This window comes from Coregonus lavaretus (assembly GCF_964263955.1).
Source record: "Coregonus lavaretus genome assembly, chromosome: 6".
Taxonomy (NCBI): domain Eukaryota; kingdom Metazoa; phylum Chordata; class Actinopteri; order Salmoniformes; family Salmonidae; genus Coregonus; species Coregonus lavaretus.
Genome location: NC_139993.1, coordinates 8,703,703 through 8,847,318, shown reverse-complemented (window position 1 = coordinate 8,847,318; position 143,616 = coordinate 8,703,703). Strand labels below are relative to the sequence as shown.

Genomic DNA, 143,616 nt, shown 5'->3' with positions numbered 1-143,616 from the left:
CCCCCTTGGCATTTTTCCTAATTGTTGCCTTACAACCTGGATTCATACACCCACGTCAATACTTTGTAGAGCCACCTTTTGCAGCAATTACATTTCCGTCATCTAGCAGACGCTCTTATCCAGAGCAACTTACATACCTTTTTTTTTTTCACTGCCCCCCCACAGGAAACGAACCCACAACCCTGGCATTGCAAGCGTCATGCTCTACCAACTGAGCTACACGTTGCTACTTACAGCTGCAAGTCTCTTAGGGTATGTCTCTATAAGCTTGGCACATCTAGCCACTGGGATTTTTGCCCATTCTTCAAGGCAAAACTGCTCCAGCTCCTTCATGTTGGATGGGTTCCGCTGGTGTACAGAAATCTTTAAGTTATACCACAGATTCTCAATTGGATTGAGGTCTGGGCTTTGACTAGGCCATTCCAAGACATTTAAATGTTTCCCCTTAAATCACTTGAGTGTTGCTTTAGCAGTATGCTTAGGGTCATTGTCCTGCTGGAAGGTGAACCTCCATCCCATTCTCAAATCTCTGGAAGACTGAAACAGGTTTCCCTCAATAATTTCCCTGTATTTAGCGCCATCCATCCATCCTTCAATTTTGACCAGTTTCCCAGTCCATGCCGATGAAAAAAATCCCCACAGCATGATGCTACCACCACCATGCTTCACTGTGGGGATGGTGTTCTCGGGTGATGAAAGGTGTTGGGTTTGCGCCAGACATAGCGTTTTCCTTGATGGCCAAAAAGCTTTATTTTAGTCTCAACACCAAACGTGTTTGCTTATTTTTTTCTTCAAGCAATGGCTTTTTTTTGGCCACTCTTCCGTAAAGCCCAGCTCTGTGGAGTGTACGGCTTAAAGTGGTCCTATGGAGAGATACTTCAATCTCCGCTGTGGAGCTTTGCAGCTCCTTCAGGGTTATCTTTGGTCTCTTTGTTGCCTCTCTGATAAATGCCCTCCTTGCCTGGTCCGTGAGTTTTTGTGTGCGGCTCTCTCTTGGCAGGTTTGTTGTGGTGCTATATTCTTTCAATTTTTTAAATAATGGATTTAATGGTGCTCCATGGAATGTTCTAAGTTTTTGATATTTTTTTATAACCCAACCCTGAACTGTACTTCTCCACAACTTTGTCCCTGACCTGTTGGAGAGCTCCTTGGTCTTCATGGTGCCGCTTGCTTGGTGGTGCCCCTTGCTTAGTGGTGTTGCAGACAGGTGGACTTTATTTAACTAATTATGTGACTTCTGAAGGTAATTGGTTGCACCAGATCTTATTTAGGGGCTTCATAGCAAAGGGGGTGAATACATATGCACGCACCACTTTTCCATTATTTATTTTATAGAATTTCTTGAAACAAATTATTTTTTTCATTTCACTTCACCAATTTGGAATATTTTGTGTATGTCCATTACATGAAATGCAACAATATAGGAAAAACGACAAGGGGGATGAATACTTTTGCAAGGTACTGTATACACGTTTTGGAATATTTTTTATTCTGTATATTTGTATTCTTCTTTTCACTCTGTCATTTAGGTCATTATTGTGGAGTCACTACAAATCAAACCACATTTTATTGGTCACATACACATATTTAGCAGAAGTTATTGCTGGTGTAGCGAAATACAATGTTGTTGATCTGTCCTCAGTGTTCTCCCATCACAGCCTTTTTACTCTGTAGCTGTTTTGAAATCACCAATAGCCTCAATATTGGCAGGCCAGGCATATAGCCAATATGCTGTGATAATGTAGGCCTATTCGGCCTGCCTACTGCACAAACCTCATTCCTATATAACTTTTTATTAGGTTAGTGTACATTTTTATCTGAGTGGTAGATCTTGGCTTGCTTTTTGACTGCAAAAGTGATCTTTACTCAGAAAAGTTTGGTGACCACTTGTGTAGATGAAGGGAGGAGACAGGTTAAAGGAGGTTAATAATTGAATATGTATTGTGAGATAATTGAAACATGTATTGTGTATGTGTGCCATTCAGAGGGTGAATGGGCAAGACAAAATATTTAAGTGCCTTTGAACAGGGTATGGTAGTAGGTGCCAGGCACACTGGTTTGTGTAAAGAACTGCAACAGTGCTTGGTTTTTCACGCTCAACAGTTTCCCGTGTGTATCAAGAATGCTCCATCATCCAAAGGACATCCAGCCAACTTGACATAACTGTGGGAAGAATTGGAGTCAACATGGGCCAGAATCCCTGTGGAACGCTTTCAACACCTTGTAGAATCCACGCCCCGATGAATTGAGGCTGTTCTGAGGACAAAGGGGGGGGGGGGGGGGGAATTTAATATTAGAAAGGTGTTCTTACTCAGCCCATGTATCTAAAAATACATGCCATACTCTTTTAGGCCAGACAGCATCAGATACATGGGGTACACATACTGAGACAGAGGGGCGCTGTTTTGTTCGCTCGGATGCTTTATCTCAGTGTCAAAAAATCATAAATATTTCAATATTTATTTGGACGGCCAAGCAAGTATGGTAAGAAGAATGCATATTGAAGATTGTTTCATCATATAATATAAAATATATATTTATTTAATTAGCAGTCATGTTTTTTTATTCACATTCATATTTGAGTTACTGTAATGAAAATGTTTGTCATGAGAGACTAGAAGACCCGTACATCAACTGGCCAGGCCCTGTTGGGAAAATGATGGTACGTTACTTCTGAATGTAGTGACTGTGTAAAATCCAATTCGCTTTCATTAAAGACAAACAATATAGGCTACATAAGAGCGAACATCATGTTCCTTGTCAATTCAAAGTCATTAAGACGAGCTTGAAGAAATTTTTAAATAATAATGGGCAAATGTTCCGCAATCCAGGTGTGGAAAGCTCTTAGAGACTTATCTAGAAAGACTCACAGCTGTGATTGCTGCCAAAGGTGCTTCTACAAAAGCTTGAATCAGGGGTGTGAATACTTATGTAAATGCGATATTTCTGTATTTCTTCATTATCAATACATTTGCTAAAATGTCTAAAAACATGTTTTCACTTTGTCATTATGGGGTATTGTGTGTAGATGGGTGAATAAAAAATATATTGAACAATGTTGAATTCAGGCTGTAACACAACAAAATGTGGAATAAGTCAAGGGGTATGAACACTTTCTGAAGGCACTGTAAATGCTTACACATAACAAAATACAAATGTATCATCAGCCTATGTACATTATTTAGCCTGTAAACAGTTTAATATTTCTTCTCTTCAGCTCTACAGTGTTTTGCCAATTTTGATCTATAACCCAGATTAAAGCCATGTTCTTGATGTGATGGTTCCTGTGGTGGAGATAAGGGAAGAGAGGAAGAAGTGAGGAAGAAGAGGGCAGATGGGAGGGGAGGGAGAGGAGGCGAGGGAGGGGGTGTTGATAGGACAGTTGAAAGGTGAAAACGACTCCAATTGCTCACTATGCTGATCTCCATTAATTAATTCATTCAATCAATCCCACTAAAGGCCACTATAGAATAATTGGAGACAATTTAAGCTCTAACTACGTGGCTTGAATGAATTTAATGTGAATGCTTATCAATGAAGTCTAGTCATGCACCCATGTCTCTTCTAGATATGCTGGATAAATGATAAATGAAATCGTTTCTTAAAGTTCTTTGCCTTCACTCATATAGGAACACCAAACGGAATCTAGCTCTCTTATCAGTTGATAAGCATTCACATTGAATTCATTCAAGCCACGTAGTTACAGATGAATTAAAAAAAAAAAATATATATATATTTCACCTTTATTTAACCAGGTAAACCAGTTGAGAACAAGTTCTCATTTACAACTGCGACCTGGCCAAGATAAAGCAAAGCAGTGCGATAAAAACAACAACACAGAGTTACATATGGGGTAAAACAAAACAAAGTCAAAAATACAACAGAAATAAATATATATACAGTGTGTGCAAATGTAGCAAGTTATGGAGGTAAGGCAATAAATAGGCTATAGTGCAAAATAATTACAATTAGTATTAACACTGGAATGATAGATGTGCAAGAGATGATGTGCAAATAGAGATACTGGGGTACAAATGAGCAAAATAAATAACAATATAGGGATGAGGTAGTTGGGCGGGCTAATTTCAGATGGGCTGTGTACAGGTGCAGTGATCGGTAAGGTGCTCTGACAACTGATGCTTTGTCACACCCTGGCTCTGGGGACTCTATATGTTGAGCCAGGGTGTGTAGATTCTATGTGTTCTTGTTCTATGTCGGTATTCTAGTATTGTGTTTTCTATGTTGGCCAGTATGGTTCTCAATCAGAGGCAACGAGTATCAGCTGTTGCTTGTTGTCTCTGATTGGGAGCCATACTTAAGCAGCCAGTTTACCCACAGTAGTTGTGGGATCTTGTTCCGTTTGGTTTGTTCTGTGTTGGTTGTTTAACCTAGGACGTCATGTTGTTCGTTTATTGTTTTGTTCTTGTTATCACTAAAGATAATAAAGTATGTTCGCTCATCACGCTGCGCCTTGGTCTACTCCGTTCAACGATCGTGACAGAAGATCCCACCAAACCAGGACCAAGCAGCGTGTCCAGGAGCAGGCAGCCTGGACATGGGAGGAAGCGCCGGGTAAGGAGCTGGAGAGGTTGGCGATGGCCCAGGTGGGCCAATTGTGGTCCTGGGAGGACATGCTCGGGGGAAAAGGGCCATGGGCTAAGGTTAAGGCCCTGGCGAGAGAGGAGCAACGGCGTCAACAGTGTCGTAGTCGGACGGACGAGAGGCAACCCCAAAAAAAATTTAGGGGGGGGCACACGGCATGGGCGACGGGGCAGCAGGAGGCTGCCACAGGGCGTATTGGGAGATTAGGAGAGGAGACCACCGGGTTTGGGGGGCCAGAAGGCAGGTTGGCGGAGCCTGGATGGAGAGCAGAGCCAACTCCCCGTACTCAGGCATGGCAGCATGAGACTGGGCAGGTTCCGGGGTATGCGGAGCTGCGTACTGTGCCACGAGTGGTCCGGCATAGTCCGGTACGTCCTGTGCGAGCACCCCGCACGTGTCGTGCGAAGGTGGGCATGCAGCCAGGACGGAGTGTGCCGGCTCAGCGCTCGTGGCCTCCAGTGCCTCTCCTCGGTCCCGGATATCCTGCGCCAGTGTCACGTGCTGTTATGCCAGTACGGGTACACAGCCCTGTACGTCCTGTGCTGATGCCTCACACAGAGTGTGTGAAGGTAGGCATTCAGCCAGGACGGGTTGTGGCAGCTCTTCACTCCAGGCCTCCTATCCGTCTCCATAGCCCGGCCCGGCCTGTTCCTGCTCCTCGCACCAAGCCTCCGGTGCACGTCGCCAGCCCAGCCCGGCCTGTTCCTGCCACTCGCACCAAGCCTACGGTGCGCATCGCCAGCCCAGCCCGGCCTGTTCCTGCCACTCGCACCAAGCCTACGGTGCGCGTCGCCAGCCCGGCCCGGCCTGTTCCTGCCACTCGCACCAAGCCTACGGTGTGCGTCGCCAGCCCGGCCCGGCCTGTTCCTGCTCCCCGCACCAAGCTAACGGTGCGCGTCGCCAGCCCGGCCCGGTCTGTTCCTGCCACTCGCACCAAGCCTACGGTGCGCGTCGCCAGCCCGGCCCGGCCTGTTCCTGCCACTCGCACCAAGCCTACGGTGTGCGTCGCCAGCCCGGCCCGGCCTGTTCCTGCCCCTCGCACCAAGCCTACGGTGCGCGTCGCCAGCCCGGCCCGTTCCTGCCCTTCGCACCAAGCCTACGGTGCGCATCGCCAGCCCGGCCCGGTCTGTTCCTGCCACTCGCACCAAGCCTACGGTGCGCGTCGCCAGCCCGGCCTGTTCCTGCCACTCGCACCAAGCCAGGGGTGCGAGTCGTCAGCCCGGTACGGCCCGTTCCGGCTCCACGCACCAAGCCAGGGGTGCGCGTCGTCAGCCCGGTCCGGCCCGTTGCTGCTCCACGCACCAAGCCAGGGGTGCGCATCGTCAGCCCGGTCCGGCCCGTTCCTGCTCCACGCACCAAGCCAGGGGTGCGCGTCGTCAGCCCGGTACGGCCCGTTCCGGCTCCACGCACCAAGCCAGGGGTGCGCGTCGTCAGCCCGGTCCGGCCCGTAGCTGCTCCACGCACCAAGCCAGGGGTGCGCATCGTCAGCCCGTTCCTGCTCCACGCACCAAGCCAGGGGTGCGCATCGTCAGCCCGGTCCGGCCCGTTACTGCTCCACGCACCAAGCCAGGGGTGCACATCGTCAGCCCGGTCCGGCCCGTTCCTGCTCCACGCACCAAGCCAGGGGTGTGCGTCGTCAGTCAGGCACAACCCGTGCCTGGGTCACCGGTGCCTGGTCAGGTACCGGTCAGCTGCTCCACACCGGAGCTTAAGCAATCCGCTCCTACGATGTCCAGTCCAGCTCCAGCCAGCGGGGCCAGACCGGACCAGGGGCGTTACGGGGGGATTATTGGAGGGTGGTGGGCAAGCCCGGAGCCGGAACCGCCTCCGAGGAGGAATGCCCACCCAGCCCTCCCCTGTTTGGTTTATGTTGAGGCGCGGTCGCAGTCCGCGCCTTTGGGGGGGGGTACTGTCACACCCTGGCTCTGGGGACTCTATATGTTGAGCCAGGGTGTGTAGATTATATGTGTTCTTGTTCTATGTCGGTATTCTAGTATTGTGTTTTCTATGTTGGCCAGTATGGTTCTCAATCAGAGGCAACGAGTATCAGCTGTTGCTTGTTGTCTCTGATTGGGAGCCATACTTAAGCAGCCAGTTTACCCACAGTAGTTGTGGGATCTTGTTCCGTTTGGTTTGTTCCGTGTTGGTTGTTTAACCTAGGACGTCACGTTGTTCGTTTATTGTTTTGTTCTTGTTATCACTAAAGATAATAAAGTATGTTCGCTCATCACGCTGCGCCTTGGTCTACTCCGTTCAACGATCGTGACATGCTTAAAGTTAGTGAGGGAGATAAGTGTCTCCAGCTTCAGAGATTTTTGCAATTTGTTCCAGTCATTGGCAGCAGAGAACTGGAAGGAATGGCGGCCAAAGGAGGTGTTGGCTTTGGGGATGACCAGTGAGATATACCTGCTGGAGCGCAGACTACGGGTGGGTGTTGCTATGGTGACCAATGAGCTAAGATAAGGCGGGGATTTGCCTAGCAGTGATTTATAGATGGCCTGGAGCCAGTGGGTTTGGCGACGAATATGTAGTGAGGACCAACCAACAAGAGCATACAGGTCACAGTGGTGGGTAGTATATGGGGCTTTGGAGACAAAACGGATGGCACTGTGATAGACTACATCCAATTTGCTGAGTAGAGTGTTGGAGGCTATTTTGTAAATGACATAGCCGAAGTCAAGGATCGGTAGGATAGTCAGTTTTACGAGGGCATGTTTGGCAGCATGAGTGAAGGAGGCTTTGTTGCGAAATAGGTAACCGATTCTAGATTTAACTTTGGATTGGAGATTCTTAATGTGAGTCTGGAAGGAGAGTTTACAGTCTAACCAGACACCTAGATATTTGTAGTTGTCCACATACTCTAGGTCAGACCCGTCGAGAGTAGTGATTCTAGTCGAATGGGCGGGTGCAAGCAGCGTTCGGTTGAAGAGCATGCATTTAGTTTTACTAGTGTTTAAGAGCAGTTGGAGGCTACTGAAGGAGTGTTGTATGGCATTGAAGCTCGTTTGGAGGTTTGTTAACACAGTGTCCAATGAAGGGCCAGATGTATACAAAATGGTGTCGTCTGCGTAGAGGTGGATCTGAGAGTCACCAGCAGCAAGAGCGACGTCATTGATATACACAGAGAAAAGAGTCGGCCCAATAATTGAACCCTGTGGCACCCCCATAGAGACTGCCATAGGTCCAGACAACAGGCCCTCCGATTTGACACATTGAACTCTATCTGAGAAGTAGTTGGTGAACCAGGCGAGGCAGTCATTTGAGAAACCAAGGCTATTTAGTCTGCCAATAAGAATGCGGTGGTTGACAGAGTCGAAAGCCTTGGCCAGGTCAATGAAAACGGCTGCACAGTACTGTCTATTATCGATTGCGGTTATAATATCGTTTAGGACCTTGAGCGTGGCTGAAGTGCACCCATGATCAGCTCGGAAACCGGATTGCATAGCGGAGAAGGTACGGTGGGATTCGAAATGGTCGTTGATCTGTTTGTTGACTTGGCTTTCAAAAACTTTTGAAAGGCAGGGCAGGATGGATATGGGTCTGTAACAGTTTGGATCTAGAGTGTCACCCCCTTTGAAGAGGGGGATGACCGCGGCAGCTTTCCAATCTCTGGGGATCTCAGACGTTACGAAAGAGAGGTTGAACAGGCTAGTAATAGGGGTTGCGACAATTTCGGCGGCTAGTTTTAGAAAGAAAGGGTCCAGATTGTCTAGCCCAGATGATTTGTAGGGGTCCAGATTTTGCAGCTCTTTCAGAACATCAGCTGTCTGGATTTGTGTGAAGGAGAAGCGGGGGGGGGCATGGGCAAGTTGCAGCGGAGGGTGCAGAGCTGGTGGCCGGGGTAGTGGTAGCCAGGTGGAAAGCATGGCCAGCCGTAGCAAAATGCTTGTTGAAATTCTCGATTATTGTAGATTTATCGGTGGTGATAGTGTTTCCTAGCCTCAGTGCAGTGGGCAGCTGGGAGGAAGTGCTCTTATTTTCCATGGACTTTACAGTGTCCCAAAACTTTTTGGAGTTAGTGCTACAGGATGCAAATTTCTGTTTGAAAAAGTTAGCCTTTGCTTTCCTAACTGCTTGTGTATATTGGTTCCTAACTTCCCTGAAAAGTTGCATATCACGGGGGCTATTTGATGCTAATGCAGTACGCCACAGGATGTTTTTGTGCTGGTCAAGGGCAGTCAAGTCTGAGGAGAACCAGGGGCTATATCTGTTCTTAGTTCTGTATTTTTTGAATGGGGCATGTTTATTTAAGATTGAGAGGAAGTTACTTTTAAAGAACAACCAGGCATCCTCTACTGACGGAATGAGATCTATATCCATCCAGGATACCTGGGCCAGGTCAATTAGGAAGGCCTGCTCGCTGAAGTGTTTTTGGGAGCGTTTGACAGTGATGAGGGGTGGTCGTTTGACCGCGGACCCGTTACGGACACAGGCAATAAGGCAGTGATCGCTGAGATCCTGGTTGAAGACAGCGGCGGTGTATTTAGAGGGTAAGTTAGTCAGGATGATATCTATGAGGGTACCCATGTTTACGGATTTAGGGTTGTACCTGGTAGGTTCGTTGATAATTTGTGTGAGATTGAGGGCATCTAGTTTAGATTGTAGGATGACCGGGGTGTTAAGCATATCCCAATTTAGGTCACCAAGCAGTACGAACTCTGAGGATAGATGGGGGGCAATCAATTCACATATGGTGTCCAGGGCACAGCTGGGGGCTGAGGGGGGTCTGTAGCAAGCGGCAACAGTGAGAGATTTATTTCTGGAAAGGTGGATTTTTAGAAGTAGAAGCTCAAACTGTTTGGGCACAGACCTGGATAGTGTGATAGAGCTCTGCAGGCTATCTCTACAGTAGATTGCAACTCCACCCCCTTTGGCAGTTCTATCTAGACGGAAAATGTTATAGTTGGGGATGGAAATTTCAGAATTTTTGGTGGCCTTCCTAAGCCAGGATTCAGACACTGCTAGAACATCAGGGTTGGCGGAGTGTGCTAACGCAGTGAATAACTCAAACTTAGGAAGGAGGCTTCTGATATTTACGTGCAGAAAACCAAGACTTTTACGGTTACAGAAGTCAACAAATGATAGCTCCTGGGGAGTAGGAGTGATACTGGGGGCTGCAGGGCCTGGGTTAGCCTCTACATCACCAGAGGAACAGAGGAGGACTAGAATAAGGATACGACTAAAGGCTTTAAGAACTGGTCTTCTAGTGCGTTGGGTACATAGAATAAAGGGGGCAGTTCTCCGGGCGTTGTAGAAAAGATTCAGGGCATTATGTACAGAAAAGGATATGGAAGGATATGAGTACAGTTCAGGTAACCCTAAGCGTTGGGTAACAATGAAAGAGATAGCATCACTGGAGGCACCGATTGAGCCGGTCTCGGCGTGTATGGGGGGTGGAACAAAGGAACTATTTGAGGCAGTTTGAGAGGGACTAGGGGTTCTACAGTGAAATTGTATAATAAGAACTAACCCAAACAGCAATAGGCAAGGCATAATTGACATGGGAGAGAGGCATAAAGCAGTCACAGGTGTTATTAGAGAGAGCTAAGACAGCAACTGGTAATAGCGATAACGTTTGGGCTGAGGCTAAACAGAATAAACAGGACAGGGTACCGTGTAAAGGAACAGTCCAGCAGGCATCAGCTGTGCAGCTGAGTGATCATAAGGTCCAGTGAACAGCAATATGTGAGTCCGAGAGCAGTTCAAATTGGTGCTTCAGCACAGCTAGCAGTTCGTCCCCAATGATTCTATAGTAGTCTTTAGTGGGATTGAATGGATGGATGAATGAATGGGAATCAGCATAGCGAGCAATTGGAGTCGTTTTCACCTTTCAACTGTCCTATCAACACCCCCTCCTCCCCTCCCCTTCCATCTGCCCTCTTCTTCCTCTCTTCCCTAACCCCCAGCCTTATCTCCACCACAGGAACCATCACATCAACACTGATTGTTCTGGTATGGACATGCTAGTTACAAGAACATGCCTTTAATCTGGGTTATAGATCAAAATGGGCAAAAGAGCTGAAGACAGAAAACTCACCTTTTTATTTTGTGAATATGGTTGATTTAGATAATATTTCTTTCTTCCATTAGGGTTTACTTAGCCATTTACCAATACATGCCTGCATGTCAGCCATACTCCACATAGGCTAAGGTTACAGTATCCTACCACTAGAAGAGCTGTTTTGTTGGGTGGTGTTTTGTGTTTTATAAATTATTTAACACTTTAGAATAGGCTACCTTTATGCATAATTAATATTAAACTGTATATAGGCTAAACAATGTACATAGGCTGATAAAACATGAGTATTTTGTTATTTCTAAGCATTTACAGTGCTTTCAGAAAGTATTCATACCCCTTGACTTATTCCACATTTTGTTGTGTTACAGCCTGAATTCAAAATGGATTAAATATTTGTTTCTCACCCATCTACACACAATACCCCATAAAGTGAAAACATGTTTTTTTTAGAAAATGTTTCTAATTTATTGAAAATTAAATACATAAATATCTCATTTACATAAGTATTCACACCCCTGAGTCAATACATGTTAGAATCACCTTCGGCAATTATTACAGCTGTGTGTCTTTCTGGATTAGTCTCTAAGAGCTTTGCACACCTGGATTGTACAATATTTGCACATTATTCTTATTAAAAATGCTTCAAGCTCTGTCAAGTTGGTTGTTGATCATTGCTAGACAGCCATTTTCAATTATTGCCCTAGATTTTCAAGCCAATTTAAGTCAAAACTGTAATTAGGCCACTCAGGAACATTCAGTGTCTTCTTGGTAAGCAACTCCAATGTAAATTTGTCCTTGGGTTTTAGGTTATTGTCCTGTGAGTTGGAAATACGGCTGAACCAGGTTCTCCTCTAGGATTTTGCCTGTGCTTAGCTCTATTAGGTTTATTTTTATCATAAAAAACTCCATAGTCCTTATTGATGACAAGCATGCCCATAACATGATGCAGCCATCACCATGCTTGAAAATATTAACAGTGATACTAAGTGATGTGCTGAACTGGATTTTCCCCAAACATAATGTTTTATATCCGGGACATAAAGGAAATTTACTTTCCAATGTTTTTGCAGTTTTACTTTAGTGCCTTATTGCAAACAGGATGCATGTTTTTGAATATTATTATTCTGTACAGGCTTCCTTATTTTCACTGTGTCATTTAGGTTAGTATTGTGGATTATCTTTGTTTTCTCCTATTATAGCCATTGAACTCTGTAACCATTGGCCTCATGGTGAAATCCCTGAGCGGTTTCCTTCCTCTCCGGCAACTGAGTTAGGAAGGATGCCTGTGTCTCTGTCGTGACTGGGTGTATTGAGACACCATCCAATGTTCAATGTCTGCTTTTTTTTTACCCATCTACTTCTTGCCCTTTGTGCTGTTGTCTGTGCCCAATAATGTTTTTTACCATGTTTTGTGCTGCTACCATGTTGTGCTGCTGCCATGTTGTGTTGCTACCATGCTGTGTTGTCATGTGTTGGTGCCATGTTATGTGGTTGTCTTAGGTCTCTCTTTATGTAGTGTTGTTGTGTCTCTCTTGTCGTGTTGTGTGTTTTGTCCTATATTTTTATTTATTTATGTATTTTTATTCGCAGCCCCCGTCCCTGCAGGAGGTATTTTACCTTTTGGTAGGCCATCATTGTAAATAAAAATGTGTTCTTAACTGACTTGCCTAGTTATATAAAGGTTAAATAAAAAATAAAAATACTAATAGGTGCCCTTCTTTGCGAGGCATTGGAAAACCTCCCTGGTCTTTGCGGTTGAATCTGTGTTTGAAATTCACTGCTCAAATGAGGGACCTTACAGATAATTGTATGTGTGGGGTACATAGATGAGTTATTCATTCAAAAATCATGTTAAACAATTATTGCACAATAGGTAAGTCTATGCAACTTATTATGTGACTTATTGAGCAAATGTTTAATCCTGAACTTATTTAGACTTGCCATAACAATAAGTTGAATACTTACTGACTCAAGACATTTCAGGTTTTCATTTGTATTAATTTGTAAACATTTATAAAAACATAATTCCACTTTGACATTATGGGGTATTGTGCGTAGTCGAGTTACACAAAATCAAAATTTTATCCAGTTTAGATTTAGGCTGTAACACAACAAAATGTGGAAAAGTCAAGGGGTGTGAATACTTGGGTCAGGGATAGGTTGAAAATGTCAGTGAAGACACTTGCCAGCTGGTCACCGCATGCTTTGAGTACGCACCTGGTAATCCAGCTGGCCCCACATCCTTGTGAATGTTAACCTGTTTAAAGGTCTTACTCACATCTGCTACGGAGAACAAGATCATACAGTCGTCCGGAACAGCTGGTGATCTCATGCAATATTCAGTGTTGCTTGCCTCGAAGCAGGCATAGAAGGCATTTAACTCGTCTGGTAAGCCTGCGTCACTGTGGAGCTCACAACTGGGTTTCCCTTTGTAATCCGTAATAATTTGCAAGCCCTGCCACATCTGACGAGCGTCAGAGCCGGCGTAGTAGGATTCTATCTTAGTCCTATATTGACATTTTGACTGTCGGAGGTTGTAGCGGGATATCTTATAAGAGTCCGGATTAGTGTCCTTCTCCTTGAAAGCGGCAGCTCTAGCATTTAGCTCAGTGCGGATGTTGCCTGTAATTCATGGCTTCTGGTTGGAATATGTATGTAGGTCACTATGGGGACGACATTGTCGAATAACTTAATGAAGCCAGTGACTGATGTGGTAAACTCCTCAATGTTATCGGATGTTGTTAGACAAGGTGTTAGACAAGCTAGCTACTCTAACTTAATTGATAGTCTGAAATGGAATCTTGGTAGCTAGTTATTATTGGGAACCTATCTGGGCAAGCTAAAGCTAACTTCATAAAATGTATAGGTGGCTAGTAGTATTACAGAGAAACAACAACAATAAAAAATATATATATTTAAAACAGGACATATCTGAGTGAGCACGTGCCTCTTTTCCCCTCGTGGGCATGGGTTGGGGTCCATTTCTTTTCATTTGGAGGCATTGAGGAGAATTGGAATTAGAATTAGAATTTCTGTTTGCTTCCTGAATTGACCCCCACTCAGGCGCCCACACACACAAACACTCATACCTCTTGAAGTTTGCAGCATCATATATATTTTTGGGAAATAAATACTTCAATTAGCATACAACCAGTAAATAATGTGTTTTTATTCACCTATTCACCTTTATATATATATATATAAAGGGGGGGGTACAGTATTAACTCTGAATATATTAAAAGTCAGCAGGTGGTAGTCTATGCTTTAATCAGAAAAGAGAATAGTGAACCATCTGGATGACACCTGTACTTAGCTTGATTAACTAAATCCCCAATCTTCTACTCCTCTTCATCTTTAATGACATTCAGCTCCATTGTTTGACTGCAGTCTGAGTTCAACCTCTTGGTCCGACCATTTGCATGCCACACCCTCTCCCAATGTGCTGTACACGTGAGCACATTTCAAACAACAATGGCTGCATTAAGTGCTGTGCTGCTTAAACACAAAAGGAACAGTTGTGGTAGACATGAGCCATCAGAGCTGTAAAATATCTATTTGCACTATCAACTGGGTCAGTGATTTCAATGGTCTCACACTCAATTCGCACAATAACATGCAAAAAGTATAGCAGCAGATTTCAAATGAACAAAAAGGCAAAAAATATGCTGCAAACTTCTTGCATGTTATTGCATGAATTGAGTGTGAGACTGCATTGATGGCAGTGGCGTCATTAGGCCTGGGCTTCTGGGGCTATCCAGCCCAAAACCTTTTGATGGTCAAATATATACAGTGCATTCTGAAAATATTCAGACCCCTTGACTTTTTCGACATTTTGTTACGTTACAGCCTTATTCTAAAATGGATTAAATAATTGTTTCCCCTCATCAATCTACACACAATACCCTGTAAAGACAAAGTGAAAACAGGTTTTAAGAAACGTTTGCTAATTTATTACAAATAAAAAACGGAAATACCTTATTTACATAAGTATACAGACCCTTTGCTATGAGACTCGAAATTGAGCTCAGGTGCATCCTGTTTCCATTCATTATCCTTGAGATGTTTCTACAACTTGATTGGAGTCTACCTGTGGTAAATTCAATTGATTGGACATGATTTGGAAAGGCTAGCTTCTACGCCATACAGCTCATCAGACCCTTGGTCAGCAGGATCCCTGTACAGATAGCAGCGGTCCCAGCAACTGATGCCAATCACGTTGCGGGATCCAAACTCAAAAGGTAGGTAGCTAGCTAGTAACCACATTTTTTCAATAAAACACTTTTTCAGAGACTTTCAAAACAACAAACCGAGCTCTCCCTCATTCTGTGTTCAACAGGAAGTGACATCGCACTCAATAGGAATCTCGCTGAAAGACGTCCAATGGCTCTATCAAACAAGGATAACCATATCTACACACATAAAAACGTATAGTGCAATCAGTATAACATAGAGCCTTCGCAAAATGCCACAAAGCAGGACTACATTTATTGCGTCTTCCATCAATACACCGGAAGCCGTCATAGGGTGTATCATTCAGTGCGTTAAGCACAGACCCGCCTTCCTCCTGGGCAATTATGTGTCATCCATTGGACATGATGAAAACAGGCCCAGATTCCCCAAGAGTGAAATTCCCCTTTAAGAGGACAACGGAAAGCTTATTTTGAGGCTAAATGAAGAAAATCTGTGCAAAATTGTAGGATTGGACCCTCTCGCAGCTGAGTGTTAAGGTTTTATAATATATAGATAATTGTATCCTTTTGGGTTGCTGCAATTCAGTGATGTGGCACTCTAACTTTGCCCACCCAAAGGGCTGTACGAAAACTCAAAACCAGTCACCAAAGGTATTTTTTTATTTAACCTTTATTTAACTAGGCAAGTCAATTAAGAACAAATTCTTGTACGGAATAAAAGGCAGGAAACAGCTCTTCTAGTGGTAGGATACTGTAACCTTAGCCTATGTGGAATAAGGCTGACATTCAGGCATAAATGGAAAGGTAAACCCTAATGCAACAAACGCTTATCTAAGTGAACCATCTTCATAAAATAAAAGGTGAGTTTTTTTACTTTCAGCTCTACAGTGTTTTACCAATTTGGATCTATAACCCACCCATGTTCTGGGCACATGTCCATACAATAACAATTAGTGTTTATGTTCTGGTTCATGTGGTGGAGGTAAGGCTTAGGGTTAGGGAAGAGAGGAAGAAGAGGGCAGATAGAAGGGGGGAGTGTTGTTGATAGGGCAGTTGAAAGGTGAAAACGACTCCAATGGCTCACTATGCTGATTCTCATTCATCCATTCAATCCCACTATAGTCCACTGACTAAATAACCATTGGAGACTGCTCCTACGTGGCTTGAATGAATTTAATGTGAATGGTTATCAATTGAAAGAGCTGGATTACGTTTGGTGTTGGTGTGAGTAAAGGCAAAAGCACTTTAAGAAACAAATTAATATTTAATTTATCTAGCAAGAGGCATATGGGTGCATGATTGAGGGTTGAATGGCCTATTGCACCATTCCTGTTGGTAGAGACCTTATGAAGAGTAGAAATATGTAAATGCATATTTTTTGTTAAAATTTGCTCAACCAGGCAGCTCATATGTCAATAAAAAGTAGCCTGGTATTAACTAAGAATAGTGTACAATTATGTTTTATTAAAATACATATTTTGGTGGAAATATGATTGAAAACACACTAAATTATGCAACATAGTGTAACTTGGTTTATTAATGAATATTAATGACTAAAGGTCACATATAAAAGAATGACTATAAGTCTTCTTTTTTTATCACTTTGTCCTTTATTATCACAAAAGGTAGTTTCGTGACTTTTTGTTACTCCATCATCGCATACTTTTTTTAAAATATTTTATTACGTGGGAAACAATGTTGATTCAACCAGTTTTTGCCCTGTGAGTATGCTTGTCTACCTAAATTATAATAGCCATGGAAGCATATCTAAAGTAGTGTATGCAGTATTATTGAGATGAGTAAAAATGCTATGCAAATTGACATTCTAATATAGCATTGCTGGTATGACCCTCTTTTCTTGCGCCCAGACGTAGACTCATAGTCAGAATCAGAATCTGAAGAATTCCCCAATTTTTCATAGATCACAGCATCGTAGATCTCTTGATACATCTCATTAAGCTTCTCCCTTGTGTCTGAATCCATGTCATCCATCTCAAGCACAGCCAATGCTTTTAGAACGTCCATTCGCTTTTGCCGTTTTGCCATTGTAAATTATGCACGCATCCGTTTACAGGTCACGTCTCTTCTCCAGTAATGCAGGCTCGTCTATATTCGTTCCCACCAGAGTGGACTTTATATAGGCTACCATTCCCAGACCCACTTAGTTAAGAGATTATAATTATACTGCCCTCACAATAGATTGCCAAGCCCACGTCTTCATTCACATTAACTATTGATATTTATGAATGGATAATTCATAGAAGCCCCGTTTATACCTGGTGCTAACATGCGTCCTGAGTCATGATCTTGTCTGCATTCTGATTGTGCCCACATTTTTAAGTGTAGACAATCAAAAGTCACATTATGAACTGATTTTAATCAGATCTTTATGATCACCTCCTGGAGGTAGTCCGGCACACATTGTATCTGGATAAGTGTAATGTAAAATGATTGACAATGGCACCATTGACTTAGTATGCAATGAAGAGTTTCATTCCAAAATGCTATTTATCCATTTTCAGAAATGTTGTTAAATTAGCTTTTATTGTTTTAAAGAAATTATGAAAGAGATTGGTATGTTTTGTCTAATCATGGCATGGGGTTGTTCAATGACAGTATTTGTTTAAAATATATCACTTGATGGTTTCATTTCAGAGAGACAGATAATCATGTTGTTGTTGCAAAATGCTGTAGGCAATACAGTGATATGAGATCTGTACGTAAAACATTTACATTTGACATTTTAGTCATTTAGCAGAAACTCTTATCCAGAGCAACATACAGTAAGTAAGTGCATTCATCTTAAGATGGCTAGGTGAGACAAACACATATCACAGTCAAATATACAGGATACGAATATTCCATTCCAGCTAAACAATGGATATATAGCGTTTTGCTAAAAAATATTTTTCATACACATCTAAAATCTACAAATGAAACATCTGAGAACACATACATGAAGGTACCAGTAAGCAGTCATTTCTGATGAAAAAACACAAATGTGAAAAATTGGTGGATATAGCGATTTGGAAATAAACTCTTCATATATAAATCATGATTTTGAAGCCATATCTCTCAAATAATTGTAATACTTGGAGGGACCAGGGAATCTGGTCACAATGTGGACACAGTGGACAGATAAGACACATTTTAATAGCATGCGTAAACATGACAGACCTTGATCAGATAGTCATTGGTTCATCTTGATTGGATAATGAAAAACACATGTTAGCGCAAGGTGTAAACGAAGCTATTGTTAATCCCTTTCTCACCCATCCATAGCCATCAGACAGTGGCCACTCAATGTCCATTATTATTACTAATAACATACTTTTTTATTTTGTGATATTGAAATTCAATAAAATGTCAGTGTCACATTAAAAAAGACAGAGCGGGGAAGATGCGACTTTCATAATAGCAGTTATTATAATTGTATATTAGGCCTTCACTTCCCACTGGTTGAATCAACATTGTTTCAAGTATTGTGTACTTGGAATCTAAGTCTAAAATCCAACATTTTAATTTTTTATTTAACTAGGCAAGTCAGTTAAGAACACATTTTTATTTACAATGACGGCATACCCTGGCCAAACCCGGACGACACTGGGCCAATTGTGCGCTGTCCTATTAACAATTAACAAATTGTGTTTGGTTGTTAACGCAACCAAATATCAACATTTAAAGAAGATGCATCTTCTGCTTGGATAGTTCCATCGGTGCCACTGACTTAGTCCGGCTTTAATTCCAGTTTGTATACAAATTAATAATTTATATGTTGGATTCATATCTCCATCTCAACCCAAAATCTAAATTAAAGAATAGGACTAAATCAAATCAAACTTTAAATGCACTTTAAATAAAGATTGATTTGGTCCTATTTTTGAACTCTGATTTTTGTCCGCAGACTCAGGTCCTTACCTCTTAAAACCAAAAAGTACAGTTTTGTACCGGCATCAGTAGGCTTTTAAATGAAAATCTATTTGTGAGACATATGTTAATCTTGTATAGCAAGGCACTTTAATAAGGATCTGACTCTTTTTTTTCAATTTTCGCCTAAAATGACAGATCCAAATCTAACTGCCTGTAGCTCAGGACCTGAAGCAAGGATATGCATATTCTTGATATCATTTGAAAGGAAACACTTGGAAGTTTGTGGAAATGTAAGATAATATAACACATTAGATCTGGTAAAAGATAATACAAACAAAAAAACATGCGTTTTCAATTTTTTGTTGTTGTTGCATCATCTTTGAAGTGCAAGAGAAAGGCCAGACAGTGATGTAGGATTCTAGATGTAATTTAGATGTTGTCCACCAGATGGCAGCAGGGTGTATGCAAAGTTTTAGACAATCCAGTGAAGAATTACATCACTACAAAATATGTTTGTTTCAAGTCTGCCAGGAGTTTTCCCAAATGTGCCGAATTGGTTTTCAAGTACATAACTATAGAGAACATACAAAAATGCTATAGTAATACAACATTTAAGTTTGCACACTCCCAGGAATGTCATAAATTATGGATAATTAGCTTCCCTACAGAAAAGACACTAACCTTCCCACATTTAGATGACCGGGCGGGGTGGGTTTGGAGTCAGTGGTCAAACTGTAGAACATTTGAATATAAAAATAGATTTTTCAAACAAAACTACACTACATTTTATCACTGGGACCCTCAGGATGACAAATCAGAGCAAGATTACTCAATGTAAGTACATTACTTACCTTCAGAGGTGAATGTACCAAACCAGTTGCTGTGATAAAAGTGTTTTGTTGTTGTGCACTATCCTCAAACAATAGCATGATATTTTTTTAGCTGTAACAGCTACTGTAAATTGGACACTGCAGATAGATTAACAAGAATTTAAGCTTTTTGCCAATATAAGACATGACTATGTCCCGGAAAGTTGGCTGTTGTTTACAACACCATTCTAGTCATATATTGCATATTGAGCAACAACCGTCCCGTATAAGGAACACCAATCCCGTAGAGGTGAATTAAATGTTTTTTTGTGACTTACATTTATCTTGTACAGTGGCTTGCGAAAGTATTCACCCCCCTTGGCATTTTTCCTATTTTGTTGCCTTACAATCTGGAATTAAAATTGATTTTTTTGGGGGGGTTGTATCATTTGATTTACACAACATGCCTACCACTTTGAAGATGCAAAATGTTTTTTTTTGTGTGAAACAAACAAGAAATAAGACAAAATAACAGAAAACTTGAGCATGCATAACTATTCACCCCCCCAAAGTCAATACTTTGTACAGCCACCTTTTGTAGCAATTACAGCTGCAAGTCTCTTGGGGTATGTCTCTATAAGCTTGGCACATCTAGCCACTGGGATTTTTGCCCATTCTTCAAGGCAAAACTGCTCCAGCTCCTTCAAGTTGGATGGGTTCCGCTGGTGTACAGCAATCTTTAAGTCATATCACAGATTCTAAATTGGATTGAGAATCACCATGCTTCACTGTGGGGATGGTATTCTCGGGGTGATGAGAGGTGTTGGGTTTGCGGCAGACATAGCGTTTTCCTTGATGGCCAAAAAGCTACCTTTTGCAAGGCACTGTAAATGGTGGTTTCTTCCCTCTCTTCTCTCTCTCTGGCGGAGGCGCAAATGGTGAATACTGTAGGCTTGTGTGCAGAGGCCCGTCGGTCAGTCGGACCAAATCCGACATAACAAGACAGACAGAAAACTCTACCAGGGGTTGCTAAAACGGCTGTCCTCAAAACAGTTTGTTATGAACTTGGGGCCCATGTACGACGCACTTGAACTCGTCCTACTGTCCGAGTGTTTAGTTTACAGAAACGTACCGCTTGAATTGCGTATGCAGACAAACGGATTCACCGCATTAACCTTTTCATCACACCAACGAGATCTAGGATCCAAATTCAACGCATCTGCCTTGATGTTCATAAAACTCCACGGACCCCCTCTTGCACAGTGGAACTCAGAACAATATGTGACCACTTGGTTACGGCGCTGTCCTTTCAGCACCATGATTCTGAGGGCGCTTAAATCGCCTAATAGTCCTATTCATCACTTATTATTATTATTACAAATAGAAGATTGTCTGTTCTCACAATGGTGCTGGTTTAGTAAAGTAAGAATAAAGCTGAATCAATGTTTGGCAAAATCATATAATGATTCATTCGTATTTTACATAACAGAATATAATAGCATACAGTAAACTGTAGCATAGAGTGCAGATGGACCTTTGCGCTTCACTAAACAAAGAAAAGGAGGGGTGCTCAACAACAATGACAAAAATCACGAGAATGGCTTACCAAGAAAAACATCCAAAAGGACTAATTCGAGGTAAAAAGGAGTTGGAGCACTCAAAATAAAAGGAGTTGGAGCACTCAAAATAAAAGGCAGAGATTGATTTCTTATTTCTCACTTTAATCCATTGTACAGGATGTGGACAGGTGACTGACGTTTCGACGTCAAGCTGACGTCTTCCTCAGTGACCTGACTATTGCGCGTAAATCCTATTTATAGCCTAGTGGCTCATTGAGACACAACAATATAAACAAAGGATAATGATAATATGTTTAAAGGTAATTGGCAAATTATAGCACAAAATAAAAAGATAAATAATCAATCAATCAAATGTATTTATAAAGCCCTTTTTACATCAGCAGATGTCACAAAGTGCTTATACAGAAACCCAGCCTAAAAACCCAAACAGCAAGCAATGCAGATGTAGAAGCACAGTGGCTAGGAAAAACTCCCTAGAAAGGCAGGAACCTAGGAAGAAACCTAAAGAGAGACCAGGCTCTGAGGGGTGGCCAGTCCTCTTCTGGCTGTGTTGGGTGGAAATTATAAGAGTACATGGCCATTAAGGCCAAATCGTTCTTCAAGATGTTCAAACGTTCATAGATGACCAGCGGGGTCAAATAATAATCACAGTGGTTGTAGAGGGCGTCTCGTTAATCAATGGGCCATGTCAAAATATACATAGGTGATATTTGAGTGTCTGTGAATCCGGAGACACAGAGACCCCAAAAATACTGTAGCATAGTAGGCTTATAATATGTTATACCAAAAACACATCCTCAGTAATTTATTATCTGAAGCTGAATAGTCAAAAAAATAATCATAATGCGGCGTGAACTCAATTGCGAACGACACTAGGCAGGATTTACAAAATATTCAGTTGCACCCCCTTTTAACCTCAGAACAGCCTCAATTCGTAGGGGCATGGACTCTACAAGGTGTCAAAAGCATTCCACAGGGATGCTGGCCCATGTTGACCCCAATGCTTCCTACAATTGTGTAAAGTTGGCTGGATGTCCTTTGGGTGGTGGACAATTCTTGATACACAAGGGAAACTGTTGAGTGTGAAAACCCAGCAGCATTGCAGTTCTTGACTCACTCGAACCAGTGCACCTGGCACCTACTACCATACCCCGTTCAAAGGCACTTAAATCTTTTGTCTTGCCCATTCACCCTCTGAATGGCACACACACAATCCATGTCTCAATTGTCTCAAGGCTTAACAATCCTTCTTTAACCTGTCTCCGCCCCTTCATCTACACTGATTGAAGTGGATTTAACAGGTGATATTAATAAGGGATCACAGCTTTCACCTGGATTCACCTGGTCAGTCTATGTCATGTTTTGTACACTCAGTGTAAAATAGAAATGTGGGTACATTTGTGCACAAAATTCTTACTCAACCAAGTGGTTAACTGACATGTTTTAAAGCACTCACCATCACTGTGATACATCCATTACTCAACCTTCAGTATTGATGGAGGAAAGAAGAAATTAGGAGAAAAAAACGGGGGAGGGGCTACAGAAAGACAATTGGCACAGACTGCATGATGATGCTGTCTATGACGGAAGAGGGGGATGGGAGCAGATGACAGGTCCCTCCAGCACGTGGTCTAAGTCAGTGCACCTCTCCCTTCCTCCCTCCCTCTCTCTCATTCTCTCTTTTTCTCGATCCATCTGTACCCTCCCTCCATCCTCTTCAAATGCATCACAACCTCCTGCCGAGCCCTCAGCCCATGAAACGCTCCGAGCCACGGTCATGTGACATCAGCCTCCAACCACTCTTCAAGAGGGGAGTGTCTTTTCCCCCCTCTCCTCTCTCTCTCTCTCTCTCTCTCTCTCTCTGAGTCAGACAGCAGGGTTGTGTGTCTGAAGCAAAGGCTCCATGGAGGGGAGATATCGTCTCGACCAGCCGCAATATAGCATTGCCTGAGAGAGATAGAAGGAAAAAAACAGATTCCCTTCTTTCTCTCCCTCGTTGAGGAACAGAGGATGAATGGAGAAGCGATGGACATGTCCCTGGAGTCATCATCCCCGGTGGTGGAGCAAGGCACCGTCAGGGGGGCGTCCGCGGCACCAGAGCCGGCATCCACGGCGGCAGCAGCCGGTAACGGCTCCCTGCCTCCCCCGCCCACCATGGCCCCGGCCATCCCGCCCTACGTCAAGCTTGGCCTCACCGTGGCCTACACCGTCTTCTACTCTCTCCTCTTTGCCTTCATCTATGCCCAGCTGTGGCTGGTGCTGCGCTACCGCCACAAGCGCTTCAGCTACCAGACGGCCTTCCTCTTCCTGTGTCTGCTGTGGGCCGCGCTGCGCGCACTCCTCTTCTCCTTCTACTTCCGCGACTGCGTCACGGCCAACGCGCTGGGGCCCTTCGCCTTCTGGCTGCTCTACTGCTTCCCCGTCTGCCTGCAGTTCTTCACGCTGAGCCTCATGAACCTCTACTGCGCCCAGGTAAGGATGGGCTCCTAGGGGCCACATTGAGGGAATGGGGGGTCTCAGGGGGCAACAAGGGCCATTTTGAGGGTCCATTGGGGTCCAAAATGTGGATTACGGTTTGATGCTATATGTTTTTTTTTTTTATACCCAATCTGTCCTTTTTTTCAGCCTCAGTGTCTAGGTAGTAGTTCAGAGTATTAATATGATGATACATTGATGTGTGAGTGTGTACAAGAATAGCTGTGGACTGGTATTTCCGATATTGGTGGCATCCCCAATAGGGGGGATATACAATCATATGGGGGAAGCTCCCCTAGAAGAGGTAAGTGGTGGAAGGGGCGTGAAGGCAGTGGGGAGGAGCGGGCGGTTTAAGAAAAATACAGAAGGGTAAAGGTATGAAGCCCCGGCAAAGGAAGATTAGCAACGTTTTCCTAATTTAGTACAGTGGGGAAAAAAGTATTTAGTCAGCCACCAATTGTGCAAGTTCTCCCACTTAAATAGATGAGAGAGGCCTGTAATTTTCATCATAGGTAAACGTCAACTATGACAGACAAATTGAGGAAAAAAATCCAGAAAATCACATTGTAGGATTTTTTATGAATTTATTTGCAAATTATGGTGGAAAATAAGTATTTGGTCACCTACAAACAAGCAAGATTTCTGGCTCTCACTGACCTGTAACTTCTTCTTTAAGAGGCTCCTCTGTCCTCCACTCGTTACCTGTATTAATGGCACCTGTTTGAACTTGTTATCAGTATAAAAGACACCTGTCCACAACCTCAAACAGTCACACTCCAAACTCCACTATGGCCAAGACCAAAGAGCTGTCAAAGGACACCAGAAACAAAATTGTAGACCTGCACCAGGCTGGGAAGACTGAATCTGCAATAGGTATGCAGCTTGGTTTGAAGAAATCAACTGTGGGAGCAATTATTAGGAAATGGAAGACATACAAGACCACTGATAATCTCCCTCGATCTGGGGCTCCACGCAAGATCTCACCCCGTGGGGTCAAAATGATCACAAGAACGGTGAGCAAAAATCCCAGAACCACACGGGGGGACCTAGTGAATGACCTGCAGAGAGCTGGGACCAAAGTAACAAAGCCTACCATCAGTAACACACTACGCCGCCAGGGACTCAAATCCTGCAGTGCAAAACGTGTCCCCCTGCTTAAGCCAGTACATGTCCAGGCCCGTCTGAAGTTTGCTAGAGTGCATTTGGATGATCCAGAAGAGGATTGGGAGAATGTCATATGGTCAGATGAAACCAAAATATAACTTTTTGGTAAAAACTCAACTCGTCGTGTTTGGAGGACAAAGAATGCTGAGTTGCATCCAAAGAACACCATACCTACTGTGAAGCATGGGGGTGGAAACATCATGCTTTGGGGCTGTTTTTCTGCAAAGGGACCAGGACGACTGATCCGTGTAAAGGAAAGAATTAATGGGGCCATGTATCGTGAGATTTTGAGTGAAAACCTCCTTCCATCAGCAAGGGCATTGAAGATGAAACGTGGCTGGGTCTTTCAGCATGACAATGATCCCAAACACACCGCCCGGGCAACGAAGGAGTGGCTTCGTAAGAAGCATTTCAAGGTCCTGGAGTGGCCTAGCCAGTCTCCAGATCTCAACCCCATAGAAAATCTTTGGAGGGAGTTGAAAGTCCGTGTTGCCCAGCGACAGCCCCAAAACATCACTGCTCTAGAGGAGATCTGCATGGAGGAATGGGCCAAAATACCAGCAACAGTGTGTGAAAACCTTGTGAAGACTTACAGAAAACGTTTGACCTGTGTCATTGCCAACAAAGGGTATATAACAAAGTATTGAGAAACTTTTGTTATTGACCAAATACTTATTTTCCACCATAATTTGCAAATAAATTCATAAAAAATCCTACAATGTGATTTTCTGGATTTCTTTTTCTCATTTTGTCTGTCATAGTTGACGTGTACCTATGATGAAAATTACAGGCCTCTCTAATCTTTTTAAGTGGGAGAACTTGCACAATTGGTGGTTGACTAAATACTTTTTTTCCCCACTGTAATTTAGCACAGCCACCTCATTGTGCACACAGCATTTGGCAATTATATATTCATATAGCTAGTTATTTACAATATATCATAGCGGGCGTCGTGGTGAGGTGTGGGCAATACGGGTCAGACAAGAAGACATGCTGCTTTTAGATACACTGAACAAAAATATAAACACAACATAAAACAATTTCAAAGACTTTACTGAGTTACAGTTCATATAAGGAAATCAGTCAATTGAAATAAATTAATTAGGCCCTAATCTATGGATTTCACATGACTGGGAGTATAGATATGCATCTGTTGGTCACAAATACCTTTTTAAAAAGGTAGGGGCGTGGATCAGAAAACCAGTCAGTATCTGGTGTGACCACCATTTGCCTCATGCAGCGCGACACATCTCCTTTGCATAGAGTTGACCAGGCTGTTGATTGTGGAATGTTGTCCCACTCCTCTCCAATGGCTGTGTGAAGTTGCTGGATATTGGCGGGAACGGGAAACGCTGTCGTACACGTTGATCCAGAGCATCCCAAACATGCTCAATGGGTGACATGTCTGGTGAGTATGCAGGCCATGGAAGAACTGGGACATTTTCAGCTTCCAGGAATTGTGTACAGATCCTTGCGACATGGGTCCGTCCGTACATTGTCATGCTGAAACAGGAGGTGATGGCGGCGGATGAATGGCACGACAATTGGCCACATATCTCTGTGCATTCAAATTGCCATTGATAAAATGCAATTGTGTTCGTTGTCCGTAGCTTATGCCTGCCCATACCATAACCCCACTGCCACCATGGGGCACTCTTTCCACAACGTTGACATCAACAAACCGCTCGCCCACAAGACGCCATACATGATGCCTGCCATCTGCCCGGTACAGTTGAAACGGGGTGAAGAGCACACTTCTCCAACGTGCCAGTGTCGAAGGTGAGCATTTGCCCACTGGAGTCGGTTACAACGCCAAACTGCAGTCAGGTCAAGACCCCGGTGAGGACGACGAGCACGCAGATGAGCTTCCCTGAGACGGTTTCTGACAGTTTGTGCAGAAATTCTTCGGTTATGCAAACCCACAGTTTCATCAGCTGTCCGGGTGGCTCTTTTGAGACCATCCCGCAGCTGAAGAAGCTGGATTTCCTGGGCTGGCGTGGTTACAAGTGGTCTGTGGTTGTGAGGCCGGTTGGACGTACAGCCAAATTCTCTAAAACGACATTGGAGGCGGCTTATGGTAGAGAAATTATCATTAAATTATCTGGCAACAGCTCTGTTGGACATTCCTGCAGTCAGCATGCCAATTGCGCGCTTCCTCAAAACTTGAGACATCTTTGGCATTGTGTTGTGTGATAAAACTGCACATTTTAGAGTGACCTTTTATTGTCCCCAGCACAAGGTGCATCTGTGTAATGATCATGCTGTTTAATTAGCTTCTTGATATACCACACCTGTCAGGTGGATTATCTTGGCAAAGGAGAAATGCTCACTAACATGGAAGTAAACAAATTTGTGCACAACATTTGAGAGAAATATGCTTTTTGTGCTAAACATTTCTGGGATATTTTATTTCAGCTCATGAAACATGGGACTAAGACTTTACATGTTGCGTTTATATTTTTGTTCAGTATAGATGATGAATCATTATCAGAGGCGCGCAATTAAATTGTAATAGACTTAAATAGAGGATCTAGCGCTTTGTAATTTTATATAGATTTTTCACATCAGCAGTTGTCACAAAGTGCTTTAAGGTTACCCGGCTTAAACCCCAATTAGCAGGCAAATCAGAAGCGAAAGAACAGGGCAGGAAAAACTCCCTAGGAGGAAGCAAACCTAAAAAGAGGAACCCAGCTCAAAGGGGTGGCCCACAATACAGACTTGAACAGACCTCGTCTGCAGACGCCAGCAATCACACACTTGCTTAACATTCTCATGCCCACTGCTCTGTATAGCCAGTTAGAGACGCAATGCTACATCTATTTGTCTCCCTTCACACATTACTATTAAAGATAATACAGTAGGGCCTCGCTTGTCTGCTGTTGACATCACGTCACTGGTTTCTTTTGGTGCAATTACAGTAACTGATAAGAGGTCAGTCTACATAGTGAAAAAGGGGTCCAATTTGTTTGGATTTCTTCGGGATCCCTTCAAATGTATCTGATCTGGAGACAGAATCAATTAATTAACTGGTTTTTCAGCTAAGCATCCACATTGTTGATCGTTTGTTGTTCATTTCTTGCTTTCTGATGTCACCCAAAACAGGTTTACTTCAAGGCAAAGTCCAAGTATACCCCAGAGCTCCTTAAATACAAGTAAGTAGACTGTTTCCCCCTCTCTTCCTCTCCATATACAGGAACCTCACATATCTCAAAGGCTGTAACTAGGACCCAGAGATTTTATTCATTTCATGCGTCTCTAGACCGTATGTATTGCAGTGTTTTAGACCCCCCCCTTTCCCTATCTTTCCTTCTGCAGGCTCCCTCTGTATCTGGTCTTCTTGGCAGTCAGTCTTCTCTTCCTGGTGGTCAACCTGGCCTGTGCCCTGCTGGTTAAGATGACCGCCACCGAAGTCAAGACCATTGTCCTGGTCAGAGTCACCATCAACGATACGCTCTTCGTGCTCTGCGCCATCTCGCTGTCCGTCTGCCTTTACAAGGTGGCTAAGATGTCCCTGGCCAGCATATACCTCGAGTCCAAGGTAGGACCTTCAGAACTTGTAGATCAGGGGCTGTATGTATCAAGCATCTCAGAGTAGGATTGCTGATCCAGGATCAGGTCTCATCTGTCCATGCGATCCTAAATCAGCACTCCTTCTCTGAGACACTTGATACATACAGCCCCAGACTTCCATTAAGATTGACTAGGTCTGCTCCATGCTTTTCTGAACGTAGGACACAAAGTATAAAAACAGTTAAGGTCAACTTAAAAAACAGTTAAAGTTTTCTATTTTATTTAATGTCTTTGTATTTATTTTGGAGGTGGGAAAATGTGTGAACTCGGTAGCACTAAACTGTGACCCCTCGTAAATACTCATGCTGATTGGTAGTGCATGACCATGACCTCCCTCACCATTGGTTGCAGGGAACGTCAGTGTGTCAGGTGACTTTGATTGGTGTCCTGGTGGTTCTACTGTACGCATCACGGGCCTGCTACAACCTGGTGGTGCTGGCTCTGACCGACATCGAGACCGTCAACTCTTTTGACTACGACTGGTACAACGTGTCCGACCAGGTAAGGATGACACGCTATCCCAGGCACAGAATGAGAGGGAGAGAGAGAGAGAGGAGACACACAGACAGGCAGACACACTGAGACAGGCAGACACAGTGGACAGACACAAACACAGTATATGTGGGACAAGTCAAATACATTTCGCCAGACAAACACACTCGAAAACACAGTCTAACACCAACAATCCACAAATGAGGACCTTCTGGAGGGATAAACACACTAATGCACACTCTCTCTCTGTGCAGGCTGACTTGAGGTCCACTCTGGGGGATGCTGGCTACATCGTATTCGGGGTGATCCTCTTTGTCTGGGAACTGCTGCCAACCTCCCTGGTGGTCTTCTTCTTCAGGGTCCGCAGGCTGCCACAGGACAGGGTGAGTGTGTGTTCAGATGACAAGGGAAGAGAAGCTTGGAAATGTTTGATTGATTTGTAAAATGCTTTAATTTAACTAGTCTGCTGTTTACCAGCTAGTTAGTGGTTTAAACGGTAAATACCTAATAATTGCATTGCACTTACACTTCGGTTTCATTGAGATTCATTGACGCTAGCGTCACTATGTAAGCCAATACCATTTGGTGCCAGGTAGTTACCAATTGTGTTGAATTCTGAGGTAAGTACTAGAAAGTGTCCGTTGTTACCACATAGTTTCTTAGTGAAAACACCAGGTAAGTACCAGCTTAAACTGGGCTCTTAAAGAAAGCGTTACCTATTTATTTAGCTTATTCGGAATGCTCTGTCTTTGCAGAGTGGAACAGGGATCCCGAACCACGTGCTCTCTTCCAGAGGTTACTTCTTTGACAACCCCCGTCGGTACGATAGTGACGATGACCTGGCGTGGAGCATCCCTCCTCAGAACAACTCCGCAAGGTACAGTACAGTGTCAAGACGGGGATAGGTTACTTCTGAGTATGTTTTAGATTTAAAATATATACTGAAAGATAACTACACTGAACAAAAATATAAATGCAACATGTAAAGTGTTGGTCCCATGTTTCATGTGCTGAAATAAAAGATCCCAGAAATTTTCCATATGGACAAAAAGCTTATTTCTCTCAAATTTTGTGCAAACATTTGTTTACATTCCTGTTAGTGAACATTTCTCCTTTTGCCAAGATAATCCATCCACCTGACAGGTGTGGCATATCAAGAAGTTGATTAAACACCATGATCATTACACAGGCTGGGGACAATAAAAGGCCACTCTAAAATGTGCAGTTTTGTCAAACAACACAATGCCACAGATGTCTAAAGTTTTGAGGGAGCGTGCAATTGGCATGCTGACTGCAGGAATGTCCACCAGAGCTGTTGCCAGAGAATTGAATGTTAATTTCTCTACCATAAGCCGCCTCCAACGTCGTTTTAGATAATTTGGCAGTACGTCCAACAGGCCTCACAACTGCAGACCACGTGTATGGCGTTGTGTGGGTGAGTGGTTTGCTGATGTCACCGTTGTGAACAGAGTGCCCCACGATGGCGGTGGGATTATGGTATGGGCTGGCATAAAATACGGATAACGAACACAATTTTATCAATGGCAATTTGAATCCACAAAAATACAGTGATGACATCCTGAGGCCCATTGTGAGGCCCATTATTTTTAAAGGTATCAGTGACCAACAGATGCATATCTGTATTCCCAGTCATGTGAAATCCTTAGATTAGGGCCTAATACATTTATTTCAATTGACTGATTTCCTTATATGAACTGTAACTCAGTAAAATCAATGAAATTGTTGCATGTTGCCTTTATATTTTTGTTCAGTATAATAATAGTAACTAAAGGATTTGTTTATCTTTTGTTTCTATAGCCTAGTTACAGACTGCTATGACTGGGGCAGCCGCAACAGCAGTTTCACTGTACAAACGGGGACGGACGAACAACGGTTGGCACCAGTGACGGGAGAGCTCCATCCTTACTGAGACATAACAAGTCCAGGGTCGGGGTCAATTCCATTTCAATTAATTCAAATCAAGATGCAAAAATTCAAATTCCAATTTTACAAATTGAAAAGCAATTAAATGGAATTGACCCCAACTCTAAACCAGTCCACACTGCACTGTACAGCACCGCAATGCACTTTTGTCAACTTTGACACTTCCCGACAGCATCCGTACTTTGTCCATCATCAGCCACCGTATTGCATTAGCAACTTAGTGATAATGTAGACCAGTGGTTCCAAAACTATTTCACTCAGGCCCCCCTTCCATCATTGGGGAACATCCCGTTAGCTGACATGGGCTAGTTGATCTGGACATTTCTGACAAGTTATAAATAGCCCTAACGTCTGCAATGACAAGAGGAAAACTGCTGATATACTACCCAATTTCGAAATTGTGCCTTGTGCATTCTACTATTACAACTTTCAATAGTAAGTTGAAAGCCTGACTGAGTTCCTTAAAAAAAACTCTGCGTCCCCCCTACAGACCGCCCCACAGTTTGGGAACCACTGATATAGACATTTTAGAAAGACGACTAGAAAACCTGTTAAATAAAACCATACTATAAGCTAGCACTAAGTCATGCACAAACATATACATCAAGGTAGTTGACCTTAGACAATATCAATATCGTAAAGCCTGTATATAACAATGATACAAATACAGAAACAAAATCATGTCATATCTATATCTGCAGTAAATATGACTATGAACATACATTAATTTATTGGTGATGTAATGGTGAAAAATATGGATTCTATATTTCTAACAGGAAGGTTTTTTAAAACGTAATTTGTAATGGAGAAAATGTCACTAATCAGATGCTCTACTTTGTGTCCGCTTTTCTGTCTGTGGATGCATCGTGGTCGGTATTGATACATAACCATGAATAAAAGGACATTTGGGGTGTGACATACTCAACGTGAAGATAGCCTACTGTTCTTGATTTAGTCACTAGTTAAAACGGAATTGACCCCAACATTGTCTACAATTTATTTTATGATAGGAAAGTTCAGAACAAGTCCCAATAACAACGCAACCCTTTTCAGGGTTTATTGCTAAAAATTACATTAAAATATTAAATTAAGCGTATAGAGCAGGGGTATTTAACTTATACCCTACTGTTTTTTCTGTTCTACCTGATAATTAACTGCACCCCTGATTAAAGGGGAACAATGAAAAAAAAACGCAGTGGAACTGGCTTTGAGGTCCAGAGTTGAGTTTGAGGGATATAAAGTATACCTTTCGGTTACAGTGAGGTCAAATAGTATTGTTCCCAAAGTGCTTGTACATAATAGATTGGGGTACAAATCTGAAAAAGAGGCACAAAAAGTTTTGAATGACAACCAGAAATGTTTATTCCTATGTTCAAATAAATATAATCAAACAAGAATACACATCAATACAGGTGCAACTATACATATTCATATAGATTTGAAAAAAGTTCTGTAATTTTCCTTTTACAAATAGTACAACTTTCTGGGTAATCTGAATATGTTACAAAGGCAGAGATAGCAGAAAGCAGAAGAGCGTGGAGATCATTGGAGACAAAATTTCATCCAAGAATGCAGACTCAAGCTTTTTTAATTATTCTTTTCAAAACAATTTTTTGGAACTTTTAAGGCAGACAAGTGGATTGCACAGGACGTTCTGGTGTTTTTGAAAGCATGCGAGGCTCAGACACACACACACGCTTTTCCTCAAATATAATATTTTCTCTTGTCTATTTCCTTCAGTTTAAGCAAAGAAGGAACAGCTCGTTAAAATCTCCATAGCGTTCACATTCACGGCGACATTAGCATTGCTCTTTATGTTAGCATAAGTATCAGCTAGCTACCACTATTGACTCAAGTCCTACTTACTGGACCCCATGTCTACCTTTGATTGGATCGATATCTTTCTTTTACAAAATTTGTTACTAAGTATTACCCAGGTATTTTCTGGCTACCGATAGTTTGTGATCTTTGCACATAAGGCGATCCTCACTTGCAACATTTTCTAACCAATGTTACCCAAGGGGGTGATGATGCACAAACTAAAAACGTATATGCTGGAAAAACTAAAATGTGCTTTGACATGATAGAAAAGAAAAAAGGCAACGTAAAATCTTTGGTCCACATCGTAAAATACCTACTTCAGACAGAAATAAAAAATGTATAGTGGGTGGAACGTTAGGGCTGTTTTCCTAAATAAGTTAAATCCGCTTCGTGTTTTGTTTCTATGCCATGATACTAGAGTAGAGTATCGCGATACTGGTATCGTCCCAGCCCTGAAGGGTATGACGGTATAAAAAGGTTGTGTGACGTTAAATGCCATTACATGTATCCATTTTGAATTGATTTACATGGCAAGCTCACCAAGACACCCCAGCGAACTTGACCATCATGGGGGAACAAACCCCTCTGCTTGTTTCGAGTTGCTTCTTTTCACACCATTGGCTCCATTCTCCATTCTACTTTAACAGTACTCTTCTCCCTCTTCTCCAACATGGCAGTTTCACAGCACGACAGCTTATTTAAGTGAACTATGAAACAAATACTGGTGTGGCTTTTCATTGCCATGAAAACACCTCTTACACATTTGGGATTGCCATCACCCTGGTTAGTCTCGTCTTTCATAAAACCAATAAAATAACAGGATACGAATAAAACACCATGAACCGTTCTGCCACCAAATAGAATAGGTATGAGAGAAGTAATGCAAGCTTATCGTTGTCAACAGATACACACTCCGCAAATTGTTCCTTTTTCACATTTAAATTAGGCTTTATATAATACATTTGTGATGAGAAATAAGACTGGATTGCCAAATAGAGATGATGTTAAAACACCCCTAAACAGGGCAGTTAAATGCACAGACACACAAAAGCAAAAGCAGACAGTCGCACACAGACGTTATTTCAATACATGCACTCACTCACATTGACACAGAAAAAAGGTTACACCTCTAGGATAGCAAAAAGCAGCTATGCTTATCAAGTTTATGGTCGTAAAAGTACGGAATGAATCCTAGTTCTCGTTATCATTTAGCTGCAACTGGTGATCAAAGACAAACAAGTACTCTCTCACAAACACACACCTTCAATAACACACTTCCACACACACACTCAAGGATGGGTCTAGCTCATAACTAGTATGCCTGAAATGCTGAACACTTTCATCCACAACAGTCAAAACAAACTTTGAGAGGAAGAAGGAAGGAGGAGGGGATGGGGGTTCAGTGTCGATCCTGAAGTCCCTGAACTTGGTCTTAATCTGGGGAGGAATAAGACTATTGCAGTTCCCTCTGGGCGGCTCCACCTGGTGGCCGGGAGGTGGTAGTGCTGGTGGGGGGGGGGGGGTTTGTTACCTCTTCTCCTTCAGTAAGGCGCGGAAACGATGGAGATGGTGGATGCTTGTGGAGAGCCTAGGGGGAAAAACAGAGAAGGGGGAGGAGATGGGGAGAGAAAAAGATTGAGAAACTATTTACGACAATGTATGCAATATTTACTAAATGTATGTCATGCTAATAGTAATTTGAAATTGCAAGACAGAGAAAGTGCGAGAAAGAGCGAGAGAGTGAGAGAGAGAGAGAGATTTTAACACTACTTGAATCCCCCGTCATGAGGCCAACTGTGTTTATTACGCACCAAAGAGAACAAAACGGACTGAAACGGAAGGACTACCTGGATTTGTCCAGCATTAAATGGTCATTTTTGTTTTCCGTTTTAAAACATTTTCCATTGTGTGCCCTAATGAACACCACCCAGTTTCCAAGGCAGTAGTACCAACCATAAAGACAAAATATCTATAAAAGTGGTACCAACCTCCCAAAGCCGTTGAGCAAGGCCACTATATCCTGGCGTGTCAGCTGGAAGCCCTTCGAGGGGCTGTGTTCCGGAAGGTTCTTGATCTCCTTCTCAGAGAAGAGGATCTTCAACGCCGTGCCCAGCCCTTGGGTCTGCAATGGGGGGTTGGGGAGCAATGGGTTTATCATGTGAGAAAGCCTGAGATCTCACACACACCAATCCATGATCCCATGTGGTTTATTGGTGACAAGGTTTCATGAGCTTATAGTTACAGTGGGGGAAAAAAGTATTTAGTCAGCCACCAATTGTGCAAGTTCTCCCACTTAAAAAGATGAGAGAGGCCTGTAATTTTCATCATAGGTACACGTCAACTATGACAGACAAAATGAGAAAAATTTGCAAATTATGGTGGAAAATAAGTATTTGGTCAATAACAAAAGTTTCTCAATACTTTGTTATATACCCTTTGTTGGCAATGACACAGGTCAAACGTTTTCTGTAAGTCTTCACAAGGTTTTCACACACTGTTGCTGGTATTTTGGCCCATTCCTCCATGCAGATCTCCTCTAGAGCAGTGATGTTTTGGGGCTGTCGCTGGGCAACACAGACTTTCAACTCCCTCCAAAGATTTTCTATGGGGTTGAGATCTGGAGACTGGCTAGGCCACTCCAGGACCTTGAAATGCTTCTTACGAAGCCACTCCTTCGTTGCCCGGGCGGTGTGTTTGGGATCATTGTCATGCTGAAAGACCCAGCCATGTTTCATCTTCAATGCCCTTGCTGATGGAAGGAGGTTTTCACTCAAAATCTCACGATACATGGCCCCATTCATTCTTTCCTTTACACGGATCAGTCGTCCTGGTCCCTTTGCAGAAAAACAGCCCCAAAGCATGATGTTTCCACCCCCATGCTTCACAGTAGGTATGGTGTTCTTTGGATGCAACTCAGCATTCTTTGTCCTCCAAACACGACGAGTTTAGTTTTTACCAAAAAGTTATATTTTGGTTTCATCTGACCATATGACATTCTCCCAATCCTCTTCTGGATCATCCAAATGCACTCTAGCAAACTTCAGACGGGCCTGGACATGTACTGGCTTAAGCAGGGAGACACGTTTTGCACTGCAGGATTTGAGTCCCTGGCGGCGTAGTGTGTTACTGATGGTAGGCTTTGTTACTTTGGTCCCAGCTCTCTGCAGGTCATTCACTAGGTCCCCCAGTGTGGTTCTGGGATTTTTGCTCACCGTTCTTGTGATCATTTTGACCCCACGGGGTGAGATCTTGCGTGGAGCCCCAGATCGAGGGAGATTATCAGTGGTCTTGTATGTCTTCCATTTCCTAATAATTGCTCCCACAGTTGATTTCTTCAAACCAAGCTGCTTACCTATTGCAGATTCAGTCTTCCCAGCCTGGTGCAGGTCTACAATTTTGTTTCTGGTGTCCTTTGACAGCTCTTTGGTCTTGGCCATAGTGGAGTTTGGAGTGTGACTGTTTGAGGTTGTGGACAGGTGTCTTTTAAACTGATAACAAGTTCAAACAGGTGCCATTAATACAGGTAACGAGTGGAGGACAGAGGAGCCTCTTAAAGAAGAAGTTACAGGTCTGTGAGAGCCAGAAATCTTGCTTGTTTGTAGGTGACCAAATACTTATTTCCCACCATAATTTGCAAATAAATTCATTAAAAATCCTACAATGTGATTTCCTGGATTTTTTTTCCTCAATTTGTCTGTCATAGTTGACGTGTACCTATGATGAAAATTACAGGCCTCTCATCTTTTTATGTGGGAGAACTTGCACAATTGGTGGCTGACTAAATACTTTTTTCCCCCACTGTATTTAAATGTTTCTCAATCCTGGTCCTGGACACTTTTGATTAAACTAATCATCAAGCCTTTGATTATTAGAATCAGGTGTCTTATTATTAAGGCAAAAACAAAAATGTGCCCTGGCTCCCCAGGACAAGGATTGAGAAATACTGTCGCCCATAAACCACATGGGAGCGTAGATTTCAATGTTCGGAGTCTCTTTTTACCTTATGAACATATTTGATATCCAGCAAATGCTCAGAAACATTGGATGTGGATACTGGTATGTAATATTTTCCTATACATCATCAGATCTAACACTGTCCCACGATACAGGGTACAATTCCATATTGCTTCTTCCTCTTGACTGTACTCAAAATTCAATAGTATTGTTTATTGTCCTAAGGGTATTGTTACTGCTTATAATGGTGCCCCTGTTATGTGCCGGGATCAGTTTGAAATCAGAGAAGTATCCTTTTAGTTAAGTCTTCATACATCAAAAATGTAATATCTATTTTCTACAGTATGTATTAAAACTGTAGCAAGTTGCACTGTAATTTGCAAAGTAACGCCAGGACAGCGTCACTCACCACCTTCCGGAGACACTTGAAACCCCACCTCTTTAAGGAATACCTGGGATAGGATAAAGTAATCCTTCTACCCCCCCTTACCCCACCCCAAAGAAAAAAAAATATATATTGTAAAGTGGTTGTCCCACTGGCTATCATAAGGTGAATGCACCAATTTGTAAGTCGCTCTGGATAAGAGCGTCTGCTAAATGACGAAAATGTAAATGAAAAGTAAATAAATTAAAAATTGTCTGATCACATCTACAAATAGCACTGCCTTTCCACTCATTGCGTAACAGCTAACTACTGCAAAGCATAACGGATAACTACCGCTAAAAGTAACCACGGGTCCACAGAAGACACAGGACAAGAGGCACAAAATGGCGTACCTGTAGCTTCCCCCACAGTCGACATTTACTGCAGCCCACACAGTCCATGATCCGGGAGATGTTTTTAAAATGTAGCCGGAATTCCTCCTGGGAAAACAGAGGGGGAGAGAGAGACAGGAATGTTTCAGGCTTTTGCTTCATGTGTGGGTATGAGCTAGGCTCAATGTGAATAAATAGCCTGCAAACACCTGCATTCATTCAGTATAATTTGAAGAGATTTAGTCAGAATCAGTGAGGCTGAGGAATCATACACACACACACACACACACACACACACACACACACACACACTCGCACCAAGTCAGTTGTCATTAGCTTAGCTATTATGACTTCCTGTCAGCCTAAATGTACAGCATGTAGGCCATATCATGGAAGTGTTAAGTAAAGTTCAACGCACGCATCAAATTCGGTCTGTTGACCGAATACTGGCTCATTTGGTTAGCCGCTTGTGCAGTGAGCTAGCACAAAAATCAGCATACACACATCTGCTCTCCACAGTCCAAATTAAGTCCCACTGTACAAAGCTATGATAGGGACCAAACCATTGACATATGGGTCAAACCTATTCTAGGACTGGGCTTATGGCAAATATAAGCATGTTAGTTAGCATTGCTATGAGGTACCAATATAGTGAAATGAAAGTGAGATGCGTGGACTCACCTTCAACGTTTTTGCTTCAATCTTCTGACCAGCAAACATGGACTTCTCGTCAAAGTGCATTGGGAAAGCTCTGGGTGACGAGAAAATACAGTTATTTCGAAGCCAAGACAATATCCGCTCTAATTCACAGTCAAAACCAACCACTTGACCTGAAATTCACATGGTCTCATTGAAGCCCTACAGTTCAGTAGCGCAAAAGATCCCTAAGGCTCACTTGGTCTTGTGGCCTGGTTGGCCTATCTGTAATGTCTACAGTGTCGGCATAGGTTTGAATCCAGCCTACTTCCCTTTGACACACCCTCTCTCTAGCTTTCCTCACTGTCACCCTCATCTCTCAGTATCTCTTTTATAATTTTTTTTGTAAATAAAACACACTTGGTCTCGTTGAAGAACTGCAGCAGTAACTCTTTGGTGGCTCGGTCCTCTTGAAGGTCTCCCGTGTACAGGTTGACGAAGGCTCGATCGAAGTAGGGCGCCACCTTGGAGAGGGCGCGCAGCTCGATCAGGTAGAGAAAGTAGAGGTTCTTGAGGCGCCGTGTGCCCTCGCCTTTGGTCTCGGCCGGATCGAAGCGCTGGCGGAACTCCTGCACATTGGGGCCCCACAGGGACTTGCCCCAGCCCTCTGACGAGAGCAGAGGGAGTGAAGAGTCAGGGTTACATCGACGTTGGCACAATGTTATGACGACGTTGGGGTGAAAAATTGGGACCACTGATTTAGAAACCTTGATGCATTGATGTAATGAAGGTGTAAACGCATAGTGTATCAGTTATACAATGATAAAACAGACACATATGAAAGTATTCCAATACAAGAATACTTACAAAAGTAGAGTAAATATACAGAAAATGCTAAATTGGTTTTACACAAACACCAATACACCACACACATTACTATAACCAGAGATAGAATCCGTCACCCAAATTGCCATGGTTCGTCATCCAAATTGCCATGGACTCGAGGGGCTTCTTCTATTCTAAGAATTATAATTCTATGACCATATAACGCTGGTGAATGTTTTGACATCTATGGAGAGAAAGTGAACAGGAAGTGGTCTGTGTTTCCTACCGCCCAATAGGTACTCTGCACACAGGTGGATGTTGATGCTGCTGTGGAGACCAGAGATGAGCCGGTAGAACACCCTCTTCTCCAAACACAGACCTAGAGTGGAGGAAGGGGTGAAAGAAAGTGAGAGAGAGGGGTGATGGGAGGAGAGAGAGAGGTGGAGGGGTGGGAGAGGGGGAGAGAAAGGGAGGAGAAAAAAAAGAAAGCTTGAGATAGGCACACACACACCCCTAGTTCAGAAATAGTCTGCCATCACTGTGTACATGTGTGTCGTCGACTCATCGCATTTGAGTGACTAGAGTCCCCTCTCTTGGTCCAGTAAGTGTGTCTGCACGTCACGGGACATTCACAACAAAGGCTTATTTCATAGTCTTCTTTATACTAGAGCCAAGGAATGGAACTGTGTATGGTTTCTTTGTAGCCCACCCCAAGAGGTTTCCACCACTACTGTCTGCCTGAACAAAAACCTTAATGAAGGCATACAGAGATAAGAGGGCGCTTTTTTGGGGCACCCTTTTCCCTATATAGTGCAGTAGGTTTGGCCAGAGCCCCCCCAAAGTAGTTTAGCACAACATAGGGAATAGGGTGCCATTTGGGACGCAATCTGAGAGATGTTGAAAACCTATTGTCAAGAGAAAAAGTTGGAGGGAGAGAGAGTGTCTCGGCTGAATTGGTTTGAATGTGAGTGGCTGTTCTGAGTGGTGTGGTTCTGAAACTGACTAAATAACAAAAGTGGTTAGAGCGTCAAAATAGTCTGTCATCATAATCCCATTCTAGTGGAATTCATTTTGAAGTTTCTACTTGTCCTGTGGCGTCCCATACAGGGAAATGACTATAGGGTGTAACAGCGCAGATACAAGATGTGCCATTTTGTCATGAAACTGCTTCATTCCAAAATATATAGTGTGTTTCAAGTGAAAATAATGCAGATTTGATGAGAAAAAAAGAAATAATTTGAGGAGATAAAAATAAATTTTTAAAGTTACCTTCCAGCCAGTTGTAGAAGCCTTCGCCTGCACGGATACAAGACAATAGGCCTTGTGTAAGTTTGCATTCATTAAAGCATATTATAAATAGAACAATTCAATATACATAGATTAACATGCATAGATTCCAACTTACCGTCATCATCTCCTCCTATGGGAATGAAAAAATACAGAAGAGAGAGGAGAACAAAGCCGGTTACACACTGTAGGCTATTAATATTACACACACACACACACTCTTCTGGAGGGGAAAACTGTACAGTATTTACTTATAAATAACTCAAGTAATTCATTATTACCATCAACGATCTATTACCAGCAGGTAAACTGATCGAGAGGACATTATTTATTACACAAAAGCTGAATATGCACACCAACATTTCTGGAAATGATTCTGGAAAACAAGCAATAAATAACCATTTATATCATTTATAATTAATATATTGGTTATTAACAATATAACAACTATTACTATAACCTAATAGCGAAGTGAAAGCATGCGAATACACAGGGAAATCGTAAAACAAAACTAGCTGTTGGCTTAAGTGTGTATAATCCAGGCCACTCTGAGAAGGACAATGAAGACAAGACAATCCATGATGGTGAATACAGGCTGTAAACTAGAAGAGCATCCCTTACCTCTGGGCGGAACCAGTGGGTTAAGGGGCCGGTACACTGATCTGGGCCTGCAAACCACAAACAATACGCAATCAGACACTATACTGTTTGGATTTATTAATATGACATACAGTCAGGTCCATAATTATTGGCAGCCTTGATAAAGACAAGCAAAAAATACTAAAATAAATAAGACAAATACTGAGCTATATTGTATGTTCCAAAAAATTGGGAAATTATATTATTTTATACTAATACAATTGCTCAGAGAAATATATTTTTTTTAACAAGTAATACAAAAAATAAAAATAAATGTAGGAGTCAAAATGATTGGCACCCCTTTTCAACACTCCAGCAACCTCCCCTTGCAAGGATAACGACACTGAACCTTTTTCTAAAATGTTTTCTGAGATTGGAGAACACGTTAGGAGGGATCTTAGACAATTCCTCCATACAGAATCTTGCCATATCATTCTCCTGCTCTTATGGACTGCCCTCTTCAATTCAAACCACAGGTTTTCAAGTTTTGGATTTTGTTAGTGCTTGGGTTTATTGTCTTGCTGGAAAATCCACTTGAGGCCAGGCAGAGGCAACCAGATTTTTTGCAAAAATGTCCTGGAACTTGGTAAAGTTCATGATGCCGTTGACCTTAACAAGGGCCTCAGGACCAGTGGAAGCAAAACAGCCCCATAACATCAACAATTCACCACCATATTTTACCATAGGTATGATGTACTTTATTGCATATACGTCCCTTTTTTTATGCCAAACCCACCACTGTTGTGTGTGGCCAAAGAGCTCTATTTTCATGTCATCTGACCATAGCACTGCCTTGTCTTCATATATTAGAAATCACTGGCCACTTTAATAAACGGAACACTAGTCACTTTAATAATGTTTACATATCTTGCATTACTCATCTCATATGTATATACTGTATTCTATACTATTCTACTGTATCTTAGTCTATGCCGCTCTGACCATATAATTTATTTATATATTCTTAATTCCATTGCTTTACTCAGATTTGTGTGTATTGGGTAAATGTTCTGAAATTGTTAGATACTACTTGTTAGATATATATATATATTTTTTTTTTTTTGTTGTTGACATTTTAGTCATTTAGCAGACACTCTTATTTTTTCTCATACTGGCCCCCCGTGGGAATCGAACCCACAACCCTGGCGTTGCAAGCGCCATGCTCTACCAAATGAGCTACACGGGGCACTGTCAGAGCTAGAAACACAAGCATTTCGCTACACCCGCAATAACATCTGCTAAACACGTGTATGTGACCAATACAATTTGATTTGATAAACGGTATTGGCATTTGGATTGGAACCGGTGCTATGGTCAGATGACATGAAAATAGAGCTCTTTAGACGCGCACACCAGTTGTGGTTTTGGTGTTGAAAAACAGAAGCATATGCAGAAAAGTACCACGTTCCTACAGTAAAATATGGTAGTGGATCTTTGATGCACACATGCCAATAATTATGGACCTGACTGTCCATCAGACCATCGAAGAGAGGAAAGAAGCTGAACTATTTCAGCTAGCTACAGATTAGGGAACATGTCACTTATGTGATGTGGACTGTGCGCGAGTAGGCACGTGAGAAATTGAGTTCATCTGTGTGTAAGACTGCATTCAGGGGCATGTGCACAAGTTTATTTTGTGTGTGTGTGTGTCTCACTTGAAGCAGTTCTCCTCGTAGATGCTGTTCCACACTCTCCAGGCTGAGGGGCCCTTGTAGCCAGTGTAGCGCTCCGGGTTGAGGAGCAGGTCCACATAGTCTGCATCTGGTGACGTCTCATCTGACAGAAGAAAGGTGTGAGAAAGAATGAGAGAACATTGGGATGGATGGATAGATTAATCAATTTCACTATTGAGATACACCTTATAAAATCTCTCTTATCAATGTTAAAGGGGTATTTCACCGCAATACCAAAATGTGTCCGATATTTTCACACCTCAAAAGATTAAAATGCATTACTGGCCTGCTACACTAAATGCACATTATTTGCAGAGCATGAGACGCTCCTATTCATTTCAATGAAACCTGGATGTAAGAAGCGTCGCTTCACGAGAGGCTCGCGTGGCTGAGCGTATAATCTCAAGACACCCAAAACTAAAATATTTCGCAATTGCGTCAGATGCTCGATTATCTTCTGGGGGGAGACGTGTTAGAAAATATTCTAATGACACTAGTGAAGTCTCCATCTTTCTAAACAGATACTCTCAGACAGTTATATGTGTTTGTCCATCAGAGATTACTGAGCGTCTAATTAAGCTCTGGTTCTATTTTCAAGATTTGTTGTGTAGCTCACGCCCGAGAACAATTGATAAAAGTGGTTCTCGCACACTGGCCAAAAGTTCTGCTTCCAGTGTAGCAGGTAAAAAACCTACTGCTTTTGCAACACCACAGTGTAGCTCCTATGTTAGAAGAAATACACCAGCCTCGATCCCATATGAATGGAAAAGGTAGGCACCGTCTAAAAAGTCTTTAAGTCTCTTAGGTGGAGCATTGCAGTGGAAGAAGAATGGGCCTTACCATCCAGCTCACAGAAGTGGTCCTGTGCATCATCGTGCCGGGCCCAGTCCTCAAAGGCCTCTTTACTATAGTTACTATATGGGAGAGGAGGAGGAAAAGTAATACTGCAACCACTCTCGGACAACGCTTTCATTCATCTGAAATAACCACCATGTTTTGCAGTGTTGGTTTGCCCATGTATGTATGAGGCCTTTTAGGGAAGTAGCGTGCGTGTGCTCTTACCTCAGGGTGCTGTTAATGGCCCCCAGGTCTTGGGCTTGTTCACAATCTATGTCTGTGTTGGCGTTGGCCACCTGGGAATACTGGCACACAAGGATAGAAAGAGATGGTTTTTCAACACCACTGAAACTATTTATTTGAAAAAAAAATGTTTTATACATTTGAATATTTGTAGCTACTTTTTAAGTAAATACCTGCAGTCAACTTGTGCAATACGTTAGGAGATAAAGAACATTGCATTCTTCATTTCACCTGTCACATTATTATGTAGCTTACAGTAGTCCCCAGACACATCTCATGTGGTGTTTGTTTACAAGCACACGGCGAGAGACCCTTGTGAGTCATTCACTGTCATGCAGCATGCGCCAGGTGATCTAATTACAGTATGGAATTCACAACTAAATGTTTGCCAGCTAGATACCTTATAACTATTAAGTTAACTGTCTAAAATGTGCTAAATGCTCTGCAGTTCTGCATTTGGTTTGCTAATTTAGTAGCTAGTTAGCTATCTAACTAAGTGGTTAGCTTCTTCCAAAATCCAGCATCCGAGCAGTCAGGTAGGCTATTTGGAGTGTTCAGCCGGCTGGATTTAGGACCCCGCGAACACCACAGAGCGGGCTGACAGGCTGTGTGAAGGCAAAGCTTCTGGAAGGCACGGGAGAGTTGAGCATAGTTTAGTGTGTATGTGTTGCACTCTTTCACCAAGTTTCAAAAGCAAGCAGAGCAGAAACTGGCTACTCTTTAGTTGACTGATGTAGCTGGCAAGGTAACTGCTGTTTAACTTAACAGAAGAAAACTAAACTACTGTTTATTCGCAGTGCTGACATATACAGTAACGTTAGCTAATGTTTCATCCCCTCTCAACTGAGGTGAATGAATAAGCTATGCTAGCTAGTAGTACCTACCACAGCCAGGTCAGCTCTATCCTCTAGTTTTCTGTCAGATAGTAATAATAGCCACCACATATCGCTATCTAACAGCTGTTGTTTGTATGGAAAGGTTTTGTAGCATTTGTTAACGCATACAAAGAAGAAAGTGGACCGTTTCCAAATAATCTGTGGGACAACAAAAATATTTTCATCACAAAGACCCGCAAAAATGCAGACCGAGCCGCAATGATCTCTGTCGGACCCGCAGCCCTCTAGTGCAGTCAGTACACAACACTGTGCTCATTATGTCTTAGCAGGATCAGGAGTCCCAGCAGGGTTCAGACAGCCAGGGAAGAACAGTCTACGGAGCTCAGGTGAATTTTTAAGTATATTAACAATATCAGTGAATTATACAAAGTTCCATCTTGAATTGATGGGTAGACCTACAGTAGCTAAACTTAAGCTACAGGACAGCAGCTTAAGCTTAAAGCTACAGTCTGGGATCTGGAAATAATGGTCATTTCAATTATTGAACCATTGTGTCATTCCTCTGCTGGAGGTGTAAAACACAAATGGTTGTACATTTGCATATGTTATGGTCTTCTGAAGGCTGGCTGAATTCTGGCAAAGAGTATGTTCTTATCTCAGCATGTCTACAGATTCTCCCTTCTCGCTATTTTTATTTGCTTGGACATGTTGATTCTAGAGACTGTTATCTAAACAAAATGTGTAACCAAGCATTTATAGCGGCTAAAAAATGTATTGCAAATTAATTGGAAGGTTGGTTATCCTCCCACAATGGCAAGTTACAGTGCATTCGGAAAGTATTCAGACCCCTTGACTTTTTCCATATTTTTTGTTATGTTACAGCCTTATTCTAAAACGGATCAAACTATTTTTCCCCCTCATCAATCTACACACAATACCCCATAATGACAAAGCGAAAACAATTTTTACTAATTTATCAAAAATAAATAACAGAAATACCTTATTTACATACACTACCGTTCAAAAGTTTGGGGTCACTTAGAAATGTCCTTGTTTTCCATGAAAACATACATTAAATGAGTTTGAATAGGAAATATAGCAAAATGAATAAGAAATGTAGTCATTGACAAGGTTAGAAATAATAATTTTGTCCTTCAAACTTTGCTTTCGTCAAAGAATCCTCAATTTGCAGCAAGTACAGCCTTGCAGACCTTTGGCATTCTAGTTGTCATTTTGTTGAGGTAATCTGAAGAGATTTCACCCTATGCTTCCTGTAGCACCTCCCACAAATTGGATTGGCTTGATGGGCACTTCTTTCGTACCGTAAGTCAAGCTGCTCCCACAACAGCTCAATAGGGTTGAGATCCGGTGACTGTGCTGGCCACTCCATTATAGACAGAATACCAGCTGACTGCTTCTTCCCTAAATAGTTCTTGCATAGTTTGGAGCTATGCTTTGGGTCATTGTCCTGTTGTAGGACAAGGCCTCCTGTAGCTCAGTTGGTAGAGCATGGCGCTTGCAACGCCAGGGTTGTGGGTTCGATTCCCACGGGGGGGCAGTATGAAAAATGTACGCACTCACTAACTGTAAGTCGCTCTGGATAAGAGCGTCTGCTAAATGAATAAATGTAAAAATGTAAATGTAGGAGGAAATTGTCTCCAATCAAGCGCCCTCCACAGGGTATGGCATGGCGTTGCAAAATGGAGTGATAGCCTTCCTTCTTCAAGATCCCTTTTACCCTGTACAAATCTCCCACTTTACCACCACCAAAGCACCCCCCGACCATCACATTGCCTCCACCATGCTTGACAGATGGCATCAAGCACTCCTCCAGCATCTTTTCATTTGGTCTGCTTCTCACAAATGTTCTTCTTTGTGATCCGAACACCTCGAACTTAAATTCGTCTGTCCATAACACTTTTTTCCAATCTTCCTCTGTCCAGTGTCTGTGTTCTTTTGCCCATCTTAATCTTTTCTTTTTATTGGCCAGTCTGAGATATGGCCTTTTCTTTGCAACTCTGCCTAGGAGGTCAGCATTCCGGAGTCGCCTCTTCACTGTTGAAGTTGAGACTGGTGTTTTGCGGGTACTATTTAATGTAGCTGCCAGGTGAGGACCTGTGAGGCCTCTGTTTCTCAAACTAGACACTAATGTATTTGTCCTCTTGCTCAGTTGTGCACCGGGGCCTCCCACTCCTCTTTCTATTCTGGTTAGAGCCAGTTTGCACTGTTCTGTGAAGGGAGTAGTACACAGCGTTGTACGAGATCTTCAGTTTCTTGGCAATTTCTCGCATGGAATAGCCTTCATTTCTCAGAACAAGAATAGACAGATGAGTTTCAGAAGAAAGCCTGTAATCGAACCCACAATTGCTGACGCTCCAGATACTCAACTAGTCTCAAGAAGGACAGTTTTATTGCTTCTTTAAATCAGCACAACAGTTTTCAGCTGTGCTAACATAATTGCGAAAGGTTTTTCTAATGATCAATTAGCCTTTTAAAATAATAAACTTGGATTAGCAAACACAACGTGCCATTGGAACACAGGACTGATGGTTGCTGATAATGGGCCTCTGTATGCCTATGTAGATATTCCATTAAAAAAATCAGCCATTTCCAGCTACAATAGCCATTTACAACATGAACAATGTCTACACTGTATTTCTGATCAATTTGATGTTATTTTAATGGACAAAAAAATAGCTTTTCTTTCGAAAACAAGGAAAATTCTACGTGACCCAAAACTTTTGAACGGTAGTGTAAGTATTCAGACCCTTTGCTATGAGACTTTAATTGAGGTCAGTTGCATCCTGTTTCCATTGATCATCCCTGAGATGTTTCTACAACTTGAATGGAGTCCACCTGTGGTAAATTCAATTGATTGGAAATGATTTGAAAAAGGCACACACCTGTCTATATAAAGGTCCCACAGAGCAAAAACCAAGCCATGAGGTCGAAGGAATTGTCCGTAGAGCTCAGAGACAGGATTGTGTCGACGCACAGATCTGGGGAAGGGTACCAAAATATTTCTGCAGCGATGAATGTCCCCAAGAACACAGTGGCCTCCATCATTCTTAAATGGAAGAAGTTTGGAACCATCAAGACTCTTCCAAACTGAGCAATCGGGGGAGAAGGGCCTTGGTCAGGGAATTAACCAAGAACCCGATGGTCACTCTGACAGAGCTCCAGAGTTCCTCTGTGGAAATGGGAGAACCTTCCAGAAGGACAACCATCTCTGCAGCACTCCACCAATCAGGCCTTTATCGTAGAGTGGCCAGATGGAAGCCACTCCTCAGTAAAAGGAACATGACAGCCCGCTTGGAGTTTGCCAAAATTCACCTAAAGGACTCTCAGACCATGGGAAACAAGATTCTCTGGTCTGATGAAACCATGATTGAACTCTTTGGCTTGAATGCCAAGCGTCACGTCTTGAGGAAACCAGGCACCATGCCTATGGTGATGTATGTTGGTGGCAGCATCATGATGTGGGGATGTTTTTCAGCAGCAGGGACTGGGAGACTAGTCAGGATCGAGGGAAAGATGAACGGAGCAAAGTACAGAGAGATTCTTGATGAAAACCTGCTCCAGAGCGCTAAAGACCTCAGACTGGGGCGAAGGTTCACCTTCCAACAGGACAACGACCCTAAGCACACAGCCAAGACAATGCACGAGTGGCTTCGGGAAAAGTATCCGAATGTCCATGAGTGGCCCAGCCAGAGCCCGGACTTGAACCCGATCGAACATCTCTGGAGAGACCTGAAAATAGCTGTGCAGCGACGCTCCCCATCCAACCTGACAGAGCTTGAGAAGATCTGCAGAGAAGAATGGGAGAAACTCCCCAAATAAAGGTGTGCTAAGCTTGCAGTGTCATACCCAAGAAGACTTGAGGCTGTAATCGCTGCCAAAGGTGCTTCAACAAAGTACTGAGTAAAGGGTCAGAATACTTATGTAAATGTGTTATTTTCAGTTTTTTATTTTTAGTACATTTGCAAACATTTCTAAAAACCTGTTTTTGGTTCATCATTATGGGGTATTGTGTGTAGATTGATGAAGAAAAACAAGAATTTCATTAATTTTAGAATAAGGCTGTAACGTAACAAAATGTGAAAAAAGTCTAGGGGTCTGAATACTTTACAAATGCACTGTATTATCACTAGATTATCTCCCGAGTGGCGCAGTGGTCCTGGTTCGAATCCAGGCTCTGTCGTAGCCGGCCCCGACCGGGAGACCCATGGGGCGCCGCACAATTGGCCCAGCATCGTCCAGGGGAGGGGATGGATGTAGCTCAGTTGGTAGAGCATTTGCGTTTGCAACGCCAGGGTTGTGGGTTCGATTCCCACGGGGGACCAGTATGAAAAATAAAAATAAAAATGTATGCACTCCCTAACTGTAAGTTGCTCTGGATAAGAGCGTCTGCTAAATGACAAAAAAGGAAATGTAAAAATGTAGATTCGATTTTTCACAAGATTAAGGGTATATTGGGCAACTTTCATAAGGTCTGGATGCCTTATATGGAATACAGTACGACTAAAGGAGTCTGTATTGAAAACATGCCCACATCAATGGAGATATCCATTTAGGCAATCCCTAGCTGCTGGGCTGCTCAGTCCTGGCCCTGGGGGTCTGCCTTCCTGTGGGTTGTCACTCTGTCCATGGCCTAACACACCCAAAACCAATAATGAATGTTTCACTAAGATCCTAAAGCTGATTGGGGTGTGTTGGGTTGGGGGGCGGCAGGGTGTTGGACCCCTAGGGACAAGACGGGGCGACCCAGCTATATTGTGTGCAAGTAAAAAGGTATCTTACAGTACTATTAGTCCTATGAGATTAATTATATGGAAGATTTGCTGTTTCTGTGTGTTAATGTATACAGTGGGGGAAAAAAGTATTTAGTCAGCCACCAATTGTGCAAGTTCTCCCACTTAAAAAGATGAGGCCTGTAATTTTCATCATAGGTACACGTCAACTATGACAGACAAAATGAGAAAAAAAAATCCAGAAAATCACATTGTAGGATTTTTAATGAATTTATTTGCAAATTATGGTGGAAAATAAGTATTTGGTCAATAACAAAAGTTTCTCAATACTTGGTTATATACCCTTTGTTGGCAATGACACAGGTCAAACGTTTTCTGTAAGTCTTCACAAGGTTTTCACACACTGTTGCTGGTATTTTGGCCCATTCCTCCATGCAGATCTCCTCTAGAGCAGTGATGTTTTGGGGCTGTCGCTGGGCAACAGGGACTTTCAACTCCCTCCAAAGATTTTCTATGGGGTTGAGATCTGGAGACTGGCTAGGCCACTCCAGGACCTTGAAATGCTTCTTACGAAGCCACTCCTTCGTTGCCCGGGCGGTGTGTTTGGGATCATTGTCATGCTGAAAGACCCAGCCACGTTTCATCTTCAATGCCCTTGCTGATGGAAGGAGGTTTTCACTCAAAATCTCACGATACATGGCCCCATTCATTCTTTCCTTTACACTGATCAGTCGTCCTGGTCCCTTTGCAGAAAAACAGCCCTAAAGCATGATGTTTCCACCCCCATGCTTCACAGTAGGTATGGTGTTCTTTGGATGCAACTCAGCATTCTTTGTCCTCCAAACACGACGAGTTGAGTTTTTACCAAAAAGTTATATTTTGGTTTCATCTGACCATATGACATTCTCCCAATCCTCTTCTGGATCATCCAAATGCACTCTAGCAAACTTCAGACGGGCCTGGACATGTACTGGCTTAAGCAGGGGGACACGTCTGGCACTGCAGGATTTGAGTCCCTGGCGGCATAGTGTGTTACTGATGGTAGGCTTTGTTACTTTGGTCCCAGCTCTCTGCAGGTCATTCACTAGGTCCCCCCGTGTGGTTCTGGGATTTTTGCTCACCGTTCTTGTGATCATTTTGACCCCACGGGGTGAGATCTTGCGTGGAGCCCCAGATCGAGGGAGATTATCAGTGGTCTTGTATGTCTTCCATTTCCTAATAATTGCTCCCACAGTTGATTTCTTCAAACCAAGCTGCATACCTATTGCAGATTCAGTCTTCCCAGCCTGGTGCAGGTCTACAATTTTGTTTCTGGTGTCCTTTGACAGCTCTTTGGTCTTGGCCATAGTGGAGTTTGGAGTGTGACTGTTTGAGGTTGTGGACAGGTGTCTTTTATACTGATAACAAGTTCAAACAGGTGCCATTAATACAGGTAACGAGTGGAGGACAGAGGAGCCTCTTAAATAAGAAGTTACAGGTCTGTGAGAGCCAGAAATCTTGCTTGTTTGTAGGTGACCAAATACTTATTTTCCACCATAATTTGCAAATTAATTAATTAAAAATCCTACAATGTGATTTTCTGGAGAAAAAAATTCTAAATTTGTCTGTCATAGTTGACGTGTCCCTATGATGAAAATTACAGGCCTCTCATCTTTTTAAGTGGGAGAACTTGCACAATTGGTGGCTGACTAAATACTTTTTTTCCCCACTGTATGTATATGTATATTTTTTTGGTCTGTTTTTTTGTTTCCAAAACTTTCCCTTGGAAGGTGTGAACTGGGAAGGAAATTGTGTTGGGAGAGAGTTGAGTTATTGACTAGACTGGTGGGGGTTGGGCGTGCAGCCGGCTCGGCTGGCTGGTTGGTCTGGCTGAAATTTGATAGAGAGTCTTAATAAAGACAAATCAAAAGTCTGTTTTTTTCATTTGTTAGTTGCAACACAATATTTATTATTGAATTACCTTTGTAATTAGTTCAGTCTTATTCATCATTTAAACATATTGTTAATAATGTTCTCTTACCTAGCTTGATGACTGTGGGCATTTTTGCTTACTTTCTAAATAGAGACGGCATATTAAATTGTGTAAAAATGCAGGAAATGAGCTTTAGATGCCCCAAACAAATTCGCCAGGTTATGTCCCCCACCATTTCTAAAACTAAAGTGGCGCCTCTGCATGCAACAAACTGTGAGTAGAGTTTTTGAGTTACTTGTATAGTTTAGGTCAGAAACTGTACAAAACGTTCGCAATGCGCTCGTTAGCATTTAGTTAGCATTCTCTATGAGGATCCCTTAGTACTTGTTAGCATTTTGTTAGCATTCTGGTAAGTGACGTTTTTTGCGCTTTGAATATTAGTACTTTTTAAATAAATACCTGCAGTCAACTAGTCAATTAGGTAATAGATAAAGCAGATCGTGTTCATCATTTCGCCCGTTAGATAATTTTTCATTATGAAGCTTACCGGTACTAGTTTCCCAAAACAGCGGTTTGAGCCAGTCACGTGTGTTTGTTTACAAAGAAGCACAACGAGCAAAATGGGAGCTTCGTAAGGTGAGTCACTCCTGCAGCGCAACTTAAGTGAGGTGATCAAGTTACACTTGTTTGAAATTCACTACTAATGTTTGCCAGCTATATATCCTATAACTATTAAGTTAACTATCTAAGATGTGCCAAATACATTTTCTCCAGCTGGGTTTTGCTAACTTGCTAATGTTGCTAACGTTAGCTTGCAAGATCAAGCTTCTTGGTAACAGCAGCAGAGACAATCCCCTCCTGCTGCTAATATTTGTTTTGTGCGTGCTGCAAACTGCGTTTTGAGATACTTGCATAACTTTATGAGCTGGGTTGTCGGTCCTAGTAGTAAATGTTTGAATGTACTCGTTACCATTTACCTAGCATCTGCTATGAGAATTCCTTAGTACTGGTAAGTTACGTTTTTTGGGCTTTTTTTCCTGTTTGAAAACAATAATAATAGTGCCCCTTGTGTGCACTACCGGTAATGCCGTATATCCCGGGATGGCACAAGCACAGTGTTAAGGTATGGAAATCTGGATACCGCTCAACCCTAGGACATATCCCTGCAATTTAGCTGGTACAAATTGTTAATATTAAATGTTAATTGAATGTAAATGTTTACTTCCAATTAATACCACAAAGATGGCCACCAGTCCACCCACCATCAAATGTCAATTTAAATGGGAATGTCTACTCTCTTATCTATAATTTTTTGATTTCAATAGGTTTCCTATGGAAGATTGACAGTATAATTTAAAACAACTGATATTCTTATCTAAGTCTCTGATGTGTGCACCTCCAAACATCCTTGTGCTACCATTTATTTGAAAGTTGACATTTCAATTGTTTTCCCATTTTAGATCATTTATCACCCAAAACATGACACCCAACCTGTATTCAAGAGCATGCTGTGGCGCGCACAACACAAACCCCTCAGATTATGTAAAATCGGGTCTAAGACAACATATAGGTAAAAAAAAAGTAAGTAATTGTCAAGAAATTATACAATAGTTTGACAACCCTGTTTATAAGCTTTTAAATTATATAAAACTCAACCTTCTATATTTTCCAGTGATGAAGACATGGATGTCTCATGGTAGGGTGGGGTATGCAAAATGGGTCATCTTTGAGCACCTCTACCAAAAAGCTACTTTCTGACCACTTCTACCATGGACAAATATGTATTCAAAGTTTTGTTAAAATCAAAAGGGGTGGCGTCCAAAGATGATTGAAATCAAATGAAACGACCCATCTTTGTTATCAATTAGGCTAGGCTAAATCCATCATTAAGGCTCCCTACTCTGCATACTTCAACTCGAGCTCTTCACACACTGTCTGCAATAGGACTACACTTTTAAAATAGAAAGTCAGTCAAGAAAAAATACCTGAGGGGCTAAACAAATTGGTTAAGCTAACGCCACAAGCCACGATGCATAAAAAGCTAAATAAACAACTCTAATGTGCAGTCAGCTAATGTTTCGTCATGACTTCACACACAAGCACCTGCTGTGCTTTATCCTGCGGCATGGCCACGTCGCTAGCCACATAGCGTCTCTAGCCAGCACTGCCTGCATGCCCCCTCTGTCCCTTCAGCTGTGGGAGAGCACCACCACAGCGCTAACTGCACATTTAATCAGCTTTTTGCCTCACACGTCTCCAGTAGCACGCTTAGCGCTAACCCCTAACACTAGGGGTGATGTGGCAAAAATCCTCACACAACAGACCACACAATAAGGAACCAGAGACCCCGGGAGATCAAGCCAGATGTGGTAATAAACTACTGTAACGTTTTGAAGAGCTGTCTGGCTTAACGCTGTTGGTCAAAAATCTATGAGATGGGGTTGATTTTATTAAAAGGTGAAAAACAATAAACCTTGCCCTGTACATATAGCCATGTAACTACCCCTATCATGTATATAGCCCCTGCTGGAGTGGAAAGTGTGAAAAACAATGGGACTAAATACACCAAACTAGGAGCCCATTGAAAAGCTCAACCGATGTGTCCAAACAAACTTTTCCTACCAACTAAAGATACAGCAGGATTTGACCTTGCCTGGCAATCAGTCCAGATGTCCAACAAACACTATTGGGTCATTACAAGACAAACAGAAGCCACTACGCCAGGGTCGTGTTCATTAGGGCACACTGTATCAAAACACTTTGCAGAAGAGAACAAAAACAAGCATTTGTAAATAGACAAAATCAGATAGTACCTACCTGTTTCACTCCTTTTCGTGCCTACTGAACACGACCCAAGCGTTCGCCAACATATCACTCGCATACCCCCCGCCCCCTCCAGTCCAGGATCAATGGAAACTACCACAGGAGATATCCAGGAGGACAGAGTGGTGGTCCTCTGTAGCTCAATTGGTAGAACATGGCGCTTGTAACGCCAGGGTAGTGGGTTCGATCCCCAGGACCACCCATACGTAAAAATGTATGCACGCATGACTGTAAGTCGCTTTGGATAAAAGCGTCTGCTAAATGGCATATTATATTATTATGGCCGATTTCAGCGGCCACTAAGTGCTGAATCAGCTGCCAAGACAGACAGACTGCTTCCCAAATGGCACCCTATTCCCTATATAGTGCACTACTGACTAGGGTCCAAAGGGTTCTGGTCAAAAGTAGAGTACTATATAGGGAATAGAGTGCCATTTTGGACAAACCCTAGTCAGAAAGTGCTGGAACAAGCACAAACACTCTATTTACCTGGCTACACTGTGACGAGGCAAACAAACGCTTTCTGTCTGCTCTCTAGAGGTAGCCTGGCCTATATGTACATGACACTCCAGAGACCATCAGTTAAATCAGATATAAAATAGAACATATCCAACTATAATTCATCCTTCCAACCATCAATTTACACAGTATTATCTGTTTAACTTCCTCCTTTGTCCTAATTATTTTACAACATAGAAAATACACTGCTGTTTCTTTTCCATATTGCATGAAAATCAAGAGTGCATGCGGTACATTCTCTTTCCTTTCATGCTAACGTGTTTGTAGAGTGTGTTTGTATTCATTACAGTTGAATGACTGTTGAGTGAACGATGTCTGTATGTCTGTCTGTCTGGAGAGAGACCGTCTTACCCTATTGTAGTTTCCAGACTTAATTCCCACTGGAATCTTGCTCTGTAAACAAAACACACACAAAGAAAACAGATGGGACAGGTGAACATCACTGTCAACAACGCAGAAAGCAGGTCACAGAGGCTAAGCTATAATTAATGGAAAACACAGATTAGAATACGAAGACTCGGGGAACACTATATTAACAATAGTAAATGAACCCACTAGGGGTTAGGGGCCTCTTCTTGTAGGCCTAGATCTAAAATAATCAGAGTGATTAGCAATATAGTAATAATAGCTCCACCTTGTTGTAGCCTACGTGGAATTTTCACCACATTTCCAATACTTACTTAATCATTTCAGACCTACAGGAGGTGTCTATGGGTAATGAATACTAGGAGTCAATTTGGAGACCAACGTAGATAATTGTGGGTAGGTTGAACTGACCTCTGGGCAGGGCTCCACTTGGCAGTCCTTGATGGAGCAGTGGCCATCGTCAGCCCAGAAGGGACAGGGCCTATTCAGGTTGACCTGTGGAGAAGAAAAGGGAAGAGTTGGGATGGCATGGTATATGCTATGAAAGTGACTGCGTCACACAGAGATGTGATGTATTGGAGACAGGCAAGACAGAACAGCTAAGCTAAATTCACTTTTTTCCCGATTTAGAATTATACGCATGATTATAAGTGTCTCAAATAATGATGTCATCAAATGATTCAGATTCTCTTTCCGTTGACGCTTTTCAGAGACGAGCTCCGTCGAAAACGCCACGGGGCATCGTCGCTGCTGGTGACCTCTTTCCAGTCGTGCTCGTCATTGGATACATCAACCTCATACAAAGGCGACCGTATGAGGAGAATGCTTCATAATCATAAAGGTGACACTGTCTGTGGGGTCAAAAGTGTCGCTCAGCCAATGGGATGTTGACTAGGAGAGCAGCAGCTTACTGACCAGTGGCAGTGGTAGACATAAACTTCATCGGATTATCAGACTAGGGGCCAGATGAGTATTCTGAAAATATTAAATGATGTTCCTATGAGTCTATTCTTCCTTTTCAGAGTTCCTGATGGGAAGTTCACAGTGGGAAAAGGGCAATACACTCTGCCTTTAGAATGAGTTGGCTTAGTGTGTATGAATGGTGTATGAACGCAACAGCTGGACTCACACGCCAAGTGTTTTTTTTTACTGCCTTTGTGAAAAGATTAAAGTGACTCAATGGGCCTCAATGTTTTTTTTATGGATGCTAGGTGTTGGGAGAGTGTTTGAGCAGTTATACAAATGTAACAGGGGACAGAGTGCTGTTATCAGAGAGAATTTTATAATTTTTGCATCAGGTTCTACAAATGGGCAACTCGTAAGACTGTCTAGGGATGCAAAAGAGGATGATTGGGAAAGAGGGATGAATAAAGGTCAGCACTGGATCTACTGTATTTCCCTACAAGATTCAGTTACATCCACACGTTGATGTCATCCTAATGCACTCTTTCTAATACCTAGGTTCCAGTATGAGGAGCATCTAATTTTCACACTTAGTGTGCCTGATAAGTATCACATATCATAATTATAACGTAAGGTCAATGAGTTTTTGCTGTAATTAGGGCCCAAGCAAGTTTTTCCTGGTCAGGGTGTATTCATTAGTGCATAAGCTAACCCTGTCTGTTTTGCGCCATAGTTGCGCATGCGTCAGTTTTGTTGCTAAACAACCAACCCTATGGGACGAGTTCAGGTTAGTCCCGTCCCATTCCGTTTGGTTCCTAGTGAATACACCCCTGGACATTATAATGTAAACAGAAGTCGTTTTTTATTTATCTAAGAATGTTGTCTATTCGCTGTCAATAGGTCCCTGAAGCAGACCTATTCCAAATCCCTGAAGCAGACCTATTCCAAATACAACAGTAGTCCCGGGCGGAGACATCCTCTGCAGTGAATACACAACAGAGCAGCGTCCACAAACTCTATACGGGGTAGGCTGGAAAACATTTGCTTGGCCTATTTGTTTTAGATTAGCAAGGAACTGAATTGGGGAGGGTCCCTTTAAAAGCACTAAGTACTACGGGTTAGGAGCCATTGAAGCTCAAACAAAGGTATTGTTAAAAAAAAATACAAACCCATTTGAAAATACAGGTAGTCAATTAGTGTAAATCCACAGTAGTATGATTGTTTATTGAGGGATTACTTTTAGGACACATTTAAGCTATACTGCAAAGACAAACGCAAAACCTTACGGTCTGATGATTTTAAGGACATTTCTAAAGCTCCTCGTCCTCCACTGTTGGGGCCTACTATTTAGTACTTACCCTGTAGTACCTGAAGTAGTCTCTCTCGGTCAGCTTCTGAATGCGGGGGTAGATCTTGAAGTTGTTGAAGACATCGATGCTCTCGATGTCACAGAAGCAGTCGTCCAAGACGCCTGTCAACTGAGGGAAACAACCGGAGAATGCCTTAAGAATTATGGTTGTACACCAGCATTAATTTCGTCAACAAAAATATTTGTCAAACACCTATTTTTCAGTGGCAATTGACTACACTATAACTGACTAAATAGACCCAGAAAAAACTATAACTAAACGAAAAAGATTGTTAATTTCAGTTGACTAAAACGAGACTAAATTATCTCTGTGGCTAAAATCAGACTACTAAGTGGACTGGACAAGAGTTTTTGGAGAGATTGAAAGCTTTTCAGTGATCAGCACAATTAATATTAAGAGTACAGATGCGCAGCGCGGTTCTGTTCAGCAGTGGGAAGGAGCCGCCACACACAGCCTAGCATACATCAGCTGGGGAGCAAGCGATGAGTGTGGGCAGGAGAGAGAGAGAGGAGAGAGGAGAGAGAGAGAGAAACGAGGGCAAAAGCTGGCCTGCAAATCTTAACTTCCTCTTACATACATTTAGCCTGATACCTAAACTGCAACATACTATTTCAAATCACAAACACTTTCAGATATGAGAGCTGGAAGCCAGATAAAATACCACTTCCTGACGCTCGAACATTACAAAAAACTTAAGCAACACGACGATGTTCGTTCCAGCTGCCGGTTGAGGTTGTTGACCAAAATTTGGTTAACAAAACGTTTGCCATTCTCCCTCCGCCTATCCCTATTCATACATCTGATACCTGCGGACAACCGGCTTTATTCTCCCATACATAATGAAATAGACAGCTGCTTTGTGAAAGAAAGACTGCGTTGGTCTGGTCCAGCAGACACCCAAGCCTTCCCACTCTCTCTTGTCATGAAGTATTCAGCTCTAGACCCAATCAATGAAAATGGTGTTATAGAAAATGTTTTAGTTGTTAAACTCGTTTCAGGAGTATCTTGTCACTACAGTCGTTTGAAAGGTATGTGTGTCACTGTCACCAGACACATACGCTATTTTATAAAAAACAAGTTGCACAAGATTGCATGTTGCAAGAATTCTCTTAGCACTGTGTAGACTATTCAGTCACTTTCACATCAGTGGTTGTGTGTCATGATGAGGAGAAAACGGAGTAGCCTATCTGACCAGCTGTTACTGACAACTAGTTTCACAAACTGGCTACAAACAGCAGAAATGCATTTCTCTTTCAGTTTATTCTGTGTCATTGTGACAATATGTCAGAAATGTAGCAAACAGTTGTACATTGACACAAGCATAATCATATAGCCCACAGCTGGAAACATAACCATATATCTGACCTCTGAGTGTAGCTGTCCAGAGAATGTGATTGGAAGCAGTGAAGCCGTCCATAAGTAACAAAGTCCTCTGAGCATGACGGTGAATTCAAAACCATTGAGTGGTTTCCCTTGTTTATTAAAAATACAGTTTAATTTGCTTATTTCTCCGAGGAGCTGCTATCTTTAACAGCAGGAAATTACAAAACTAAGACCAGCCTTATGAGAATCTCTCTGTCTTTTATGTCACTAATAGGACTGCTGTAGCCTACTTCAACAAACAGGTGAGAGTTTGCCAGAGTTGATGCGACGACTCTGACCTAACCTGGGGATGAACTGTCATTTCAGACCACTGATTTTCCTCGTGCATTATTCTCCCGTCCAGGCCTCGCCTCCAAACAAAGATAATTCAGCAGCTGTCAAACTTAGTCCTGCCTCTATACCTGACATTTGTAGTCTTCACATCGGTTCAAGGTCATTTAAAGCAAGTATTACTCACGGAAGAGAAGACTACATGTCCCACAAACTCATTGGAAGGAAGCTTTAGTATGGCCAATCAGACGACACCACGTCTCGGTCTTTTCATATTACTCATGTGAGTGCAATTTGTTAGAATTAAATAATAAAGGCACGTGCCATAGTAGAACAATGTAATGTAATGTAATGTACAAATGTAACAAAAAACAGACACTTATTGATTCGGATTGCAGTATGTGGGTCAAGTCAGCCGTCGATCACATACACAACCACTCAGCTCAGTAGCTAACTTCTTTCAAAAGTTGGCATGAATGAGAACCATCAAGAAAAAATACACAGAAATATAACATTTCACGACACAGGCCTACAAACGGATTTGTAAGATCGGATATTCGCATGATAAGGGCAAGTTTGACTATGACAGGGGTCTTGAGTTGAGATGCGCACAAGCACGAGATATTGTCTGTCAAATTACACTGTACAACAATAACAATAAACACTGATGTTGAATTCAGGAAATAGCTGGCTAAGTGTCTCTAGCCACCCATTTTAATAATTATTTTTGACAAGTCCGTGTGTATCGATGTGAAAGGCAAAATAAACAATTTGATAAATATATACATGTTATGCCCTGATGTCCATAAAGTTGGATAATGCAACCTTAGGGCGCCAGAAAGCTATCTGGGTATGATGACGTCAAATTAACGTGACAGTAGAAAATGCTAGAAGATTTTTCATTTAGCCTTCCTAAACGGACATTGATATTGCAATATATTGTAACTTGTAAGTTGAATGTACTTACGTGACAAAAACAGCTCTGGTCTTGACTGTCAGGAGCATCTTCTTTGGAAGAATATTGGTTGTTGTAGGTTTTGGTTTTGACTCTGTTGTGAAACCAACCCAGAACAAAGTCCCCAAATAACAACCACAACAAAACCAGAAGTCCTGCAGATTGTATCGTGTTTTTTATCATCACTGATGCAAATGCAACGCGCCACGAAACACAAAAACAAAGAACCGTTTTGAAAAGTAGATGGCTAGTTGGCAGGCTAGCTAATGATGTGCTACTAGCTAGTGCGCACTAGCAACAACAGCGGCGAAAAGCTTATTCGCTTGTCGTAATGATAACTGCTGGATAAATGAAAGTGTCCTCAGAAGTAACTTGTGAAAATATCTTTAGTATTACCAGTAGTCGTTATAAATAATATTCACAACGCCGAAAATCCCAAGTTTTGCCATCTAATAAAACACAGTTGTCGACCCAAGACGATTGGTTAAAAAAATAAAAAACTCGTCTACGGAAAGCAAAGAGGTGAAGGACGTACAGTAAAAATGAAAATGATTTTACTGCGTGCTCATGTGACTTGTTATAATAGCCTAATGAAAATACACTGTAATTTGTGGCAGTGTCATTTCTGCAGCCCTAGCTGATGTATTGTTTACATGCTTTTATTTTGACATGTATTCATATTTAGGCTCTAGTTCGGTTTTCCTTTGGTCCTAAACTTTAAAACATTGTCAGTGATGATTTGCACTGAGTTGGAGGAGGCTGGCCAAAGAGACAATCTCGAGATCTCTGCATCAGACCCTCTGGGGGAAAAGCTGATTGGCTGCAAGGCTGTTTGGTGAAAGGAGGAAGATGCTGATACCTCCTCAGAGAGTGGAGACATTTCCTGGTCCTTTGCCATTTTTCCTAGGTGTGAGGAGGAGGTCATCGCTCTGCAGGAGGAAGGTGTTCCTGTAGAGCGGCCTACCCCCAGCACTATGGAGAGGAAGGGCTCCAGCAGAAGCCAGTCCAGGTTAGCCTCCCCTGTCCAACCAGCTTGTCACAGAGGACACTCTGCTTGAAGTAGCTGAAGTGGAGGACCTTGGTGATGCCGATGAAAAGGAGACTGACTTAAAGCTCTTGGGCAGAGAGGTTTCTCTATGGCAAAGCCAAGTTCTCTGCCTGGTAGAGGTTCCGCAACTACCTGAGGAAGAAGACGAGATCTTCCTCAGAGCAGACCCCCAGGATGGAGAACCTGGACCAGGACAGGCTGCTGCATGCCCTACTGGCAGTTGTTTAAACTGTTCTGCAAGAGCAAATACAATGCCATTCTATTTTGCCTTGCACATATTAATAATAAAAGGAAAGAAATTGGAATTACCTCTCATGTGTTCCTTTGACATTAGTTAAGATAAGACATATAGCTAGATACAGTAGGTAAGTTATAGAGTTCAGCAGGTATTTATCACACACAAACCATAAAAAGGAAAAACCAACACAAAAAAAACATACAAAATAAAAACCAAGGAGGCAGAGATTCAAAAAATATAAAATTCCATACTCAATTGCTAACTAGCTTCAGACACCCATAGACTTCCAGTCATTGCGTTGACGCTAGTTAGTTAGCATTGGCTCGGGAAACTACCTATAGCTTCCTTCATACTGGACTAAGATTGAATCGTACTACACTGGCTCTGACGCTCGTCGGATGTGGCAGGGCTTGAAAACTATTACAGACTACAAAGGGAAGCACAGCCGTGAGCTGCCCAGTGACACAAGCCTACCAGACGAGCTAAACCACTTCTATGTTCGCTTCGAGGCAAGCAACACTGAAGCATACATGAGAGCACCAGCTGTTCCGGATGACTATGTGATCACGCTCTCCGTAGCCGATGTGAGTAAGACTTTTAAGCAGGTCAACATTCACAAGGCCGCAGGGCCAGACGGATTACCAGGACGTGTACTCCGAGCATGTGCTGACCAACTGGCAAGTGTCTTCACTGACATTTTCAACATGTCCCTGACTGAGTCTGTAATACCAACATGTTTCAAGCAGACCACCATAGTCCCCGTGCCCAAGGACTCTAAGATAACCTGCCTAAATGACTACCGACCCGTAGCACTGACGTCTGTAGCCATGAAGTGCTTTGAAAGGCTGGTCATGGCTAACATCAACAGCATTATCCCAGAAACCCTAGACCCACTCCAATTTGCATACCGCCCCAACAGATCCACAGATTATGCAATCTCTATTGCACTCCACACTGCCCTTTCCCACCTGGACAAGAGGAACACCTACGTGAGAATGCTATTCATTGACTACAGCTCAGCATTCAACACCATAGTGCCCTCTAAGCTCATCACTAAGCTAAGGATCCTGGGACTAAACACCTCCCTCTGCAACTGGATCCTGGACTTCCTGACGGGCCGCCCCCAGGTGGTAAGGGTAGGTAACAACACATCTGCCACACTGATCCTCAACACGGGGGCCCCTCAGGGGTGCGTGCTCAGTCCCCTCCTGTACTCTCTGTTCACCCATGACTGCATGGCCAGGCACAACTCCAACACCATCATTAAGTTTGCAGACGACACAACAGTGGTAGGCCTGATCACCGACAACGATGAGACAGCCTATAGGGAGGAGGTCAGAGACCTGGCCGTGTGGTGCCAGGTCAACAACCTCTCCCTCAACGTGACCAAGACAAAGGAGATGATTGTGGACTACAGGAAAAAAAAGAGGACTGAGCACGCCCCCATTCTCATCGACGGGGCTGTAGTGGAACAGGTTGAGAGCTTCAAGTTCCTTGGTGTCCACATCACCAACGAACTATCATGGTCCAAACACACCAAGACAGTCGTGAAGAGGGCACGACAAAGCCTATTCCCCCTCAGGAGACTGAAAAGATTTGGCATGGGTCCTCAGATCCTCAAAAAATTCTACAGCTGCACCATCGAGAGCATCCTGACTGGTTGCATCACCGCCTGGTATGGCAACTGCTTGGCCTCTGACCGCAAGGCACTACAGAGGGTAGTGCGTACGGCCCAGTACATCACTGGGGCCAAGCTTCCTGCCATCCAGGACCTCTATACCAGGCGGTGTCAGAGGAAGGCCCTCAAAATTGTCAAAGACTCCAGCCACCCTAGTCATAGACTGTTCTCCCTGCTACCGCACGGCAAGCGGTACCGGAGTGCCAAGTCTAGGTCCAAAAGACTTCTCAACAGCTTTTACCCCCAAGCCATAAGACTCCTGAACAGCTAATCATGGCTACCCGGACTATTTGCACTGCCCCCCCACCCCATCCTTTTTACGCTGCTGCTACTCTGTTAATTATTTATGCATAGTCACTTTAACTCTACCCACATGTACATATTACTTCAATTATCTCAACTAGCCGGTGCCCCCGCACATTGACTCTGTACCGGTACCCCCCTGTATATATAGCCTCCCTACTGTTATTTTATTTTACTTCTGCTCTTTTTTTCTCAACACTTTTTTTGTTGTTGTTTTATTTTTACTTTTTTTGTTAAAATAAATGCACTGTTGGTTAAGGGCTGTAAGTAAGCATTTCACTGTAATGTCTGCACCTGTTGTATTCGGCGCATGTGACCAATAAAATTTGATTTGATTTGACACAGAGACATACAAATGTTATCCACAAGTTCATTTGACTCTTGGGAAAGAGATACAGGGCATCATTGCCAAAATCCTGAAGTATCCCTTTAAGGGGAGAAATTAGACTCGGGATGAGGTCAGAGGTGTGAGCTCGCAAAACACAGGTTCGAAACCACGTTGATCACATTGTTGCTACTACCCTCGGACTTCAGGCTTCTCCACTAAGTGTCCTCACACACCAAGCCCAAAACACCTACAGATCATGCTTGCCCAATGCCACGTGAGACCACTGGAGGGATCACTGCTGCCACCAGTGTAGCGGGATAAAGTGAGACTGCCACAGGGACTCGGACAGCGGCGCCTACGATGCAGAGGCACGCACCTAACGGACTGTGGCACAGAAGCTCTGGACAGAGGAAGTGTTGTGTTCGAGACCACCTAAAGCGAGACCGATTCAAGACCAAGACCGGAGCAAATCGAGTCCGAGTCAAGACCAAGACCGGGAGGGGGAAAAGGGGTCCGAGACCGAGTCAGAAAAATATGAGTCCAATTCAAGACCATGATTGTAATTTTGTCAAATCACCACCATAATAAGAGTTAAAAATGTCCAGTATTTCTGTGTTCATATTTCAGAACAACATATGGATTCTTTAGACATTCAGAATAGTGAAAAAATGCATGCTGAGGGAAAATAGAGCCACTACAAATTATTACTAACCCAAGCACAGAGGGGAACAATGGGCCTTCTACGCCTTCAGAGAAGGGCTAAGGATTTATAAAATAATGATTATGATAATATTATAATTATATTATTATTTTCAATGATGCTCTGATTTAATCTCTTCAGTTTTTGTTGGAAAGGAAAGATCCAATCAGAATTTTTCTTTGCTGGTCTCTGGGGAGATAAATCTAGCTAGCTAAGTCAGCCATTGGCTAGGCCATTAGAAGCTAGATAAAGGCATCTGCCATTCAACTGTATTAGGGCAATATTTTGGAGTGACAGTGGAATCAACCAATCACATTTTGACTCAATGAGTGGGACTGTTTTTCCAAAAACCTATGGAAGTTTCTGCCTTCTTGAAGGTCAACAGGTCACTGGGCAAAAGCCAGCAGTAGTTTTCTCAAGGTCTAGCTAGCTTTTGTTGCCGGCTAGTTTGCAGCGGCTGCAGCAGGTGTTATCAAAGAGGATGTTGTTGCTAATTTGTTAGCTTCTCCCTTTTCAAGAATAACTTTCAACGAGAAGTTAAGTTTCAAATCATCTGGTGAGTGGAACTGTGTTTTTTTATTGCAGGGCGCTTGCTGATGTTAGCCATCTCTTTGAAAATAACTTATGTGAAACATTGTTGCATTTAAAGTGGAACTGACAGCATTTTAGCAATATGAAATCTTATTAAAATATGTTCATATACACCCCCAGGATGAATATGACACTTTAAAAAAAGAAATCTGACAAGCGACCACTTAGATATGGTCATTTTAACATTTCATAAATTCTTAGAATGTTTGGGAATTACGTATAATAAGGCATTTGTGAAAATTCTATAGCAATATAGAGTGGGAAAGTGGCCATGCATTTGGACAATTAATAGACACTGCAGTAAATAAAACCAAATAAAAACATCTGTCTTGTTCAGGACTGGAGTCTACACAGATGGTGCGCTATAGCCAATCAGAGCTACAGTAGACCTTTATACAAACAAGCCATTTTCCACACGGGCCTGCCATCATTCACTCTGAACTGGACTGTGTGTTTACAGGCAGTTGCAACAGCGCGACTTTAGATAATTAGAACGCATTCTCCAAAAGCCACAAAATACACCTGAATGGATTTCTGCAAATATGTAAACACCATGGGAGTCCTCTTACATTTGGGAACTTTACAGTCCTAATGATCAAGGGGCTCCCGAGTGGCGCAGTGGTCTAAGGCACTGCATCTCAGTGCTTGAGGCGTCACTACAGACCCCCTGGTTCGATTCCAGGCTGTATCACAACCGGCCGTGATTGGGAGTCCCATAGGGCGGTGCACAATTGGCCCAGCGTCATCGGGGTTTGGCCGGTGTAGGCCGTCATTTTAAATAAGAATTTGTTCTTAACTGACTTGCCTAGTTAAATAAAGGTTAAAAAAAAAACATGAAAAGGTAGGCTTTCTCTCCCTCAGTTATGCACATCAACAACAAGATCAACAACTAATGCAAGCCAGAGCAAGATGAGCTAAAATATAACAAAGGAATTTTAAACTTTTTCAGCTAGTTGGCCGTCTAAATTGCACTAATAAACAATGGCGAATTGTAGCCTCCTTGTCCTTCTGCAGCTTGCCTGCCAATGCATGCTTGTCCCAACAAAGCACCCAAGCTAACTGGCTAAAGTTGGCTAGCTTGCTAGCTAGCTACTTCCAGACACAAATGAGAGAACACCTCACTCTGACCATTTTACTCACCGTAGCAGAGTTGGTTAGGCTGTTTACATGTTATTGACTAACTATTACTTTTTTTGCCTGTTTACTGACACCGGTCATATATCAAATCAAATCAAATTTTATTGGTCACATGCGCCGAATACAACAGGTGCAGACATTACAGTGAAATGATTACTTACAGCCCTTAACCAACAGTGCATTTATTTTAAACAAAAAAAAAAATATATATATATATATATAAAAAAAGTGTTGAGAAAAAAAGAGCAGAAGTAAAATAGAGTGACAGTAGGGAGGCTATATATACAGGGGGGTACTGTTGCAGAGTCAATGTGCGGGGGCACCGGCTAGTTGAGGTAATATGTACATGTGGGTAGAGTTAAAGTGACTATGCATAAATACTTAACAGAGTAGCAGCAGCGTAAAAAGGATGGGGTGGGGGGGCAGTGCAAATAGTCAGGGTAGCCATGATTAGCTGTTCAGGAGTCTTATGGCTTGGGGTAGAAGCTGTTGAGAAGTCTTTTGGACCTAGACTTGGCACTCCGGTACCAGCAGGTGTACAGCAGGTGTTGCGCGTTCGTAAATTCATCAGTTGTTCTGTGCTAAATCAGAGTAGATAGCCAGAGTGAATTTGCGAACGCAAGAGATATGCTAACTGTGTAACAGTCGTTCAAGTTCTTACTAGCTAACCAAATGACACCTGCATCTCTAGCTGTGTATAGCCACTGAAAAACGATTTGAGGGGGAAAAGTCAGTCACTCACCCACTCATCCAATGGCATGACATGACATTCTCCTAGCAGCTAACTAGCTAGCTATCTAGCTAGCTATCTAGCTAACGTTAGGCTCTGTGTTTTTAGCTTGCTACATAAATAGGTACGCTAGCCTATTAGCCACGTTATGACTGACTTGTGATCATTGCCCTTGCTAGTTTCATTGTATTGACATTCCCAGCTTCAGTTACACTCGTCCATTTCTGTCCAGAATATAGAGTCATTGAAACTGAAACAGTGTATCCTGAATGGTGACAGCAAACAATGTACCAGGCCGGCTGTGATTTACAAACTGATAGCAATATTTTTTGGACTACTAAGAAATGTATTGGTGAATTATATTAATCATGCATTGAACTGCATCCATCATACCGTGCACTTTCACCACCCTGTGAAGTTCATCATAACTTATTTCATCTGTAGCCTAATAAACTGCATGGTTTCCTGAGTTGTAGTGGGAGGACCACACACCATGTCATTTGGTGACTCCAAGTTTACTTAGATATGATAGTTATTACTGTAGATAAATATTTGTGGTCCTCTGTAGCTCAATTGGTAGAGCATGGCGCTTGTAACGCCAGGGTAGTGGGTTCGATCCCCGGGACCACCCATACGTAAAAATGTATGCACACATGACTGTAAGTCGCTTTGGATAAAAGCGTCTGCTAAATGGCATATTATTATTATTATTATCTAGTCGGCCAACAATGCCTTAGTGTATGTCATGGAACGTTGAGTCAAATAGAACCTATTTTGAAAACCTCTTATAAAGTTGTTTTTGTAGCATAAACTGGGAATTTTATATTTTTGACTGATATTATGATTGTCTGTTTGTTTCATATCTGTAAAGTAGTTAAAACGCTGTCAGTTCCACTTTAAACTTTAGGTCACTGGTTACTTTGTGTGCTAAACGTGAAATGTTTTTTGCAATGGGAAGTAATAGTTGTACATTTCGATTTGGTTGTGTTTTTGTAATCTTATGATTGGGACCTACTGGCTTATTATGTCCGAGTTTATGGATTTTTTATCCTTTAAAATCATGCTGTGTGTGACTGCTGTCTTTCCATCAGCCCTATGTGGTGGCGTAGTTGTGCCTGGAGAAGTGGGTATACTCAAATTTTGTCAAAAAGTTCCCAAATGGCCCGCCAAGCGAAGGGAATGCACCCTGTGTGAAAAGTCCTATGTTTTCCTGTTTTTTAATGAGTTCTCCTATAGATTTTTTTGATTTTAACTCCCAAAATCAAACTTTTTTTAAATAGAAAAAACATTGATGGTCTAAGTCTAAACCAATGCTTAAACCACATCAATCTGATTGGTTGGGCCTGTCAGGGCCTGGCTCCCCGGGGCGGCAGGTAGCTTAGTGGTTAAGAGCGTTGTGCCAGTAACCGAAAGGTCGCTTGTTCTAATCCCCAAGCCTACTAGGTGAAAAATCTGTCGATGTGCCCTTGAGCAAAGCACTTAACCCTAATTGCTCCTGTAAGTCGCTCTGGATAAGAGCGTCTGCTAAATGACTAAAATGTAAATGTAGATGGGCCTCTGTCCACCCAGGCCCATCCATGTCTACGCCCCTGATGCAAACTGTGCAGGATGACAATTGCGCATCACAAATAGCCTACTAACCAACACTTCGGATTAAACTTTTTCAATACCTGGTTTGCATACCTATTGTTGCCTTAGTTAGCATTTGCTGGTAGATATCATAAATTGAAACGTCTTTCTTACCCTACCGGCAACCGATGTCAAAACCAGTTGAGAGCTGCACGCTCTTGCTGCCTGCAGATTATATTCCGTTGAAACTAGGCTGCGTGCAGCGCGCATGTGAATATATTTTACGTGCTTTGCAATTGTGTAGGCTACTTTGTGCATGATTTCTCTATTGTACTACATAATTGATAAATCGTATACCTCCACTACACTACTTCGATACGCATCAGTAGGGATTAAGAAGTGAGTATAAGCAATGCCCACTGAAAAAAAAGTGGGTATACGGTTTATACCTCTGCATACCCTACACTACTGGCCCTTTGTGTTTTACAAAAAGTGCACTCTCCTACATGAATGCGCTGGTATTACGGTTGCTGTCCTTTCAGAATCTCGAACATGTCACACATTGAAGGCCTATAGGTATATCTATTACAAACATGTCTGTAATAGATATAAAGGCTCTTAAGATATTCATATTTCAAGAAAGGAGTGTATATATTTGGCCTGTCGAAGCGGTTTTATGCGCTGACTGAATGGAAGCTGGTTTTTATGAGTTTTTTACTCCGCTGGTCTCGGGAAGAAATTACGAGTCCTCACTGTCCGAGTACAAACGTTTCCGACACCGAGACACTCAATATGTGGTCTCGAGACGGAGTACTACAACACTGGGCAAAGGCAGTAGAAACACTCACATACACTGTGTTACATTTATTTTGAAATAACTTCAATACCTACACAAATATATTTCAGTGACAATCTACTTGAATGTTGTGCTTCTTTATAAATGTCACAAAAATTAACAAGAGTTTTGGAAGGATTCCTGTTCAGCATTCTACAAAGAAAAACAGGAGTACAGCCCTCCTTCACCCGTAGTGGTATGAACTTGTATGACACCTAAACAATAGTGCCTGGCAGGTGTGTATTGTGTACACTCGAGTTGTGTAGCAAGCTAGCTCCTTGGATGTGGAAACGTTTCATACAAGCGTCGGGCGCCCACTTTACGATTGGTGATAGCTACTACCTAGACGTCAAATGCGACAGGTAAGAGGATAGCTACCTTTCCCGGTTTGCCAAATTCAACAAACAAGCATTCATTAGCCACTTCCTGTATCACATCTGGCCTGGCCAGTCTTGACCGCAGTCTAGCACAGTTAGCTAGCATTAGCAAAGTGGCTACAGGTAGCTATCTAGCTAATACGTCTACAATTAAGCGAGGATTTAAACAACGTACATTCTCTAGAATCTAGCTATCTAGATGTTTATCGTGTGTATTTTTGCATGCATTGTTTGACTACCTCGCGTAGCTAGCGAACTATGTTACGCTAGCTAACGTTAGAACTTTATTGTTGCAGTGGCTAGCTAGCTAACGTTAGTCATTTAGCTACCACAACTTAGTTTCGTTGTTCCTTTGTAATTTGCTAGCTAACTTAGTAAGGTGTGTTCATTAGTTAGTTGACTAATGTACCTAACTACTGTATTTATGCCGGGAGGACTCTGGGTTGGCTAGTTAGGTGTGTGGACTTACAAACATGGTCGACAATAGCAACTTGCCTCATTAGACCACCTTGTCCTTTATTTAGGTAGCTTTTTTTTGGCCTTTCCAGCGTCAGCCACGATCGTCAAATGAAGGCAATTTAAAAGATTGCCCCAACAATCGCAACCTCAAGCCTGTCATGAGATTACCCTAACAAGAAATAGTGGGGAGAAGATGGCTGCAGAGCTCTTTCCCACCAAGAAGCTGGCCCCAGCATCCTCAACCAACACAGCTGTGCAGCAATACCAGCAGCAGAACCTGAATAACAACAACACCATTCACAGCTGCAATTGGCAAGGGCTCTATCCTACCATCCGAGAGAGGTAGGTGACCCTAGTATAGGTGACCCTAGTAAGCAGTAGTTAAACTGGGATTCTGCTGCCTTTTGAGGGGAGACGATGTGAATTTTCAAATATTTAAAATGGCCAAAGAGAACCAATTTCTTGGGTCTACCAGCTCTTACATGCAGATACTGAAGTCTGAATGTGATGCCATCAACACTGTTTACTAATCATATGACTCATGCTTTCACAGGAATTCCGTCATGTTCAACAATGAGTTGATGGCAGATGTTCACTTTGTCGTTGGTCCCCCAGGAGGGACTCAGCGAGTACCTGGGCACAAGGTAACAATCCCCTTTAAACCTGTCCAACGTATGTGAGGACTTCACTGAGCAAGACAACAAAACACAACAGCTGTACAGACAGATTTATCTGTTGCATCTGCTAAATGACCAAAATGTAAAATAAAATGCAATTGGCTGACATTTCTCCACACCAGCCTCTTTATGCTAAATCCTTTTGCAAATATCTACATTTATATTACACAATGTGTAAATGTTTATTCTCTCTAACCTGTCATTCTCTCCACCTTCTGTCCATCATCCATCCTCCCACCATAACTTGCTCCTCTTCTTTGCTGCTCTTCATTTTCTCATGTGACTCCCTATCTTCCATGTTGTCCCCCAGTATGTGCTGGCTGTGGGGAGTTCTGTGTTCCATGCCATGTTTTACGGTGAACTGGCAGAGGACAATGAAGAGATCCGTATCCCTGATGTGGAGCCTCCCTCGTTTCTAGCCATGCTGAAGTAAGTGGCCGGCGCCTCCTGACATCTCATTAGATGCAGTCCCAGTGTTCATTGTACATTTCAGAATGAGGACTACCTTAGTCATTTGAAATGTAGGCTAATTCGCCATAGGTCATAATGGTGGTATGGTATTTGCAAGTAAGCTACAAAGGAAGAATGCCTCTCCGATTGAATGATGGGACCCTCCAAGTGTTTTTCCAGATGAAAAGTTTTACTTGGACGTATTCAGGTTAGAATGTGTTTGAATATTCAGCAATGCAATGGCATATGAAATGATAAAGTTAGCCTTCCAATCATAAATGAGAAGTTGAAGTGAGCGTGTCGAGCCCTCATCTGACACTCCCCGCTCTGGTCTGGCAGGTACATCTACTGCGACGAGATCGACCTGTGCGCCGATACGGTCCTGGCCACGCTCTACGCTGCCAAGAAGTACATCGTGCCCCACCTGGCGCGGGCCTGCGTCAACTTCCTGGAGACAAGCCTGAGCGCCAAGAACGCTTGTGTGCTGCTCTCCCAGAGCTGCCTGTTTGAGGAGCCCGACCTGATGCAGCGCTGCTGGGAGGTGATCGATGCCCAAGCCGAGCTGGCGCTCCGCTCAGAGGGCTTCACAGACATCGACTCAGTGACCCTGGAGAGTATCCTGCGCCGCGAGACGCTCAACGCCAAGGAGATGGTGGTGTTCGAGGCGGCATTGAGCTGGGCCGAGGCCGAATGCCAGCGCCAGGACCTGACGCCCACCATTGAGAACAAACGGCTGACGCTGGGCAAGGCCATCTACCTGATCCGCATCCCCACCATGACACTGGATGACTTCGCCAATGGTGCGGCACAGTCGGGCATGCTGACGCTCAACGAGACCAATGACATCTTCCTGTGGTACACGGCAGCCAAGAAGCCTGAGCTGCTTTTTGCCAGCAAGCCACGCAAGGGCCTGGCGCCGCAGCGTTGCCACCGCTTCCAGTCGTGCGCCTACCGGAGCAACCAGTGGCGCTACCGGGGCCGCTGCGACAGCATCCAGTTCGCCGTGGACAAGCGAGTGTTCATCGCCGGCTTCGGCCTGTACGGCTCCAGCTGCGGCTCAGCCGAGTACAGCGCCAAGATTGAACTCAAGAGGCAGGGCGTGCCGCTGGGCCAGAGCCTCATCAAATACTTTTCGGACGGCTCCAGCAGCACATTCCCAGTGTGGTTTGAATACCCTGTGCAGATCGAGCCCGACACATTCTACACGGCCAGCGTAGTGCTGGACGGCAACGAGCTCAGCTACTTTGGCCAGGAGGGCATGACTGAGGTGCAGTGTGGCAAGGTCACCTTCCAGTTCCAGTGCTCCTCGGACAGCACCAACGGGACGGGTGTGCAGGGGGGGCAAATCCCTGAGCTCATCTTTTACGCTTGAGGTGTCGAACGTGAGAGAATCGTATCCCTTCCTCTTTACTGCCACAGTAAATGCACCACTCCGGATGTTGAGAAAGCATCAGCTCTTAACTATGGGTTTAAAAGTGTACCTGGTTTGGAAGAGAAAAAAACATATCCAATGGTGGTTATTTAGTTCAATATTCAATTGCCTTATGAGTGTCGGACCTAGCGTAGGACTGTATTTTGACTTAAAACTGGGTTGCAGTGACCAAATATTTTCTTCTTTTAAATGAAGGATAGGCATTTGTTCAGGGTTGGTCCTAACACATTTAACACTATGTTCACTCATTTGTTTTACTGTTTATGAAGCACAGTTCTCATTTAACAAGATTATTAGTATGTTGTAGGTAGCTTTTTTGTTTTTATGTCACACATTCCTATTATTTTTCAAGTAAAACACTACAACTTGAATACAAGATATTTCAACCTGTGCAAGAAACTCGACATTGATGTAGAGGAGACTTAGGGTATAATCAAATATTTTTGTACTTCGTAACTTGATTAATAGTTTAAACATTTGATGGTGCAATTTCTAAGATTTTGTATTGTTAACTCATTTTGTGTTGCTAATATTGTTACCTCTCAATCTAAGTATCTCCTTGGGTTTTCTGTGAGATTAATAAACTGAGAATAGACATCAAATGGCAATGTAAACCTGTGCTGAGGTTTAAGATACTTGAGTATGTTGCCGTCTCAGTGTAGGCCCAAGTATGTATAGTTAACTTTTTCTTGCACTACTATTGGTCCTCTTTTCAAACGGGACAGCCTTTTTGTATCTTGCTTACTTGTATACACTTTAATTTAGGGTGATTTTTTCCCCCCTTGTTTTCTCTGAAAATCAGTATGAAGTGTTGAAGAACGAGATTCCAATGAGAATCGTGCTGTGAGTTTGACAGTGTCAATGGACCTATGAATGTGTACTGTTGCATATAAATTAGAAAATAAAATTAACCAGTTCTGTAAAATTGTGTAGTCATTTTTTTATATAAAGAAGTATTTTAAAGGGCTCAGACTGGGCCTATAGAGCAGGTTTGTATAATTTAGAGCCCCATCAAACCACCATTTACTGTTGGCAGTCCTCCAGAACATGGTTTATACAAGCGTCTCAATGCAATTAGCATATTCTATGTTCAACTTCGTGTTCCTGATCAGGCCTCTTTTGTAGAGTGATAGTTCATAAAAGTGGGCAAGGCTTTTGTCTCAGGCCTCACACACACCAACAGTATCTTCATCACAAAGAGATAGTGTAGCGTAAGGCTGCTGCACATAGCTGCTGGTTAAGAACAGTCCATAGCTTTTCACCCAGAAACGCAGTCCTCAATAGTCCAGTTAGAAAGGCCTACATGGTCTTCTGTTTCTTTCTTGCTTGAAACTGCTCTGTTTTGTTCTTAATAGACTTGATGAGCATGGACAGTCCGGGGTCCATTTTCTTGGTGGGTTCAGCCACCGCCTGGCCACTGGCATCTGTTTCCTGTTTATTTTCTCCCACTTCCTGTGTGGGCGGGGCCTGTGAGCTCTTGAGCGCCTCGTCCTGGTCGCGCTGGCGCTCCTCCCTACGGCGCTGCTTCTCGACCTGGATGCTCTGGGTGGCCTTGGTCTTCTTGTAGCCCGGGTCGGACGGGTCCAGGTTGTAGAGGTGGGAGGTGAACATGGCCTGGAAACGAGGGTCCTTCACGTCCACCTGTAAGTCAGAGAGAAGGGATGAGGGGGATGTTGAGATTTCATTGGTCTACAAAAAAGCCTTGACAGTAAAACAAATTGTGCATCGTAAGGCCACAGAAAAATGGTCCTTAATTAAAGTGAATGAACTTTGGCAAAGTTGTATGTGTACCAATTCCACCTTATTCCAGGTAATTTAACCTAAATTCCCCTATCAATAAGAGTATTCATGAAGCTTCTGATTTGAGACTTTTACGTAATCATTCATTGATGTCAATGGGAAACTATGGTCGAAAACACAAGTAAAAATACCGCCTGTTGAGTACAAGCTATTTCTTTGCCATGAAAAGAAACCAAAAGGCTGCTCCGACCTGGAAGTCGTCCTCCTCCAGGCTCGTGTTGTCCTTCTTCAGAAGCTTCTTCCTCTTCTTTTTGCTCAGGTTCTGCTCCTCTACGATCTTGTCGTAGTTGAAGTGTTTGTGCTTGTCGTCGTCCTGGTCGTCCATTAGCAGGGCCATCTCAGCCTGTGGTTTTATGGAGAAATAAAATGGGTTTTTCGCTTACTCATGAACCTTGTCAAGACATCTGTTCACAAAATGTAATGTGTAGCATTCAGAATACCAGTAACAGTATTAAGTCCATTGCATTAGTGTATACGAGTGCTTCAACTCCACATGTCACTGACACCTACCTTTTGTTTTTCCAACTCCTCCTCCTCTTCAGGTGTCCTCTCCTCCTCCACCTTTCTGTTTTTCTTGCTCTTTGCTTTCTTTTTCAGATCTGGCAGATTAGGAAAAAAACAAGTCATGGCCAAATCATGCATAAAAGCATATTGTGATACATTTTACCGGTGCACTCGAGTAAATGTGGCAACTGATTGAGTATGATTCACGACGCGACTCACCCATAGAACCAAGCTCTTCAGCAAAGAACGGGTCATCAAAGTCAACGTCTGGAGGAAGCTCATCGTCACTGAGGTCCGAATCATCTGATTCCTGAAGGAAATAAAAGTCTGTCACTCTCCAATACAGTGTGTGAGAGACATTTAACAACAATCTTTAATCTAGTGATCTCACCTGCTTTCCTTTGGTCTTCTTCTGCTTTTTCTTGTCCTTCTTCTTCTCAATGAACTCTTCCCAGGGTGTCAGCTTGTCCTTTCCTTCTAGCTTCTTCTTCACCAACTGTTCAGTTGTCTCCTTCAGTCCTGAGGTGATGAATATGTGAGTAATTATGAGGCTGCTTAGTGGTTGGTTGTTCCAACTAAATGCAATTTGTCCTGACAAGAGTCAAAGTCACACTGTCTGACATAAGGAAAAAGTAGTTCTGACATATGGGGAAAAGTCGCTCTGTCTAACATGTGGGCAAAAGTCGCACTATTGACAATGAAAAGTCTGTCTGACACAGGGAAAAATATTTTTGGGGCCCTACCTGGCACCCATGTGATCTCCATCTCCATGCCCTTGTCGTCCTTCTTCTTGTCTTTCTCCTGGATGCTCTTCAGCATCTCTCTGTATTTCTCTATCTGCTTGTCACTGCTCTGCTTCCCTTTCCTGGCCTTCTTCTCCACCTCCTTGCTGGCCTCTTCTGGCTGTTTAACTAGGTGACCAAAGGGGAAATAAAAGTCAATGCAACAAACATATGCAATACACATTAAAATAAGTGAAATAACATCTCTCCAGTAATAGTGATTTGTCCCCGGTGGCAATAATCTACCAGCACAATGAATAATAACCTTAAAGGTTTTGTCCTTCAAGTATACAGGTTTGAAAGGCATTTTATAAAACAAATCAAAATCAAATCACTTCAAGTGTTGTTCTTCTTACCCTCTGGAAGATCCTCTTCCTTCTCCATCTCCACTCCATCCTCATCATCATCGTCGCTGGAGGAGGCCAGGTAGGCGTTGAAATCCATCTGCAGCAGCTCGTCCTTGTTGAACTTCCTGTTCATGGCAGTGACACGCTCGTGGTCCGTCTCGTCCCAGGTCAACTCCACCTTGGGTGAAAAACACACAATAAGTCAGAAATGTAAACAAACACAAACTGAAATATAACTAAAGAAGATGATAGGACTAGGGGAAAATAAAAATATACGAGATGCAAAAATTCAGCAAAAAATATAAAAATCTACTCATTTCAATCTGAACAATTCATACTTATTTATTCTGAACAAAAATATAAACGCAACATGTGTTGGTCCCATGTTTCATGAGCTGAAATAAAAGATGACAGAAATGTTCCTTACGCACAAAAAGCTTATTTCCCTAACATTTTAGGCACAAGTTTGTTTACATCCCTGTTAGCGAGCATTTCTACTTTGCCAAGATAACCCAGCAACCTGACAGGTGTGACATACAGTGAGGGAAAAAAGTATTTGATCCCCTGCTGATTTTGTACGTTTGCCCACTGACAAAGAAATGATTAGTCTATAATTTTAATGGTAGGTTTATTTTAACAGTGAGAGACAGAATAACAACAAAAAAATCCAGAAAAACGCATGTCAAAAATGTTATAAATTGATTTGCATTTTATTGAGGGAAATAAGTATTTGACCCCCTATCAATCAGAAAGATTTCTGGCTCCCAGGTGTCTTTTATACAGGTAACGAGCTGAGATTAGGAGCACACTCTTAAAGGGAGTGCTCCTAATCTCAGCTTGTTACCTGTATAAAAGACACCTGTCCACAGAAGCAATCAGTCAATCAGATTCCAAACTCTCCACCATGGCCAAGACCAAAGAGCTCTCCAAGGATGTCAGGGACAAGATTGTAGACCTACACAAGGCTGGAATGGGCTACAAGACCATCGGCAAGCAGCTTGGTGAGAAGGTGACAACAGTTGGTGCGATTATTTGCAAATGGAAGAAACACAAAAGAACTGTCAATCTCCCTCGGCCTGGGGCTCCATGCAAGATCTCACCTCGTGGAGTTGCAAAGATCATGAGAACGGTGAGGAACCAGCCCAGAACTACACGGGAGGATCTTGTCAATAATCTCAAGGCAGCTGGGACCATAGTCACCAAGAAAACAATTGGTAACACACTACGCCGTGAAGGACTGAAATCCTGCAGCGCCCGCAAGGTCCCCCTGCTCAAGAAAGCACATATACAGGCCCGTCTGAAGTTTGCCAATGAACATCTGAATGATTCAGAGGAGAACTGGGTGAACGTTTTGTGATCAGATGAGACCAAAATTTAGCTCTTTGGCATCAACTCAATTCGCCGTGTTTGGAGGAGGAGGAATGCTGCCTATGACCCCAAGAACACCATCCCCACTGTCAAACATGGAGGTGGAAACATTATGCTTTGGGGGTGTTTTTCTGCTAAGGGGACAGGACAACTTCACCGCATCAAAGTGACGATGGACCGGGGGCCATGTACCGTCAAATCTACAAGAAACATCTGACCTCTGTGATTGCCAACAAAGGTTTTGCCACCAAGTACTAAGTGATGTTTTGCAGAGGAGTCAAATACTTATTTCCCTCATTAAAATGCAAATCAATTTATAACATTTTTGACATGCGTTTTTCTGGATTTTGTTGTTGTTATTCTGTCTCTCACTGTTCAAATACACCTAGCATTAAAATTATAGACTGATAATTTCTTTGTCAGTGGGCAAACGTACAAAATCAGCAGGGGATCAAATACTTTTTTCCCTCACTGTATGAAGCTGAATAAACAGCATGATCATTACACAGGTGCACCTTGTGCTGGGGACAATAAAAGGCCACTCTAAAAATGTGCAATTTTGTCAGACAAGGTTTGTCTCAAGTTGAGGGAGCGTGCAATTGGCATGCTGACTGCAGGAATGTCCACCAGAGCTGTTGCCAGATAAATTAATCTTTATTTCTCTACCATAAGCCGCCTACAACGTCGTTTTTGAGAATTTGGCAGTACGTCCAACCGGCCTCACAACCGCAGACCATGTCTAACCACGCCAGCCCAGGACCTTCACATCCGGCTTCTTCACCTGCAGGATCATCTGAGAACAGCCACCCAGACAGCTGATGAAACTGTGGGTTTGCACAACCGAATAATTTCTGCACAAACTGTCAGAAACCGTCTCAGGGAAGCTCATCTGCGTGCTTGTCATCCACACCAGGGTCTTGACCTGACTGCAGTTCGGCGTCGTAACTGACTTCAGTGGGCAAATTCTCACCATCGTTGGACACTGGCACACTGGAGAAGTGTGTTCACGGATGAATCCCGGTTTCAACTGTACCGGGCAAATGGCAGACAGCGTATATGGCGTCTTGTGGGCGAGCGGTTTACTGATGTGAACAGAGTGCCCCATGGTGGCAGTGGGGCTATGGTATGGGCAGGCATAAACTACGGACAATGAACACAATTGCATTTGATCAATGGCAATTAGAATACACAGAGATATCGTGACGAGATCCTGAGGCCCGTTGTCGTGCCATTCATCCGCCGCCATCACCTCATGTTTCAGCATGATAATGCACGGCCCCATGTCGCAAGGATCTGTACACAATTCCTGGAAGCTGAAAATCTCCCAGTTCATCCATGGCCTGCATACTCACCAGAGATGTCACCTACTGAGCATGTTTGGGATGCTCTGGATCGACGTGTACGACAGTGTGTTCCAGTTCCCGCCAATATCCAGCAACTTCACACAGCCATTGAAGAGGAGTGGGACAACATTCCACAGGCCACAATCAACAGCCTGATTAACTATATGCAAAGGAGATATGTCACGCTGCATGAGGCAAATGAGGGTCACACCAGATACTGACTGGTTTTCTGATCCACGTCCCCACTTAAAAAAAAAAAAAGGTATCTGTGACCAACAGATGCATATCTGTATTCCCAGTCATGTGAAATCCATAGATTAGGGCCTAATTTATTTATTTCAATTGACTGATTTTCTTATATGATCTGTAACTCTGTAAAATCTTTGAAATTGTTGCATGTTGTGTTTATAGTTTTGTTCAGTGTACACAGGTGGTAAGCCTGGGACCGACCATGGAAGAGTTAATGCTACGACCATAAGAGTTTATTAGAGTGTGCCTAACCTTTGATGTGGCTGCTGCTGTGGAGGTGAAGAGCTTGGGAGTGTAGGCAGAGAGGTCCACGTCTGTGGCCAAGTCTTTTGGCTCCTCGTCAAACGTCACATCATCAGGGACAAACCTGTTCCCACGGAAGGGACGAGGGACCACCACAACAGTTAGCATGGGAGTATAGCGCCATCCTAATGTTTAGAAGGAACCAGCAGCACAGATAATGGTGTCATGCTAATAAGTAGTTAGCATGTGCAAGTGCAATACCTCGATATACGATGATATACTGGTAATATACACTGCTCAAAAAAATAAAGGGAACACTAAAATAACACATCCTAGATCTGAATGAATGAAATAATCGTATTAAATACTTTTTTCTTTACATAGTTGAATGTGCTGACAACAAAATCACACAAAAATTATCAATGGAAATCAAATTTATCAACCCATGGAGGTCTGGATTTGGAGTCACCCTCAAAATTAAAGTGGAAAACCACACTACAGGCTGATCCAACTTTGATGTAATGTCCTTAAAACAAGTCAAAATGAGGCTCAGTATTGTGTGTGGCCTCCACGTGCCTGTATGACCTCCATACAACGCCTGGGCATGCTCCTGATGAGGTGGTGGATGGTCTCCTGAGGGATCTCCTCCCAGACCTGGACTAAAGCATCCGCCAACTCCTGGACAGTCTGTGGTGCAACGTGGCGTTGGTGGATGGAGCGAGACATGATGTCCCAGATGTGCTCAATTGGATTCAGGTCTGGGGAACGGGCGGGCCAGTCCATAGCATCAATGCCTTCCTCTTGCAGGAACTGCTGACACACTCCAGCCACATGAGGTCTAGCATTGTCTTGCATTAGGAGGAACCCAGGGCCAACCGCACCAGCATATGGTCTCACAAGGGGTCTGAGGATCTCATCTCGGTACCTAATGGCAGTCAGGCTACCTCTGGCGAGCACATGGAGGGCTGTGCGGCCCCCCAAAGAAATGCCACCCCACACCATGACTGACCCACCGCCAAACCGGTCATGCTGGAGGATGTTGCAGGCAGCAGAACGTTCTCCACTGCGTCTCCAGACTCTGTCACGTCTGTCACATGTGCTCAGTGTGAACCTGCTTTCATCTGTGAAGAGCACAGGGCGCCAGTGGCGAATTTGCCAATCTTGGTGTTCCCTGGCAAATGCCAAACGTCCTGCACGGTGTTGGGCTGTAAGCACAACCCCCACCTGTGGACGTCGGGCCCTCATACCACCCTCATGGAGTCTGTTTCTGACCGTTTGAGCAGACACATGCACATTTGTGGCCTGCTGGAGGTCATTTTGCAGGGCTCTGGCAGTGCTCCTCCTGCTCCTCCTTGCACAAAGGTGGAGGTAGCAGTCCTGCTGCTGGGTTGTTGCCCTCCTACGGCCTACTCCACATCTCCTAATGTACTGGCCTGTCTCCTGGTAGCGCCTCCATGCTCTGGACACTACGCTGACAGACACAGCAAACCTTCTTGCCACAGCTCGCATTGATGTGCCATCCTGGATGAGCTGCACTACCTGAGCCACTTGTGTGGGTTGTAGACTCCGTCTCATGCTACCACTAGAGTGAAAGCACCGCCAGCATTCAAAAGTGACCAAAACATCAGCCAGGAAGCATAGGAACTGAGAAGTGGTCTGTGGTCACCACCTGCAAAACCAGTCCTTTATTGGGGGTGTCTTGCTAATTGCCTATAATTTCCACCTGTTGTCTATTCCATTTGCACAACAGCATGTGAAATGTATTGTCAATCAGTGTTGCTTCCTAAGTGGACAGTTTGATTTCACAGAAGTGTGATTGACTTGGAGTTACATTGTGTTCTTTAAGTGTTCCCTTTATTTTTTTGAGCAGTGTATTAGGCAAGGATGAGATTCATCACTATGTAAGCAATTATGTTATTCTATGTATTGATAATATAGTGTACCACCACCTCTCTTTTGAGGACAGCTTCATTACCATGCTTTACGTTATCAAGTTATAGAGTACATTCTATTAGACTTTAATTGAACACATTTTCCTCCAGTGTACACTTTCGTATAAATGAGTGTCTGTCTATTCCCTCACCGGAGGTCCAGGATGGAGCAGCTGCTCTCGTACTCAAAGCCGTCACACTCCTGGTAGATTTTAGCGGCTGTGTCGAGCGAGTCGCACTCCACCACCGCATAGTAGTACTTTAGCCGCTTGAACTGGTAGTCCCGCATCTTCTCTCTGTAAATCCTGCAATACACACACACACATAAATGAATAACAATTAACTTTTCATAGAAACTATTTCACTGCCTATCTTTGATCTGTTAGGACCACTACATTTCATCTCCGGTTAATTTTTGGTAGAATAATACAGAGATGATAGGGATGTGTGAATGGGGTAGCTAGATCATACTTCTCCTCCTCTGTGTCTTTGTCCGGATCCTCCGGCAGGGCCATCAGCTCCAGGGGACCCTGGGTCTGTTCCTGCTGAATCCGCTCCTTCCCAAACTCTGAGGGGTAGATCTAAACAAACACACAGTGTTAAACATACATAACATTTGTGACTTGGTCTGGTGAAGCAGTGTCACATCCATCGTAATTGAGTGACAGCCAGAAGGCAAATTAATGGAGCCTTACCTTCACAGAGAGCACAACCCCTCCTTTAGGCTTGAAGGAGTTAAACAGAGCCAGCAGGTCCTTGGCTTTCATCCGGTCCCAATCCATGTTACACACGGCCAGCCTTTGGGTTACCTGTTGTAGTAAAAAACGACAACATTGGAACATGCAATTTCTTATGTCATTTTAGATGACGAAAGGAAATGAGTAGAGGAAGTCCCTCTGGACAATTGAGACACAGCCTTAGACCTCCTCACCTCCTCGCTCCGCGGCGCATCCTTGCACAGCTCGCCCCAGTCGTGCTGGATCTCCTCCTCCTCGCGTTTCAAGACGGCCTCCACGTCATCATCGCTGTCCTCGTCCGAGCTGGTCTCCACATTGCCTTTCCCCCTGGCCAGATCTGGCCCGCTGCCGTCACTGTCCTCGTCTGACTCTGAACTGGACTCGTCCTCTGAGCCGCTCTCCACGTCACTCTCCACATCTGCTTCCTCATCTTCATCCTCGTCATCATCTTCCTCATCCTCACTGCCGTCTGAAATGCTGGCCGCCAGGTCCACATAGTCCTCATCCCCCTCAACGTGAGGCACCTTGTCATCTTCCTCTCCTGTAAAAACAGCATGTATTGATTGCAGCAACAAACTTCAATACAATGCATGGATTGTATGAGCATATACTGTATGTAAAAATAAGGTGTTTCTGGATTATTATTTTTTTTGCAACAATTTCTAAAAACCTGTTTTCGCTTTGTCATTATGGGGAATTTGATGAGGATTTTTATTTATTTAATCCATTTTAGAATAAGGCTGTAACGTAACAAAATGTGGAAAAGGGGAAGGGGTCTGAATACTTTCCGAATGCACTGTATAAAGTCTCCACTTGGCCGCAGCAGCAGCTTTGCTAGGACTGAGCAAGCGGGTCAAAGGAAAACCATCATCATCTCTAGGGCTATATCTTTATGCATGTCTTCAATCCAACTCATCGCCCAATGTTTAATGCATTTTCTGTACTGACCATGCACACTCAAAGGACTTTACACACTCACACTCCAACACACACACTTCATTTGCTCACACATAACACGTACACACATTCATACTGACTCTACACTCTACATGCACACACACTCACATACAATCATCATATATACGCTGCTGCTACTCTGTTCATCATATATCCTGATGCATAGTCACCTTATACCTATACATAGACCCTTTTCCAGTACATGACACACTGGCATCACGCAGAGATGCACGCGACTCTTGGCGGCAGTTAGAAAGCCATCACTATCTGCGCCCATTCAACATAGCTTAGACTTCAATTTGTATTACTTCTAAACAAAATCACTTTTTTGGGTTCTCATACGCTTACAATTATGTTTTGATTCTTGCTTGAACAGTCACTAAGATTATATTTTGGTTGTGATCTTTGCAAAATAACTATTTTGGTTGCCGCAGTTGTTAACTAGAATGCTAACGCTCATTGATATAGGCTGTAGCAACAGCTAGCCAAGGATACATTTTACTGGTTGAAGTTGAAGTGTTTTTTAAGTGTAATGCAGCTGATTTGCGATGATGACACAAACATTATATTAAGCAGGACGTTCATACGAGCCTTAAAATCCCATTATAATCCTAAAGTAGTGTGAAATGCACTCATAAGCAACATGTAAATAGAGGCTTTTTTTTGGCTGGCGTTCTATAAGAACTCGCCTTGTTCTGCCACCAACTTGCACGCATTGCCCTCATGCGGCAATGTTTGTAAACACAGAAAGGGGTCTATATCTACCCCTGCACATTGTAAATATGGTATTGGCACTGACCCTGTATACAGCTTACTTACTTTCTCGTATTCTTCTAATTTCTATTTCTCGTGTGTTTTTGTTCTACTTTACTTTATAGGACTACTGATACTGATTACTGCATTGTTGGGAAAGAGCTTTCTATAAATGCATTTCACTGTACTTGTGCACGTGACAATAAAACTTGAAACATTTGCTTTTAACGCATTTGCTTTAGCAGCGGCCCTGAGGTGTAATGCATGTTAGGTCCCCTCTTCTCCTTACCCTCCTCACACAGTCTGACTCCTCTGATAGGCTGGTCTCCTTTAGGTCCACTCTTTATGGACTGTGGCTCTTTCTTCAGAGGCTTTTTAGGCTCATCCACTACCTTCTCCTCTCCCTCCCCAGAGTCCAACTTTGCTTTTGTCTTCTTCTTTTTCTTCTTCTCCTCTTTGTCCTTTCCATCCTCCTTTTCCTCCTCAGAGTCAGAGAGATTGTAGAAACGTTTCAGGTCCTCGGAGGTTGTGTGGTTGACAGGTCGGCCGCGTTTGTCGACCGTGTACTTGAGCTTGAAGCGATCGTCGTGGAACATGGACTGGAAGCGCTTGTCAATCTTGATTTTGTGCTCTTTCTCTGGCATTTCCCAGAAGCGTGGGTCCTTTTTCACTTTTTGGAAGCGGTCATCGCCGCTTTGGCTCTTTTTGGAAGCCATGATGGCTAAGTCGTCGGAGGAGTACCTGTAAAGAGGTCAGACAGTTTGTCAATGGAAGTGAATTGGTAACATGGAAGGTAACGTTGCACAAGATAAAGAAAGAAAACAAGATTAGTTATTATCCTTTCTACATACACACTACTCTCTTACTTACTAATACTATCATACTTGTCGTAACAACCAAGAACAGCCTACCTCACATGTAAGCTTATTAGAGCAATTATTGTGCTCAGTACTCAATTCTGATTATGCAGATCTATTGGTGTCCAAACTGAACTGAATAGAAGTATTCAATACTACAGATCAGAAGCTAGTAATGCAGCCTACTGCTATTTAGGTCTCCCGAGTGGTGCAGTGGTCTAAGGCACTGCATCGCAGTGCTAGCTGTGCCACTAGAGATCCTGGTTCGTATCCAGGCGACTGGGAGACCCATGGGGCGGCGCAAAATTGGCCCAGGGTAGGGGAGGGAATGGCCGGCAGGGATGTAGCTCAGTTGGTAGAGCATGGTGTTTGCAACGCCAGGGTTGTGGGTTCGATTCCCAAGGGGGGGTATAAATAAATAAATAAAAAATACTCAAAACAAAATCATGTATGCACTCACTAACTGTAAGTCGCTCTGGATAAGAGCGTCTGCTAAAATGACAAATGTTTTTAAAAATTACTTATGAAGAGCAAAAGTTTAACATCTCTAGCTAGCTACTCTAACTACAGTAAGAGATGGTAGATTTTCTCCAGTCTATTGATAGCCACCAAGAAAGATGTTAAAGTAACTAGTTAGGGGTAATTCCACGATAACGGAATTATGCTCCTATTTTTCACTTTAAAGTGTATGACAAAAAAAAACATGTTTTTTGTGCATACAACTATGCAATCGTTTTTGGTGTATACAACTATGCACAATGACTACTTTGAACAATTTACACAGTAAAAAATAAACTTTTACTGGAAAAATTAAGCAGATGAAAAGTTCGGTAACAGAATTACAGTAAAATCTCCCTCTGTTTTATTCTGTTACCAAACTTTGTATCTGCACAGTTGTTCTTGTAAATGTGTTTTTGTAATATGTTCAGTGGAATTTATTAAAAGTAGTCATTGTGAATAGAGTTTGATGGTTTGTTAAACTTTTAAATCAATAGTTTTTGTTTGGTATACATTTTGAAGTGAAAAATTAATACCAATTCCGTTACCATGGAATTGCCCCTAGGTCACTGTTAAACTCAAGCCACAGAGGGCTGAGCATCTGCAGGTTTTTGCACCTCCCTTGTACTTGATTGATGAATTAAGGTAATTGATTAGTAAAGAACATTAGCAAAAACCCTCAGACCCTAGATTACATGAGTTTATTAGTCACATGCACAGGGTCGCAGATGTAATTGCAGGGTACAGTGAAATTCTTAAGCTCCGAGCTCCAACAGTGCATTGCAAAAAGAGAAGAGAAGGAAACAATAAAAATAATAAATACATATTTACAACTTTAACAATGATAGGCCCTCCATAGAATTAGTTTGACACCCCCATAGAGACAGATAGAGGACCCATCTTTGTATCTGTGCCATTATATAGCGTGTTCACCCATAAAATGATTAATTCAATCAAAGTCCATTCAATAGAAAGATTAATTCAATCAAAGTCCATTCAATAGAACAGTCTGTCAGAAAAACAGTCCAAACCCTGTGTCTCTACCATATATGGTTCAAAAGTTACTGATGATTTATTCTGAATTGAGCATGTTTAGAGTGAATGGAATGTCATCACAGGCATGATCAAAAAGTGGTCAATGCTCAATAGAACTCTGTGGTGCTGCACCAGGCAAAACGGCGCTATCTTCGAACATCAACTGACGAGCTAGCTATTGGCTGCAGGTTCGTGAGTGAAAACATGGGCTTTTTATAAATTAAATCCGCTGAATACAAAACTAAATAGGGACTAAATATATATTTATTTACAAAGCTAAAAGACTGAATTTCAATATCCACCCTCCGCAAAGACAATCTATTCCTGTTTTCATTGTGTATTTTTGAGTCGTTCCTTTTAAATCGCCATAGAAACGGCCCCTCAACATAGATTGACCATGGTTATAGGCAATGAAAGCCAACGATCTGGAGTAGAAAATGACAAAGGTATCAAGTTTATTTTGATTTGTCCAACCAGCGGAAACACCTCCAAATAGTACCACCTCACAACACCAAATATGGAAGAGATACAACCAAGAGCGACGCAGTCTAAACCAGCAACGGTCACAGCAAATGAACGTTCTTATTTAATCAACACTGTCAAGTATATTAAGGTTATAATATTGTAGAGAACAATCTAATGATTCATTCTATGTAATTTATAATGACATGGGGCAAAGAAAACCACGTTTTGACAATAATTTCGTAGCACCCTCTTGAATTGCCCCGTTTTTCTCTACATTGTACAGCAGCAAGTGAACGCCCTACATTATAGCATCTGTGACAGCATTGGCAGCGCCATTGAGGCCATCTCCTTTCAAGTAGTCAATTTTCTTCTTCACAATTGGCTGATCCCTTCTGTTGACCCGGTTGGACATTACTCGAACCGGATCATCTGGAGGGATCAGCCAATGAAGTTGGAAGTCCCACCCAGTTGACTACATTAAAATGGTGGAAGCCCTCAATGGCGCTTCCCATGGTAAAAATGAGCTTTTGGCCACCAGAGGCCTCTATCATTCTCTATGGGCACCCGAGCTAAGTAGTTAGCTAGCTAGGTAAACTCAGAATGACATAAACTAATTCCTAGTCTCTATTAATCCTAGTAGGTACACTGCACCACAGTGCAATACCCTGGGTACATACTATTCTAACAAGTGAGTTTTTTTATTGCATGGATTAGCAAGCAAGCTAACACACTTGACACATAAATCAGACACACGAGACAGACCTGTAAACAACACTTGAGGAGGGCCATTCTAAGAGCTGCAGTTAGCATAAAGAACACAATTCAAAGTGTAAACTGATAAATATTTGGCACAGATAAAGAGGAATGCAAAAGTATTTTGGTGAATAGGGACTTACCAAAACAACTGCTCCAGTGAAATTGTACAGGTATCCACGTGTTCTCCCAACATGCACCACTTTCGTGACCTTTTTCTTGTCCCACCCCTTTTCGCATACGGCAAGCCAGGCAGTACAAAACCACAGTTCAGTCCATGTTCAATACATGAGGCAAGCCAGGCAGTACAAAACCACAATTCAGTCCATATTCAATACATAATGTATTCAAATTCAATACATACATTTACCAATATAAATGTATTATTTGAGCTTTAAAATTAAATCAGCACCATATGCATTAGTCTTTACAACAGAAGAGGCGGTAAAACTAGCGAACAGACTGAAATCCAGTTCCATATCTTCTATCAAACGAGGAAAAAACTGTTCCATAATTGTCTATTTGTCCACTGTGTCGAGGTCATTCAATGTGGACGACTGGAAGAACACGCTCCAAAAATTAATTTGTTGTGCAATGGTTTGCTACTTATTACTGTAATTGGCGCGTGAGTCGGTAAACAATTTGTAAAAAATGAACAATGCAATAGGTAGTCGTTTTATCAATGGTAGTTGTGTCTGCCGGAGAGTCTTGAAAATAGGCAGCGTTAGATTTCTGGTCCCTCAACAACATGATTCAGCTCATTCACAAAGAAATGTCATGACAGCTCTTTCAAGGTTTACACCAGTGAAAGAGTTGTCTTCTTCCAAAATTCGGTGTTCTCATTGGACCGAATTTCAGAGGCAATTATCAGGCAGGGCTGGAGGTACAATGAATGTATTTGACAGGACTATGAAGAGGAGACAGAAGAATTGGGCTGCATCACTACAAGACAGTGACAAATATGACTATCTTAGAGATGAGGTATCCTGTAGCTGTATTTGTATGAGAGATTTTGTCTTGTCCTAGCTCTCTTTTATCCAAGAAAATGTATGTGTTCTGGTACTGTTCATATTCATTTGTAGGTTGGAAGCAGAGTTGCAGACAGGGTCTATGACATTACAAGGTAAGGCAACAGAAGTTGTGATGCATAGACATAGTATATGAAAATTGTCACATTCATGGCACTGTTGTTGAAATGAAAGTTTATATTTGTGCATGTGAGGGTGTGTATTGTGCTGACATTTTGGACTTATTTTCACAGGACATTTCCTTTAGCATTGGAAATTGGCTGTGGGAAAAGTCACATTGCTGAGCATTTGCACAAGGTAGCTGTCAATGGTTGTTCTTAAACAGGCAGGCAGCATTTGAAACAATAAACCAATCCCCGCCCCAGTTTTGGTAAAAAGTTGAGGGATGAGGCCACTCTGGAGAAATGTAACCACTCTCAAATTCATAGACAGAGCTATGGATGCAATATATCCATGATATCAAAATTATAGTTTTAACCATGTTTTGAGGCTATATAGTGTGTGTTTACATTTACTTTGTTGACAAACATTGGAGTAAAATAAGCTTATACATATTTTGGATTCTGATGGGGTACAACAGTTTAACTAAGCTTATGAGGCATTTATTAGTTATATTCGTCAAGAATCAATGGGTACATATCATTAATTTATAAGTCAAAAAATGGATGTAGCAACTGCAGATTGCCCCTTTAAGGTAGGGAAAACGTTAACTCACAATATGTATGGCTTTCTGAATATTGAATTGTGCATTTATTTTCAGGAAGTAGTTGAGCAGCTCTTCTTAACTGACATCTCAGAAAAGTCTTTGGTGAGTTAAATCTTCTCCTTAGATCCTATTAAATTACTAATAGGAATTATAATATGTCATTCTGTTAGAACACCCATAGCCTAAGTGGAATGATTGTGTTTATGAGCAGAGACCACTAATTATAGATCAATAGATTGATGGAGTGGTCTGTAAAATCAGAGGCATGTTATGGAGGGACTTCTGTTTTTTTTTCTGGACGATCTAACGCTTGTCTCGCTTCTCAGAGAAACACAAGAGAAAGTGAGATCCCTACCAACTGTGTCATGGCCGATGAAGAGTTTCTGCCCTTTAAAGAAAACACATTTGATCTGGTGGTCAGCAGCTTGAGGTGATTTGGCCTTGTAGATGTTTCTGACATAACATTGGATTTGAGCCCTCCAAGTCATATTCCCCTGGGTTTTATATGGCTTACTTGCAACTCGCAATTATCTAGTACTGTATGTTTCTCCCATTTAGCCTACACTGGATCAATGATCTCCCTGGAGCCTTGAGACAGGTAACTGACAGCCTCATATGATTTTTTTACATCAGTACTTTATTGCCTTTTGCCGTCTGTTTTTTCCAAATACGTTACATTCTTATAACATCATAATTACACAGGATGCAGGACTACAACAATCCTGGTTCCTCAGTGTGTATCGCTGTGCTGTCATTCTAATCCCTCTCCCTTCCCAAAGATCAACCAGGTTCTGAAGCCAGATGGGGTGTTCATCGGGGCCATGGTGGGCGGGGAGACCCTGTACGAGCTGCGCTGCTCCCTGCAGCTGGCTGAGCTCGAGCGGGAAGGGGGGTTCTCCCCCCACGTGTCCCCCTACACGGCCGTCACAGACCTGGGCAACCTGCTGGGCCAGGCAGGCTTCAGTATGCTGACAGTGGTGAGGCCTTGGGTGTCCTAGCCATAGAGATACAATATAGGCTAATATGAGTGTTCTATTTAATTCTGTGGTCCTAGCTGTGATTCTAGCGATTAGCTAGAAATTATAATGATGCCGCAATATTTGTGTTTGAGGCAAGCGATTATATTACATTTTTTCTGTAGGACATTGATGAAATTCAAGTGCACTATCCTGGGATACTTGAGGTCATGAGTGACCTGCAAGGTACAGTAAGCCTACTGTATACCACAGTTCTACTATTGTAGATCTGTGCTTTTTGTTCATACTCTTGAGTTTTTATAGTTTAATTGTTTCTATTCAACTTCTCATAGGTAATTGTCTCATAGGACAGGCAGTTAAATAATATTTAATGCCTGAATACTGAGTTATCCCCTTTGCCTTGACCCTCCAGGTATGGGGGAGAGCAACTGCGCTTGGAACAGGAAGTCCATGTTGCACAGAGATACCATTTTAGCTGCAGCTGCAATCTACCAAGGTGAGCTACATAGTGGAAAAAGACATACTTGAAATGAAACCATCTAATATCCTTATACTATTATTATTATCCTTATATTTAAAAAAAATAATATATATATATATTTATTCTTAAATGTCTTCAAATCTTAAAACATTATTTCCCCTTATTTTGCTAAACTCTTATCTCCACTTTTCCAACCCTCTCCTACACCAACAACATCCCATCTGTCTCATTTTAGTGTTTAATTTGAGCTAAACATGTGAAAGTTCAGTAAAGGAAAATACCACTCAAAAACTATATTTTGAAATGTTTCATTAGTCCACTGTTGATATAGTCCCAAAATCTTTTGCATGTCAGAAATCAAGTTTTCAAGATAGAGCTTTCAAAATACAGAAAGTGCAACAGCAAAACGCATCATAGTGTGAAACTTTCTGTATTTTGAAAGTTCTATATTGAGTGGTATTTTCCTTTGTCACCGTACAGTATCATCTGGTTTGAGGTCAGAAGTGTAGACTCAGACTGAATGTCTCAACCGTTATTTAAAGTAAGCAAAAGTAACTCTAATATCAAGCTGTTGCTTTAGAGAAGTGATCACCAACTCTGGTCATGGAGAGCTACTGGGTGTGCAGGGTTTTGTTCCAGCCCAGCACAAACACTGATTAAACAAATGTTGATGAGCAGTTGAATCGGGTGTTAGTGCAGGAATGGAACAAAAGCATGCACAACCAGCAGCTCTCCAGTTCCAGTTAACCAGCCTGACCACTGCTTTAGATGCTGATACTCTATTTGATTGATTTCCCTCAGAGATGTATGGGAGTGAGGATGGGTCTGTTCCTGCAACGTTTGAGATCCTCTACATGATTGGTTGGAAGCCTCATGACTCACAGGTGTGTGATTTTCACTCGGATGTTTGCAAATTACATTTTCAGAAATATAATGTAAATGTCAATGGTGAAGATGCAATATTTAATGCGGTTTTGTTCTTGGCAGGCGAAACCAGCTAAAAGAGGCTCTGCAAACGTGTCTTTTGGGGACCTCTCGAAGATCGGCCAGCCATCAACTAAAGACAAGTCGTAGAAGAAACATCTGCAGCCATTGCATAAAGAAAATTAAACAGCAATCCAATGAAAGTATGGGGGTAAGTTCCCCAATGAAAGTATTGGAGAACTATTAACGTAGATAGGTGACTGGTTCCCAAGAGATGTCCACTCAATGACTGAAATCAGTCAGATGTCACCGTTTATTTATAGTGTATCACTTTTTTCTACTGATACTATCAACACAGGTTCAGTGGAAACCAGACAGTGATTGAGAAAGGCTACAAAACTGTTGAAACAGTGACTGATATACATGCTTTATGACAGATAATTATAGTTTCTCACCAATGAATGGCAAATGCATACATTTCTACATTACATTTATCATTTAGTGTCTTGTGTTCCTGTCGTACCATGCTTCATGTTCTTAAAATAAATGCAGTGATATATAGTCTCCACTTTATGTCTGATGGACTGTATGTGTACTGTTTATACAGTGTGTATATCTGAAGGTAATGTTGTATGTCAGAAGTGGAAATAGAAATATATTTGTACTCAAACGCCAAACCCACCACTGGTGTGTGTGGCCAAAGAGCTCTATTTTCTTGTCATCTGACCATAGCACCGCCTGGAGTTTGATAAACGGCATTGGCATTTGGATTGCACCCAGTTCTATGGTCAGATGGCATGAAAATAGAGCTCTTTAGTGGTGGGTTTGGTGTTGAAAGGTATGTCATACCTACAGTAAAATATGGTGGTGCATCTTTATTGTTATGGGGCTATTTTGCTTCCACTGGTCCTGTGGCCCTTGTTTAAGGTCAACAGCATCATGAACTTTACCAAGTACCAGGACATTTTAGCCAAAAACCTGGTTGCCTATGCCAGGAGGCTGACACTTGGCCGCAAGTGGATCTTCCAGCAAGACAATAACCCCAAGCACACATCAAACTACACAAAGAAATTGTTAATTTATCACAAATCAACATTTTGCAATGGCCATCTCAGTCTCTGAACCCAATGGAAAACCTGTGGTTTGAATTGAAGAGGGCAGTCCATAAGCACAGACAAAGGATATCAAGGATCTGGAAAGATTCTTTATGCATGAATGGTTTAAGATCCCTCCCAACATCTTCTCCAATCTCATGAAACATTTTAGAAAAAGGCTCAGTGTCGTTATCCTCGCAATGGAAGGGTGCTGGAGTACTGAGAAGGGGTGCCAATCATTATTAACCCTATCTTTTTTAGATTGTTGAGGCATTAGTGTGTCATCATAGTGGTATCTAACTTGTGGTCAGAGTCGCTCAGGTGAAACAAACAAACTTGCACCTTTTTTCAATGCTGAATTTAATGTCATTGAGAAAACAGAAAGGTGTCAATATATATTTCTTTGCCAACATCCTTTGTGAATTTCAAAGTAATCCAAGAAGTAATCATCTAGTTTTTCAAAAGTATCTAATCCGATTACAATATTGTTGGTGGTAACACGTTTTTTGTAATCAGATTATATGTAACTGATGTAATCAGTTACTCCCCAACCCTGATTGTCAGTCAGATGTTACACAGACAATTTACTGAGCAGAGATGTTCATTTATCTAAACTTTTTCGTCTTTCCTGAGAGGAATGCAGCTACCCTGAGCTGTAATCACCCTGTGGGGAGTAAGGTAACATGGAGCAGAGAAACAGATGGAAAGAAGGTAGACATTCTCACTGTTCAAGATGAAGTCTACGTCAAACACATTTCTGATCCATGCAAACATGGTTCAACCACACAAAGGCATTGGTTATAGTTAGAGTGAAAACCCCAGACTCTGGTACATACTACTGCAATAGGCAACCAACAGCAGATCTAAGAGTGACATAAAAATCTGCAAAAAAGGTCCCAACCTACCCCACCACAAAGAGTGGAACCAATATGAATGTACAAAGCAGAACAAATATATTTAGAAAATAGAAGACCAACTACCCCCCATAGCCCGTTGGAAAGTGTGTGTTGCTTTAGTTAATGGTTTTGGAGTGCTTGTGAATGAACGATTATCTTCATATTGAGATATTGGTCAAAAAGGAGAGCTGCAGCCATATGAGAAACTACTATTGAGGACATCAAGATGGGGCCCGGAGTTTCTTGACCACGTGAATTCAGGGCTCTACAGCGAGGTCATAACCACCTTGGTCAATTTGAAGATTGTCAGTTGTTGTATAAATTAATAATCCCATGTTTCTGTTAGAATATATAAAAAATAAAGTAAGCAAAGGTTACACACAAGCTAACTACTTGTCTGTCCCTCGATATTGTGGGCTGAATTGTTACAATTTAGTGGCATTTCTTCGACTTGATATGTGCAGCGTCCAATTATCTTTTCTTGTACTAATAGAACAGTGCATTCGGAAAGTATTCAGACCCCTTGACTATTTCCACATTTTGTTACGTTACAGTCTTATTCTAAAATTGATTAAATAGTTTTTTCCCCTCATCAATCTACACACAATACCCCATAATGACAAAGCAAAAAGCACAGATCTGGGGAAGGGTACTAAAAAATGCAGCATTGAAGGTCCCCAAGAACACAGTGGCCTCCATCATTCTTAAATGGAAGAAGTTTGGAACCACCAACTCTTCCTAGAGCTGGCCACCTGGCCAAACTGAGCAATCGGGGAAGAAGGGCCTTGGTCAGGGAGGTGACCAAGAACCAGATGGTCACTCTGACAGAGCTCCAGAGTACCTCTGTGGAGATGGGAGAAACTTCCAGATGGACAACCATCTCTGCAGCACTCCACCAATCAGGCCTTTATGGTAGAGTGACCAGACGGAAGCCACTCCTCAGTAAAAGGCACATGACAGCCCGCTTGGAGTTTGCCAAAAGGCACCTAAAGGACCTCAGACCATGAGAAACAAGATTCTCTGGTCTGATGAAAACAAGATTAAACTCTAAGGCCTGAATGCCAAGCGTCACGTCTGGAGGAAACCTGGCACCATCCCTGCGGTGAAGCATGGTGGTGGCAGCATAATGCTGTGGGGATGTTTTTCAGGGACTAGGAGACTAGTCAGGATCGAGGGACAGATGAACGGAGCAAAGTACAGAGAGATCCTTGATGAAAACCTGCTCCAGAGCGCTCAGGACCTCAGACTGGGGTGAAGGTTCACCTTCCAACAGGACAACGACCCTAACTACACAGCCAAGACAACGCAGGAGTGGCTTCGGGACAAGTCTCTGAATGTCCTTGAGTGGCCCAGCCAGAGCCCGAACTTGAACCTGATCGAATATCTCTGGAAAGACCTGAAAATAGCTGTGCAGCGACGCTCCCCATCCAATCTGACAGAGCTTGAGAGAATTTGCAGAGAAGAATGGGAGAAACTCACCAAATACAGATGTGCCAAGCTTGTAGCGTCATACCCAAGACTCAAGGCTGTAATTGCTGCCAAAGGTGCTTCAACAAAGTACTGAGTAAAGGGTCTGAATACTTTTGTAAATGTGATATTTCAGTTTTTATTTTTAATACATTTGCAAACATTTCTAAAAACCTGTTTTTGCTTTGTCATTATGGGGTATTGTGTGTAGATTGATGAGGGGGAAAAACGATTTAATCCATTTTAGAATAAGGCTGTAACGTAACAAAATGTGGAAAAAGTCAATGGGTCTGAATACTTTCCGAATGCACTGTAATTATAGAGGTTCCTTTTCAAGCACAAATTGTACATTATCATTTGGCGTTCACGCCTTGATATAGTTTTTTCTTCTTGTATAACTGCATTGTAATAATATATAATTTCCATGTTATTTTGGACAATTGACAATTTTTCATAGCTGGATTCACACATCTGAACTTGTGGTCACTGACAAATGTCAGTTTCATTTTATCATTACATTGTTCTCATATCCTGTACTAAATGTACACTGTTGATTTTTATAATGGATAAATAAAGTATGTTTTGTAATGTTTTTAAAACATGTATATAATTTATTTTTTTCACCTTTATTTAACCAGGTAAGCCAGTTGAGAACAAGTTCTCATTTACAACTGCGATCTGGCCAAGATAAAGCAAAGCAGTGCGATAAAAACAACAACACAGTTACATATGGAATAAACAAAACGTACAGTCAATAACACAATAGAAAATCTATATACAGTGTGTGCAAATGTAGTAAGTTATGGAGGTAAGGCAATAAATAGGCCATAGTGCAAATTAATTACAATTTAGTATTAACACTGGAGTGATAGATGTGCAGAAGATGATGTGCAAATAGAGATACTGGGGTGCAAATGAGCAAAATAAATAACAATGTAAATAACAATATGGGGATGAGGTAGTTGGGTGGGCTAATTACAGATGGGCTGTGTACAGGTGCAGTGATCGGTAAGCTGCTCTGACAACTGATGCTTAAAGTTAGTGAGGGAGATAAGTGTCTCCAGCTTCAGAGATTTTTGTAGTTCGTTCCAATCATTTGCAGCAGAGAACTGGAAGGAATGGCAGCCAAAAGAGGTGTTGGCTTTGGGGATGACCAGTGAGATATACCTGCTGGAACGCATACTACGGGTGGGTGTTGCCATTGTGACCAATGAGCTAAGATAAGGCAGAGATTTGCCTAGAAGTGATTTATAGATGACCTGGAGCCAGTGGGTTTGGCGACGAATATGTAGTGAGGGCCAGCCAACGAGCGCGTACAGGTCACAATGGTGGGTAGGGGCTTTGGTGACAAAACGGATGGCACTGTGAAAGACTACATCAAATTTGCTGAGTAGAGTGTTGGAAGCTATTTTGTAAATGACATCGCCGAAGTCAAGGATCGGTAGGATAGTCAGTTTTACAAGGGCATGTTTAGCAGCATGAGTGAAGAAGGCTTTGATGCAAAATAAGAAGCCGATTCTAGATTTAACTTTGGATTGGAGATGCTTAATGTGAGTCTGGAAGGAGAGTTTACAGTCTAACCAGACACCTAGGTATTTGTAGTTGTCCACATATTCTAAGTCAGACCCGCCGAGAGTAGTGATTCTAGTCGGGCGGGCGGGTGCAAGCAGCGTTCGATTGAAGAGCATGCATTTAGTTTTACTAGCGTTTAAGAGCAGTTGGAGGCCACGGAAGGAGTGTTGTATGGCATTGAAGCTCGTCTGGAGGTTTGTTAACACAGTGTCCAATGAAGGGCCAGATGTATACAAAATGGTGTCGTCTGCGTAGAGGTGGATCTGAGAGTCACCAGCAGCAAGAGCGACATCATTGATATACACAGAGAAGAGAGTCGGCCCGAGAATTGAACCCGGTGGCACCCCCATAGAGACTGCCAGAGGTCCAGACAACAGGCCCACTGATTTGACACATTGAACTCTAATATTTGAAAGGGATAGGTGCTTTACAAGCCCCTTGTTTTTTTTATGTCTCCTGCACATGTACATTTCTTTTGTCTTTTAATTATCATAATTTTGTTTTGTCTTTTTCTTGTTTAAATAATCTAATAATGTAATTTATGTACTTATCATGAAAAATATGCAGTGCTCAATCTTGAGAAACATCCATTAAAACAGTTGGTTTAAAATACAATGATTGTATCTCTATTACAGTATGTCGGATGATGGACCGTATTACAGTGGCTTGCGAAAGTATTCACCCCCCTTGGCATTTTTCGTATCTTGTTGCCTTACAACCTGGAATTAAAATGGATTTTTGGGGGGTTTGTATCATTTGATTTACACAACATGCCTACCACTTTGAAGATGCAAAATATTTTATTTTGTGAAACAAACAAGAAATAAGACAAAAAAACTGAAAACTTGAGCGTGCATAACTATTCAACACCCCCCCAAAGTCAATACTTTGTAGAGCCACCTTTTGCAGCAATTACAGCTGCAAGTCTCTTGGGGTACGTCTCTATAAGCTTGGCACATCTAGCCACTGGGACTTTTGCCCATTCTTCAAGGCAAAACCGCTCCAGCTCCTTCAAGTTGGATGGGTTCCGCTGGTGTACAGCAATCTTTAAGTCATACCACAGATTCTCAATTGGATTGAGGTCTGGGCTTTGACTAGGCCATTCCAAGACATTTAAATGTTTCCCCTTAAACCACTCGTTTGTTGCTATAGCAGTATGCTTAGGGTCATTGTCCTGCTGGAAGGTGAACCTCCGTCCCAGTCTCAAATCTCTGGAAGACTGAAACAGGTGTTTCCCTCAAGAATTTCCCTGTATTTAGCGCCATCCATCATTCCTTCAATTCTGACCAGTTTCCCAGTCCCTGCCGATGAAAAACATCCCCACAGCATGATGCTGCCACCACCATGTTTCACTGTGGGGATGGTGTTCTCAGGGTGATGAGAGGTGTTGGGTTTGCGCCAGACATAGCGTTTTCCTTTATGGCCAAAAAGCTACATTTTAGTCTCATCTGACCGGAGCACCTTCATCCATATGTTTGGGGAGTCTCCCACATGCCTTTTGGCGAACACCAAACGTGTTTGCTTATTTTTTTCTTTAAACAATGGCTTTTTTCTGGCCACTCTTCCGTAAAGCCCAGCTCTGTGGAGTGTACAGCTTAAAGTGTTCCTATGGACAGATACTCCAATCTCTGCTGTGGAGCTTTGCAGCTCCTTCAGGGTTATCTTTGGTCTCTTTGTTGCCTCTCTGATTAATGTCCTCCTTGCCTGGTCCGTGAGTTTTGGTGGGCGGCCCTTTCTTGGCAGGTTTGTTGTGGTGCCATATTCTTTCAATTTTTTAATAATCAATTTAATGGTGCTCCGTGGGATGTTCAAAGTTTTGGATATTTTTTTATAACCCAACCCTGATCTGTACTTCTCCACAACTTTGTCCCTGACCTGTTTGGAGAGCTCCTTGGTCTTCATGGTGCCCCTTGCTTAGTGGTGTTGCAGACTCTAGGGCCTTTCAGAACAGGTGTATATATACTGAGATCATGTGACAGATCATGTGACACTTAGATTGCACACAGGTGGACTTTATTTAACTAATTATGTGACTTCTGAAGGTAATTGGTTGCACCAGATCTTATTTAGGGGCTTCATAGCAAAGGGGGTGAATGCATATGCACACACCACTTTTCCGTTATTTATTTTTTATAATTTTTTGTAACAAGTAATTTTTTTCATTTCACTTCACCAATTTGAACTATTTTGTGTACAGGTTGTAATGCAACAAAATAGGAAAAACGCCAAGGGGGATGAATACTTTTGCAAGGCACTGTACAGTATGTATGAAGTTTGTAAGACTAAATGTTGTGTGTATGTACAAACACATGCACACGCTTCAGTATTATTCAGAAGTTCCTCATTTGAATTAAAATCTGACTGAAGTCTGACGTTAGTTCCCAGTCAGCCAGACAATTTACAGAGCAGCGATGTTCTTTTATCTTAACTTTCTAATCTTTGGGTATATCTGCAATGCCTGCACTGGTAAGTACATTTAAAAATGTATCCAAATCATTGTATTGGTTGTTTGAAGATCTGGACAAGGTGTGCACCTGTTGTAGTAGCATGAGCTCTGTTGGCTAATTGGAAAAACTGTACACAACTATTCACAATCTATTTTTAACCTCAGTCTAGTCTGATCGAAGCTCAGTTTTGCTTATGATTTCATTGTCTATCATAGGCAGCAACATTAATATTTTCCTACTCAAGTATCTTAAAGAAAGAATAGACTACTATAGGGTTAGATCCAGGGTACAAAATGTAGCATCTTGAGGTGTGGATCCTAACCCTTTATTGATGTTTCTTATGACAGGGATACTCCAAAAGACAATGCCTGAGAAAAAACAGCAACCTTGAGCTGTAATCCCCCTGTGGGAAGTTGCGTAACATGGAGCAAAGAAATAGATTGTAAAAAAGTAGACATTGTCACTTTACAAGAAGGAGTCCAACACAGAAAACACATTCCTGATCCAGGCAAACGTTATGGTTCAACAACAGACAACTCATTGGTTATAGTGAGTTCGAAAGTCTCCGAATCTGAGATCTACTTCTGCAATAGCCAACTAACAGTATATCTGAGAGTGATGTCAAACAATAGCATGAATGTCCCAATAACCAACTGTTCTAGAGAGAGACCAAACACAGGACACAATAATACTAAGCACGTTTTGGTTGGTGTAGTTTCTGGTTTTGGGGTGCTTCTGTTAACGATTATCTTCATCTGGAGATATTGTTCAAAAAGAAGGGCAGTAAGGGCTGAATCGGAAGGCAACAAAATGGCAGACGACCCCATCTATGCTGTCATAAAGGATGTTGAGGCCGGGCCGAGAGCAGAACGCAGCACAGGGTCAGAGTGAGTCTATATATCACCTGGCTGGTTTTCCAGGAATGAAGGGTGAAGGTACTCCTAAACAAAGTGAATCCCCTTATGTCATGCTCCATATTCCGCAAGCTGAAGTCACAACAGTGAGGGCATAAATTCCTTGGCAATAAATCTACAGGAAATGATAATGACGAGTCTTTGCAAGTCACTCTGAATCATTAAGACATTTCTCACAAGGCTGTTGGATATTGGTTTATTTTTCCATCCTGTGGCCTTGATGTGTGTGAACCTGTTAATGTTTTGCTTAGTCTGCCTCGGAGTACTGAGGGAAAATGTCAATTGGGACAAAGGAATGACAGTGTGGTTTTGAGACAGTGCTGTGTGTTAGTACATTTAAAAGACTATTCAAAAGACTATTGCAGAATAAGTGTTGGCTTTATACATCTGTTCCTTTTTCATGATCTAACTGGAATGGTCAGTGAATTGCTTAGCTTTTACTGCAGGAATAGTATACGCATAATTATTGTACAAATTGTATATACAATCACACTGCCAAAATAATTCATAATTTAAAGTATTTAAAGATTACACCCATTTGAACATGAATAATGAAATAAATTGTTTGATATACTTGCTGTGTATTACACCAAGGAGTAAGATATTCAAGAGGTCATAAACTGTCCATATTTTTTGTATGAGTTTCATCCATGTTATAAACAATGCCACAGCAAAATATATTGCAGGAGTTTTATCAAATGTATTGATTTTGTAAATGTGTCAGTTACAACTTCAATAAAAATGGTACAATTGATCAGTTTCTTGCTGTACATTATTTTGCAGATAGCTAAATGTTTTTACAGGACATAAATACAAACACACAAATGAGCTGTCAGTTATGAAAATCAATATAATCCTAATTATATTCCAGTTCTAAAAAAGTATATATATAAAAAAAAGTTTATACTACAGTACTTACATATGACTGACTTCAATCCCTCAACTTGGAGGAGTCTCAAAATGGACACCAGTAACGCAAAGTGGTCCTCCTCTTATATCATTAAGATATCAAAGCCTTTAAAAGCTATATATTCTCCAACTGAAATCAACAATTGCAGTTATAATGCACAATCCCTTTTATGACATTCAGTGTCAATAGTTTACATTGCGTGTGTACAAGCACTTCATGTAGAAAACTATGCACATAAAACATTGAAATATACATTCTATGTATCTATATGCTTTACAAAAGGGAGTGATTAGTGTTATTGACTGTTCAGGCAATGCCAAAAAGTCCCTAAAATGCAATTTAAGTAGTCATTCAGGGCTATATTTACTTGATCTTTTTGCACTATGCTAAATTGAAATGTGAAACTGTATTATATTTGTACCACCTTATTTAAGAAAGAATTATACTTAAGTGAACTGTGTTTGACATCCACAACTCAAGTATTAGCACCTACAGTATGTACAGTTATGAAAGTGTTTCTGTCAAGTGTTGAATCAGCAGCAGTGATTGTATTAAGTGTGAAACTTGGAAGACATGCGGTCAACTGGAGGTCAACAAAAGCGTAATTCTATTAGCCAGTTAGAAACATGGAGAGCAACACTGTTAGCAACAGCTTTCAGGAGCAGTAGGCACACCAACTGCCTAGGCCCAGAAATACACAATTAAGAGTTGCAGAGTGAAGTCTCGAAAGACTATACTATGCCACCATTAGTTCAACCATTATTCTCACAATCGTGAATATTATGATTCAACCTGCACAAATGCCATGTGACATCAGCTTGACATTTGTGTTTTGTTTTACTGTAGTAGCCACCATTAAAGGTGAAGTCAGACTATTATTACTTCGATAGCTCACCAAAATGACTAAACGTTTCTCCTAAATTGTGAGTGATCATGAGTCATCATTATTGCACTCAAAAGTACCTCTCCTCAGAGTATTTGCATTTGATACATTGTGCAATAATGAGAAATTGGTATCAACATTAAAAGGGGAAGTTCTGTTTTATGGTTTCTAACCTTGAAAGTAGTTTATGGGCTAATAGTCTAAATGTAACCCATGGTTCGGTTAGCCTACTTTTAGGATGAGGAACCATCTAACATTAAGTTATAAATACTGAACATTCCCTTTAAGCAAGTTCTAGAGGCCACGACCAATACAGTACAGAAACAGGCCACCCTTATCAACCCTACAGGAAGTGAAGAGTAATGCCTTCATGGTCAGTTCCCATAGTTACAGCACATCAGTCTCAATTGCATATCACCAGAAATGGTAGAAACTAGAGTTGCCATCGAAATCATAGCTGCATAAAAATAGTTTTTTTGTAAAGCCTCCCTTCAGAACTTTATTTCTGAGTAAACTCTGGTGAACAGGAGGAGAGCAGAGTAGATTACTTAGCAAGTCACTACTGCCAGGACTTTGTAATGTCTTCTAGATTGGCAGCGGTTGCATTACCTTTCGACAAGGCCCGCTTTAGAACCATTTTGTGTCACTGTAATTCACATGTAATAGCAAATATTCTACACTTGTTGTCATTACATTACTTACTAGATTCATAAGAGAAGACTATTTTCTCATGTGTTTGGTCCTCATAAAGAAGTACCATTTCCAAATGTACTGGCGTAACAAGAAAGGAAGAAAACATAACTTTGTTGTACTGAGGTCAATCCCTAGACTGCGACCTGGGAAGGCACTACACACTTTGGCTTTGGGATTAAAGCTGCTCCATCGTAGCCTGGTCACAGATCTGTTTGCACTGTCACGTCAACTCCAATGGTCAATGCATGGCAATTACCATAGGAAATGGCAAAACAGCACAAAAAGATCTGGGGCCAGGCTAGCTCCAACCTGTCCTCATCCAAAATGTCTTCAACCAGTTCCATGGCTGCTGTAGTCGAAGACACCCTTCTTGAAGAACGGGGAGAAGTCACAGATGGCGTGCTTGGACAGCTGCAGACCACCCTCAGAGTCCAAATCAGTGCGGAGTGGAGAGCCCGAGGAGGGCGACATCATTACCTTGAAGAAGTTTTTCAGATATTTCTAGAGCAAACGGAGAAGAGGGAGGTATGACTACAAGTAATAGAGAATACTATAGATTAGTAGTGTGTGAATTAGCAATGACAGTAACATGGACCCCCTAAAAACACACATATGAAAAATAATATATATAAATATATATATATATATATATATATATATAGATATATATATAGATAGATAGATAGTGAGGGAAAAAAGTATTTGATCCCCTGCTGATTTTGTACGTTTTCCCACTGACCAAAAAAAGTCTATAATTTTAATGGTAGGTTTATTTGAACAGTGAGAGACAGAATAACAACAACAAAAAATCCAGAAAAACACATGTCAAAAATGTTATAAATTGATTTGCATTTTAATGAGGGAAATAAGTATTTGACCCCCTCTCAATCAGAAAGATTTCTGGCTCCCAGGTGTCTTTTATACAGGTAACGAGTTGAGATTAGGAGCACACTCTTAAAGGGAGTGCTCCTAATCTCAGTTTGTTACCTGTATAAAAGACACCTGTCCAGAGAAGCAATCAATCAATGAGATTCCAAACTCTCCACCATGGCCAAGACCAAAGAGCTCTCCAAGGATGTCAGGGACAAGATTGTACACAAGGCTGGAATGGGCTACAAGACCATCGCCAAGCAGCTTGGTGAGAAGGTGACAACAGTTGGTGTGATTATTCGCAAATGGAAGAAACACAAAATAACTGTCAATCTCCCTCGGCCTGGGGCTCCATGCAAGATCTCACCTCGTGGAGTTCCAATGATCATGAGAACGGTGAGAAATCAGTCCAGAACTACACGGGAGGATCTTGTCAATGATCTCAAGGCAGCTGGGACCATAGTCACCAAGAAAACAATTGGTAACACACTACGCCGTGAAGGACTGAAATCCTGCAGCGCCTGCAAGGTCCCCCTGCTCAAGAAAGCACATATACAGGCCCGTCTGAAGTTTGCCAATGAACATTTGAATGATTCAGAGGAGAACTGGGTGAAAGTGTTGTGGTCAGATGAGACCAAAATGGAGCTCTTTGGCATCAACTCAACTCGCCGTGTTTGGAGGAGGAGGAGGAATGCTGCCTATGACCCCAAGAACACCATCCCCACCGTCAAACATGGAGGTGGAAACATTATGCTTTGGGGGTGTTTTTCTGCTAAGGGGACAGGACAACTTCACCGCATGAAAGGGATGATGGACGGGGCCATGTACCGTCAAATCTTGGGTGAGAACCTCCTTCCCTCAGCCAGGGCATTGAAAATGGGTCGTGAATGGGTATTCCAGCATGACAATGACCCAAAACACACGGCCAAGGCAACTAAGGAGTGGCTCAAGAAGAAGCACATTAAGGTCCTGGAGTGGCCTAGCAAGTCTCCAGACTTTAATCCCATAGAAAATCTGTGGAGGGAGCTGAAGGTTCGAGTTGCCAAATGTCAGCCTCGAAACCTTAATGACTTGGAGAAGATCTGCAAAGAGGAGTGGGACAAAATCCCTACTGAGATGTGTGCAAACCTGGTGGCCAACTACAAGAAACGTCTGACCTCTGTGATTGCCAACAAGGGTTTTGCCACCAAGTACTAAATCATGTTTTGCAGAGGGATCAAATACTTATTTCCCTCATTAAAATGCAAATCAATTAATAACATTTTTCACATGCGTTTTTCTGGATTTTGTTGTTGTTATTCTGTCTCTCACTGTTCAAATAAACCTACCATTAAAATTATAGACTGATTATTTCTTTGTCAGTGGGCAAATGTACAAAATCAGCAGGGGATCAAATACTTTTTTCCCTCACTATATATATATATATATTTTAATGGAGCATTTATCTACTGCTTAGTCATCCAACCAGAGAACAATATTTATTCTTAGCCATACAATGGATATCAATCAATCAATGTAATAATCATTCCTACAGTGCTATCTACTGTTCAAACACATTTTAAAAATCAGTGGTCACCAACCTTTTCGGAGTCAAGATCACTTTCGTAGTCAAAAAGCAAGCAGAGATCTACCGCTCAGATGTATTTTTATTTTTATCATGACTTAAAAATGTAAGGCTATGCAACATTAACCTAATAAAACAGTTCTGTAGGAATGAGGTTTGTGCAGTAGACCTAATACATTATCACAGCATATTGGCTATTTGCTTGGCCTGCCAATATTGTTCTTCTCAGACCATATTATATTTCAAAACTCAAGCTTTGATAACAAAATAGAGTTGTAGTATCACTTGCAAGGCACATCTGAGAATGAATTGAAATAATTTGCAAATAATTATCTTTTGTATTTCACTGGACTGATGGTACCTGCATCTGATGGTCAGTCTCAGCGGAGGGAGAGAGCAGCAGAGGGTCTGCCTCATGTTCCCTGCTCTCTCCTTTCCTCTGGTGAGACTGACCAGAGAGCGGGGACACAGTCTTCCACCTAATGGCGAAACTCGAGTCATGCTACATTATATCTGCCTCATGCACAAATTCGTGATGTTCTTATGACCAGAGAAATGGTCATATAAAAAAAGACGCAACGAGCTGCTAATAATAAATATGCAGGCTTATCGATACACTTGGCTACTCATTCATTGCAACTGCAGTGCTGGTTGTAGCGCGAGTAGAAGTAGGGAGAAGCGTGTTGAATAAAAACAGTGTTGACAGTGCTGAATAAAACTTCCGTCTCGCTTCCGCATTGTCTCCGTGCTGCTGTGCTGTTTGTTGCTACTTGGCTACCTGCCAAACTATTCACGTTTTACTTTTAATAAACGTTTAATCAATCTCTGTGTTCAACAAATTTACCAACTTTTTAGTTTTGTCCTCACTCATCTTTTTTCGTTAAACTTTTTCACCCCGGACGTTTTATCCCGAGACAGAAGAGTCATTTTCCTGTGCGTTTTAGCTGCCAACTTTACTTTATTTTCCTTTCTTCCATCGCAACTTTTTTCCCTTATTCAACTTTTTCACTCCGGACGCTTTATCTGGACATGGTTCGTCAACATCTTCAACAGCCGAAGCTAAGTAGTAACATTAACATGATGTCTTCTAATTGCAGTCGCTGTACTCATAATATACAGGAGAACGATCGCCTTACGGCGAGAATAGCTGTGCTACAAGCCCAGCTTCAGACGCAATCGTTAGGCAAGGGTAATTTCAGTGTAGGAAAGGAAGAAACAGCGTCTGTGCCACCAGTAAGTACAGACAGTAACGTTAGTATAAATCCCCCCGCACAGTCCCCGCAGCCGGACAACTTTCTCATGGCTTCTGGAGGGAAATACTGTTGGAATGCTCAACCGGTGTCGCTCATTCAGCCGACAGAAACCTTCAACCGGTTTTCCCCATTATGTAGCGAGTCGGAGTCTGAGTCTGAGTCTTCTCTTGTCTCTACTCCTCCCGTTACGGGGTCTGAGACGCCGAAGGCTCCCACCATTAGCTCTGACAAATTGAAAACCCTAGTCATTGGCGACTCCATTACCCGCAGTATTAGACTTAAAACGAATCACCCAGCGATCATACACTGTTTACCAGGGGGCAGGGCTACCGACGTTAAGGCTAATCTAAAGATGGTGCTGGCTAAAGCTAAAACTGGCGAGTGTAGAGAGTATAGAGATATTGTTATCCACGTCGGCACCAACGATGTTAGGATGAAACAGTCAGAGGTCACCAAGTGCAACATAGCTTCAGCGTGTAAATCAGCTAGAAAGATGTGTCGGCATCGAGTAATTGTCTCTGGCCCCCTCCCAGTTAGGGGAAGTGACGAGCTCTACAGCAGAGTCTCAGCACTCAATCGCTGGTTGAAAACTGTTTTCTGCCCCTCCCAAAAGATAACATTTGTGGATAATTGGCCCTCTTTCTGGGACTCACCCACAAACAGGACCAAGCCTGACCTGCTGAGGAGTGACGGACTCCATCCTAGCTGGAGGGGTGCTCTCCTCTTATCTACCAACATAGATAGGGCTCTAACTCCTCTAGCCCCACAGTGAAATAGGGTGCAGGCCAGGCAGCAGGCTGTTAGCCAACCTGCCAGCTTAGTGGAGTCTGCCAATAGCATAGTCAGTGTAGTCAGCTCAGCCATACCCATTGAGACTGTGTCTGTGCCTCGACCTAGGTTGGGCAAAACTAAACATGGCGGTGTTCACCCTAGCAATCTTATTAGGATAAAGACCTCCTCCATTCCTGCCATTATTGAAAGAGATCGTGATACCTCACATCTCAAAATAGGGTTACTTAATGTTAGATCCCTCACTTCAAAGGCAGTCATAGTCAATGAACTAATCACTGATCATAATCTTGATGTGATTGGCCTGACTGAAACATGGCTTAAGCCTGATGAATTTGCTGTGTTAAATGAGGCCTCACCTCCTGGTTACACTAGTGACCATATTCCCCGTGCATCCCGCAAAGGCGGAGGTGTTGCTAACATTTACGATAGCAAATTTCAATTTACAAAAAAAAAAATGGCGTTTTCATCTTTTGAGCTTCTAGTCATGAAATCTATGCAGCCTACTCAATCACTTTTTATAGCTACTGTTTACAGGCCTCCTGGGCCATATACAGCGTTCCTCTCTGAGTTTCCTGAATTCCTATCAGACCTTGTAGTCATAGCAGATCATATTCTAATTTTTGGTGATTTTAATATTCACATGGAGAAGTCCACAGACCCACTCCAAAAGTCTTTCGGAGCCATCATCGACTCAGTGGGTTTTGTCCAACATGTCTCTGGACCTACTCACTGCCACAGTCATACTCTGGACCTAGTTTTGTCCCATGGAATAAATGTTGTAGATCTTAATGTTTTTCCACAAAATCCTGGACTATCGGACCACCATTTTATTACGTTTGCAATCGCAACAAATAATCTGCTCAGACCCCAACCAAGGAGCATCAAAAGTCGTGCTATAAATTCTCAGACAACACAAAAATTCCTTGATGCCCTTCCAGACTCCTTCTGCCTACCCAAGGACGTCAGAGGACAAAAATCAGTTAACCACTTAACTGAGGAACTCAATTTAACCTTGCGCAATACCCTAGATGCAGTTGCACCCCTAAAAACGAAAAACATTTGTCATAAGAAACTAGCTCCCTGGTATACAGAAAATACCCGAGCTTTGAAGCAAGCTTCCAGGAAATTGGAACGGAAATGGCGCCACACCAAACTGGAAGTCTTCCGACTAGCTTGGAAAGACAGTACCGTGCAGTACCGAAGAGCCCTCACTGCTGCTCGATCATCCTACTTTTCCAACTTAATCGAGGAAAATAAGAATAATCCAAAATTTCTTTTTGATACTGTTGCAAAGCTAACTAAAAAGCAGCATTCCCCAAGAGAGGATGGCTTTCACTTCAGCAGTAATAAATTCATGAACTTCTTTGAGGAAAAGATCATGACCATTAGAAAGCAAATTACGGACTCCTCTTTGAATCTGCGTATTCCTCCAGGGCTTAGCTGTCCTGGATCTGCACAGCTCTGCGAGGGCCTGGGATCGGGAGAGACACTTAAGTGTTTTAGTACTATATCTCTTGACACAATGATGAAAAGAATCATGGCCTCTAAACCTTCAAGCTGCATACTGGATCCTATTCCTACTAAACTGCTGAAGGAGCTGCTTCCTGTGCTTGGCCCTCCTATGTTGAACATAATAAACAGCTCTCTATCCACCGGATGTGTACCAAACTCACTAAAAGTGGCAGTGATAAAGCCTCTCTTGAAAAAGCCAAACCTTGACCCGGAAAATATAAAAAACTATCGGCCTATATCGAATCTTCCATTCCTCTCAAAAATTTTAGAAAAAGCTGTTGCGCAGCAACTCACTGCCTTTCTGAAGACAAACAATGTATACGAAATGCTTCAGTCTGGTTTTAGACCCCATCATAGCACTGAGACTGCACTTGTGAAGGTGGTAAATGACCTTTTAATGGCGTCAGACCGAGGCTCTGCATCTGTCCTCGTGCTACTAGACCTTAGTGCTGCCTTTGACACCATCGATCACCACATTCTTTTGGAGAGACTGGAAACCCAAATTGGTCTACACGGACAAGTTCTGGCCTGGTTTAGATCTTACCTGTCGGAAAGATATCAGTTTGTCTCTGTGAATGGTCTGTCCTCCGACAAATCAACTGTACATTTCGGTGTTCCTCAAGGTTCCGTTTTAGGACCACTATTGTTTTCACTATATATTTTACCTCTTGGGGATGTTATTCGAAAACATAATGTTAACTTTCACTGCTATGCGGATGACACACAGCTGTACATTTCAATGAAACATGGTGAAGCCCCAAAATTGCCCTCGCTAGAAGCCTGTGTTTCAGACATAAGGAAGTGGATGGCTGAAAACGTTTTACTTTTAAACTCGGACAAAACAGAGATGCTTGTTCTAGGTCCCAAGAAACAAAGAGATCTTCTGTTAAATCTGACAATTCATCTTGATGGTTGTAAAGTCGTCTCAAATAAAACTGTGAAGGACCTCGGCGTTACTCTTGACCCTGATCTCTCTTTTGACGAACATATCAAGACTGTTTCAAGGACAGCTTTTTTCCATCTACGTAACATTGCAAAAATCAGAAATTTTCTGTCCAAAAATGATGCAGAAAAATTAATCCATGCATTTGTTACTTCTAGGTTAGACTACTGCAATGCTCTATTTTCCGGCTACCCGGATAAAGCACTAAATAAACTTCAGTTAGTGCTAAATACGGCTGCTAGAATCCTGACTAGAACCAAGAAATTTGATCATATTACTCCAGTGCTAGCTTCCCTACACTGGCTTCCTGTTAAGGCAAGGGCTGATTTCAAGGTTTTACTGTTAACCTATAAAGCGTTACATGGGCTTGCTCCTACCTATCTTTCCGAGTTGGTCCTGCCGTACATACCAATACGTACGCTACGGTCACAAGACGCAGGCCTCCTAATTGTCCCTAGAATTTCTAAGCAAACAGCGGGAGGCAGGGCTTTCTCCTATAGATCTCCATTTTTATGGAACAGTCTGCCTACCCATGTGAGAGACGCAGACTCGGTCTCAACATTTAAGTCTTTACTGAAGACTTATCTCTTCAGTAGGTCATATGATTGAGTGTAGTCTGGCCCAGGAGTGTGAAGGTGAACGGAAAGGCTCTGGAGCAACGAACAGCCCTTGCTGTCTCTGCCGGGCCGGTTCCCCTCTCCACTGGGGTTCTCTGCCTCTAACCCTGTTGCAGGGGCTGAGTCACTGGCTTGCTGGTGCTCTTTCATGCCGTCCCTGGGAGGGGTGCGTCACTTGAGTGGGTTGAGTTACTGACGTGATCTTCCTGTCTGGGTTGGCGCCCCCCCTTGGTTTGTGCTGTGGTGGAGACCTCTGTGGGCTATACTCGGCCTTGTCTCAGGATTGTAAGTTGGTGGTTGAGGATATCCCTCTAGTGGTGCGGGGGCTGTGCTTTGGCAGAGTGGGTGGGGTTATATCCTTCCTGTTTGGCCCTGTCCGGGGGTTTCTTCGGATGGGGCCACAGTGTCTCCGGACCGCTCCTGTCTCAGCCTCCAGTATTTATGCTGCAGTAGTTTATGTGTCGGGGGGCTGGGGTTAGTTGGTTATACCTGGAGTACTTCTCCTGTCTTATCCAGTGTCCTGTGTGAATTTAAGTATGCTCTCTCTAATTCTCTCGTTCTCTCTTTCTCTCTGAGAACCTGAGCCCTAGGACCATACGTCAGGACTACCGGGCATGATGACACCTTGCTGTCCCCAGTCCGCCTGGCCTTGCTGCTATTCCAGTTTCAACTGTTCTGCCTGCGGTTACGAAACCCCTACCTGTCCCAGACCTGCTGTTTTCAACTCTTAATGATCGGCTATGAAAAGCCAACTGAGAGACCTGAGCCCTAGGACCATACGTCGGGACTACCGGCCGTGGTGACTCCTTGCTGTCCCCAGTCCGCCTGGCCTTGCTGCTATTCCAGTTTCAACTGTTCTGCCTGCGGTTATGGAACCCCTACCTGTCCCAGACCTGCTGTTTTCAACTCTTAATGATCGGCTATGAAAAGCCAACTGAGATTTATTCCTGATTATTATTTGACCATGCTTGTCACTTATGAACATTTTTGAACATCTTGGCATGGTTCTGTTATAATCTTCACCCGGCACAGCCAGAAGAGGACTGGCCACCCCTCATAGCCTGGTTCCTCTCTAGGTTTCTTCCTAGGTTTTCGCCTTTCTAGGGAGTTTTTCCTAGCCACCGTGCTTCTACACCTGCATTACTAGCTGTTTGGGGTTTTAGGCTGGGTTTCTGTACAGCACTTCGAGATATTAGCTGATGTAAGAAGGGCTATATAAAATAAAATTGATTGATTGATTGATTAACATGAACTCACTCATAAACACAGCAGCTAATTGCTGTATTCTTTGACAGTCTCTCTTTGGTCATGGTTTTAAAAAAAAGTTATGAAATCTCACGTAGGCTAGTATCAAACTTTGCTGTGTGGTCGTGGAAACTGTAGGCACGGTGATTTCAGCTATCCGATTGGCCAGCGCAGTAGGCGCACTTGATTTAGCGCTCTTGGTCCGTAGGGTAGGCAGAGTTTGTCCCTTTAGACAAATGAAATGGTTCAAAATGGGAACACTTTGCCTACCCGGCGCGCAGGGCTTCTGAATCAAGTGCACCTACCGCCAACAGCACAACACTAATACCAAAACAAATTGGAGTGCATGGCTTTATCATTTGTTTTTCTACAGAAATGTTTGGTGATCGACTAGGAATGCCTTGCGATCGACAGGTTGGTGACTACTGCTTTAAATGTATGTCAAGGAACAATTAGGTCTCTGAAATGATGGATGAGAATGACAAACCTTCAGACTTGTGTCACTGATTGACAGATTTACAACTTAATTATACAACTGTTAAGAAACGCAATAGTATGTGTCAATGGCTGCACCCACCTCCAAGTGACTCTGCCGTTCAGCAACCATTCTCTCATCTCGGTTTCCAAATAGTTTTTTGGGAGGGAATTCTAAAGCTGCAAGCTGGTATGGAAGGAGGTCATTAAGATCGTGCCAATTATATTACTATTATCTACAATAGGCGAGGACGTGTAGTATGTGGTAATTCCTAGTTCATCAAATTATTTTACCTCGGGGTATTTCATCTTGAGAGTTTTGTGCATTTCCCGAAAGCGGCTGTATCTCCTGAAGACGGTCCATGTTTCTTCCATTACAGTGATCTAAAGAGAGAGGAAAATAATACTGAGTACAAGGCTGATACAACTAACTCATTGAATAATGCCAGAATTCAAAATGGAGAACTCAGTAAGTAGTATGATATGGACCTATCAGACATGTATGCGAGACCAGAGACCGCAAAGCGATGATCCTGGATCTTGAGAGATACTTAACAAGAGAAGCTTACCTTAATTTCAAACTCAAAGTGCTCATCTTTCCCTTGCCCTCGGAGAACGTAGCGAGGAATGCTAATTTTAACGGGGTCCTTTAGGCAGTCAGAGTTGTTCCCAAGAGGGACAGAGACAAATCGCTGCTGGGAAAAACATGGGTGGAAAGAAAGGAAAATGGGAGAGAGCGAGAGAAACATGGACAGGAAGGTGTAGTCTTATTTATATGACAACAGTGAACAGGTACGAAACAGAACAGCTAGATACAACCAGGCAACACAAACAAAGGCTTATACAGAACACAATCTTTATTTTTTGTTAAAACAATTAACCATCTTTTATTAACATTATTGCAGTGATCATAGTCACAAGTCATATTGTACGTCAGACATTCTTCATATTACGCTTCACACATATTCCTCAAAAGCATATTGCACATTACAATTCGCCATATGATGAATATGTGTAAACGGATACACAAACATATTGAAGAAAACAATTTCACCAGCCATAAGTGATTGATGTGAGCATTCATGTAAGAACAGAGGGAGAGCTAAGCTGACTACATGAAAATGACACAATATTACCTGTAGTGGGAAAGAAAATCTATGAAATATCCAATTAACTACACCAATACAAAACAATTAGGTTTGTGAGTAAAATTGTTCTTAAAGTGACAATGAAGGATTGACTATGATTTGATTAATGTGTACCACCACAGTGGCAGTTTGTTAAGAAGAGAAGCATTAAAATATACTATAAAATACTTTAAAATCAATAGCAGCCATTGGCGTTAGACCTTTAAAATTTAGTATTTGATCTGTATTCATAATATGGAAATGTATTTTCTTATAACACAATGTTCATGAGGATCCTTTAGATGACTTTCAATAAAATGTTACATTGACATTGTGGACATACATTAACAATTACAAAAGGCATGGTTCCCATGTTACAAGAATAATGGGTTTTTTGGATATGATTTTCAACTAATCAAACAAATAATTTAAACAGAGTCTTAAATACACATCGGAAGTGGTAGGACGGTGCCGCCATGCTCAAACAAAATAAGATTTACAAGTGAAATCTTTACTATAATGTTGCTAAACTCTTGTAGTATGCAAACCCTAATGTTATCAGTCTAGCTAGCTGATTATTATACTCAGAACTGCAGTTGGCTGACAATACTGAATTTAGCTGGCTAGCCAACTCACCATGGCTTTCTTGCTCAAGTGCAATGCTGACAGAAAACAAGACGAGTTCAGCAGGACGGCACAGTCTTTACGCTTCAGGCCTGCAGTGGCAGTTAAGCTCCTTTCCTTTTATTACCTATTAGCATTACATCCTTTTATGACCTGGAAGCACATCCGTAAATCAGGTTGACAGATGATTGATTAGGATTGCTGCATCCGAGGTAGAGCTGAAAGTTAATTTCCAGGAATCAGCTGGGGGCCTGCAATCAGAAGGTGGAGGGACAATGGCTAAGCCTTTCCTGGTCTTTCTTTTGGTCTCAATCTGCCCTTTGTGAGTCATGGAGAATAAGATGTCAAGCACCATACATCTGTCGCTGTGTCTCACAAGCACACATCGGATGTCTGAGCGTCTGCGCAGCTCTACTCCCCGAAACTGGGGTTGGATGGGAACCAGAGTTGAGCCTCGAGGTACCGGGTGGAACACGGCATCCTCTTGCACCAGGCCTATGTGGTTGTCGGTGAGAAAGAACTGGCAAAGGACAACTTGGCGCGAGGTGGAATAGTTTTCCACCTTGATGGAAGTGTAGAGAAGAAGGTGTATGTTAGCCAAGGAGGGCCTGTTAGGTCCTTCCATGTTGCCGTGCAGGATGTAGAGCAGGTCAGCCATGACCCTCTTAAAGCGCGAGGTAACACAGAGGCCACTATCCAGCAGGAGGTCTGGAACGTGGGACCTCCAGTCCAGAGAGAGGCGCAAGAGGTCTCCACGAAGCAAGGGGTAGGCTTCTGGGCCTTCCTGAACCTCTGCCGGGGCAAGGATCTTCAGCAGAGTACAGCATAGCTCCTGGGTAAGCGCTTTGCTGTGGGTGAAGATGACCAAGATGGTGTCTTCAGTGGAACCCAGGAGTCGTACATGCTGCCCAGCAAAGCTCACTTGGATCTCCTTGATGTGCAAGAGACTGAAGTGGTGAAAAACTGCCAAAGGCTGGTTGTTACCCAAACCAGTACCAGCGGAGACTGCATAGAGGTCGGTTTCAGATAACAGTAAGCAACTTGGTTGTGGTGTAGGCTGTTTGCAATTGGCAATGCTTAGCCAGTAGATACCCAAAAGGTGGTGGGAAGAGGCAGCGATCTTAGGCGTCACACAGTACAAACGATGCATCATCTTCTGAAGAGGAAGAGACTGTAATTCCGAAAGGCATTTGGGAAACTCCACGAGCGTCTGACAATAAACTACAGGCTTCCCATCTTTGTATGTAGTCACAGAGCCTTTAGGCCATAATGAAATGTCCGGAGTTGCAGACACATTACCTTTCTCAGGTACATTTAAAAGGCAATTGCCTGTCAAATTGGCAAAATGAACTTTATTCTGCCTTGAGTCGGGTTTCATTGAAGGTTCAAGCTGCTTTTTCTGAACAAGTGGAAGATCTTTTGTTACTATGGTCATGTACTGAGAGAATGTACTATTCAATGCTGAAGTTTCTCCTGCTCGAACCTGCCGAATTATATCACGTGTACTCTGCAGATATCGTCCAGCGTCGTTGTAAACTCCAGACAGCTTGCCTGCCAAGTATCCAAGGACGTAACTCTGTTTGGCTCCCAGTTCGTTGGTTAGTAGATCCGGTTCTGAAGTTACCAGATTACTCTGCACCTGCCCGTTTACAGACTCTTTAGGGATCTTGTTGAGACCAAAGTAGCCCTTGATGGTGATTTGTCTCTTTGAGCTTAGTCTCAGTATGGGGACTTCAGAATTTATCACGGTTGCAGTGTCGTTACTTGTCTTGCTTGTGTTCTGAACTTGGTCTTTGGTTCCTTCCACAGAGTCAAACTGTGAGAGAGTGTGCAACAGTGGGTTCTCTGTTCTGGTTTCTCTGGACTGAGAATATGATAGACTTTTGGTCTTGTCATCAACAATGTAGCAACTCAAATTGGTTTCTTCCTCATCTGGCCTACATTGGCTGTTATTTCCATCTTCACTGGCTATGGTGTTTGTAGACCTAAATCTCCAGTCCTTGGTTTTAAATTCACAGCCATTGTTCTCGCTCTCAGCTTGGTCAACCTTCCCCTTCACTCCCACCTGCCACCATTTAGCTTTTTCACCCTCTTTATAAGGCATTATGTCCTTTTCTGGCAAGACTTTGGTTTCCCTTTCTGGGTTGCCGATTTTATCTAACTCAGAGTGGTCTTTGCCGCTGCCTTCTTCAGAACTTGTTGTATGCCCTTCCAGGTGAGTGCTTGTCTCAAGTCCTGGGACGTACAGGAAGCTACGCCACAGCAAGGGCATGGAGTCTTTCTGTGTGGACAAGGGGGGATTCCATGACTATAACTTCAAACCAGAGATCAAAAGCTCTGAATTATAGTCTTTCAAGTATTCATTCTCACCCCAGTAAATTAAGGTCTTCCTCCACCAAGTGTAAAAATCCAGTTGTGATTGAAATAAAATCCAGATGAGCAAGATTACAATTGAAAAGGGAATTAAAGAGATTGATGCTTGTTATGGAGCATGAATACAAAAGTACACACCCCAGGCTTCCATGCAACCTTGACCTTCCCTTTTTGCTTACAAAACCAGATATCAACCCTGTTTGGCTGGACATTTCCCCTTATCCTGTTCTACACTTAGGTTGGCCTACTCTGTCAGTGACTGGTTTCCTTTAGCCAATTCAGTATTTTATTCAATTTCCTGCTTCTTTGTGATTGTGTGGATTTTTCTAGTCAATATCCCCATAAACAGCTATATTCTTAAGTTTTTGCCATTTCTTTATAAAGACCTTAAATGTTCTTGGTTTAGGAATCTTCTATGTTCATCAGATACAAATTTGAGATTCCTGTAAAATAGGATGTTCCCTAAAGCACCTTTTACAAACGGCATGCCTCTTTTCATAGTTGGTGTGGTGGTTAGTGAAGATTCAGCATGATTGCCACTCAAGTTAAATTAATGTTTAAAAATGTCTGGTTAGTTTCTTCATCTCCAACCAAAAAATTGAAAACTCAACTCTTACCTCATATTTCAATTTCCTAGAGTTGACACGGTTTTGCAGCTTGTCATCATCCTGTAATGAATAAGAACACACTTCTAAGCAATGACAAACAATTCCTAAAAGATACAATGTAATGTCAAATTCATCTCAAACTAAAATTACATATGCTGTGACAAATGGACAATTTTGCCATCAGGCAAGCAGAGTTCCTCTCATATTGGGGAAAAGAAAAGCAAACCAGGCAAAACATCATCCACATACAAACAAATTAGAGAAGGGTTGGAAAAACACCCCACTTGATTGGTCCATGTAACCTCTATAGAGAATAATCAGAAATGCATGCCGATTATAGTCCATTCTGTATACCCTGTGTCGAGGACCTGTGTTTACCTCATCTGTTAATCTAACAGAGCTAGATTCATTAACTTATTTGTCCTCCTGTAGGAATGAAGAACTTCATATAATTAATTGCTATTTTTCGAAGGCACAATTTCCAAATTGGGGTTCCTTTATTATGCTCCGATTGTATGGGAGGCTACAGTAACTATGTCTTTATGAGTTTGAACATGAGAAATATCACTATCTTAATATTGCATATGCTCTGTACGGAGAATGCAAACAAAGCAATGTGTCACTGATGCTTACCTGCGGAGATTCAGATGAAAGTGCGAGCTCAATGTTTTTGTCACCATTGAGGAGGTTCAGCTTCTGTAACCTTCTCTTAACCTCCTCCTCAATGTATGCATTTATCCTGTCAACGGAAAAGGTCATTTATTAGATACTCAAAATCTACAATGGCCAGATCAACCCTAGGGTCCAAAAATAATGCATCTTTATCATGATCATCTGGTAGTAACTTTGACATCTACATTTCATCATTCTCCACCTACAACAGATTTGCCTGTGCCGTTTCTGGCTATCATTGTGAATATTGCAAAAGGATGACACATACAGTGCCTTCAGAAAGTATTCACACCCATTTACTTTCTCCAAATGTTATTGTGTTACAAAGTGGGATTAAAATGGATTTGTCTTTTTTTTGTCAACGATCTACACAAAATGTCAAAGTGGAAGAGAAATTCTAACAGTTGTAAATAATCATTACAAAAAAAACATCTCTTGATTAGATAAGTATTCAGTCCCCTGAGCCAATACATGTTAGAATCACAATTACAGCTGTGAGTCTTTTTGGATAAGTCTAAGAGCTTTCCACACCTGGATTGTGCAACATTTGCCCATTATTCTTTTCAAAAGTCTTCAAGCTCTGTCAAATTGGTTGTTGATCATTGCTAGACAACCATTTTCAGGTCTTGCCATAGATTTTCAAGCAGATTTAAGTCAAAACTAACTCTGCCACTCAGGAACATTCACTGTCTTCTTGGTAAGCAACTCCAGTGTAGATCTGGCCTTGTGTTTTAGATTATTGTCCTGCTGAAAGGTGAATTCATCTCCCAGTGTTTGGTGGAATGCCGACTGAACCAGGTTTTCCTCTAGGATTTTGCCTGTGCTTAGCTCCATTCCGTTTCTTTTTTATCCTGGAAAAACTCCCCAGTCCTTAACTATTACAAGCACACCCATAACATGATGCAGCCACCACTATGCTTGAAAATATGGAGAGTGATACTCAGTAATGTGTTGTATTGGACTTGCCACAAACATAACACTTTGTATTCTGGACAAAAGGTTAATTGCTTTGCCGCATTCTTTGCAGTATTACTTTACTGCCTGTTTTGGAATATGTTTTATTCTGTACAGGCTTCCTTCTTTTCACTGTCAATTAGGTTAGTTGTGGAGTAACTACAATGTTGTTAATCCATTCTGTTTTCTCCTATCATAGCCATTAAACTCTGTAACCATTTTAAAGTCACCAATGGCCTCATGGTGAAATCCCTGAGCGGTTTCCTTCCTTTCTGGCAACTGAGTTAGGAAGGACGCCTGTATCTTTGTAGTGACTGGGTGTATTGATACACCATCCAAAGTATAATTCATAACTTCACCATGCTCAAAGGGATATTCAATGTCTGCTTTTCTTTAATGTATTTCTTATCTACCAATAGGTGCCCTTCTTTGCAAGGCATTGGAAAACTTCCCTGGTCTTTGTGGTTGAATCTGTGTTTGAAATTCACTGCTCGACTGAGGTACCATACAGATAAATGTATGTATGGGTACAGCGATGAGGTAGTCATAAAAAAAATCCTGTTAATAAATATTATTGCTCACAGAGTGAGTACATGCAACTTATTATGTGACTTGTTAAGCGAATATTTAGTCCTGAACTCATTTAGGCTAGCCATCATTTTGAAAAACATAATTCCATGTGGTATTGTGTGTAGACCAGTGACAAAAAAATCTCAATTTAATCCATTTTAAATTCAGGCTGAAACAACAAAATGTGGAAAAAGTAAAGGGGTGTGAATACTTTCTGAAGGCACTGTACCTGTCATCTGCGATAGGCAGCACTGGGGATAGGCTCTGGATTGGGCTGACAGGGGGAGTGCTGAGGCCGGTCTTTTCATCGCCGCTCCCAGTGTGATTCCTTCCACTTCCCTCAGTCTTACTGATCCTCTGCTTCAGCTTTTGGATTTCCCGCTCCACCCTGAGGATATGGAGAGAAGATGGAGAGTTGTCATGTGTCTATCGACCCAAAGAGTCATGATAAATACACTCATTCCACAAAAACTATGACAATATCATTATAAAAAGGCAGAGTTACTTATTTATCGTGTCCATAATCATATTACCAATTGAGGAACACCCTTTTAGACAGGAGGGATTGACCAATGTGATAATACCATCATCAACGACACTCATTTACCATCTCTCAACATCTATCATCTCTTGAAACTTTAACATCAGCTTATCTACATTTTCCATAATTATGTGGACAGCAATGGGTCTACCACACACCTTCCACTAGAGGACACATGTTTTACTATTCATTGATTCTCACCTCTCATGGTCGAGTTCCCGCGCGGGCCCCAGAATGGAGGCCTTGCGCCTGGATTCCTCACTCTCGGGGTCCAGCGAGACACTGCGCTTCAGCACTGAGTGCCTTCTCTCCAGGCGTGCCACCGCCTGCTCCAGGGCCTCATGCTGCTGCTTCTCCCGCGACTCCAGGATCTCCTTCTCCTTGCGCCGCACTTTCTCCTCCTGGCGTGCCACGTTGGCCGTGAACTCGTATGTCTCCTGCAGCTGCTGAAGCTGCTCGGCGCTGGCACAGTGTGAGGTAAGGCGCTCCTCCTTCTCCTCAAGTTCCTTCTCCACCTGGTACAGGGTGTTGTCTAGTCCCAGGGAGATGTTGGAAATGCTGCCAGCGCCAGAGAAGCATCCGAGTTTCAGCAGCTCCTCCGCCCTCTGCCTTTCCTCGGCCACCGCCGGCAGGAGGCTGTCTGTTAGGCTGGCTAGCCGGCGCTCCTTGAAGAGGAGGCGCTGCTCGGCCTGGTGCATCCGCTGCTCCTCCTGGGAGAGTTCCGAGGCGTCCTGCGCCCCCTTCTCCTGGGTCTCTCGCAGCTGTCGCTGATGCTCCTTGTGGGTGTGAACCAGGAGGGCCAGGGCAGCGCGCTCTGACGCCACCTCCTTCTCCAGGCACTCCTTCTGCTGCCGGAGCCCCTCCTCCAACTGACCCAGCTCCTCCACCTGCGCTGCCTTGAAGTCCGTGTAACGGACCTGGGCGGCGCGCCCGGCCTCCTCGCCCATTCCGTTGCAGTCGGAGCGCCCGCTGGTCTCCTTGGCGCAGAGCAGCGCCTCGCGGATCTCTGCCAGGGCACGGCGCTCCTCGTCCAGGCGCCGGGTGTCCTCGCGGGTCAGCAGGGCGGCCGCCGCCTCGTGACGCTCCCTCAGCTGCTCTTCCAGGCGCCCCACCAGGCCTAGCTGCTCCATCTCGCGCTCCTCCAGCCTCCGCCTCTCCGCCTCCAGCCGTACCCCCTGCTCCACGTGCTCCCGCTTCAGCCGCTCCAGCTCGCGGAAGACCTCCGCCTGCTCGGCACGCTCTGCCGCCTCACTATGGCGGCGCGCCTCCTCGTCCTGTGTCTTCTCATCCTCGCGCTCCTCCTGCTGCTGCTGCTTCTGGCGCCGCTGTAGCTCCGGCTCCTGGGTCTCGCGGTGGCGCTCCTCCTCAAAGCGCTGCTTCTCAGCCAGGAGGTCGCGCAGGCGACTCTCGATGTCCTGGCTGCGGCATCGGAGGGTCTCCTCCTGGTGGCGGATGCGCTGCTGCACCTGCTCCGACTCCTTGCGCTGGGACTCTACTTCCTGTTGCAGGAGCTCCAGCTCCGCCTTCTCGCACTTCTGCCTCTCTTCCATCTCCTTAATCAGCCTCCTGCACCCCAACCAAATACAGACAAATCATGAAACACTATGCAATTCGCCAAAAACATACATAGCAAACAATACATTTTTTGTACAATTGCTTTTAACAATAACAAGAGTCTCCAACACTTTTTTGTTGTTGTTTTATTTTAGTTTTTTATTAAAAATAAATGCACTGTTGGTTAAGGGCTGTAAGTAAGCATTTCACTGTAATGTCTGCACCTGTTGTATTCAGCGCATGTGGCCAATAAAATAAGATTTGATTTGAATAAATCATGTGATGTCAGCATATTTGCTTTTAAAGCACACCGTTCCTACAATGTGGTGCATTACAGGTGACTAGTGAGTAAACATTGTTGGACTTTTTTTATATAGTCAAAATGTGAGCATGTTTGTGTGTGTGTCTCCCCTCGCACCTTTTGTGTTCCAGCTTCTCCAGCTCTTCCCGTTGCTGCCTCTCAAATTCCAACCTAGGCAAGTACACCAATAGCATTTAGCTGGCTTAATAACAATGACAGTGAGACTGGACTCACACACACAGCACATAACAGTATTACTCAACGAGACGGCATGATCACAGAAATGAAGGCTGCAATTGGCACATGGAATGACTGAAGAGCTTCATACAAGGCAATGGATGTCAAAGCTTGATGTCATCATTATGCGCCAAAACAGTGATTGAAGCAAGCGGGGCGATGTTCAAAATCATTATAAAAACAAGACGAGACGATGATGGCTTATGTTCAAACAACGGTGGTGGTGGCTGGACAAAGTGAAAAAGATGTGTCATGTTTCACTAGCATTGTTAAAACAAAGCAGTGAACATTGAACACTGGTTGGGTCTACCTGAGATAGATGGGCCCCTTTTCAGTGAAGAGACTGCCAAGGGAGGGTTCAGAGATACATTAGTTACTGTACTTTTAAAATTAGACTCAATGAAGAGCAATAGTCACACAAATGAGTTAAAACAACACAGCAATAACCGTTACCAACGTTCACTAAATACTGGCTGTGTATTCCTCAGAATATCCATGGTTACTCTAGACCTACTAATATAGTTTTTTGTGTTGTCCATGTATGCATACCTACCTAGTAGGTCGTTCTAGGTTTAAAAAAAATCCAGTTTAGGTCTAAATCGGAGTAAGAGCTATTGCATTACTTGTTGTATTGTACAAAACTGAAATGGAAGACTATGTACTTCCTCCACAAGGGGTGCTGTACAACAACAAAACAAATGCATTCTCTAGCGGTTCTGTACAAGCAGAATTAATCTCTGGCTCAACAGATTTTTGGAGAGTTAGTAATAGAATCAATGAAGGCCATACAGTTTGAGTGATGTGGCATTTGTGACGAGCAGCGTTACCAGCTCACATGATTTCAGCTTGAGTCACAGCAGTTGCAATGTCACAGACCTCCTCCAATCCAAAGTACATTCCCCCCCCCCCCATTTCCATTTTGAGCTACACCTGTGCCAACTGCCTAGACCATCATAAACTGCCAGTACACTGATGTCTTTGACTGGGCACTGTAACATTGTTATTCAGCAAAGAAAAAAAGTGTTTTTCTTTTTTTTTTACAACCAATCCACTGCTTCAGTCAGTGGTCACGTGAGTGAGCAGTAACGGACCTAAGCGAATGGAGGAAAAGGAGTGCTTCTGAACTGCTGAGAAGGCAGGGGGAACTGCGCAGAGGGAGTTGGGGTGAATCGTTCATGCGCTGGAGCATACATCTGACTAATCCCAAACCAGCCCCTACTGCCTACTCCCCATGCACTTCTGGAGATCTGAGAGGAATAGATTAGTATAAGAAATATGGGAACAGCTTCACCTTGCCCTCTGTTAGACTAGGTGGAGTTTTCGCCATATTGCTTACACCCATCCATTCCTCTCAGATCTCCACAAGTACATAGACAGTAGGGGCTAGGGGCTGATTTGGGATTAGGTGATACATACACCCACATACACTCACCCTGGGTTGTAGAGCATTACTGTGGAGAGGTTCTCACATGATTTGTTGAGATCGGTCATGGACAGACTGAAGGAGGAGAGCAGTCCACTCTGGGAAAAATGACCAACACACAACAAAGGTCAACATGACCATTGACCTCATGATGACTCATTGGTGAGTCGCCTACATCCTACCAGGCTTACAGTAAACGTGCCCTTCCACTAGATGGTTATGTCAAATCAACGTTTATTGGTCGCGTACACAGATCTGCAGATGTTATCGCAGGTGCAACGAAATGCTTGGCTACATGAGTAATAAGCTATAAGAGTCATGACTTACTTGATTTAAACCCTTAGGGAGCATGTGTCATCCACATATCTAATAATAATAATAATCTAATATCTAATAACTTATGACTGATACCGCAACTAATAAGCTTCTTTAAAACGCCTTTGAGAGACAGAGCCTTTGGTATTACCTTCCTCTTCTCCCTTAGTTTAGCTGCCTCTTTAGGGTGGTTGAAACGGAACATGTTGGTTCTCCCCAGCAGGATGACAGCACCTATCAAACACAATAGAACTAGAAACATTGAATAAGATAATAAGGAATAAAACTACATAGGGCGGGAAATGCACATGGGTGGGTTTTACTACTGCTAAAATGACTACAGATCAGTAAATGTGGGATTGTGCATTCACAGAACAATCATTGCGTTGGCTGGCTAAAAGCGTGCTAACGCTAGTTGGATAGTCCATCTGTAGATGCTCTACGGACTATACACAGACTGTATAAAACATTAGGAAAACCTGTTCTTTCCATGATATAGACTGACCAGGTGAAAGCTATGATCCCTTATTGATGTCACCTGTTAAATCCACTGCAATCAGTGTAGATGAAGGGTAGGAGACAGGTTATAGAAGGATGTTTAAGCCTTGAGACAATTGAGACATGGATTGTGTATGTGTGCCATTCAGAGGGTGAATGGGCAAGACAAAATATTTAAGTGCCTTTGAACAGGGTATGGTAGTAGGTGTCAGGCGCACCGGTTTGAGTGTGTCAAGAACTGCAACACTGCTGGGTTTTTAATGCTCAACAGTTTCCCGTGTGTATCAACAATGGTCCACCACCCAAAGAACATCCAACCAACTTGACACAACTGTGGGACGCATTGGAGTCAACATGGGCCAGCATCCCTGTGGAATGCTTTCGACACCTTGTAGAGTCCATACCCCGACGAATTGAGGCTGTTCTGAGAGCAAAAGGGGGTGCAACTCAATATTAGGAAGGTGTTCCTAATGTGTTGTACACTGTGCCTAATGTTTTGTACACAAACTATCAGTAACATTTCAACTAACTATTTATTAACCCTAACCCTTATTTTAAACCTAACTCTAACCGTAACCTTACCAAGCAGTTGCTTATCAACAGGTTGTTGATAGTAGCCTATGACTATCCAAATAAAGTGCGATCAAAAGCATATACCTTGGTTTAGTGGGGAGGCTTCTGTCACTTGCACTCCATTCACGGAGCACTGGGCCCCATTGAGTGGAACCAGGGTGACAGTGCCGGTCTGGTTCGCAAACATGCAATGTTCACTCTCCAGGTCCAGCCCATGGAGAACTACAGAGAGGAGAGAGAATGAGAGGGAAAGATACTGTTCGTGTGTGTGTGTTTGCATTATCAATTGTTTCTTTATCCTGATTTATAGCAAAGTCTGACAGCGGATAGAGTACAGTGGGGGAAAAAAGTATTTAGTCAGCCACCAATTGTGCAAGTTCTCCTACTTAAAAAGATGAGAGGCCTGTAATTTTCATCATAGGTACACGTCAACTATGACAGACAAAATGAGAAAAAAAAATCCAGAAAATCACATTGTAGGATTTTTTATGAATTTATTTGCAAATTATAGTGGAAAATAAGTATTTGGTCAATAACAAAAGTTTCTCAATACTTTGTCATATACCCTTTGTTGGCAATGACACAGCTCAAACGTTTTCTGTAAGTCTTCACAAGGTTTTCACACACTGTTGCTGGTATTTTGGCCCATTCCTCCATGCAGATCTCCTCTAGAGCAGTGATGTTTTGGGGCTGTCGCTGGGCAACACGGACTTTCAACTCCCTCCAAAGATTTTCTATGGGGTTGAGATCTGGAGACTGGCTAGGCCACTCCAGGACCTTGAAATGCTTCTTACGAAGCCACTCCTTCGTTGCCCGGGCGGTGTGTTTGGGATCATTGTCATGCTGAAAGACCCAGCCACGTTTCATCTTCAATGCCCTTGCTGATGGAAGGAGGTTTTCACTCAAAATCTCACGATACATGGCCCCATTCATTCTTTCCTTTACACGGATCAGTCGTCCTGGTCCCTTTGCAGAAAAACAGCCCCAAAGCATGATGTTTCCACCCCCATGCTTCACAGTAGGTATGGTGTTCTTTGGATGCAACTCAGCATTCTTTGTCCTCCAAACACGACGAGTTTAGTTTTTACCAAAAAGTTCTATTTTGGTTTCATCTGACCATATGACATTCTCCCAATCCTCTTCTGGATCATCCAAATGCACTCTAGCAAACTTCAGACGGGCCTGGACATGTACTGGCTTAAGCAGGGGGACACGTCTGGCACTGCAGGATTTGAGTCCCTGGCGGCGTAGTGTGTTACTGATGGTAGGCTTTGTTACTTTGGTCCCAGCTCTCTGCAGGTCATTCACTAGGTCCCCCCGTGTGGTTCTGGGATTTTTGCTCACCGTTCTTGTGATCATTTTGACCCCACGGGGTGAGATCTTGCGTGGAGCCCCAGATCGAGGGAGATTATCAGTGGTCTTGTATGTCTTCCATTTCCTAATAATTGCTCCCACAGTTGATTTCTTCAAACCAAGCTGCTTACCTATTGCAGATTCAGTCTTCCCAGCCTGGTGCAGGTCTACAATTTTGTTTCTGGTGTCCTTTGACAGCTCTTTGGTCTTGGCCATAGTGGAGTTTGGAGTGTGACTGTTTGAGGTTGTGGACAGGTGTCTTTTATACTGATAACAAGTTCAAACAGGTGCCATTAATACAGGTAACGAGTGGAGGACAGAGGAGCCTCTTAAAGAAGAAGTTACAGGTCTGTGAGAGCCAGAAATCTTGCTTGTTTGTAGGTGACCAAATACTTATTTTCCACCATAATTTGCAAATAAATTCATAAAAAATCCTACAATGTGATTTTCTGAAAATGTTTCTCTCAATTTGTCTGTCATAGTTGACGTGTACCTATGATGAAAATTACAGGCCTCTCTCATCTTTTTAAGTGGGAGAACTTGCACAATTGGTGGCTGACTAAATACTTTTTTCCCCCACTGTATGTAACAGAGGCCACTCACCAATGTCCTGAACAGTCGACGCATCGTCTCGACCAACATATGTCCTGCCCTCCTGGAACAAAAATGAAAGCGATATGTCAAGTCCATGTAACTTCTATTTAAGTTTAATAGGAAGTCAAATGAACTTACAGTGCATTCGGAAAGTATTCAGACCCCTTCCCCTTTTCCACATTTTGTTACATTGCAGCCTTGTTCTAAAAAAAAAAAAATCTTTATCAATCTACACACAATACCCCATAATGACAAAGCGAAAACAGGTTTTTAGAAACAAATATTTTTTTAAACAGAAATACCTTATTTACATAAGTATTCAGACCCTTTGCTATGAGATTCGAAATTCAGCTCAGTTCCTCTGTGGAGATGGGAGAACCTTCCAGAAGGACAACCATCTTTGCAGTACTCCACCAAATCAAGCCTTTATGGTAGGGTGGCCAGATGGAAGCCACTCCTCAGTAAAAGGCACATGACAGCCCGCTTGGAGCACCTAAAGACTGACTATGAGAAACAAGATTCTCTGGTCTGATAAAACCAAGATTGAACTCTTTGGCCTGAATGCCAAGCATGGTGGTGGCAGCATCATGATGTGGGGATGTTTTTCAGCAGCAGGGACTGGGAGACTAGTCAGGATCGAGGGAAAGATGAACAGAGCAAAGTACAGAGAGATCCTTGATGAAAACCTGCTCCAGAGCGCTCAGGACATCAGACTGGGGTGAAGGTTCACCTTCCAACAGGACAACGACCCTAAGCACACTGCCAAGACAACGCAGGAGTGGCTTCGGGACAAGTCTCTGAATGTCCTTGAGTGGCCCAACCAGAGCCCGGACTTGAACTCGATCTAACATCTCTGGAGAGACCTGCAAATAGCTGTGCAGAGATGCTCCCCATCCAACCTGACAGAGCTTGAGAGGATCTGCAGAGAAGAATGGGAGAAACTCCCCAAATACAGGTGTGCAAAGCTTGTAGCGTCATACCCAAGAAGACTCGAGGCTGTAATTGCTGCCAAAAGTTCTTCAACAAAGTACTGAGTACTTATGTTAAATCAGTTATTTATTATTATCATCATCATTTATATATAATTATTTTTTTTATTAAAATTTTTTTACCAATTTTTGCTTTGTCATTATGAGGTATTGTGTGTAGATTGATGAGGAATTATTATTATTTTTAATCCATTTTAGAATACGGCTGTAACGTAACAAAACATGGAAAAAGTCCTGGGGTCTGAATACTTTCCGAATGCACTGTATGTGAAGCAATCTGAGATGTTTTGTTGTTGTTGTAAAAACTACTAAAAATAATCAAATCAACTGTGACTGACCTTTAGATGGTAGAGGATGATGCCAGTACTTAGGAGGTCGTCATCGATACCAATTAGATGAGGCAACTCTGAATCGAGGACGACGCCAATTCCCTCTTTCCTCAGGGCAAGGGTTTCTTCCTGTAAAGATCAATGGAAGACAGATATTGTCAATCATTAGAAATTGATTGATGTTTCTGACTTATAAGTCAATAAAATGTCACAGCTGAATATAACCTAAAAAGGCACATAACCAGAGTGCTTGTGTGAGCTAAAGTGAATTCGACATTTTATACAAATATATGCCCACTCACCTTGAGAATGTTCTGAGTTTCATTCCACTTGTTAGTCCACTCCTTGGTTAGCTCCAACACCTATGACAGAAATAGCAAAAATATTTTTCTTGAATATCAAAGATCTTTTGGAGAAAAAAAGGGGTGCATGTTGTGAGGTCACATCACTACCTTGCTTTAATGCTTGGCTTGTTTATGGATTCAAAGAACAGAACACTAAACTTGCAAAGTATCGATAGCTTCTTTTGTGTAATTCTGTTTATTTTTACTCTAAAAGGAACCATCCACATGGCCTTACTCGGGCTTCGTTCTGGTGTAGTTTCTCCTCCATGCTCAGAGCGGTGGGTGAATCCAGAAGTGCAATCTGAGAAGGATGAAAACAAACCAACAATCAATACATTATTGAATCACACATCAATACTCCCGAAGTCAGTGAGACCTAGTTAGATTAGATGGGACATTTAAAACACAACAACAAGGTCATTGGCCAGTAGCTGGAAAGGTGGACATGAATGGACTGTTACATTTTAATAAAACATTATGTACTAGCTATGCATTATAAAATGTGCCCATAAATTAACAATATCATTAACACTTTCACAGTTTTTTTACAAAACTTGTGTATTGTAGAGCGGTTTTGTTTATGAAATAAATACACTTCAAGGGCCCGAGAAAATGTTGTAGTGGACAGGATAGTTGAGTTCCAATGCCCTAAACCATCAACACACACAAAACAATTCAGATCAGTGTGACAAATCCACACCTGGTTTCCCTGGACCAGAAGGGCCTTCAGCCGGGCGATTTCGGCCCTGAGCTCTCGGATGAGCTTGACGTTGCAGTCCTCATTGATCGTGGGCTTGTTGATGATGTTCTTAGCGCGGTTGGCGTAGCGCAGCGTGCTCAGAGTCTCGCCGTAGTTGACGTCAGCAGGTGAAATGGCTGCCGCAAACGAGAACAAAACATCTTTGAAACATTTGTCGTACTACAAAACACTTTTGCATTTTCAATGTTCTAATGCTGTATCTTTGACTGCAAACATACCACAGATATTTAGCTTATGGTCATTGGCCACACTTAAGCCTCTTATACATAAAGTCAGCCTTAACAAGGGTTTAGAAAGCCATGTTCTCAAATTCTAGCACCAAATACACTGGACTAGGAACCCAGGAATGTCCCTACTGGCGTCCCTATTGTTTAATGTCAGAATACGGATCTGTAGGTAACCACCCCGTCCCGCCCCCCTGGATCCCTTTTCCCCTGAGCTAAAGATCCTGCGCATGTTAGGGCTATCAGAGTTAATAAGTTAACTAAAATTAACTTTTAGATTTTAGTGCACTGTAATTTTAGTGCGTTGAAAATACACTGAAAACATCCTAAATACCTAATCTATACAGCTAAAATCTACAATGCCATGTAAAAACATGTTGACTGTAGCTAAGTTTCCATCCAATTTGGGACAGATTTAAGTGAATATTCTAAAATACTCAAAAGAAAATGTGCGCATTTTCCTGGCAGTGGTGTGTTTCCACCAAACGGACCTGTTGCAGTCAAAAATCAGTGTGTGATGAGGTAATGCACACAAAATTCACTTTTTCGCTTAAGTTGTCATGTACCGAAGAAAAATCTAAAGTTCAATGCGTTTCCATCGCATTTTCAACTCTACGGATAGTTGTCACAAAAACTGTGGAGTTAAATAGCAAATGTGCCTACTCTGGTCTTGGCACGTGCCTTCTAGCCAACAACAGGATGTGATTATTATGGATAAGAGCGAGAATATTTTGTATTTGTCAAGCGGCAGTCGAGTGTCATGTCACCAGAATCAGACCCTCTACATTTATTGGAAAGGAGCATCAAGCTCATACCGTGCACTTTCACCACCCTGTGAAGTTCATCATAACTTATTTCATCTGTAGCCTAATAAACTGCATGCTTTCCTGAGTTGTAGTGGAAGGACCACACACCATGTCATCGCGTGACTCCAAGTTTACTTCGATATGATGGTTATTACTGTAGATCAATATTTGACAATAAAGGCGTTTCCGCCGCCATTTCTCGCATAATACATTTTAGACACAAAAAGATCCCACCATGTCGAACGAACAATTCTGTCTGCATTTATAAAATTGTACCGAAACATCCTATTTCCATCAGATGTCGATTATTTTTCCTTCTATGGTATGACTTTACACGCATAAAAACTGTGGATGGAAACGTGGTTAGTGAGGTTAAATAAAAAGTGTGCTTTCTCTGTTTACCTATTTTTGTTAAGTGTTACTTTAGACAAAATCAAGACTTCTATATTCTTGTAATGTTTTTTTGTATGAAAAATCTTAAAATTACAGCTCAAATTTGGAATTTGCGATTAATAACTCTAATACATTTTTCTATCGTTTGACAGCCCTAGCGCATGCGTTTCTTTTCTTTACACACACATTTTATGTAGTCACCCTCCCTTCACATTTCTCACAGTCTAGCGTAAATGTTAATTCTTCAAAATGGTTCATTCTTCAACCATTTGATCTCAATCAGTTTCATGGGGATATGGCAATTCCACAGTAACAGAATGATGCTGAGACAGACTGTCATTCCGTTACCAAACTTTGCATCTGCACTGTTCAAGTAAATTTGTTTTTGTTCAATTTTATGTGGAAATTGTTCAAAGTAGTCCTTCTGCATAGAGTTGTACGGTTTGTTTAACTTTGCAATCATTGGTTTTGGTTTGACATACATTTTTAAATGAAAAATCGGAGTCTCAGCATCATTCTGTTATTTTGAAATATGTACAATGAGCAAATTTTAGAGCAGATGGCGTTAAACTATAGCATAGTCTACCTGTGTTTAGTTCAAATCAAAGCACATATTTTGCCTAGTGGCACGTGCTGTTGAGTTTTGGCCACATGAGAGAAACATTTGACCTTTCGCACAATCATCCTAAAATCTCATAAGAAAGTGTTTTTTTGTCTTATAGTAACGTTATACTATGCAATTAGATGATATATCTTGCAGACATTGATTAAGCTTTAATCCAACTTTATTAAACGAGCACCATTCATTTAATAAATAGCCTGTTCTCTATGAGTAGAGCTGAGACTATGCGTAAAGTACAAAATCCCGCACATGCGCAGAAGCGGCGGGACCTTTATCTGTCGGGAAGACGGGTCCAGAAAAGTTGGAGCCGCAGCCACTCCGTTGTTTTATCCCAGTAAGAAGCGTGGCTGGGCTCAGGATCTGATCTATAGATATATTAATGAGAATCCAGGGTTCCCCTTATACACTGAAGCAGACAGGTAAAAACCAGGGTTCCTAGTCAGGTGTATTTGGGGCTTTTAAAGGGAAGGATTGGAAACATTTGATTAAATGCAAGACATTTCGCATTATTAAGGACTCACTAGCGATCATGATGGTCTTGGAGTTGCCTCCCAGGCTGTCCTTGAGGAGCCACGTTAGCACAGAGTCTCTGTAAGGCACAAACACCTGCTTCTTCTTCAGGTTGGTGTTCACTCCATCCGGGCTCAGGTCCGCTGTACCAAGACAGGGAAATGATTTCAGATCAATCAAACAATAAGAAAAATCAAATCTAATACTTTCTGTGCTTGATTGAGCTTGCTGGCTTAATAGGTTGCACACCCTGTCAGGCACTTCAGACAGGCTAGAGCAAACACTCAAAGCATTTGAAAGATTTCAAGTAGTATTTGAATCCAGGTCTGATCAATAGGCAAATCAACAGAGAAACTCAAAACTCTGCATACTCAGTAGAAGTAAGTCATTGGAACATTGCTGTGGTTCAAATATTGTAATGGGAAAACATATTATTATGGCCTGCATATTCAAGCTAAAAGACATTGCCAGATAAGGGGTTTTATTCCATACAACATGTTTTATTATGCGACTTTAATGAATATGTCCTCATATTGATATAACAGTTGGTATAACAGTTACCCACCTAGAGCGGAGATGACGTTGCCCAGGGTGACCAGTGACTTGTTGATGTTGCCGCCCTCCTTGAGCCGGACTCCCGTGGCACCGGTGGTGTCCGCCCTCTCGCTGCCCGCCAAGTCCACCAGGTGGATTTTACTGATCGTCTCGCAGGGCATCTCCGCGTCAAACTTAGCCTGGAGAGGAGGGAGACAACACGTAAAAACTCTGAAGGATTTCAAAGAAGCTGAAAGGCTAATATTGTTAAGTCTGATGAAGACCTTTGAGTCAAAACGTTGCACGTAAACTGTGGGTGCATTCTACAGTGTAAATGTATCAATTTTTCCTAATATGGTTAAGTGCCATCACAGATGTTATTAGTGGCAACCCCTTTAAGGGTTAACATGCAACATATAATGCAGCATCCGGTCCTCCAAAGCTACAGTCCTGCTACTTTTTATTTCTCTCAATCAATGTAATTGATTGGCTAGGAGTCCACTCACTTGGTAACTAAATCCCTAACTAACAAACAAGGACTACTACACTGCGGCCCTTGTGGACTGGAGTTGTGCATTCCTGGAGTAGCGGTAGCTAGCTTAGCGGTAGCTGTAGTATTGGCTATAGCATTAGCTAGGCCCACCTGGGTGAAGTTGATGGTGAAGATGGCGTGCGATCGGCTGCTGGTGTCGTTCATGCCCGTGGCGGCCGTGGTGCGGTTGATGTTGCCAGCCTCCATCAGCTCCTCCACGTCGTGGTAGTTCTGCACAAGGTGCTTGGACAGGTCTGGGGTCAGATTGGATTAACAAAAGAGGTAATAATACAGAGAGACAGACATTCACTGTTATAATGAGCTTGGGAGCCATCATTCTGGCTGAGACAGGTCTGGGTTCAGATTGGATTAACACAGGGAGTTCATCTACAGACAGACATCCACTGTTATAATGAGCTTAGGAGCCATCATTCTGCCTTACAGACAGGACTGGGATCAGTCTCAGAATGAAGAGAAAATACAGTATGCAAGACCAAATCATGTCCCTTATGTCTGTATAATAGTATTGATTATGATATAAAAAGTGTAATGTCTTACCTTCCACGTAGGGTCCATCTTTTGGGTGCTCCCTCACCCTCAGGTTGTAGGTTTGGGTGGACTTCCTCCTGAGCAGGTCCCTGACACGTTCATTGTAGATCTCCAGGTAGCTGATGACATTGAGAGGATAAAGAGGTCATTCAGAGGTCAAGTTTAGCCTGATGACATCTACCAATTATTATTAAGGGACCCTTTTTGTCGTCTCAGGTTTACATGAACAAACCTGATGGATGAGGTACGAATTGCTAGAACGTCTACTGATTACTACATTTTTAAAAAGTGTTCATTGAGCCACCATTAAAAAGGAAAGATTCACCCATTTTGAATGTTATATCGTTTTTTTGTGCATCTCTGAGCGATGTTTTATCAATTCTCGGGGTCATTTAATGTTTTCATGTGTATCTGAGCTATTGCCGTTCAAGCAGGCAGAAATGCAGCCTGTATAACGAGTTTTGCATCATATGATGCAAACCACATCACACCGACTGTGACAATTTGTGTTTTGAAAGTTCTATATCTTGAAAACTTGATTGCTGACATGCACAACATTTTGGGATTGTATCAACAGTGGACTAATGAAACAAATACAAAAATATATTCTTAAGCGTCTTAATTTTTCCAAAGAGGTAAAAACAATTCAAGGAATGACAATGGAATTGCAACGGACACAGTTTTCTTACCTGACCTCGGTGCGGAAGGAGGCCTCATCCCAACGAGTCATCCCAGCAATCCGGCTGAACAGACCCTCACATATCCGTGGAATGAGACCAGCATCTCCCTGATGAAAAATAAATCCATAGAGCAAACCTTTAATCAAACGCAGACGATAAGTTGACGATAAGTTGACGATAAGGCTGACAATTGAAACTGTTCAGTGGAGGACTGAGGAAACCTGTTGATATGTTACAGAACAGATCTTAAAATAATCCATTACAGGGAAGACTAAATATGTCAGGTTTGGCTTTAGTCTTTCTCCAAAACAGTCCAATACATAAGAGTCCACAGAGAAAACTGACACTATGAACTTTGACTTGTACTTTCCCCTAATCACTCAGACTTGTGAAAGAAAAACAGGACTGTCGGAGCCCTCGTTCGTTACTGTGATATTTGCTTTGGGTCTCCACGACTGATTGAAGTCCCAATAGTCTGATAACAAAAACAACAGCCCAGTTGAGTAGGCATATGTTGTGGAAACTTCCAGAAACGTCATGAACGGAGTAGACCTGATTACTTATCTCCATGTCAGAGAGGCATGATTGTTCTACATTATATATTTATATCTGAACATTCCACAACGTTGTGCCCTGCTGAACACAGCCCAGTCTTTGATTTGGGAATCCAGGGCCTGTATTCATAAAGCGTCTCAGAGTAGGAGTGCTGATCTAGGATAAGTTTTGCTTTTTAGATATTTAATACGATTATATAGACAAGGGGGACCTGATCCTAGATCAGCACTCCTACAAAGGGAATGTTTGTCTCACTGGATTTCCCATCATGGTGTAGGACTTCCCAGAGCCAGTCTGGCCGTAGGCGAAGATGCAGGCGTTGTAGCCTTGGAACGCAGCCTTGAGGACATCTGAGCCCAGGTCTTTGAACACCTGCAAAGGAAGAGGGCAAACATGGGCTTGTTCAATAAGGTGAAATGTTCAGAGCTTTGGCAAATTGGAATGTAATGTAGCGGATATGATTCACAATGACAGGGACTCATTTGTTCCACACAGTACATTTAGATCTGAATGTTCTGTAAAGGTGTGACCGCCTGAACAGGCCCCAGATCTAACTAGCTAAAACAGATCTTACAGTAAGCAGTCAGTGAAAGAAAGAAACTAGCCAACACAATACAAAGTCAAAAATATGGAATTTATGCATGCATAATTTTAACACATTTATAACAGTTAACTCATAGGCTATGTGTTACTATTAATATTACACTGACATGATACCAGGGGTGAAAGTAAGCCGGTATGGTCCAGGACAGAGAACTGGCAAAATAGATAGTGGGGGTACGCCGTCCCGGTTGAACATGAGCCTATAACAATAATTAAAACAAAGATTCCAAGAAAACTGTAGGCCATTACACTATTATTTATCATTACCACATTTCACCCACATTAAAAATTAGCAAATGGACTTGAAAATGTGTGGAATACACTCCAAAATGCGATGTGGTTCGGCGATAACACATTTTGCAACGAGACGCACGTGGACAGTGGACGCATCAGTTCAGGGTACAAGTGTAAGACTAATAAAATGACAATCCCCGAATGTCATTCATTACACTTCTTGGTGTTTTGTTACAGATGGCTCTTTCCATTCATCAAATGGCGGGTGCACAGCGCACTGTATGGATGCAGGAATTATTTTAGAGTGGATGAACCAGGCTTACAGGAGCGTTTTCATCTGATTGTTTGATAGTCAGATGAAAACATCATGACTGGTTATGTGAATGCCACATTAAAAGGTAATACATTCTAATTAAACAACACATCTTTTAGGCCCACAGAGATCTTAACAGGGATTCTATAAGTAATTCTGTTTAGGCCTCCCAAACATGTGTGCAAGTGAGAAGATACCGTACCAGTAAGAAATGAAATCTACTTTGACCCCTGTATGATGCAATTTTATGAATAAAAAAAGGTTGCACAACAGTAAGTCATATCTTACGCCAGAAACTTGTGAGTCAACATGTAGACTAGAGTATCAGCACATTAGCAAACTGTTTTGACTCAATTAACTTCCATCCATGACAAAATGTCCAACAAGTAAAACATAAAAATGACCCCTGAACAGAGGCAAATGTAAGCTGCTTTGACTATAATCGGATTTGGACAACAACAACAAAAATATTTGAGAAAAAAACACTTACCTTTTCCTGAGAAACAAAGGTGTTGCTTTTACTGTCAGAGGAGTCATAGGAGAAGTCATAGGTGAAGGTCTTCTTCCTCTCCCTCATGGAATCCCCAGTAATGCCATCTGGTATCTAATGAAATACAACACAATAGGAATAAATATACTGTAAACACAAAGCTGAGTGCAATCTCAAGATGATGGATGTTCACTGATCATATATTATGACCAAATAATTAAATTATGTATTAAATTAATCTAAATTAACTGATGAAATAGCACTAGTATTAAAAAGTATTAAATAGTCATATTAAATAACATTTTATGCTAAACATCTGCCAAGTTGAAAGAAATACAGTCCTAGCTATGGGTAGATTGATTATTATTGCAGTAGAAAGCCTGTTTAAAACGTACAATTACCTTCAAGTTTGCAATGGTGGTCTTGTCCCCTTTTATTTCAATTATGTTTTTGGCAGTCAAGTCCTTCTCCCTGTAAAAATCAAAACAGGTTACTACTTCCAAATAATTAAGCTCCCCTTTCTTTGAGCCAAACCAGGATGCGACGGAGACAGTGAACCAATGAAGAAGCATCAGAGTAAGACAATTATTACTTTCATGTTGTACCAAATTGCAGTACTTTGTGATTCACAAATTGGACCAACAAGAAAGGTACCCGTTACATTAGCAACAAAAGACAACATAGTAAACACAAATTTACTGTGATTAATTCATCTATAAATCTATAATATTGGGCATTGTTATCTTTGCAGAAGACTACATTCTCTCTAAGATAGGGAGAATGGCCCCAACTGAATCCTCTCAGTTCTTATTAGCTTAATTGATCACTAAAAGTTGTCTGGAGGAAATGTCTCTTGGTATGCCTCTTCCTAGTCTCTCTGTGGAAGAATTCAGTTCAAGCTTTTATTATTAGTGGCCTTTCCAGTATGACATACTGTAATGAAATAAAACCGTACTTTCTGGTGCCTAACAGATTACCATCAACACAATGCCAACCGAATCAGGTTATACTCTGGGCGGATCGGTCTAAAAATGTGTGAAAGGTTACTTCCTTCAGAATCCTTCCTTGTTTTTCTACAAGTGCATCTTACTTATTTGGAATCTGTACATCATATTTCACATACCCACATTTAACATAGATGTGCAGAGTAAGTGAAAGGGTGGTTGTCTTCTGTCATGCAGCTATGTATGCATCCTATTTACTGTTGGAAATAGTTTATGTGATAAAGAAAACTAATGCCATGCAATTATTGACAGATGTCAGAAAAGTATTAAGGCATCCCTCCCATACCCTGGGTGGCTGCCAATACTAACTCCCAATGCCAGACACAGCAGTTCCTATTCTTCATGTTTGTTTTGTTGGTTAACTTGTCCACCCGTCACCTTGCCAGCTGTCTGCTACCTAAAATAATGTTTGTGTGCCAACCTCCAGGCGTTCTTATTGGTGGATTAGCAAGGGGATGTGTGGTGGGCTCGTGCTCCTTTGAGTGGGGTTGGCATTTTAATCCCAAATGCTGTCTCCATTTAAATTTAGGAAGAGACAGTTGTGGCAACGTCAGTGCTTGTTATGACAAATATATTAAGCAGTGTTCTTGCAACACATGGCCAGTCATATGATGCCAGTCAAATTAGTGTATTAAACAGTTACAATAAAGTTCGAAATGGCTACAATGTATCACAATGAGCCAGTGTTCAGCCGGGCGCCTCTCTTCAGAGGAAACAATATAATCATTAGCAACAACAATACCATCATTTGGCCGTTTTAGTTTTTTTTAGCATGTTTTTTGCTTTACTTACCGTCGGTTCATAGGCCTGAGCCGGACAGCCACCCGCACGGATGCCATTGCACATCCCTGTTGTGTCAGCGTCACCTGTTACTAGATCCAGTTATCCTTGAAAGCAACAACCCAATTGTTTTATGTACAAATAAATGTGGCTAGCGCGCAAACCAGCAGGCTAAACGCGTTTCAGTATCTTGAGTCTGTTTCCAATTTCCTCTGTACCACCCGACCGGTTGCACAGAGACAAGGTTACTTTCAAAAGAAAATCGCTAGTTACTTCGTGTAGCTTTGTCCTCACACCGTGCACCCCTCTGAGACTTGAGCGTGCACCTTATATTATATTACTATCATTAGCGTCACAGAAAAATGATCAAACTCACGAAGTGTCATCAGCTAGTAAATCACAAAGCTGATACGGGTACTCGGAGAGGACAAAATGCACTCGTGGGAAAAATAGTTTCACTCCTGTACAGCCGGTGGCGGTAGAGAACTACCTTTTGATTAACCGAAGACGACCCAGAAGCCAGCGCGCGCACATTCACTTCCTGTGTTTTCTGGAAAGTGTGTAGAGAGGTGAGTGTTCTCACAGTTTCAAGTCAGTTTATCTGGAATCAGGAGATGTTCTGTTCGCACACATATAAATATTAATCTGTTTAATCTGTACATTTGTCTGGTCAGCAGCACCAGCTACCAGTTCGAGGTGATGAAGCTTACTAGAAATGTTTATTAGCTAGCGTGCCTCACCGCTTCATTCATTGCACTAGCTAGCCAGTAGTAGGTCAAGCTAGCTAGCAAGCTAAAGTACCCAGCTAATGTGGCGATGTTTTGTTGTTGTTCCAGGTGAAAGAGCGCCAGGTGAAAGTTGTTAATCATGGATATTCGACCAAACCACACCATTTACATCAATAATGTAAATGATAAGATCAAGAAGGATGGTAATAATCACAGTACATCATTGTTCCAAGATCATGTAGCTAGCTAACTACAGCGTTCCTTCAGAGCTAGATAGCCATTTATCCTCTTGTACTGGAGCTGTAGTAAGTTTACATAGATTTCTTTGTCTGTGTCAATGGTGTATAAGTAACGATCGTTAAATAACCTTTGGTGTTTCCTTCTAGAACTGAAGCGGTCACTCTATGCCCTGTTCTCTCAGTTTGGGCAAGTCATGGACATTGTTGCCATGAAAACCATGAAGATGAGAGGGCAGGCGTTTGTAGTGTTCAAAGAGCTTGCCTCTTCTACGAACGCACTGCGTCAACTTCAAGGTTTTCCTTTCTACAATAAGCCCATGGTAAGTTATTACTTAGTAGTCATGCATGTCATTTTCACAAGTGGAAGTAGTACAGGGTGGTATTCATTACGGTATACAAGCAAAATGTTTTGCAATGAAAATGTTAGTTTCTTTGTGGACAACTTCAGGCAGTTCCTCCGCTTTTCGGTCTGTTTTCTACCATTTGGTTTCAAGTGAATACGACCCAGGCCTGTGCTTGGCAAAAATCGTATTGTAATTGTCTCTTATTTTCAGCGCATTCAGTATGCAAAGACAGACTCTGAGGTGATCTCCAAAATCAGAGGCACATTTGGAGACAAGGACAAGAAGAAGGACAGGAAGAAGAAGGGTCAAGATCAAGTGGCCAACGTGGCCAAGAAACCAGCACTGGTGAGACTAGTATTGTATATGCACATAGGCTATATGATTGCGTCCCAAATGGCATCCTATTCCCTATATAGTGACTCTTTTTGACCAGACCCTATAGGGCAGGGGTCGGCAACCTGCTCAACTGTGGGTGACTATTGTTATTTATTTATTTTAAATGGTTAAAAAAAAGACTGTAAAATCACCAGGAATTCAGCTAAAATTAGTTTAATTTAGGAAATCTGTTCCCAAGAGACATATGTCATCGTGTCTCAATGTAATTCAATGTATGAAATGTTTTAATGTCACGTGCACAAGTACAGCCTTTCTTGCCAGCTCTAAACCCAACAATGCAATAATCAATATCAATGTAGTACTAAAAATAACATTAGGAAGAACAAAAACAGAAATAAGAAGAACACAAGAAAGCAAGTAAGCTATATACAGGGTCAGTTCCAATACCATATTTACAATGTGCTGGCATACTGGAGCGATAGAGGTAGGTATGTATAGGTGTAAGGTGACTAGGCATCGGGATATATGATAAATAGAGTAGCAGCAGCGTATATGATGATTGTATGTGAGTGCGTGTGTGTAGAGTCAGTATAGATGTGTGTACATGTTATGTGTGAGTGTGTAGAGTCCTGTGTGTGTGTGTGAACAAATGAAGTGTGTGAGTGTGCGATAGAGAGAGTGCAAAAATAAAATACAAGGGTCAACTCAGATAGTCCGTTGCCGTGTACAAATTATTGTAATTATGCTCCGGCCCCCGACCATCTGCTCCGACAAAATTAGTCCCGAGGCTGAATCTAGTTGCCTACCCCTGCCATAGGGCATGAGTATATGTCAACATAATGCACATAGCCATCCTGTACACATTTGAATGTAGTCAGTCATTTTACTCCAACACTATTTTCACACTTTTCTATTAACAGGGATCAGCCAACACAAACAATGCTCCAACAACCATGCAGGTAAGCCTTTCAAGCCCTATCAAGAATAATAACCTAGAATGTAAACTAGGTTGAGTAAACTCAGCTCCATATACATCTCAATGGAGTTGAGTTTACCTACGACTACATCAAGTCGGTATCAGTCAATACTTGTACCTATGTTTGTCCTGTGTAACTGAATTATTTTCTTTGGGTGCTGCCATCCATAGTTTTTGGTTAAAATAGCATTTTATGTGACGTCTGTCAAATTGCTCTGTTTTCCAATAGAATATGAAGTTAGTGACTTCAAACATGCACTACCACGCGATACTTCTATAAATATAAATAATTTAATGCTAACTGTGTACCTGTGCTTGTCCTGATTGTTATAGAGTTGTCAGTGGGAGTTGGAATCTATAGTTTTTGATAAGAAATTGCATTATATGCATCCCCTGCCCAAAAAAAATAATCTGCCGTGCAATGACGGGGCTGCTCCTTCTCCGTTAACAAACAACGGCTCCCTTGGCGGAGGTCGCATAAATGCTGTTGTTTTTCCCAAAACTACGGATTGCAGCACCCAAAGAAAATAATGTAGGTACACAGGAGAACCATAGGTACAAGGTACGCATTAAAGAATGTAAATTTTTTCAAGTATCGACTGATACCGACTGTAATAGGGGGTACACTCCGCCGACACTCATCGCAACTCAACTCCATTGAGATGTATATGGAGTTGTTTACTCAGCAAATGTCCCTTGTGAGTGACTAAATCACTAGTAATGATGGACTCTCTTAATAAGCTCAATGTTGCAATGCCTTCCCTTGTATTCTTGCAAAAATCTCTACTACTCTGCTTTAGGAACGTTTTACTGTTTAATGTGCCCTTTTTGGATTAACTGTTGGAGTGCTACAGATAGTCTGGTCTGCTTATTGACTAAGCTGTAAAAATGTTCCATGGGAAGGTTTTATGCAACAATTACAGACTGATTTCTTTGTCTTTTTAGGTTCCAGACAATCCACCCAACTACATTTTATTCCTTAATAACCTGCCAGAAGAAACTAATGAAATGATGCTCTCCATGCTGTTCAATCAGTGAGTATTGAATGATCTTGTTGTCAAATGAGTAAACTGGGCCTAGATGCCTGATTGCCTTCATTCAACATCGACAACAATCGTTATTGAGTCTGGCTGATGAACTTGTGAAATATACAGTACTAGCTTTATATCAGGGTTTCTTAAACTATGGGTAGGGACCCTGGGCATGTGAGAGAGGTGGGTCGCGAGTTATGAGAATACATGTATAATCACACATGATTTAATTTTAATTTGGGTCGTTTTGAGGAAGATTTGGGTCACAGGGGGACGGTCAATTTCTCATTTGGGACTCTAGCTGAAAAAGTTTAAGAACCTGCTTTATATCCTTCACATTTCAGACTTCACCATTGCAGGTGGTGAAGCCTTTGATATATTATACTGGGGCTCTGTTCAAGAGGGTGCAGAACGTTCAGATAGAAAGCATTGTGTAGATCATGTCAGCTCTATTCATTACATTTCTGATTTCTGAACATTTCACCTCTCTCAATACACCTGTGATTTCTCTTTTTCCTCATAGATTCCCTGGTTTCAAAGAGGTGCGACTCGTCCCTGGAAAACACGACATCTCCTTTGTGGAGTTTGAGAGCGAGGGCCAGGCGGGAGTGGCCAAAGACGCGCTGCAAGGCTTCCGGATTACGGCCCAATGCGCCATGAAGATCACTTATGCCAAGAAGTAGTCCCCACAATGACGTCACTGGACAGGGGACACATATTGGACTCTGGGTTAGAGATGGGTTGGACCCCCTGATTTTTATTTTCTTCGTTTTTTGTATCGGCTGTGGAATGTCTTAGGAGTTTTCGTTGTTTTTTTTACTGATTTCTGTGCAGTCGCTGTGAGGTAGAGTGAAGAGAATCCTCTGATCCTCGTCTCTCTCTCTCTATTTTGTTTGGCACAGTAATAAAGGACTTTTGTGTAACTGTGGTGCCTCAGATGCTTCCTCTGAGATGTTCCAAGTTTCTATCCTGGTCCTGAAGGCCCCAAAAGGACAGCTGATGATTGTAGATTCAAGCCCAATAACATGTAAAATTGTAGTGTCATGACATCCTTACTCTCTGAAAACATAGAAAATATATAAACGTGAAATAGTTTTCTTTGCAAATTCACATAATTGGGGATGCTAATCATTAGTCCAGTGATCAAGTGGGCTAATTGTCATAGTTCCCATCCTAGTCACATGTTAACAGCCTGAATAAAGGTATTACAGCTCAATTGAAACTTCAGAAACCCCTCTAGCCAGTTCTATGTTGTTGGGGGAAGCATTTCGGCTCTCCTGCAGTCATTAGCCCAAAACAATACTTGAAAGTGGCTGGATTGGCTTCCTAAGTTTTAATTGGAGGTTAATAGAAAGCTCTTGGATAGGGGCCTCCCAAGTGGCGCAGCGGTCTAAGGCACTGCATCGCAGTGTTGCGGCATCACTACAGCCTGGGGTTTGATCCCAGGCAGTGTCACAACCGGCCGGGACCGTGAGTCCCATAGGGCGGCGCACAATTGGCCCAGCGTCATCCCGGTTAGGGGAGGGTTTGACCGGGGGGGGGCTTTACTTGGCTCTAGCGACTCCTTGTGGCGGGCCGGGTGCCTGCAGGCTGACTTCGGTCATCAGTTGAACGGTGTTTCGTCCGACACATTGATGCGGCTGGCTTCCAGGTTAAGCGAGCAGGTGTTAAGAGGCGCGGTTTGGCGGGTCTTGTTTCGGAGGACGCATGACTCTACCTTCGCCTCTCCCGAGCCCGTTGGGGAGTTGCAGCGATGAGTCAACATCGTGAAATTGGGGAGAAAAAAAGGGGGTAAAAGAAAAAAGAAAGCTCTTGGATCAACAACAGTAAATACACCACCATTCTTTTAGACTGTTCAGTCTATTCAGATCTAGCACTGTCTGCCTGCTTTCGTAATACTTAAACATCTCAACTGACAGGCACATCAATAATATTGTTTACAAATATATGGTCATAACACAACGTATTTATCAAATGTCTGATGAAAGCTAGTGCGGACAATGGGTTCAGCAATTTCCAAATGAATAATTATACCTTTGATGTCCATCAAGTTTTATATGTTCCCTGGAGCTATGGAGAGAGAAGGGTAAGATGAGAAAGATATTTATCTCCCAAAGATGTATCATGACATGAGTCCAGATGTTCACTGCTTTTGATTATCACATGCTATGATAAATAAGTGCCTTGTGAAGATGGGATATATTTTCAATGATGGGGAATCTCTGATAAGTGGTCCAACTGGTTTAAGATAATATTAATAAAGATCATACTGTATGTGGGTCACAAATGGCACCCTGTTCTTGTATTTAGTGCCTGTCTTTTGACTAGGGCCCATTGGGCTCCAGTCAAAAGTAGTGCACTTTTTAGGTAATAGTGTGCCATTTAGGACACATACCTGGATATTGATCTGCTCCACTTCTAACTGGTCTGCTGTAGTTATATATTCTGCTCTATATTAGCACTGACTGACCTCAAAGAGAGCCACTTCCCCAAAGCTAGTCCCCATCACGTGTCCCAATGTTGGTTTTACTGTCAGGGTAATTTAAACTTTCTTTTACCAGGCAGGTACCACACAAACATACACACTCAGTTGTTAGCTCAAAGTGCAGGTCAGGATGGGGTGTAGTCACAGTGACGGATGGTTTGGGTCCCACACACTCCCCCAGGGACTCTGGATTTCCACCCACACATACCTACACTGAGTGTACAAATATAAGGAACACCGTCCTAATATTGAGTTGCACCCCCTTTTGCCCTCAGAAAAGCCTCAATTAGTCGGGGCATGGACTCTACAAGGTGTCGATAGCGTTGCACAGGGATGCTGACCCATGTTGACTCCAATGCTTCCCACAGTTTGCTGGATGACCTATGGGTGGTGGACGATTCTTGATACACACGGGAAACTGGTGAGCGTGAAAAACCCAGCAGTGTTGCAGTTCATGGAAAGAGTGTTCCTAATGTTTTGTAAACTCAGTGTATATTATCTAACCCTCTATACCTATAACATCTATATATTCTGATAAAGGAAGTTGTGGATCCGGGGTCTGTCAAGGGGACTGTTGTCATGCTGACAGAATACCTCAACAACCAACAGAACACCTCAACAACACCAACACCAGTGATGACTGAGCCTTACGGACCAAAGGTGTGTCTGTGTGTGTGGATGGCCACTGTAACCAACATTACCCCTACGTCTGTCACACTGCCCCAGCCCTCCGCTCCAGCCGCTGCAACCTAATGACACACACAGGGTTGGGGAGTAACTGATTACATGTAATCTGATTACAAAAAAACTAACCAGTTACGTTACCAGAAAAAATAGTGTAATCAGATTGCAGTTTCTTGGATTACTTTTACATTCGGAAATAATTACATTGTGACACCTTTCTGTTTTCTCAATGACATTCAATTCAGCATTGAAAAAAGTTTGTTTGTTCCACTTGTGCGAGTCTGACCATAAGTCAGAGACCACTATGATACCTGT

General features: G+C 42.4%; 7 protein-coding genes across 17 annotated transcripts; 4 read left to right on the top strand and 3 right to left on the bottom strand.

Moving 5' to 3' along the window:
• Positions 1–23,080: 23,080 nt before the first annotated feature.
• LOC311130598 (G protein-coupled receptor 137Ba-like) lies at positions 23,081–30,701 on the top strand (the record flags this gene model as incomplete). The annotated part of the gene is made up of 7 exons (XM_084163380.1): positions 23,081–23,542; positions 27,812–27,861; positions 28,025–28,247; positions 28,631–28,780; positions 29,026–29,154; positions 29,527–29,648; positions 30,590–30,701. 7 exons carry the CDS (start codon positions 23,081–23,083, stop codon positions 30,699–30,701), a joined length of 1,248 nt encoding a protein of 415 aa, XP_084019506.1.
• A 1,348-nt stretch (positions 30,702–32,049) lies between these two features.
• Positions 32,050–59,976, bottom strand: LOC311131118 (ERO1-like protein beta). Of its 3 annotated transcripts, none has more exons than XM_084163933.1 (16): positions 59,487–59,976; positions 56,855–56,974; positions 55,005–55,088; positions 54,579–54,620; positions 43,369–43,448; positions 43,147–43,220; positions 42,289–42,409; positions 40,616–40,662; positions 40,113–40,127; positions 39,977–40,003; positions 38,994–39,086; positions 38,475–38,549; positions 37,928–37,995; positions 37,268–37,354; positions 34,525–34,658; positions 32,050–34,124 (listed from the first exon to the last, which is right to left on the bottom strand). In XM_084163933.1, exons 1-16 carry the CDS (start codon positions 59,655–59,657, stop codon positions 34,064–34,066), a joined length of 1,299 nt encoding a protein of 432 aa, XP_084020059.1. In that variant the 5' UTR covers positions 59,658–59,976; the 3' UTR covers positions 32,050–34,063. The 3 variants fall into 3 exon arrangements, with proteins under 3 accessions (XP_084020059.1, XP_084020058.1, XP_084020057.1); XM_084163932.1 differs by having other exon boundaries at positions 37,928–37,997; positions 38,303–38,549; positions 59,487–59,975; XM_084163931.1 differs by lacking the exon at positions 40,113–40,127 and having other exon boundaries at positions 37,928–37,997; positions 38,303–38,549; positions 40,598–40,662.
• An 8,879-nt stretch (positions 59,977–68,855) lies between these two features.
• On the top strand, positions 68,856–72,303 carry LOC311130257 (BTB/POZ domain-containing protein 3-like). 2 transcript variants are annotated; one of them, XM_084162963.1, is made up of 5 exons: positions 68,856–68,993; positions 69,557–69,809; positions 70,021–70,111; positions 70,455–70,573; positions 70,934–72,303. In XM_084162963.1, the coding sequence occupies exons 2-5, from the start codon at positions 69,661–69,663 to the stop codon at positions 71,964–71,966; spliced, it is 1,392 nt and encodes a 463-aa protein (XP_084019089.1). In that variant the 5' UTR covers positions 68,856–68,993; positions 69,557–69,660; the 3' UTR covers positions 71,967–72,303. The 2 variants fall into 2 exon arrangements, with proteins under 2 accessions (XP_084019089.1, XP_084019088.1); XM_084162962.1 differs by having other exon boundaries at positions 69,533–69,809.
• A 623-nt stretch (positions 72,304–72,926) lies between these two features.
• LOC311130256 (ESF1 homolog) lies at positions 72,927–86,868 on the bottom strand. The gene is made up of 14 exons (XM_084162961.1): positions 86,792–86,868; positions 83,330–83,781; positions 81,525–81,871; positions 81,289–81,402; positions 81,065–81,174; positions 80,746–80,898; positions 78,672–78,786; positions 75,469–75,637; positions 75,074–75,241; positions 74,722–74,849; positions 74,550–74,640; positions 74,337–74,425; positions 74,017–74,169; positions 72,927–73,667 (listed from the first exon to the last, which is right to left on the bottom strand). Exons 1-14 carry the CDS (start codon positions 86,842–86,844, stop codon positions 73,326–73,328), a joined length of 2,484 nt encoding a protein of 827 aa, XP_084019087.1. The 5' UTR covers positions 86,845–86,868; the 3' UTR covers positions 72,927–73,325.
• A 311-nt stretch (positions 86,869–87,179) lies between these two features.
• LOC311130798 (arginine-hydroxylase NDUFAF5, mitochondrial-like) lies at positions 87,180–91,332 on the top strand. Its single transcript, XM_084163595.1, has 11 exons — positions 87,180–87,629; positions 87,731–87,771; positions 87,910–87,973; positions 88,437–88,484; positions 88,709–88,812; positions 88,941–88,980; positions 89,162–89,359; positions 89,524–89,584; positions 89,772–89,855; positions 90,642–90,724; positions 90,828–91,332. Exons 1-11 carry the CDS (start codon positions 87,300–87,302, stop codon positions 90,912–90,914), a joined length of 1,140 nt encoding a protein of 379 aa, XP_084019721.1. The 5' UTR covers positions 87,180–87,299; the 3' UTR covers positions 90,915–91,332.
• An 8,002-nt stretch (positions 91,333–99,334) lies between these two features.
• Positions 99,335–136,888, bottom strand: LOC311130940 (kinesin-like protein KIF16B). Of its 7 annotated transcripts, none has more exons than XM_084163760.1 (26): positions 136,491–136,888; positions 135,096–135,165; positions 134,695–134,808; positions 133,310–133,426; positions 132,509–132,606; positions 131,829–131,938; positions 131,382–131,524; positions 130,770–130,938; positions 130,216–130,347; positions 127,590–127,765; positions 127,125–127,190; positions 126,848–126,907; positions 126,555–126,674; positions 125,237–125,288; positions 123,365–123,502; positions 122,361–122,461; positions 121,904–121,992; positions 120,352–120,405; positions 118,581–119,945; positions 118,050–118,226; positions 116,276–116,381; positions 115,652–115,702; positions 111,480–111,605; positions 111,205–111,294; positions 111,014–111,097; positions 99,335–102,141 (listed from the first exon to the last, which is right to left on the bottom strand). In XM_084163760.1, the coding sequence occupies exons 1-26, from the start codon at positions 136,535–136,537 to the stop codon at positions 101,971–101,973; spliced, it is 4,026 nt and encodes a 1,341-aa protein (XP_084019886.1). In that variant the 5' UTR covers positions 136,538–136,888; the 3' UTR covers positions 99,335–101,970. The 7 variants fall into 7 exon arrangements, with proteins under 7 accessions (XP_084019886.1, XP_084019887.1, XP_084019889.1 ...); XM_084163761.1 differs by having other exon boundaries at positions 111,480–111,602; XM_084163763.1 differs by having other exon boundaries at positions 111,480–111,602; positions 118,068–118,226; positions 122,361–122,443; positions 136,491–136,881.
• Positions 136,889–136,983: 95 nt separating this feature from the next.
• Positions 136,984–142,552, top strand: LOC311130942 (U2 small nuclear ribonucleoprotein B''-like). Of its 2 annotated transcripts, none has more exons than XM_084163766.1 (7): positions 136,984–137,047; positions 137,315–137,409; positions 137,593–137,765; positions 138,000–138,134; positions 139,046–139,084; positions 140,047–140,135; positions 140,656–142,552. In XM_084163766.1, exons 2-7 carry the CDS (start codon positions 137,346–137,348, stop codon positions 140,813–140,815), a joined length of 660 nt encoding a protein of 219 aa, XP_084019892.1. In that variant the 5' UTR covers positions 136,984–137,047; positions 137,315–137,345; the 3' UTR covers positions 140,816–142,552. The 2 variants fall into 2 exon arrangements, with proteins under 2 accessions (XP_084019892.1, XP_084019891.1); XM_084163765.1 differs by having other exon boundaries at positions 137,040–137,174.
• Positions 142,553–143,616: the final 1,064 nt, after the last annotated feature.

Coding starts and splice junctions, on each gene's coding strand:
- LOC311130798 (XM_084163595.1), top strand. CDS start 87,300: ATGAACAATGCAATAGGTAGTCGTTTTATCAATGGTAGTTGTGTCTGC. Junction 88,485..88,708: donor ACATCTCAGAAAAGTCTTTG/GTGAGTTAAATC, acceptor CTCGCTTCTCAG/AGAAACACAAGAGAAAGTGA. Junction 88,813..88,940: donor CTGGTGGTCAGCAGCTTGAG/GTGATTTGGCCT, acceptor TCTCCCATTTAG/CCTACACTGGATCAATGATC.
- LOC311131118 (XM_084163931.1), bottom strand. CDS start 59,657: ATGATAAAAAACACGATACAATCTGCAGGACTTCTGGTTTTGTTGTGG. Junction 42,410..43,146: donor CCACTTCTGTGAGCTGGATG/GTAAGGCCCATT, acceptor TTCTTCTGTCAG/ATGAGACGTCACCAGATGCA. Junction 39,087..39,976: donor CTTCTACAACTGGCTGGAAG/GTAACTTTAAAA, acceptor CCTCCACTCTAG/GTCTGTGTTTGGAGAAGAGG.
- LOC311130942 (XM_084163766.1), top strand. CDS start 137,346: ATGGATATTCGACCAAACCACACCATTTACATCAATAATGTAAATGAT. Junction 137,410..137,592: donor TGATAAGATCAAGAAGGATG/GTAATAATCACA, acceptor GTTTCCTTCTAG/AACTGAAGCGGTCACTCTAT. Junction 139,085..140,046: donor ATGCTCCAACAACCATGCAG/GTAAGCCTTTCA, acceptor TTGTCTTTTTAG/GTTCCAGACAATCCACCCAA.
- LOC311130940 (XM_084163757.1), bottom strand. CDS start 136,537: ATGGCATCCGTGCGGGTGGCTGTCCGGCTCAGGCCTATGAACCGACG. Junction 126,908..127,124: donor TACACCAGAACGAAGCCCGA/GTAAGGCCATGT, acceptor TTTCTGTCATAG/GTGTTGGAGCTAACCAAGGA. Junction 126,675..126,847: donor AAACTCAGAACATTCTCAAG/GTGAGTGGGCAT, acceptor TGATCTTTACAG/GAAGAAACCCTTGCCCTGAG.
- LOC311130257 (XM_084162963.1), top strand. CDS start 69,661: ATGGCTGCAGAGCTCTTTCCCACCAAGAAGCTGGCCCCAGCATCCTCA. Junction 69,810..70,020: donor TATCCTACCATCCGAGAGAG/GTAGGTGACCCT, acceptor ATGCTTTCACAG/GAATTCCGTCATGTTCAACA. Junction 70,112..70,454: donor AGCGAGTACCTGGGCACAAG/GTAACAATCCCC, acceptor GTTGTCCCCCAG/TATGTGCTGGCTGTGGGGAG.
- LOC311130256 (XM_084162961.1), bottom strand. CDS start 86,844: ATGTTGGGAGAACACGTGGATACCTGTACAATTTCACTGGAGCAGTTG. Junction 81,872..83,329: donor AGTCAGACTGTGTGAGGAGG/GTAAGGAGAAGA, acceptor CTGTTTTTACAG/GAGAGGAAGATGACAAGGTG. Junction 75,638..78,671: donor CAGCAGCAGCCACATCAAAG/GTTAGGCACACT, acceptor TTTTCACCCAAG/GTGGAGTTGACCTGGGACGA.